Source organism: Gymnodraco acuticeps, unplaced genomic scaffold (genome assembly GCF_902827175.1).
Source record: "Gymnodraco acuticeps unplaced genomic scaffold, fGymAcu1.1, whole genome shotgun sequence".
NCBI lineage: Eukaryota > Metazoa > Chordata > Actinopteri > Perciformes > Bathydraconidae > Gymnodraco > Gymnodraco acuticeps.
The window spans coordinates 9,888,052-10,018,272 of record NW_022990238.1 but is presented as its reverse complement, the minus strand read 5'-3'; the positions used below and the strand labels follow the sequence as shown (position 1 = coordinate 10,018,272).

General features: G+C 42.2%; 3 protein-coding genes across 3 annotated transcripts; all 3 read left to right on the top strand.

The window, feature by feature from the left end:
• Positions 1–11,368: 11,368 nt before the first annotated feature.
• On the top strand, positions 11,369–92,671 carry si:ch211-210g13.5 (inactive phospholipase C-like protein 2). The gene is made up of 6 exons (XM_034220307.1): positions 11,369–12,101; positions 63,452–65,938; positions 70,907–71,110; positions 77,347–77,422; positions 85,717–85,826; positions 89,964–92,671. Exons 1-6 carry the CDS (start codon positions 11,805–11,807, stop codon positions 90,411–90,413), a joined length of 3,624 nt encoding a protein of 1,207 aa, XP_034076198.1. The 5' UTR covers positions 11,369–11,804; the 3' UTR covers positions 90,414–92,671.
• Positions 92,672–93,807: 1,136 nt separating this feature from the next.
• Positions 93,808–95,317, top strand: hcrt (hypocretin (orexin) neuropeptide precursor). The gene is made up of 2 exons (XM_034220320.1): positions 93,808–93,881; positions 94,842–95,317. The coding sequence occupies exons 1-2, from the start codon at positions 93,828–93,830 to the stop codon at positions 95,199–95,201; spliced, it is 414 nt and encodes a 137-aa protein (XP_034076211.1). The 5' UTR covers positions 93,808–93,827; the 3' UTR covers positions 95,202–95,317.
• A 10,710-nt stretch (positions 95,318–106,027) lies between these two features.
• kcnh4a (potassium voltage-gated channel, subfamily H (eag-related), member 4a) lies at positions 106,028–129,719 on the top strand. The gene is given in 16 exon segments (XM_034220308.1): positions 106,028–106,373; positions 114,225–114,458; positions 116,694–116,825; positions 116,934–117,067; positions 117,583–117,835; positions 120,138–120,295; positions 121,320–121,527; positions 121,968–122,162; positions 122,253–122,452; positions 123,479–123,728; positions 124,872–125,086; positions 126,159–126,523; positions 126,614–126,693; positions 126,921–126,997; positions 127,334–127,434; positions 127,436–129,719. Coding segments are annotated over 16 exon segments (3,522 nt in total). The 5' UTR covers positions 106,028–106,297; the 3' UTR covers positions 128,280–129,719.
• The last annotated feature ends 502 nt before the right edge of the window (positions 129,720–130,221 follow it).

The following is a 130,221-nucleotide window of genomic DNA, read 5'->3' as shown; positions in this document are numbered from 1 at the left end:
GCTATGTAAAGATGTATCAATATCTTACAAGCAGTCAGTCACGTTTCCTACAGTTTTTGTACAATAGTAAGTAGTTTCACAATAGATTGGTAGACAAGGTAAACAAACAAAATGGTACAGAGTGTACACTAACGTCCAAGCATCAAAAAAGGATGTTAAATGTACACTGCATAACACTTTAACTCTTCTTCCAAGCCCATATATTTGAAAACCCTTCATTAAAGGATTGCAGTTGTAAACAAGATATATGTGCATATGGAAACCTCTGACATTTAAGACCTCACAATTGTTTCTTGTGTAGGGAGGTTTGTTTTGAACAGTAGCACATGAATGCAACATTCCTGTCTGCAAAGTGTTTGAAAACTAATAATCTTATCTCACCTATAGTAACACTTAAAGGCAGTGTACAATTCTCAAACAGTAGCATTGAGGATACAAGTTGATTTTCTTGCCGCAATGAAACTGTATAATGAAATTGTTGTATCATGATGAGGTGCTAAAATGGTTACCAAATAAGGAATATACTTTGGTACATTTGGTTTAATTTAAAGGAGGCCATTCGAAATGTGATTTGTGGAAGCCTTAACGGTAGCCTACCTGAGCTAAACATTCAAATGTAATGTTGTAAATGTGTAAACTGGACCTGTGAGAAATCCTGACATGAGAGAGGGTAAGTATAGGAAGCCCACTTGCGTCTGATCACTTTATTCAAATGCAGACCAGTAAGCTGCTTGCTGACACATGTTCCGAAGCTCACTTCTGCCACCTGCTGGATATTATGAACATCACATGTTTTGTTTGGATTTTAAATCAAATGTTAACCTGCCCAGTGTCATGGGAAAAGCGATAAGAAAAAGAAAAGTTCATTATGATCATTTTCAATATGATGTGACCACTTATCGCTTCAATTATTTGTATTATTAGGTTATACTTTAGCTTTTTAGAGACAACAACTAATTAGCCTATGGTTGATTACTTACTGCATTCATGCCTTTATTCATACATAATCTGCAGGCTACTATAGCATTAGCTGAACGTGTGCAGGTCAGAGAGTGTACTGAGTGCAGAGGGTTCCTATAGGTCAGTCAGGTGGTTGCCTGGATACAAAACCTGCATCCATTACAAAGGCTGCAAACACATGAGGGAGAGCTGTGGGTAGCACCTGAACTGAGTCTCATAGAAGTACGTCAAATAATATGATATATTATACTATAATAATATACTTTATAGAGTAGATTGTCCAGTATCCCATTTGATCAAAATTACATTATTTCAAACAAAAATGTGCCTAATTTGTTTAATAATATACTGAATAGCCAAAGCAGATTGTAAATGATAACAATGTAAGTATATAATAATTCAGATTTAAGAAATGATGAAAAATAGTTTGTCAAAAAAATTAAATGATACTGTATGACAAGCATAGACATGCTTAGTGTAACACCAAAGTAAACAGAAGTATTTATAGAACTAAATATATTCTAACAATGTTGTGTTACGGTAATTGTGAGAGAAATAAAGTGTGTTGTTCCTCCTGACTGTGAGAAGTTATGTTTTTGTTTTTTTTGGCTGTAATGACAACGTCAGTGCAACTTCAGGTAATTATGCAAAGTTGCTGTTGCTGTTGCTCTTATAACTTTAAATTAAGTGTCATTTTGGTAAACAACTTTTAAAACCTCTTTGATCATGGTAGAACAGTAAAGCTGGTTAGATAATATATAAACTTGGATTTATTACATAACGTATAGTTACGTAATTAAAAAAAAAGTCTAAATATGATATTTGGCCTCAAATCATCTGAGGCCTGGCGCCCCCACTGCGATCTTTGGCGCCCCCCCAAGGGGGGCACGACCCCCAGGTTTGGAACCACTGCTCTACTGGACTCTATGGGTACTCCCCTTGATCATATCATGCAAGCATTCATCCACTGAGACTTCTATAGACGTAGCCGGTCCCGGGGCGGGCCTACCTGAATGCGCGCGCATCTCACCGCATAAAAGGAGGCCTCGCCTCCTGACTGCCATCCTACACTTCTCTTCAGCAAGCAGCATAGGACAGACAGGACCCCTGAGTAGAGGGCTCCGCCTGTGTTTATATAACAAGGGTTACCATACGTAACCCTTCGTTATATCTCTCACAGGCTCGATGTACAGTATACACGCGCTGTCGTCCCACAACAACACTGTTCCATCTCACTGTCTCTGACAGGCTTTCTGGTTAGCAGCTGCTGCGTTTCACTCACCCCTCCTCGGTCGTAACCGTGGAGAAAGTTGGAGCTGCGGCTGACAGAGCACACTCTGACGCGCTTACCCCGCAGAGGTGTGCTCGGAAAACAGCGCTGAGGGCTCTCACCCTCCGCCCATAGACGAACGGAGAGAGCCCTCAGCCCCGTATGGGCTCACTATGCACCACATCTCCCGAGTCCCTAAGGAGCACGGGGAGAGCGCAAGTGCCCCATGTCCCACACTCAGACACGCTCACCTCGTGAAGAGCCCCTCCTGCCCTAAAGCAGGGGGAAAGAGTCCTCCAGACTCTATGGGCCCAGTGCACGCCACGTCCCCCGGGACCGGGGGCCCGGGAAAACGTAAGCGCATTACGCCCGGGACGGGGTCAGATGCCCACTGACCCACAGCCCCACTCCCTCCTCACCAGTCAATCAATCAATCAATCAATGTTTATTTATATAGCCCAATATCACAAATGTTACATTTGTCTCAGTGGACTTCACAGTTTGTACAGAATATCAGTATGACAATACGACACCTTCTGTCCTTAGACCCTCACATCGTACAAGGAAAAACTTCCGAAGAAAACCCACAGTTTTAAAGGGAAAAATGGGAGAAACCTCAGGGAGAGCAACAGAGGAGGGATCACTCTCCCAGGACAGACAGACAGATGTGCAATAGATGCCGTGTGTAAATTGAAAAGATAATACATTTGCAACATAGGTAGTCCAAATGTTTGGAAATGCATGTGTGTATAATAGGAAGATGAATCCACGAGGATATCCATCCAGGACCTATGATCCAGGACCACAGCCACGATTCAAGATCCAGGGCTCGCGATGCAGGACACAGGACCGCAGGATCATCCATGACTCCGGATCCCAGCGTATATAGACACCAAAAAGAAAGACATTTGGGGAAGCTGGGTTAATCGGAACATGAGAGTACACAGGTATAGACAGAGAGAAGGAAGAAGTAAGATGTCCCCCGACAAACTAAGCCTATATCAGCAAAACTAGGGACTGAATCTAATCAGCCCTAACTATAAGCTTTATCAAAAAGGAAGGTCTTAAGCGCACTCTTAAAAAACGGATAGGGTGTTTGCCGCCCGAACACAAACTGGAAGCTGATTCCACAAATGTGGAGCTTGATAAGAAAAGGCTCTGGCTCCCATTGTACTTTTAGAGACTCTAGGAACAACCAACAACCCTGCATTCTTGGAACGCAATGCCCTAGTAGGACAGTAGGGTATAATGAGTTCTTTGAGGTAAGATGGCGCCTGCCCATTAAGGGCTTTGTAGGCGAGAAGAATAATTTTAAATTCTATCCTGTGTTCTATAGGGAGCCAGTGTAAGGCAGCCAGAACAGGAGTAATGTGGTCCCTTTTCCTAACTCTGGTTAGTACACGAGCTGCAGCATTTTAAATCAGCTGAAGCGACTTGACTGACTTCTTGGTACACCCTGATAATAAAGAGTTACAATAATCCAGCCTTGAAGTAACACATGCATGGACTAGTTTCTCTGCATCGTTTTGAGGCAAGATATGCCTGATTTTTGCAATGTTACGTAGATGGAAGTAGGCTGTCCTTGAAATTGATTTTATGTGGGCGTTAAAGGATAAATCCTGATCAAATATAACACCAAGATTCCTTACAGTCTCACTGGAGGCCAAATTAATGCCATCCATAGTTAGTATATCCTTAGATAATTTGTTTCGTAGATTCTTCGGGCCAAGTACAATAACTTCAGTTTTGGTCGTGTTTAACATCAAAAAGTTTAAGGTCATCCACGTTTTTAAGTCCTTGAGGCAGTCTTGAATTGTATTTAGATGATTAATTTCATCAGGCCTGATTGATAAATACAGTCCTGCGTTGCCCCAGCCTGCCAGGCGTTTCTTGGACAGGGCTTTCCCGGTCACCCCGCCCCCGAAGCAAACAAACTGTTACGATTATTGTGTTATGTCACGTTTTCTATGTCTTGGTTTGGGTGTTTTGCTGTTCTCCCTGTCATGTTTTCCTCTGGGTATATTGTCTGGTCCTTTTCCCTGCGTTTTTTCTCCCGTCGTTAGTTTCCCTGGTGTGTCTAGTTGTCTGATTGTTTTCACCTGTGGCCCTTGTGTTTCTCCTCCCCTGCCCGGGTGTGTCTCGTCTTGTGATTACCCCTCCCTGTATTTAGTCTTGTCTCTTCCTGTGTTCAGTGTCGGTTTGTCGTGTGTCATGACTAGTTCGTCGGTGAGTGTTCTGTTTTGTCTTTGTTTATCACCTAGCCTTGAAATAAAGGAATTTTCACTTTAATCTGCATTTGGGTCCTGCCTGCTTCACACACCGTAACATTACGAACCGACCTAACAAATGGACCCAGCAGATGATCCATGGGAGGTAGAATTACAGCCTTTTACCTTCTATCTGGCTTGCTGCTTCGATTGGTGGAAGGGAGCGTCTAGTGTTCGGCAGAAGAGGGCACCGGTTGGCAGCAGAGAAACTATGTTTTGTGGAGTTCTTACCTGACTGGATTTTGGACTTCCTTGAAACATGTGATTCCCGGCCTGCTAGCCCCAGGCATGCTAACTCCATGTCTCCCAATTCCCAACCTGGCACCATACGCCTTGGTGGGTTCGAACCGGACCTTACAGCCATGATTCTGGCTTCAATTCCGGCTCCAGAGCCGGCCCACACAGCCATGGTTCCAGACCCAGTTCTGGCCCCAGCAGCCATGGATTCGGCTCCAGAACCGGACCTTACAGCCATGTTTCCGGCTCCAGAACCGGACCTTACAGCCATGTTTCCGGCTCCAGAACCGGACCTTACAGCCATGATTCTGGCTTCAATTCCGGCCCCCGCAGCCATGGTTCCAGACCCAGCTCTTGCCCCAGCTGCCATCGTCCCATCTCTGGTCCCCTCTCTAGTCTCTTCTCGAGTTCCCCCTATAGTCCCTTCCCAAGTCCCTTCTCTAGTCCCTTCCCTAGTCCCTCCTCAGTTCCCTCTCCAGTCTCCTCTCCAGTTCCCTCTCCAGTCCCATCTCAAGTTTCCTCTCGAGTCCCCTCTCCAGTCCCCTCTCGAGTCCCCTCTCGAGTCCCCTCTCCAGTTCCCTCTCGAGTTCCCTCTCCAGTTCCCTCTCGAGTCCCCTCTCTAGTTCCCCTCTCGAGTCCCCTCTCTAGTTCCCCTCTCGAGTCCCCTCTCGAGTTCCCTCCTCTAGTCCCTCCTTTCTCCTCGAGTCCCCTCTCTAGTTCCCCTCTCGAGTCTCCTCTCGAGTCTCCTCTCGAGTCACGTCTCAAGTCCCTACCCAATGTCCTGGTCCGTTGGAGGTTCCGCTGGGGGTCCTGCCAACTCCATGTCCTGTCCCGTTGGAGGCCCCGTCGACTACTCCTCTGCCGCGGGTCCTACCAATCGTATGTCTGTCCCGTTGGAGGTCCCGCCGTCTACTCTCCTGCCGGGGGTCCTGCCAGCTCCTTGTCCTGTCTCGTTGGAGGTCCCGCCGACTACTCTCCTGCCGGGGGTCCTGCCAACCCTTTGTCCTGTCCCCTTGGAGGTCCCGCCGTCTACTCTCCTGCCGGGGGTCCTGCCAACCCTTTGTCCTGTCTCGTTGGAGGTCCCGCCGTCTACTCTCCTGCCGGGGGTCCTGCCAATCCTATGTCCTGTGCCGTTGGAGGCCCCGCCGACTACTCTCCTGCCGGGAGTCCTGCCAACCCTATGTCCTGTCCCGTTGGAGGTCCCGCCGACTGCTCTCCTGCCGGGGGTCCTTCCAATCCCGTGTCCTGGTCCTCTTCCGTGGGGGATCCTGCCGAGGCCTGTCCCACCAGCTCCGACACCGGGTCCTGCCCGGCCTCCGGCGCTGTCCCGTCAGCGCCTTCCTGCCCGGCCTCCTCAGCTGTCTGGTCTTCGCCCTCGAGCCCGGCCCTCTGAGAGCCGCAGTCTTCACCCTCGATCCCGGCCCCCTGAGAGCCACGGCCTTCGCCCTCGAGCCCGGCCCCCTGACTTTCCCGGCCGCGGCCCTCGCCCTCATGCTCGGCCCCCTGAGTTCGCCCGCGGTGGCCTTCGCCCCTCCATAACCCCCACCTTGGACTCTGTCTTGCCCCCGGGCCGTCCGCCCGAGTCCCCCTTCTCGGCTTCTGCCTTGCCCCCGGGCCGTCCGCCCGAGATCCCTTCCGGGTCCTCCGCGGTGCTCCTGGGTTGTCAGCCCAAACCCGTCCTCCTGACCCCCTCCACCCACCCTGGTGGCCCTAGTTTTATGCATTCAGGTAGGCCCGCCCCGGTGCCGGCTACGTCTATAGAAGTCTCAGTGGATGAATTATTGCATGATATGATCAAGGGGAGTACCCATACTGTAGAGTCCAGTAGAGAGCGGAGCCTGTGAGAGATATAACCAGCTGGGTGGAAGGAGAACTCTGAATGTGTATCTCTTCACTATTTAAAAGTAGAAATTGTTGTATGACTTCTGCTGACTCAAGGATGTTCTTATCAGTATTCAAAGTTTCAGTTGGTTGTTTATCCTATTGTTCATAGCCTTGGTTTTTCAGGGACAGGTTGAACGTTTCTCACACATTGGTAGCTGTTTGGGGATTTGTACAATTTCACAATCTCTTTACTCCAGAAATCAGAGGAATATCCTGCCAGGCTCATTGGCTCTCCTTGTTATAGGGCCTGAATTGTATCTAACTGTATCTAATATAAGTCTTAGTGCCAGCCTTACTTATATCATCAACATAATGGTAGTCATTATTTCACAAACAATAATGTTTGTTTCTTCAAAGTGTCTTTAAAAACGATTTTCTAGTCAGATGTAGCTTTTGGCATTTTGTATTGGTCACATGGACAGTTTACACTGAGAAGTCAAATATATATAACACCGATATTGATATTCCAAACCCAGTAGGATAAAGTCTCATTTACAGTCTTACATTTTACATTTTGGTTTGAAAATACAAGAAGATAAAAAAAATCACATACTTGGGTATTTATTTATTTTGTTCTAGCTCATCGATGCCATGTCACCACCAGGTGTCAGGAAAGTCCAGTGGATCAGACACAATAATATGGGGTGACATTTTTGTTTTACACAAAAAACTGTGTCTCTGTATCTGCTGTATATCTGTATACTGCTTCTTAGGGTATCCAGCTGTATGACTTTACTGGTGCTGCCAACACAGACTCAATAATTACATTTATATAAAAAAACATTTATCTGTAAACAACACTTCTGCTTTCTGCTCTAATAATTCACTTAACATTCTAGCCTGATCATGTAACTGATGTAACCGATGGCTTTCTTTGACATTTAGAATAAAAAGACAAAAGGCAGGGGTAACCATTTTTTAGCATCAGTACATATTTAAAGAAAATGGCTCTCCAAATCCTGTCCTACTTGCCTCTTCTCCACCTGAAGTAATGCCCTTGGCTTTGCCCCTGCTATTCAGTCTCTAATTTTGAATGGTTTGTTATTTTTATTAAGTTGTGTCAATTAAGTGAATACACCATTAAATCAACAAGTTATGAAAGAGCATACAGGGAAGCAAGGACAAAATACAGTTCAGTTTGACCACATACTGGCAATTTGGTTCTAGTCAAATATAAATTGATATGTTTCAATGATGTAAATTGTGCCTTTTAAACACACATGATTCAAAATATAGACCTTTTTCCACACAAGTAATGTGAAGAAATCTTGTTTATCATCATGCAAAATGTCCAAGTGTTAGTCCCTGTATTGAATAATGGGCATGTCAGTTAATTTAAATAATAGATTCCTGTCTAATGTTTTCATATTTGGTTGTGGTTCCTGTTTATCTACCAGATTTTATGCAAGGTTCTTGTTGGACTGATGATCACATGGGGAGGAGCAGGAAGTGCGGTGGCAGAGCTCAGGAAGACCCTCCCTCCGCTCCCCGGTTGTGAGCAGCAGGAACTCCCTCTATCAGCATCCAAATGTAGAATTCACACACATATCTGTGAGAAGTAGATTTGTGTGGTTTTATTTTTTCCGTTGCAATACCCTAACAAAAATCCCCACTGTGGGTGAGTGTGGTAGGGGCAAACCCACACTGATCCCATGGGCCCTGGAAGCACCAGGCCCACAAAAGCTCTGGTGTTTGGTTGGTCGAGGATCAACAAGTGTCAGCACAGAGCACCAGGACCACAGAAATATCCCAGAGAAAAAGGCAGAAGTGGTTTGGTATTAAGCTTTTCAACCTTTGTTTTAATCATTTCTTGTAATGTCTTAAAATCATTCAGGATGACTGTTACAAAACCATTCCTGAAAGCCTATTTTTCTCTTTCCTTGGTTTCAAGAGGGTTTTCCTTGCTCTCCGAGAGGCTGTCAGAACCGAGTACCAGCGCCACAAAATCTCTGACTGTTTTTTAACTAGACCGCAGTGAAGTGAAGTCTGTCCATGATTGAATGAGTAAGCATCTGAGTGCTAAAATGACACCTTTGGTCGGTAATGGGTATGAGATTTACCTCTTTCAAAATGATCGGGTCCAACAGTGATTCTGCTGTTAACACTTCGTCATTTATTTACCCAACTTCAGGGAATACCATCTTCCTTTTTGGATGTTCAATAAAAGCCAGTATAGGTAGCTCTTTCTCCAGCTATACTATCGACTATGGGCAAAACAAGCTGAAAAAAGGGTAATTTAAAAACAAGTGAACTATAACTGATGCTGGAGAATAAGGAGAAGTAAAGGTGTGAAGGAACACATTGAAAAACACTTGGCTTTCTACAAAGATCTTGTGAGGTAATAAATCCTGAACGTTTGACTGGGTGACCCTGGCTTCTATTCCCCTGTAGCCAGCCGGGATTAGTAGATTGATCAATAGCCGACTGTCATCAATAAGACAGCCTGGCTCCTGTTGATGGGCCCCGATGAGGCCTGAAGGTATGAGGATGGAGATCCATTGGTCTGATGCTGACAGCTCCTTCAGCCCAGGGAGTCAGGAGGGAGCGGTGCCTACAGCAGACTTCAATGAAAAACAACAAGGGTGTTATTTTAGGGTGACACTACAATTTTAGAGTGCTGATGCAGCCATGTGTTTAGCATTTTCTCTCTGACTTCCTGTCTAATTTGAGCTTTTCTAAGCCTAAGTAATGTAATGCTTTACTGTACACACAGTATTTGTGGGTGGATGGAGAGGCCCACAAGAAGGCTGACTGTGGTCACATTTTGTGGACTCATGTGAACCAACCCAGGGGGGTTTAAATCCACATGGAGCTAATATTTGGAGACTGGCCGTCAGACTTTACATATTTCAATGAGACAGCTGGACCAGGCGGGGAGGCTTTTAATGTAGAACTTTTGCTGAATTATTTCTAAGAATGCATAATACATGATCCTGGAGATCACGAGGGAAGGAGGGGAGGGGGAGGGCATGAGATTCCTACCAATACCAGCAAGCATTACATTCCTTCATCTTCTCCTCTCCTCTCCTCTGTCACGTCATACATTCACAGATTGTATTAACTTCTCCCTCTCACTGTCCTACCCGTCCTTGAGAAGTATCTGGGCTCCAGCGGTACTTCTGTATGTCATTCTCATTCACAGGACTCAATGTGATTAGAGAGGCTGTGTTTTGGCTGCAGATTAAGCCACTTATCACGACCAAGGTCTGTGAATATATCCATGTAGAAACACCCTTGAAAAACCCCTAACTTCTTCAGAAGGTCTCGCCCTCTGACAAAACACATCCGATGATTACATCGTTTACAGTAATCCTCTGTGTCATGTGGGCGTTGCTTTTTACCAGAAATAATGTCCCTATTGTTTGCAGCATTTACATAAATGATAACAAACCTGCAAAAAGGAATCAAGTCTGTCCATGATGTAAAGACATCACTTTGGCTCTCATTAGGCTGGCCATATTTGACAATTATAAACAGACGCTGAACTCACGCTGTCTGCGTCACATGATTCCTTTCATACAAATTGGCTGTGATTTGATTTGCTTCCTCAGTGGGTTATAAATGGGGTTACATTTTTCCATCTTACTGGTCATGTCTTATCTGATGATAGGTTTGCCCTGACATTATTGTTGCACAATTGTAGCTTATTTTGGCCTCAGAGCATGTTCAGTTTTCTGGTATGCGAAACATATGCTAGTTTAATAATTTACTCTGAATGCAACAGTAAATGACTGGGACTAATATCTACTGTTTGCACTGTTGTTTCCTCCTGCTGATTGTCTTCAAATCAATACCTAAGAAGAGGGGAGGTGGGGCGGAGGAAGAGCAGTCTTGCATCTTTGATGAAGAGTGATACTGTGAAATTACAGACGAGCGTGTTACTATTCTCCTTAGCACATTTGACGGGTGAAAACAGTTTGTGGTGTAGCAGGTGTAAGCTGGATCTAAATCATTAAAGTTGTAGCACCTGCAAGATGAAAAATATCTGTCTTTATTCTTTACTAAGGAATTGTACTGCTGTGTTTAAAAACATTACATTGGAAACAAGGGCATACTGTGTCCTCCATGTAACACCAGAAGCCAGGCTAAGAGAAAGTCAAGTTTATTTTATGGTTATTACCAATTTCTTGGCTTTACAATACAACATTTGACAACCTGAGGAGGAGCAGCGGAGGAGGCGTATACTCTTCCAGGACAAACATACATGAATTAGATGTAGTATACAGAATAGTCATGAACACAATATCCAACAATCATGGGTGCTCAGGGTTGTACATTTTACAATCCAAACCTTTAAATCAAACCTTGAATTGAACCGTCCTCCATGTATAACTGTCTCCTGTTGACCATGAGAGGACCAATTATTTCACATCGTTTTTTAAGAGGACGAAGTAACATTCTAGTAAATCAGCCCATTACAAGCTTCCACTAGAATAAAGTGGGACAACAAATGAAAATGTTTTTAAGTAGGCCTAGCTGTGCTTTCTAGCGCCCTCTGATGGAGGGCAGTTAGTTTGTGGGTGAGTTACAAGCTCTTATTACATCTAAGATCGGCTAATATTGATGTTTACGTTTCCTCTGATACAACTATAGAGTTAAGAGTGTAAAATAAATATTATAATGTGTGGCCATGAACCCACACATATTCAATACAGTCTGTTTGCTATACTGGAAGGATGGTGCGCGCGCACGTCAACGGTGTAATTGTACATGCACGCGCTCGTGAGAACATGCGTTTTGGGGCTTATTGCGGTTGCGCTCTCGCTGTCTTGAATTTGTCCCGCGGATGCATGAGAGGGGAAGCAGGCAGAGCAAAGTGAGCAGGACGAGAGTGGCTGCGCACAAAAACGGACGTGGTGAGCAGAACAGATTTTTCAGGACCAGGAGACGAGAGTGCAGGCTGAAAACAAAAACGACAGCAGCAAACCCTCAGCACAACTCTGTTTTCCAGTGTTTTTGAGCACACGCCCCCAGAAATCTAATCGGGGGAGGTCGCGTGCGGGGTCCACCGTCTGCTCATTAGCTGCCCGGCTTCAGACGCTGCTGCGCGCCCCATGATGGACCAGCTCTGGTGATCCGGAGAAGAAGACCAGTCGCCCTGGACGTCAACAAGTCCACAGTGCTTTGAGAAAATGGGCCGTTTTTACATTGAAGAGGGGAGGGCATTGCTGTAACACCGGCGGAACATGGCAGGGGTACACGCTTCAGATGTTGTGTCGGGACATTTTCTGGATCCTACCCTCGGCTCCCCGCAAGCCCAGGGCGCGACCGATACAGCGGGAACCCCCGGAGAAGCGGCCGCGCTGACTCTCACCGGTACCCGGGCGTACTTGGACGTGTCGGCCGCTGCCCACGGGTACGGGGCCGAAGGAGTGTACACCAACGGACGGTACAGGGAGCACAGCAGTCCAAGGAGTGGCAGCCGTGATAATTCCACTGACAGGAGTCAGGGAGCTGGAAACATACCTTGCGGCATCATGAAGGTTGGTTGGTTCAAACACTTAATTCTCCTTGTCAACGATTGTCAAGGTGACACAAGGGGAATTTGCTGAGGGACTGTGCCACACTATAGCGCGTAAGCACAGTTTACTCCAACTCTAGTCCAGACACTTTCAGGGGTACTGCTGGGTCCCAGAAAAGGATTTAGCCCAAAGTTAAGCACAGGGAGATAACGACTGAGGGGATTATCCCCAATGAGTCTTAATGTCCCCACTAATAGCAACAGCAATATATTACACTCATAAGTACTAATGGTAAGATCCTTCCTTTGGCTCTGCTATAGTTTGGGTCCTTCAAACTCACTTAAATTAAGCCGAGCATCTAAGTAATATTTCATCCTGAACTAAAGCAAAAGGAGCCTGATCATTTGATTTCTTAAGATTCAGTTGCTAAAGCTGCAGTTACTGCCAAAACAGTGAATGTGTAATAGTTGTCGCTTAGGTTTAGGTATTACTATAACATTCCTCTACTGTGAAGATGTATTTAAAGAATAATAAAACATTTTGTATAGTTGCAGGTACATGCAGGGTTAATTATTTTAACACCTGCATATTTAGAAGTAATATTAGGTTTGTCTGAAACAGATGGTGCATAGCATTAAGTGTGCTTTAAACTATAGCCTATTATAAATCTGATTTGTGGACCATCTAACTCAATTTATTCTTCGATGATGAATCGTGTGATGTTCATATTTTTAATGGTTGCTCAGCTTTTATTAGTGCTCCCATTACTGTAGGTTAATTAACTGATCTTCATCACACCGACATAGGCAAGTTGGCAAGTTTCCTCATAGTTTTATGTAATGTTACCCCATGATATGCTTTTAAGTGCACACAAATGCATTGTTTTTTACAACTCAGTGTGCACTCGGTCATCATGACAGACTGCATCATGTGGTCCTTGGTGGAGATGCAAGTATTACGTAGGTGGGACACACTGGAGCGTTTCTGTCATATCAGACCTAGTTTGCTTAGCAACTGACACAAAACACCGGCTAATTCTTTATTCTCCCATTATTGTATTCCCTTTGGATCTGGGCAAACAGCGCATCCTCCCACAAATAAAGTGCATGTTTGAATGGACGCAGGCACTGACATTGGTTTAGTGTTGTCAATGCAAAGGTACCATTTGTTCTTCTTAAAGAAAGAGATCTTGAAATATCACATGTCTTGAAAGCAGTATATCCCTCCTCTCCCTCCACAAACATCAGTCCACCTCTGTGAAGCTCATGAGCAAAACATGACAGGAAACACGTGATTGAAACAATGATTCCTGAACGTGATTGATAACAATTCTCCAAAGACTAATTCTGTGAGTATCGTCTTCATATAACGTTGGAAAGTGATCCTGCTGAGCTTTGGCTGGCGCAGTGTGATGAAGCGCAGCAAATTCTCTTGTATTTCCGCCTAGAATAACCAGGGACAGCTCGAAAAATGAGTTCATCTGTGGCGATGCACGAACACATTTACTGTACCTGAGGCTGTGGCGATGTGTAGTTTCCATAACCAAGCAGTGATCTCACCACACTCGAAGGCAACAATCTGGTCGATGTATTTTCAATACAGAAGAATCCACATACTGCAGGCGTTTGAGTGTATTGAATGGCATGAACGGTCTGTAGACTCTTGTCACTCGAGTGTGACCCTCTAGAGTTGTGTTTAATGACCCCAGTAATGATATACTGTCTTAAAAGTGAACCGATATTTCCACATCTCTTTTTCTTATGCGGAAGACCACAATTTTGGCTGATTACTAAACGGATGCAGAGATGCTGCAGGCTGTTTACTAGGTGGAATTCCCTTCTTTTGTGTTTCAGCTGTACTTCAGACAGTTCAAACTCTTTTGCATATATTAAACTCTACTATATTTTTGAAATAATTTGTATTCAGTCTTCCAATCACCGCACCAGCATAACATCTCCTTTTCGGGGCCAGTTTGAAAGGAAAAGTCCATCAGCTATTTCTTGTTAACGTTACTCTGTTTTATGTGGCTTACCTTGTAGAGCAGGTTTGAGCATTTAACAGGTTTCAAGGTGAAACCCAGCCTGAAATGGTATCATTCACTACTGTCTGATGTTCAGCACGTGTCTAAGTAAGGTTCGATTTCCCTGAGCACCTCTACATTGCACGTAAGGGTTACACAATGATACATACTGTTAGAGCAGAGCATGTTGGGAAACTGGGTCGGCCACTCTGTAGAGTTGCTTCATGTATAGATTTGGCACAGCGACCCACACTTGAGCCATGCTTTTCTGTCTGTGTGTGTGTGTGTGTTTTGAGTGAAGGTTTAAAAGGTGAAGGGGCCACAGTTTCATGGGAATAGGGAAGCAAATGAGCAATTACTGCACTGCATTACCTCATTAACTTGGCCCTCAGCAAGCAAATCTTAGAAGAGTGGAGTTTGTGCGTCCGTCCCTTAAGCGGGCGTGCAACTTTGTCCTCTTGCCATTTCCTCAGCGGGTTGACAGTGTCATGGTAGAGAGGCTGCAAAGTGGCTAGAGGGGGGGTGTGATGCAGCCTCGTTATGTAATCTGGACTGTGGACAGCTGCAAGCCCGGCTCCAGCCTGGCTGCTGGGTGGAGGGGACTGGCAGCCAACACAACTAGGGAAGGAGCATGATTTTATCAATTTAAGAATGATGCTATTGTATTGTTGTTGTATTGTTTCTCTCCCAAGCATTTCCATATATATATATTTTTATATATATATTTGTCCTTTCTTCTTTCTTATTCCTCTTTTAAAATCCTTCACCTTAGCAGCATTGAAGGTCAAAACTGTATTTTCAGAGATGACCAAGAAAATGAAAACAGGTCAAGGTTAAGAGTGATCCGAAAAGAAGGAAACAACAATGATGTAACACTTTAAGTTTCCATCAGGAATGGAAATCAATAAGGATCACAACATTATGATACTGTAAGGTCCTCTCTCACACCCACACTCTGCCTCCATGAGTGGCAGGATATCAATCCATCTTCCAATCCTTGACCTCATATAATAGATTGGAGCCAACATGACCCAGTGTGCCCCCTTATCAGTGTACCGGCATGCTCAATAGGAGACATGCATGATTGGCTTATGGAGGGGTCAATCCTGTCGACTGAGAGTGAAGCTGAAAAAGAGAACATCTTAGAGGAGGGGGTGATACTTTGATTTTCAATCAGTTTCAAAAGCGAGAGATTCATCTTATTTGTATTCAGGTCAACTACATTTGTTGGACGGGACATTGAGAAAAACCATGTTCTTGTCTCTTAAAGGACAGAACATTCCAGGGTTGAAAAACAGGAAACACGAGGTTTCATTTCTTGCATCTCCAAAGCTGCCTCCGGTGAAATGATACATGGAAACAGGGAGTGATGTCAAACAAGTGATGTCAAACAAGCACAGGCTGTGATATGCTCTTTCCAATCTCAAACTCATCCACCTCCGTTCACGAACCATATAAATAGAAAAAGCAGTTCAGTACTGTTGACCACCGCTGGCCCTGATAACAGTTGCCACAGATCACGCCAGAGACTCAGCAGAGGAGTGTGTCGCAGTGTCAAAGCTGTCCATGCAGACAGGAGTGCCCAAGCTCGATGGGTGAACGGTCATTTTATCGGAATGTTCCTAGAAACTGGAGGAGTTCTTCGTAATGACCGGAGAACCCATTATAGTATTACAAATATCTGGGGGTGGGTGGAATAGTAATAGAGGAACTTGATATAATGTGAAGGTGTACTCTGGCACCAAAGCATTGATTCTGAAGGAATTAATAGACCCTGTGAAAAGAATAGTTCACTGTGCTCCAAATTTGTAGTGTGACATTAACTGTGACGGAAATTTGTCAAGGAACCACAAATATAGCATTCGCTGTTATTTTAAACCGCTAATAGCCAGTTGCTTCACATCCAAAACAAAAGTGTAAATGGATCTGCAATTGCATACATTTTTTGACTGATTAACATTCAAACCCTTATCCAAATAACTTTGCATGACACGTTGGTTGCATTCCAACTCCCTTTATTATCAATACCACCTTGGGTTTGCCCGGACCTCTCATACTGGCATTTGTACCCAAACGATTATGTTAGCTCCTCAATATCCAAAGTGCTTAAACCCACTTTTGTGTGAAATCATTTTTGCAATGAGGAACATTAGGTTTAATGATGTTGGAGCAGGAAGATTAACTTGATAAATTGTCCTCGATTATTTGTTCTCTGCAGCCTATAAATGCTGGATACTAGATCACATGTTCGAGGCAGGTGTGACTGTATGGCAATTGTTTTATTAATTGGTGGATTCAACAAATATATGTTTAAAGTCACCAGCAACTAGTCGATTGTTAGTGTTTGTGAGTTGTATTAGTGTCAGTAGTGCCAGCCGACTAAGAAAGAAAAATAACAATTACATTTATTTGTTTGCTCCAGTGATGTGTTTCTAAAGGTTTACTGGTGGAAAAAGATCATGTCATTTAGTGTGTTTTTTCCCCCTGACATTCCAGAGTTTATTTCAAACCTGTAGCTGTAGGGGATATGTCAGACGGCTGAGTTACATTGCTCCCGCTGATGGATCCTCCTGCCAGCCTGCTCTGCTTCTGGCTATTGTTTAGCTAATGTGAGATTTGGCTGATCCTCTGGAGGACGTAGCACCGCTCAGTACAAGCCTGAACTTATAACACTGATTACATTTAGTGGGATCATGTGAGATGATGATGATGATGATGATGATTAGAATTGGAATACATGCGTATCTACGCCTCACAGCTCATTTTACAGGTCGATTTAAAGCTCCCTCCAAAAATGTCATTCAATATGGATAGAGATCCAGTAAGTTGGAATATCATGCACATCTCTTCAAGGGATCTTAAAGTCATCCCACGCTTCCTGCAGCAACTCCACAACTAAACGCTTAGATATTTTTGGAAAACAGAGATCTGCAGAGCGTGGAAAAGGAGGAGGCAGAAGATGTGAAGTGGTTATTACAGACGTCTGGGGTGCAGCTGAATCATCGCTTGCTCTCTTGGCTGCTACACACAAAGCGGCAATCTGCAAATGACAAACATCTCAAATAGGCCTTTTTGAATCTGAATCCACAGCTTAGCGTCAAACAGGGAGCAAAATAATCAACAGTTTTATGAAGGTCACTCACCAACAGAGAAACACTAAGCTCAGGAGCCACAAATGCATTCCTAGAACAAGAGTGATTACCATCTCTGCTGAGAGAGTTCAAACAAAGACGAGGTAGATTTATGCACGTTTGACATTTGTATTTGGCTTGTAACTTTAAGGTATTTGATGGACTTAGTAAGTTTCTCTTGTCTCTCCAAAATGGTGTTATCACTAGAAGCTACATCACTGTAATTTGATAACAGATAAGAGTAGAGAAAAGGAGGGAAAAATCTAAACGATCAGTCACAGTCTAAGTTTCAATTTGTGACTGAGGATAGAAGGGTTTTGAAGCTTTTTATTTCTCATTTATGTCAAACTTTTGAAAAGTCACCCTTTATTTACCGGTAGCTACAATTTCAAAGCCCTACTGCTAATTAGCAAACACTAGACTGAACTAGTGCTGCACGATTAATCGAAAAAAGATCGTGATCTCGATTCAGACACCTATGCGATCTCATTTCTAAATTACGGCGATCCTATGACGTCATGCTGATTTTTTTATTTTTTATTATTTTTTATTATTTTGCTTCTGAATAATACCAACTTGCAATGTCAATCATACTTAAACGATGTAAAGCAAATATACTCTATACATTTAACATTAAAGTACCATGATCGCATGCAAATGGTAGTGTCTGTCTCTCCTCCTCTCATGCAGTGTTAACGCTGCAGCCACTAGTGTTGCCAGTTTTTGCGGAAGGAATACAACCAGGTCTATGAAAACAAGCGCAAAAGAACATGAGCACTTTAAACCTATATATGTCGGGTCGGCTATTTGAAAATAACCTATCTACAAGCTCACAACCGCAACAACCATTATTACTTACTACCAAGCAACTTTACAGAAAGATAAGCCCAATTGTGGCTTATAATAAGTATACCTGGCAACACTCACTGACTGCAGCACGTGAGGGCAGGAGCAGGCAGTATGTTTACAGAAGCGTTAGCATTAGCACTGATTAGCAAAGAGTGACGAGAGCGACTAGTAGTACAAGAAAAACAGAAATGAGTGACACAGAAATTAGTGACGAGGAGGTCGAGGACAATGACAACAACACCGATGAAAATCTCGGTGGCGACTCTGGCGAGAGTGAGAGGGAAGTTGTGCTTGTGCTGAAAAAAGTAGATGGACTGTGCTAGTAGCTAGGCAGCTAGGCTTTATTTACATTTATTCTGAAGCTGTAACTTTATGTTCTGTTCCGTTTTTATATTCAGTACTGACTGCAGTATTTAAATTAATCCTTTTGATTCAGTGACATTACTACTCAGTGGAGTCTAGCACTTTGTTTAAGTTTATGTTTTTTTCAGTACAAGAACCTTTAAGTGCAGTAGTTGAACTGGGTGCTAGCCGGTTAGGCTTTTTTTTAATATTATTATTCTAAAGCTGTGAATGTTTTGTTTTTATATTCAGCACTGTGGTGAGGTATTTTGAGTAACTCAAGTGCATTCCTCCCTGTAACAAACAGTTGGGTGTCCTGTCACTGTGGACAGTTTACATGTTGTTATTATAAAGCTGCAAAAATTCAATTTGTTATGTTCAGCACTCAGCAGCAGCAATATCTCTATTTTAGTTACTGTATGTTTTGTTACCAGAAAGACTTGAGTTTAAGTCAAGCACTTTGTTTAAAGCCACAGTAGTTGGCTGTCAAATTCATTTTTAGGGAGGCCTGTGGTGCAGTGGGTTGTGAGTTGGTATTCGGATCAGGAGGTCACAGGTTCAAACCCCACTGCTGTAGTCAGCATGTCGTTGTGTCCCTGGGCAAGACACTTCACCCCAAATTGCTCCTGTGGGGATTGCCCACAGTATTGAGTATGTAAGTCGCTTTGGATAAAAGCGTCTAACAAGTGACATGTAATGTAATGTAATGTAATTTTAGTTACTCTATGTTTTTGCTACAAGAAACTGAGACTTGGATTTAAGTCAAGCACTTTGATGTTGATGGTGTCTGTTTAAAGCCACAATAGTTGGCTCCAGGTGCCACATTTTGAATGTAGTAATGTTTGTTCAGTATTCAGCAACTACAGACTAAAGACAAAGTTATGTTTTTGTTACAAGAGAGACACATGTTGTCTGTTTAAATTCATTGTACTCACGTGACGTCTAAGAGTAAGAGTGCAATAAATATTTTAATTGAAACGATGAGAATCGTGTGAGAATCGTGATCTCAATTCTTATGGAGGAAAATCGTGATTCACATTTGAGCAAGAATCGTGCAGCACTAGACTGAACCAACAGCTCTGACAAGGATTTGGTGTATTTGACTGTCCCTTCCTTTCAAGCTTCCCCTTGTTGAGAGATGACAAGAGTTCCTCTTGTCTTGTGGCCATCAGTTTCTTGTTTCATGGGGGCAGGGTTGTCCTAATGGGCCTTCTAATCCTTCATTAGTACAGTTAAGGATAATGGCTTAAGCTGGAACCTAAAATACCCATGAGTCAAATTGGGACCTAGGACAAAACAGCTATTTCAAACCAGAACAAATGCTTTGATTGGACAACACCTGATCTGGGTTAGGGTTATGCCTTATCTTTATGGGGGAAGGGTGTCGGTATTATACTGTGTGGTCCTCATTACGGAGAAAAACCTGTACAAGACATGGGTTTGAGCAGGAGATGATACCAGAAGGGTCTCCCAAGATAGCTGTTGTCATTTGAAGGACGAGTAACACTCTATCTTTGTCAGGCTAGTAACTGGTGTCTGATGGATGAATAGGACAATATGTCTGTGATAGACCCTGCACCTGGTTCTACTCTGCCATGTTTTTTACTGCCTATAAAACATGCGGCACATCTTCTCAATTACATTTTCTTTCTCTGGTTAATGTGCAATATGACAGGAAGGGAATGTAACGGTCCACTCAGAGGAGGGCTGTGTGACTAAGGATGATGAAACCGCTTGCAATTGTAAAAAAACAGTTTAACAAAATAAAAAATGTATGTGCTCATTTAAAAAAAAAAAAAACGTTACTTTCTGACAGCCATTTTGAAACGTGTAATAGCCCAATTATCTAATATAACATTTAGGAACTATTCCTACATTCAAGGCTTTGAGAGTCAAATGTAATATTTTGCTCAGGATTACACAAAAAAAACAACTGGCCGGATTCTCATTCAACTTGGTGGAAGGGCGGAACATCAGCCAAGGACATATCTATTACATTTAGGAGTATCCTAACAACAGGGTGGACATTTTTCATTATCATTTACAATGCAAGATAGGGCGTTTCTGCTCAAAGCATGTGGTGTCAGAATAAGCCTCAAAATTTGTTCCCAACTGGGAAACATGTATCGGAACAACTATCAACATGGTGTTGTAACGCCCTGAACATTAAAATACAACATGGATATCGAAGTCGGAAGAACAACTTGCCAATTCGGGAAATAGGACTGCCCGGGTAGCCTGTGTGCATGCAGCATTGGCTTTGGCTAAGTTCTGTCATTATAGTGTTCATTTTTTTCTGTCACGACGTGTTGTACTCGGGTCTCAGGTTTCACATTCTGTTATATTACTTACTGTTAGTGTGAATCCTAGGTTTCCCCCAGGTAATCCCACTGACGGGAAGTAAACACAGGAGCTGTGGCAGGCTTAGATTCTTTGGGTTTCTTTCATTACAAAACTTAATTAAAAGGAGCACAAAGGCATGGTGGTTACAGGTAAAACCAGTGGCCATTCTTCACTGGCCTTGCTTTATTTACTCAATCTGTTTGGCCTGCCTGAAGGAACGCACTGTCTTCACGTCCGCACCACTTCATTCTTCTGCTCCTTCTCCTCTTCCTCCTGCTGCTGCTGCTGCCCAGGGTGGTGTGGTGCAGCCATCACTGTGCCTGAGATCATAACAGAGGGAGAACAATTAGTAGAAAAAGGGTGGTGTGATGGATGAGTTAGGACGTGTGTGTGGTGTTTTGTCTTTGTGCGCGTGTGTGGTCACTTTCAGTCGCAGTCACTGATATTGAAAGTGACAGCGGTGAATGTTAATGGTGAACGTTGCAACATTCTTTCAAAGTGCTACAACGGCTTTCCCTAATCATGACAGAAGACTCAGTCCTTCAGACCTGCTCAGTGAGAGTGTACATAATGATGAGGGAAACCTCTAATGGAAGACGAGACCAGAGAACTGCAGGAGGAAGGAAGTGATGCAACTTGACCATATGACCTTGTGGGTGGATATGCACTAAGGAATGTCTAGTCAAGCAATATGTAGACACTTCCATCCTCTGTGCGTTTCACACTTAATCATGGGCAAGAAAAGTTCTACTGCTGGAAAATAAATCACAATCATTGATCACTAGCCTCAGTTATCTCTACTTTAAAGTTGACCTGAAAGCACAGACGACTGCCCATTTTTGGTAGTTTCAACGCAGGTTAAATCGGGGTAAATCGTAAAAAGTGGAAGGTTGTTTATGGAGGTTTGAACTTCCATAGATTTGAGCTGAGTCTTCTCTTGTGGAGTTACTACAAAAAAAACAACCTCCGGCTGTCTTATGCCGTTTGGTTTCTATATGTTTCTCTCTTGTCAGTGCGGATGCCAGTGTTGTTCCTGGGTTCTGTCTGCTCTGCTTTGCTTTTATTGCGTTGTTCCCCTCTTGTGTTCTGTCTAACATCAGAACACCATGTCAAGACCCAGCCAACCATGAACTTCAACTTATTTATAGATTATATCATCGCAAGCTTGATTTTATATTCACCCAATGTGAAAGCCGATGATCACAAAGGCTTTTTCAGGTTTACAAAGCAGGGCGGCCTGCTTTGTTTGCAAGATGTTGCTAATAGTTATCATTATCGAATCATCAGTATGCAGCGTTCAGTCACGTAATAACTGCTGGGTGTTAACCACAATACTCCTACTCTTGTTGTAGCTCTTTTTGTTATTGAAAAACTTTATTCATTCCTTTTTTTTATTTCATTCAATATCTTGACAAAGCTTTTTAGCCCAAGGCCAGGGTGAATGGTGATGTTGTTGAACAATGTGCATCAGTGTGTATGGAGACACCTGTTGTATTCGGATGTCCTTCTACCATTGTGGCTCATGATAGGTAAACAAACCTTGCCAGGGATTCACACATGGGACTTGGGTTTTAGCTTTCTTCTTAGCCCTGGCACTGATTTTCACAATGTTAGTTTTCTTTGGAAAACAACCTCAGCATGTGCAGAATTTGCCTAGAAAATAAAAGTAAAAGAGGAGAATATCATTGAGGTTAAGCTCTTCCATTCAATCAATTTTCTTTTCATGTTGTCGGTGAGTGTAGCATCTGCCCACATGTTAAAATGTTTTAATAAAATCTCATGTGCCTTTATTGTTGAACCACTCTTGAAAGTGCAACACCTACACAAGCTGCTTTACCTCAAATATTTTATAAGTTGCTTTTTCATATCCATCAGTAATTGCTGTTTATCCCAAATGTTGCGCAGGCCAGATGTTAAACTGGATTTTTATTGTGGCTTTCGTGTCGTTATTCTTGCAGCCTGTGACCCAGTGTGTGTCGCCCTGGGGTGTCTTACTGCAGGCTACAGTGCAGGCACAGGCATGTCACTCACACATTCCATTGGTGCTTTACACACACACATACACACACATACACACACACACACACACACACACACACACACACACACACACACACACACACACACACACACACAGCTAGCATTTCATCTGCATCGTCAGCTTGTTTCTCTGTGGCTTAAACAGAATACATTATTTACAGTTTCTTCTTCAGGGCTCCACTAAATCACTCCTTCACATTCTACAAGTGAGTTTTGAGGTCAGCGAGGGAAAGCTCTATGTCTGCTTTGGTGTTTTTCTCTTCTGTACAGTACATGTGTCTAGGTAGTTTATGTATGTTTGAAATAGTGCTATGTGTGTTGTACTGAAAGCCCTGGGTCATCCTTGAGAATAAATAAAATATGGGTTTGGGGATTGAAAGCTTACGGTATGTGCAGGGGTCTTATGCAATCTCAGCTTCTATCTGCTCTGGTCTACGGTACCAATGTCCTGCGCATCCGTTTTTATATTTATGTTTTCTCTGATTCAGTTTGTGTGTGAACGGGAAGCATTGCTGTGACTTTGGAGTGGGATTTTATGTGTGTTGCGGTCTTCAGAGAGATAGTTCCGGACTCTACGGTCTGAAATGTGATACTGTGCAGCGAGCTTTCCCCCGGAGCTGGGAAAATAAGAGAGGGGGGAACATAAAAGACCCTGTTGACAGAGAGGGAATTCATTGATGTTGATTTTCTTAACAAAAGTTTAGAAGCATAGTAAAATAAGTATATAAGTTTTGTAGAATACCACGTTTTTTTTAACTAATCAAGAAGCATATACACATTTAAAAAATGGGAAAACAAAGAGGAATTGGGAGATTTTCAGCTTGTTTTGTGCACCCTATCAAAGAAAAACACAACAACAGCGCTAATGTCGATGCAACCGTTACCTTTGCATAGGTACACCGCAGTGTGACAAATGATGCTGCCTAAACGCTAAACTGGAATGATTATCTCTTCCTTTGTGGTGGCTGGAGCTCCTGCCGAGCCTCTCTGTGAGAAGCAAACTGAGTCAGGAAAGGGTCGATAAAAGTCAAAGAACAATGGCAAAACAAGTGGTGAAAAGCCATCCTGATTTCCTAACTTCCAAATTCTGACCTTTTGACATTCACGGAAAAAAAAAATCATTCATGAGCTTTGTTGTCTGAAGATCATCCTGGGAAGATCAGCAATAAACTAATGCATGTTTTGAAAAGGATGATCGGGGTTTAGTTGCTCCTTAATAAAGATGTTGCTGTTATTGCAGCCAACTTTGAAGTCTTAAAATGTAGGATTCCCCCCCCCCCCCCCCCCCTGAAGTACTTGAATGCATCTGCAAGGAACAGCTTTTTAATGAAATGGAACCACATATTATTGATTTGTAAAGCTTTATATCACAAATTGCGCATTTTTTGTCAGGGGGGTATGAAGACTGTACATCATAAGACTCATAACTGCAGCAAAATACGCTAATAATGTGGCTTCTATGGATAAAAAACACACTAATTCAAACTAGATATTCATCTACCGTGGTTCAATAACAACAAATTGTGGTTTCCTGGAAACAAAGGACTCCAAAAAGAACATGCACTTTGTAGTTAATGGGCCAACACCTGCCAAATAACAAGCATGGCCCTTAAATAAGTTCCTAGTGGCAAGGTGTCCTTTCTGTGGGCACCTTATCAATGCCACTGCGTAATGTCACATTCCAATTAGTCTGAACAGAGCAAGGTTAGTCAGAGTAAGTGGCAACAAATCCTGAGCACAGGGTGACCTATTTGTCTGCAGCCTTGTCAATTTGTGAGATGCACCCATTGTCATGGGCCTTTTTTTAGATAGAAGCAGAGGTATAGACAGGGGTGCACATAACTTTCTCAGTGAGGTACCTGAGTACCTGGAGTCAGTGTTTGGTACTCCAACTTCTGGCTCCACTCAAAGTTATTTGATGAAGCCTTCTGTATCGCGAGGGGGGGGAGGGTGGGGTGCTAGTGGAGTACTTCAGTAAAGTCGACGGGCAGTGGAGTACTTAGGCCCCGGCCACACGAGGACGAAAACGGTCGTTTGCGTTACTGTTTAGTGTCATATAGACCGTTCGGCCACACGAGGACGACCGAATACGGCACTAAACGACTGCGGAAACGATAACGGGTCCCAAGGTGGATAGAACGGCATACGCAACGCTCTGGGGGGTCCAACGGCTCCATGTGTACGCCCTATACGATCATTTTCTGATAATGATGAGGCAATAGCCCCAACTCTCCCCACCTCTGCTGCTCACCCCCACGTCAAAGTAAACTGCACACTGAATTCAGATTATTTATCTTTCTCTCGATATGGACATAAACGCGAGTGAAGTCTAATCTGACAGGACGGAGACACCTCTCAAACTACCTAAACTAGTTATAAATATGTTTATTTTTACTGTCGGCCGGGTCACTCATTACTGGATCAGCTGCTGCATGAAACAGATACTGACGCTGTCCGAAGAGAGGGAGGAAAAAGAGAGGCTCCATGTATTTTATAAGTGTAACTTTGAGTGTATGATTGTGTGAAAAGGTCAGACACTCGTACAACAGGCAAGTCTGTTTGGTAATGGAGAATTAAGGTCACTGTGTATCTCTGATTGTCAGTGGGTGCTGAGACATAAAATAAACATAAGAATCTCAATCTAATTAATTGAGAGCTCAACATTGATCCTTTCCAAGGATACAGCTATTCTTAAAGCATCACATCCAATTCATTTATAGCCGTTATAGTTGGATAGTGTTCAAATAAGTGTTGCATAACAATTACAATAACCTACTTCCTGCATCAAAGATTTAATAGCCAGATATTTGACAAGAAGATTTTTAAGAGTTCAGTATTTAACAGGAGTCCTGCACATAAAAAAATCAGCCCCATGCTGATCAGCAATAAGCGATCAATGCCCAGAATTCTCTGTAGAACGCTGCTTACTAGGGATGTAACGGTACCAAAAACTCACGGTACGATAATATCGCGATTAAAAAGTCCACGGTACGATATGTATCCCGATATTGAAAAATAAAGACAAAAAATGAATTTTTTGTATTTGTTTTTCTTTATTAAATAATAAATCTGATTTGTACATCATTTTAGTAGGATAGTAGTATCAAGGTTATCTTTTAGGAATATGAGCATGTCCATATTTCCAGGTAGAAGCTGGGATGTTTGGGCGTTTACAATATCCCCTGCTATGGAAAAAACTCTCTTGCTTGGTACTGATGTTGCTGGGACAGAGAGATATGCTTTGGCCATGGGTGACAGCAGTGGGTAAAACTGTGCATTGTCTCTCCACCACTTCAAAAACAATACCGTTTTTGCCAAGAAGGTGAGGCTTATTGACAGGGCGAGATATAAATATACTGTTGGTACTTGTCAATGTCTCTAGGTATGTACATGTAGCCCTGTAAATACGATGTCCTTTTGTGTTATCTGTTGTTTTATGTTCATGTTGTAACATACTTGCTGCCATGTTGGACAGGTCTCCCTTGAAAAAGAGATCGATTATCTCAATGGGACCATCTGGTTAAATAAAGGTTTTTAAAAATATATATATTAAAAAAATATATATATTTAAAAAAAAAAATGTAAATCGTGGTACGTTTTGTCAGTCTCACGACGGTATTGAGACATTTATTTACCGCGATATTCGATATATCGTTACATCCCTACTGCTTACCAATGAAAGGAGGAAAGGGAGGCAGTCTGAGATAGTGAAACACATTAAAAAGGCAGAGGGATTGAGATGGGGGAATAGAAGAAGTGAGATGGCACGGTCTGTTCTACAGCTATAGGCCATTAGCACCTTCGGTTGGCTGTAATCATGAACAGCGAGCATTCCTCCCAGCAGCCCAGTCACGAAGCAGGAGGATGCAGAGAGACAGGGAAGGGAAGCTAGGATGAAGGAAGAGAGTGAAGGTGCGATGCCATACATTTAGCATGTTCAGGCTTCAGTGAAGCCACAAGGGTGCTTCTTCCTGTCCTCATTTAACTGAGCTGATAGACGGAAAAGTGGATACTGGTGTAGGCCTTTTCTCTCATCCCACAGTATGTTTGAACAGACAAAGGCAGCATTCTCCAAAGTTGTTTCAAACAGACAAATGCTGCTTGTGTGAGGACTGAGCGTACCCTGAAAGACTTTGTGTCCTGATTGTACAGATAATGAAACTGATTACCGTAGTTGTGCATTTTATCTGTTTGTTTGAGTTACAACCACCACAATATGTTAGTCACACATTGGTTTAGTTGTCATATTACTGTGTTGAGTTTAGGGCTGCAATTCTTATTATTGCAACTCTTATTTTTTTTATTACAAAGTAATCTTATTTCTTTTTTCTCAATTCATTTTTGTCCACACTACTGTTCTATAAGACAAGTTTAGACAAAGCATAATGAAGATAGTGGGTGGCTGTAGACTGTCTGCTTATGCCACAAGGAATATTATTTGTGCCAAATGTATCTTTCTCTGTTTTTCCTCATTTAGTTTTCAGTTTATTCAAGTCACATGGCTCACCCTAATTGTTTACCCAACATGCAGAGTGCATGTCCTCCACATCCAATTAGAATCCAAATCAGCAGAAGCCTTTCTCTCAGCTCACATGGGGTATGAATACACATGCAAACTTATCCACTCCTAGAGTTTATAGGTTACTGTTTTTGTACAGTTTTCCAAGTTGTAACTTTGTTGTAATGTTTTTGCAAGGCAATCAACGAGGAAATCAAAATAAGAATGTAATATTAGCTTTGCACCTTGAGTGACTCATTGGGGTCATTATAGGCAGATAACTGGACAAAGTAACTAGGTCATGTCCATGGAGGGCAAATGCAGCACCTTTTTTCTTCTTCTAAAAATAGCTTTTTGGGAGAACAGATGCTCTACATCATGTTAATTTTATATAATGTATTTAATAACGTTTTAATTTCTTATTTCCCAAGTGTACAGATGAGCTAAGATCACAACTGTTTGTTATATCTCGTAAAATCTGTTAAGTTAATGTTTTAAGTTCAGTCTTGTATCCTGTTTTATTTTGTAGTAACCTTTCCTTCTTGTTGCAGATTACCTCACTTCCTCCCCTTGTGTGTTTTCCCTCCACTGATTGTCGACTCCGCCCTAATTGTCTGCACCTGTTCCCCCTTAGCCTGCCTATATATAGTTTCTGTCTCCCTTGTCTTGTTGCCAGTTCGTTTCGTTCCATGTGCCTGACTGCCAGTGTGAAGTCCATGTTATCTGCTAAGAGCTAAGAACCAAGGTTTTGGAATTTACTTTATCTTTTTGACTTTTGATACTATGTTAACCTTTTCCTCGTAAGAGTGTTTTTTGTTATCGAAACCTGTTACCTCTACGGAGAGCTCACAGTGTCACTATTTTTTCAGTAAAGACTTTTATTTGTACTTTGTTTGTCGAGTCGTGCTTTTGGGTTCATACTGGTTTGCCTAACCGTGACACTGTTGTTACCAACTGAAGATTGACTTCTGAGGAAAGTAGGAAGTATTTCAGGAAACTGTTGAATGTGTAACGGTTCAGTAGCGCACCCTAACCCAGAACCAAGACCAAAGAACCAGACACCAAAAGGGTGATATTCAAAGTTCAGCTTTACGTGTGGTAAAGAGTCAATACAAGACAGACAGGGGAGAAAAGGTACGCAAACTTATCTAGCTAGGAATCAGGCATGGGGCAGGAGTCCAAAAAAGATCAGTCAGGCAGAGAGGATAGAAACAAACACAACAATCTGGCTGAGGATGAATGGGAAAGAGCCGGTTATGTTGTATACTGCCAGCAAAAAGGGGAGACAAGAGTGCAGATGGACAAGGAGGTCAGGTGAAAGGTTGAGAGGGAGGGAGTGACCATAATGAAATGACAGCACTCAGTATAATATGTCAAGTAGGGCTGGCGTTGACCCAAGGTTCACTCTATTTTGTAGCCTAAATTAATTATAAAAAGACATAAAAGCTGTTGAAGCACCTGCCGTTATTGTGATTTCTTGTTATAAAACAAGCTTTAAAGGCAAGGGGATGAACCTGCAGTTATATCATTTAAAAAGAAACAATTACGTTATTTATTAGATTATTGAAAAATGACAATTCAGAATTGTTTTCACTAAAGTGAGATGCATGGCTTTGCTGTTAAGAGACGCCAAACTCAACCAGACCATAATTTGTGTGTGCTCACTGTCCGAGGGAGCTCTGCATGCCCTCTCTCTCTCTCTCTCGACCGACCGACCGACCGACCGACCGCAGAAATAATAATGGATCAAAAAACACTCTTCTCGCTATGAACACGGTCGTCCAACCGGTGACAATTTAGGCGAATAAAAGCATATTGACCAACTGAGCCCTAGTAGTTGTCCGCCCTGAAGGCAAGGGAAGAGAGCACATAGCAAATATGCAACTTGAATCAGGGCAACGCTGTGAACGAATCTAGTGAACAGGAAAAAAAGAGCAGACCCATCTAATTCATGTCAGTCATCTCCATCACCTTTAGGTAATTAGTATTCACAGTGTATTCACAGACGCCTCATGCTGAGATTGATAAAACTCCCTCAGGTCTTGCATATGTGCCCGGGTGTGGGAAACAGGTGTGCATTTCCTCATTTGCTTACATTGCTTGTGGCTGTGAGAATGTGTCTGTGTGTTGTTGTTTATACTGTAGAAGAAGCATCCATAGTGCTCACGACAACGCCGGCCCCTGTGGTGCAGCCACTCTCCTACCTGCCACTTACTGCAGACTCCAGAGACCCAGAGACCCTTATAGTGTGTGTGTGTAGTTTTAGGAGTATTTGTTGGTGTTGCTTAAAAACACCACCCCGGACCCATACATCGGAACTGAAAGGCTGAGAGAGTGTTGGATAAAAGAAGAGATGAAAGGAGGGGAAGCATAAAGAAAGAAACTGCATTTGCAACTGCAAGAGGTGAGGTTTATTTTCATGCTCTAGAAATGAGGTAGTGGAAAACAAACAAATTGAGAGAGAAAAATGCAGATCACGCAGAACGATAGAGAGTGAGTTGGTACAAGTCTGGAGAGGTCAACGTGAACGCTGGAGGGAGTAGGGGTTGTTGACATGACAGAGAGGTAGCTATACAGCTTGATGTAGAAAAATGGGAAAGAGGCGGAGAAGAACTTTTGGGTGGAGTGGGAGCGCTGACTGTCATCTATATCTTGAGGCTGGCCAGGCGCCATTAGATTAGCAGATAACGGTGCTGCAATCCGATTAGAGGCTAGTTTATCAAACAGTGATACAAAGAGCAGTGGAGTGGAACACAGGTGAAGGCCAAACTGCACATCCCAGGGCGCCTCCAGACTACAAGCACAAGTATGCAGCCAACCACATGCACACACACACACACACACACACACACACGGAATTGCACTGTTTGCTAATGTTGTTAAATGCTTTCCTGTAGGAGTTTGTCCTTGTAAGAGGATGTGCCGTCCGTCCCTCCCATGCCCCAACTCACTGCCAGAGAGAGATAGAGGAGAGGAGGATCACATTTCCCGGAGTCAACGCTGCATAGGTGATATCGGAACCTGGCAGTTAGCTATCAGTCATAAGTATCTGCCCAGCCCGGAGCGCACTGAGCACCTTCACCATCCCCTCCCCCACTTCAGGTATTGATTTCAGACTGACGGGAGTTGTGATCACCAGCGTAGATGTGGCAGTGTGTTTGCCAGGCTCTGCCTGTATGTTATGGCTGTCATGTATGTAGGGCCATTACTGTGCTTGTCATATCAGGTCAATTGCTATGTCCCTTATTGAAGGAGCTCTTGACTGGAAATAAATTGAAATAGAGGCCTGCACTGTGGAAATGCGATATTGACGTAGCCCAGGCTGTAAAACGAAAGTGTTTCCCTGCAGCCTCTGAGCGCTGGAGAGGCCTCACCCGCCTACAAGGCCCCGGCATTCAGTCATGAAAAGTAAGAGGGGCCACACATTTATGAATTATATTAAGGTTAAATAGGACACTTTATATTTAATGTATTTAATAGGCACAATTATGGGTTATATAGTTCACATACATCAGTTGCACTCTATATATAATAGTGTGTATTGGCAAAAGATGACAGTATAGAGACAACCAACCTGAAACAGGGTTTCCCACACATAGACTTTACTTGGGCGGGCCGCCCAGGTATATTAAACGGCCGCCCAAGTATATTTCGCGACCCATTTAGGTTTTCCTTTTTTTTGTATCCGTCCGTGACCACGACGCCATCTGCGATCGATGAACTTGTGGACAATGATCCCTCGCTCTACGCCTCCTGTACCAGTCTCGGACTGGCCATCGGGAGGACCAGGGGGTTTCCCGATGGCCTGGCCTGTTACTGTAAGTGGCCTGCTGGCCTGAGGATTTTTTGATTTTTTTGTAAGTATTGTGAACGCAAAGCTGCGCAAATGTGGTTCTGCCTCACACAGGGTGACTGGCTGTTTACATGATGTGGCCTGCCAACATGGCCACTGTCATACAGATCATAAATCAAAGCCCTTGATTGGTAACGAAAACGAACCGAATTCGATATCAAAAAAGTCTTCCGTCCACACGCAATCGGCACTAGAAACGTGTGTGTCCTCACGAGACTGCTCGACCCGCTGGAGACGCTGTAGTACATATACCGGGCCTGTAAGTGGCGCTCTACTTCCGCCACAAAATACACCTAAAGCAGCGAAGAAGACTTCATGAGCATGCATGATTGCCATGGTTGCCCTTCAGTTTATTCTCCGCGGTGGATTTAGCAGCGTGGGGAGAGGCAGGGGCCAGGGCTCTGGCTCTTTTTCTCCCTCCCTAAGGCAAGCGTGTGCTCCTGCTGTAAATCTCCCCGGTAGTCCACCAGCAGATGAAAAACACCCACCTCTCCGCCTCTTCCAAGGGACGAGGGAACCGTGCGGCAGAGTTTCCGTTATAATTTTCTTTCGCCGGTCAACATGTCCGTTAAAGTTTAAATCTTCCGGACAATATTATAAAAGTGCCGGTCAAAGGTGTTCTTTGTTATTTATTGAGCTTTGAAACAAATGAATAACAACTCTATATAATAATATAAGAATAATAAACGGAGTCTCTCTTTTCCTCCCCCTCTCCTGACAGCCCGTCAGTATTTTCGTTATCAGGAAATGATCGTATAGGGCGTAATCACGGAGCCGTTTGGCCCCCCAGAGCGTTGCGTCCGCAGATCTACCCACCTTGGGACCCGTTATCGTTTCTGCGTTTCCCTGATGGCCTCGTGTGGCCGAACCGTCTCTCAGGGGTGCCCACACTTTTTCAGCTTGGGAGCTACTTTTAAAATGACCAAGCCAAAAAGATCGACCTAAAGGGCCGCCCCTTCCCAATCTGTGTCGCGAGCGCGCGGGGGGGTGCTAGTGGACTAAACGGCGGAGAAACTGTGGCGCGCTTACACTAATTGCGCCGCATAAGCACATAAGCTTGCACATCTTCTGGCGCAGACTGAAAACTCATCTCTTTCGACTCCACTTCGAGCGATATAATTACTAACAAATAATTGCATTGGGATATATATTTTTTAAATCTTCCGGAGCAGAGAGAGGAGCTGTGGATTATTGTTATTGATTAATGCATCAGTGTTTCTCAGGGTCAAAAACACTAAACTCACAACTTAAAATGAAAGCGTTTAGTTTATTTAATAAACGAGCACATGTTCAATGTGAAAAGTGACAGAAGATTAGTTGCAATGTGGTGCTATATATAAAAAAATATATATTATTTTTTTTTTTTAAACACCTTCAATTTCAGGGGGGGGCGCGGGGCTCCGTTGGCGGGAAGCAGCGTCCCTCCAAGACAATGGTAGGGGAAACACTGGATTCTGTTTTCTTCAAGTTTGTATCTTGTTGGTCGAATGCACTTATTGTAAGTCGCTTTGGATAAAAGCGTCAGCTAAATGCAATGTAATGTATGTAATAAGCGCATAATAGTGCACTGCATTTGCGCTTCAGATGAGGAGGTGAGGCCCCCTCATAACTGCATGAACCCGTATGGCACAATACAACTCAGACTGGCTTACCTGTACGTCAATCAAATGGCAAATGCCATAGTAAGGAATGGATGGATGATAGGCTAACTTTTTTCAATGCCATGCGATCTACCCACACTACCTTTGCGATCAACCGGTCGATCGCGATCGACGTATTGGGCACCCCTGGTCTATATAATAGAGAACTGTAGCGGATACGACCCGTATCGTCGCCGTGTGGCTGCAGCCTAAGTTCTCATTGGATCTCAAACGGTTTGGTCACCATTTATGTAAACACATATTTCCATTTGAGGGGGTAGTGATTAGTAAAATATGCATGAATATAAAATAAAAAAAGTTAACTAGGTGAAAAAAGGATACATTTTTAAAACTTGTTGGCTGCTGCCTCAAAAAGGAGCAGGGGGGAGAGGAGGGAGACAGGAGAGGCTGATTCAGGAGCACAGACACACTTACAACTATAAATGAACCAAAAATAAATAAATAAACAAGTTTCAGTGTGTTTTCGTGTGTGTTGGATAAGAAAAATACAGTGGTGCACAAAAATGTCACAATAAACGGTAGACATTACTCCCTCAAAAACCATCCGAGTTAGGAACATCTTGCCATGGTAACTGAAAATTGCAGCCCAAAGAAGGTAACGTTTAGCTTAATAGACTGTGGACAAAGGTCATGAGGCGTCTGTGTATTATTATTCCATGATGATTCAGAACCGGGGAAATGGGGCCTTATCTCTTCAGACATAGGAAAGGGATCTGAACCTGAAATTGGATGATGAGGAGTGGAAAAAGATTTGTAAGAACCTAAAAATTGTCGAGGGATGCAAAGGTTGCCTCATTACATTTAAGATTATGCATCGCTCCTCCTGGACTCCCATGAGATAAGTTAGATCTCTTAGGTTAAGAGATTCGCCCAACTGCTGGCGATGCAGGTTTAAGGAAGGTCACCTTATTCATGTTTTATGGTGCTGTGACAAAGCCCGGATATTTGATAATCCATGTGAGATGTCAGACAGCCATATTCAGTTCAGTTCTGGATATTTTTTTCCGGGTGGTGGATCAGTATCAATATGAAGAAACAAACAGGATGGGTCCAATCTAGTGTTATGATTAGCAGACAGATTCTTTTTTGATGGGGTAATTTCAGTTCAAGAATGGCTGCTGAGTAAGCAGCATTTGAAAATATGTCCTTTAAATTGGTATGGCAGATTGGATTGAATTATTATAAAAATAAACCATTAAAAAACAACATTTAAAAAAAGTATATCTCGCACCTCTCTGAGAGCTGAGGCAGACACAAGCTGGGGGTTTATTTCTATATTTATTTTATAACAGTTGATTTTGTTGGGTAAAATGACAACAAGTTTTGCTACATGAGTAAATTAAAATTGCTAACTCTGGCTGGGTTTTTCTATGTGTCCAGGTGACTCGTACTGAAATGAGAATCTTGTAAAAGATTATAGTAGTGGTGTGAAAACATATTGCGTGTGTGCAGGTCTGAATAACAAATACAGGTGAATTTCCCAAACTATTCCAGTCATAGCCTCGTCTGCTATCTGAGCGTGCAAGCTTGCATATCAATGAGACATATCTCTTCTAAATTCCCTCCGGTTTGTGAGATATATGATGGAGAAGAGGCATAATTTCACACCTCCAGTCATTATCCATTGTGGTTCACTGTTCCCCTAAACAATTGATGTATTCCTTGATTGAAGACTGGCTGTGCCATCGAATTGGTTCAACCTGTTATTTTCCACTTTAGTCATCCATCAAACTTCATTCTGCCGTTGATTAAAGCTCATCCGTATCAAGCAGGCTTTGGTGTGGGCTATTCTATCATTAATGATGTGGTGAAAAGCCATCCTGTAATGACACCCTATAGCCTCGTCAAGCCTCAGTCGTATAAACAGAACAACTCCTACATGCCCTTTATGACAGAGACCAGGCCGTTCCATTAGCATTATTGACGCTTGAGCAAACTATAGTTATCATTGTATTACATTTATAATAGAGTGAAATCACTGCAGTTATCCATCACTACGAACATTTTTGGAAAACGTTAAGTTGGTGGTACCAGAAACATACATGAACAACTAAAACACTCATATAACCTTTATAAATAATCATGATTGTTCCCGTATTGTTTTCAATCCAGGCATAGTTTTGGCTGCACATTGTATGTCTAATTGCAGCTTTGTCTGGTTGTAGGAGAATGACAGAAAGTGAAAGAGGATGCTGCTGGAAATGGTTTTCTCTTCAGTTTAGAAAGCAGAAGAAAAAGTGGCTAGTCGGCTGTATTTATGTGCGCGTGTTTGTGTGTGAAAGAGAGCCAGAGAGAGGCACAGTGAGGTAATGCCTCATAAGGTTTTCTCTGCTCGTCTGGCTTTGTTTTGGAGGGACAGGGGTACATTGGGTGGGGATTTGGGGGGAGGGGGGACTGCTGGGAAAGGCCCAAACAAAACAGCAGGAGTTGGGTTGAAAATTACAAACATGCAACCCAAAGGCAGAGAACATGACAAATGTGCACACTCTGTGGTCGATATCCTTTTGACTAACTGATGTGAGACTGTGCAGGCTTGCTTGGGTGAATCTTGCTTCATGGTTTGCATGCTTGCATCCTGCTGACTCTGCACTCAAAGAGAGAGAAACAACAAGAGAGGGAGTCTGTGAGCGCACTAATGTCATGGCTGCTGCTGAACTCTTCTAAAGACAGTTTTCCATCACTGCGTCCCCCCTGCATCCCTGTGATGTAGCACGATGTGATAGAACTGTGTGTTTGTGAAACTGAAATGAATTCTGACAGATTAATGAGAACATCAAGAGAGTTAGGAAATAGGATTTAATTATTTTTTTTATCTGTTCTTCCAAACAGAGATACCTTTTACTTTATCTGTAATCTGCCCTTTGCTGGAAAACGCAGAAGCAAACACCTACAGCTCCTCACCTCCTCTCAAACTTCATCAGTCTGTGTATTGATCCCACTTTTATACACTGTTTGGACAAGGTAAAAACAGGATGACTCATTTTGCCGTGTCCATTGTTTTCCTCATGCACCGGCGCCGCGGTATGCACTGAGATTGGCGTCCTTCAGACCACCTCTGCACTGCTCAGGAACTGCATGTACTCAGAGAGCGGTGCACAGCTGCTTTCAGTTCTCTTCCCCTGAGCGGAGCTTCTGTCTCACCCACATCTTTTTTTCCTGGCTGATACTCATCATTCCAAGCTTTATTTCCCCGTAAAATCAATAACATTTCCCCTTAGAATTAAATGATACATATAACAAAATGCTCATAGAGATTTTGCAGAAAATAGTAAATGCTGAATGTGCCAAACGTAACTTAACTATACAATTTTAAATCCTCATTAAGTTTTACGGTGTAGCATTTCTTCAGATATTCGTCTCAATGACGCTTTAACTTGGTCAAATATATACAAAAGATCATCAAATATATATATATATATATAGCCTATAGGCCTATATATATTAATTTGGTGTTAGAGGCGATAAAAGTGAAGTATAAATAGTTTATACCAGAGGCAGCGAATGCTTGTTGCTAACAGACTTCGTTTCCACGTTTCCGGAGACTTTCCCTGTCCTTTGTGTAGGACCGTGTCGTTCCTTCCTCCGCCGGCCCTTGAGTTGCTGACCTTCTTTGAGTGTAAATTAACACATGAAAACATTGCTTAGTTGCTAGGCAACCAGGCCATTCTATTAACCTCTTTGTACATGTCTGTCTACATTTCAAATTAATGAATCGTAGAAGGAATGCTGGATGAAAACATCTACAGTATATTGGCCTGGTGATGATGAGAGCAAGTATCATACAATAGAATTCAACAGCACCAGAAACTCTAGGCTCCAAAGTGACTAAAGTTGAATCATCACCTCTCTGCTGCACTTGTCTAGTTGCACAGTCATTCAGAGAGCTAAACACCACTTCCATTTAAAGGTTGCAGGCATGGAGTTAGAAGTTTTCACTGCAAGCAACTTTAAAGGGGCCCTATTATGCAAATGTTCAGGTTCATTTTTGTATTTTATGCCTCTTCTGTGACATGTTTACATGCTTTATTTTCCTCATACTGCCTGTGCTGCGCACCTCTTTTCACCCTCTGTCTGAAACCAGAGCCCAGTCTGCTCTGATTGGTTAGCTGGCCAGCTCTGTTGTGATTGGCCGCTAAGAGCTGTCACGTCCCTTCGCCTCATGTAGAGCAGTGACCACCAACTGTTTTTTTTATTTTATTAAATGTTTTGGACCTCAGGCCGGAATCGAACCTGGCTCTTCGCGGGCGGTAGTGGACTGTTAAAGGCGGAGACTCGCAACGGTGGTGGACTTTCATAGCGCCGCTGTGCCGGACCCGCTGGAGCCGGACACGCTGGAGCCGCCGGTGCCTCGCAACGGTGGGTGTTTGCGGCGGCGGATGCGGTACCGGCGCAGCGGTGCTGTGAAAGTCCACCGCCCCCCTATGCCAGAGCCAGCGGCCCACCGAAGGCAGCAGCCCACCGGGAAAAGTCCTGAATCTCCCGATGGCCAATCCGAGCCTGCTCACACACACACACAACTGAAACCAAAATAATTTACAGACATATGTAAACATCTCTCATACACACACAACAGCGTTGCAGTCGGGAAGAAAAGCAATGTGGAGCGGCACCTCACTACTTAATTTAACCGTGACACTTTTCAAAATCCCGTTTGTGTCCCCCCCACTTTACAAATAGGCCTATGTTTATTATTATTTTCTAACGCAAGCCGTCATCGCCACGGAGGAGCACACAGCCTCTGTGAGCGAGCACACCTTTATCTATTTAATATAGCCATAGTTGTAAAAAATAAAGTAAGAAATCATTCCAATGTGTATAGGACAGTAAAAAAAGAAAAAACAGTTTAAAAGGGGAGTGATTAGTCAAATATGCATAAATAAAAAGAAAGAATGCTAACTAGGTAACATAAGATAAGAATAAACAAGTTTAAATGATTTGTTATTGGTTGTGATCATATTCTAAAGATGTTTGGATTATTGAAAAGTATAGGCCCTACAGCTCTCTTTCATATGAGTGTTGAGAGCTGTATCCATAAATTCATTTTGTGCTCAAAGTGCACCAGATGCCCCTGATCAGTAGCGTGGCGTGGGGTAAACATTTTAGGAAGCCTTTTTTTTGGGGGGGGGGGGGGGGGGGTCAGTTAATGTAATAACGTAACCAGATGAGTTATAACAGCGCCCAGTATAATTTTACACAAATTGTTATCATACAGATGCAGAATTTGCACACACCTGTTATCTAACCGACAGGTCCGCACGCACTCTCCGGCCGAAACTCTCGTCTTATTAATTTATGCATTTTATTATTCATTGATGCAGCCAATCCCCCACCATGCATAACCAGCTGCTTAATGCGCAGTGCAGATTCGGTAATGAATAAAAAATAAGCATTCATTCACAAACTAAATCAGGAGACTTTTACGTTCACATCAAAGTATCAGTAGGCTACGTGTATGAAACACATGACTTCAAAAACAGTTAAGTGCAGAAACATTGCATGCGATAGTCCACCTTCTCTTCCCTTCCCTCTCACACACGGCAAGTGCAGCAGCAGTCCTCATCTCTGTTAGCTCAGTCCTTAGTCCAAAAGTTAAAAAAATAGCAAAAGCTTCGTAAAATTATGTTTTACTAAATACTCTAGATCTCCACCCTTCATAACTGCATTTGCTAATGTTGCTAATTGCTAACAGCGGTGATGACAGTACGAAGTTGATGCGATTTGATTGGAGTGATTAGTCAGGGCCAGATCCCTAGAACATTATGCTAATTACAAAAGTAGGCGGAGCTTAACGGTCCAAGAGGATAATTTGTAGAGCAGGTCAAGACGGATAAGTGTGCAAAATTCCAGGTTAATCTGAATTACGGTGCGACTTTGTAAATGTTTCCGAAATTGAATTTTCATAGGTGGCGCTAGCGAGCAGGTTGAATAATTTGAACCCTTTGACTCCAGAATATTGAATTTTTCACCGGTACTGGCGTCCGTGCAAAATTATACAACTTTTGAAGCATCCTAAAGACCTCAAAAAGAGGAAACGCCAGTACTATAATAATAAGAAGAATTCCTCCAATAACAATACGTTTCCTCGCACTTCGTGCTAGGACGCCGTGATCCAGCGACGTATACGGCCCGCGAGACCATTTGGTTTGGCCCTTGAGGTAATTTATAAACACATGCAAAAAAGAAAACAATTAAAGAAATCTAGACCGCAAAATAATTAAACAAGCGAGTGCCTGTTTTTCCTGGCAACGATCATGGTCCTTGAACACAACACGAGCCTAACGTGTCATCACGTGGTATATGTCTCGTCTGACTGGGGTGCAGTGCTGACGGAGAGCACCAGAACGCCACTCCGGGACTTCAAAAAATTGCAGTACCCATAAGTCCGGAGGCTACACATGCTGCAGTTTTTGCGTGGCTGTGTCTTTAGTTGTAAGCCCAGTGTCGATCTGTCATACTGATCATACAGTCAATAACTTTGTTGTTATTAGCATCTGGTTAGCTAGCTATGCTAACGAATATAAGAAGCTTTTTCTCCAACCAGTGAGGTAAAGGCACATCTTTATATGATCATTATAGTTATCAAAAAACAAGAGAATAAAGTAAACAGGTATAAAATACTATATGACAGTAAAAAAAAGTTGTTATTAATAAACAAGAATACAGTTTGAAAGGAGAGTGATTTGTAAAATATCCATAAAGAAAAAGTAAATCTGCTTACAGTTCTGTTTCATATGGATGTTGAGAGATGTATCCATAGATCTCTTAATTTTGCTCTCAAAGTGCACCAGATTGATGCTTTCAACTTCAATATTTTAAAAAAAATCTTCCCGGGGGAGCAAGCCCCCGGACCCCCTAGAGGAGGTTAGATCCCCCCCACTTAAATCATGTCCATGGATAGGAAACTAAATACATTTGCACACATCTTGTGTCCATATCTTTCTGTTTGGGTGGTCACGCCACAACCGTGCACGTGAATGCGTGTGTGAGTCATGGCAAGATATCTGGATTAAGAGGTTGCTTTTTCTTTGCACAGCATGAAAGAAAGGCCAAATGAATGGACTGTGATTTTTAAGCAGAGGTCAATAATTTGTACGGCCCTCTGAGGATGTTGAAAAATTGAAATGGCCCTTGAGAGGAAAAAGGTTCCCCACCCCTGCACTACAGGATATAAAACCTTCCAAGCCATGACCTCTGCCTGAAATCAGGACCACTCAGAGGAGAATGCAGCACATCAAACTGGAGTCAGGAGTGTGAATAATACATTTTGGCCAAAACAAATAGTTGCTTACCAATACAGTGGCTGAACAATGGACACCAAAAAGTGAAAAACAGAAGCATAATTGTGCGAACAACAATTTACAAATATTTACAAACAACTATTTACAAAAAAGCAACTATTTACAAAAAAAGCAATACAGAACTCTAGGGCATCCAGGAGCCTAACCATTTTGAAAAAAACAAAAAGGTTCCTTTGTGAAAGGGACATCCTCTTCATCTGTTTCCTGGGCCCTAAAAATCAGAGCAAGAATAGGAACAGTGGTGAATAAGGGGAGAGAATACAGTTGGGAGCAGACTGAACAGAGGACATAGCAATATTCATGTTAAAATGTTTGCACAACAAATATTATGGCAATTTAGTTTATATTGCATTTTAATAGATCAGTTGTCATACCATGGTTGGATGTGCAGCATTTGGATGCTCTAATCGATCCGAGAAGGGGTTCCGGATGTATGGCTTCCCTAAGGACGTAGAGCGAAGGAAGAGATGGATGGCAATTGTCAACAGACAAAACCTGTGTCTGACAGAGGACAACAACAGCAGAAAACTCTGTCATGTAAGTAATGTTCACAGAGGTGACATGACTTGTTAACATTTTAAAGGGCATCATATTTCCAAGTGTAGAGAATTATGACTCTTCAATGACATTTGAAGTGTGCAGTGGTAACTGATCAAACCTACCTACCTACCTACAGGTACACTTTGAAGACGACCAATATATTGGCAACAAATCAGGAGGAAATTTGAGGTTGAGGCCAGATGCTGTTCCAACAGTATTTATACATCGGCCTAAGCCGAAAAGGAGGAAATCCACGTCAAGGAGTATGCCTCCAGCTGTTAATGTCAGGAATGATGACCACACCTATTATGGCACATCAAACATTGGTATGATATATGAAGCTAACAATGTTTCCCATGTTATATAATTCAAGGATAGACTACACTCCTAATGCAACCTTCAGATTATACAGCTTCAAAACTACCAGGGTTCAGGGATTCTCTGAAGATTAATATACCACATGTAGATAATCATAACAGATTTCTTCATACTTGTTATTGTTACAGAGATTCAGGGAGATATTGAGGTGGAGTTCCAAGGGAATGAAAGGGACATAACAGACAGAGAGAGTGAGACAGATGTCAGCAGACTGCCAGGGGCCAGTATGTCAGGGGCTGACAATCAAGAGGCCACCTTACCAGAGATCAGTGTGCCAGGAGCCAGTCAGTCAGTGGTCAGCTATGAAGAGGCAGTTTGCCAGGGTCAGGTGCTCCAGGGACCAGACTGCCAAGGGCCAGTTGTGACCGGGCTCACGTGGAGGATCTAATGAGGCAACTGAGAAGGGAGAGATTACTAAGAAAGAGAGCAGAGAGGGGTCTGGTAAACCAGAAAAGGATTAATTCGGCATTAAAAAAAACACAATTTGATTAATCTAAAGTTTCAAAAAATCTTCAATACAGACCAAATTAGAGCACTTGGGCAATCAAAAAAAGGTGGGATACGGTGGGGGAAAGAAACCGTGAAAAAAGCAATACAACTAAGGTTCTGTTGTGGCACTACAGGATATAAAACCCTCCAAGCCATGAATATGCCTCTGCCTGACATCAAGACCATTCAGAGGAGGATGCAGCACGTCAAACTGGAGCCAGGAGTGTTGGGGGAGGTGTTTGATATGCTGAGGCTGAATGCAGATGGCATGAGTGAGATGGAGAAGAAATGTGTGCTCACCTTGGATGATATGTCCATCACCCCTAGCGTGGAGCTGCATCTGGGAACAGGGAGGCTGATTCAGCAGATAAAAAAAAACAAAAACATAATCAATCTAAATCCTGCTTGTTAGTTACCCAGCATCATTGATATATAAACTGCTAGCGATTAATTACTGAAATCTTACCTTCAAAGCTGATGATGTCGCGCTAGCTAACTAGCAGGCAATGCTAGCAAAATTGGTTGTAACAACCAAGATAAAATATAGATAATTACGCTGTGCATATACAAATGAAGACCAGTATAAGCATCATAAAGGGCCTCTGATACAATATAGACAGTTGACAATTCAAAAGAGTTCGATATTTCAGCAACTTACCTCTGGAACTAATCGACGCGCCGTAATGTAAGTGAATGAGGTCCAACGCCCAAATGACAATATTTGGAACTATTTCAATGTCCATACCCCGGAAATAGGCGCTGCCATTTTTTACAACGGAGGTCTATGGGAGTGTCGTAACTCTTAGTATCTCTAGGGCTCTGGTCAGGGCCATGCCAAGGGAAGCCACCCGCCCTCTTGCTTCCCTTGGCATGGCCCTGACCAATCACAGGTTGGCAGGGGCATGACGGTAGCCTCATCTGATTGGTCAATCCATCAATTTCTTTTCACCAAGGGATGCCATGACATCTTTTTGTGTTAAAAAATCTTGTGTCTTTTCAGTAAACATCTTTTTGTGTGTTGTAAATTGTGTAGCCCTACTCAATATACAACTTTAATCTACATTCAGGCTTAATTCATTCAACAATATTCTAGAGATGACAATTGGTCTGGTGACGTTCCCATGTATGGCCATTGAGGGTTATTGTAAATGTAAATAAGAAACCATGTATTATTCAGTCTTCTTAGTATCATTTAATCTTTTCAGTAAACATATTTTTTACAATAGCAATATATCACACAGCCCTACTTCCTCTAGTGAGTGTGGTCAGTGAATATGAAGGTGCTGTAATGCAGGTTAAAGAGCTGCCACTGTGCAAATAATAATGCAACAAGGAGAGAACCACAACTTCCGGGACCAGGACAGACCACAGGTGCTGGTAATCACGCCTTCTCTCCCTCCTGATTATCTTGCAACTGAAACTGAAAAATGGAACAGCAGACAGGGAGAGGAGGCTTTTAGTCACCTGATAGTTATGCACTATCATGTTCTTGTGGAAAAAAATTAGCACACCAACTCTTTATTACTTTTACCTTTCCCCTTGTAAGTTGCTGTCCCAACACTTCAGGGAGAACACATAGTCTGAAGAAACTCTCAACTCTGGGAATGATGTTGTCCCACAGGTCCACATCACGCACAATTCTCTCTACAAAGAGGTCATTTTTAGTCCAGACAACAAAGTCGCAGTAGTCAACGTCAACGACGTGGAGCTGAGCCTGTACTTGATGGTAGTAGGCATGTCTCCTGTCCAGCTTCACAGTGCCCCTATCGTTGACGAGACAGAAGCCCTGTTCTCCAGCACACAGGCGAAGATTGGCCTCCTCTTGTTTGCTGTGTGGGCACTAAAAGTTCAATGAAAAGAAAAGCAATATATTGTACTGTAAATAAGTGTCTGCAGCTCAAAATGTATTGGGAGAGGATCCCCAGACTCAGGATCACGTCACAATCCTATACTTACCCACTTTACTGTAGCACAATACTGAACAAATAACTTACCTTTATCTCACAGATACCAGTTCCATGGCAGGTGCACGTGACACCTCCGTCTGGCGACGCTCCCATGTATGGCCATTGAGGGTTCAGCCAAAGCCCGCTGTCTTTACAGCTGAAACCCTGGTGGTGCAGACTTTGTACTCCTTCATACTGATTTTGGGCAGTTGCCTCGTAGCTGTAGCATCTCTGGTGTCCTATACTGAGGTAGTGGTTTAGGTAGCTTGCTCACAGATTTAGGGACAAATTCTCTTTAATATGGTTCCCTGGACATCAGTGCAGCACTTCTTGGGGAATTTCTGCTCAAAGTCTAAACTGCATATACCTCTCTGATCCTCGCTCCAATTTTGAACCCTGGACTGTGGGACGCTGAAATGTGTGCTTCTCACCTGTCCTTCCAGCAATGGCATCATCCAGTTTTTGCTTTTTGGATTTTGCAGATGAAAAGTCTATCATCGCAACTGGAGCAGCAGGAATCTGCACATGTGAGAGACAGACCAACATGTATGTGAACATACATGTAGGTGCAGTGTAACAATGAGACAGGCAAGGACGGCATGAACAGCTGACTGACCACTGGGGTCTGAATACCTTTTTGACATGTGATGGCATTAGCCACTTGCACTTCTCAGTGGTGTAGGATGCAGTCTCTCTCATCTTCACACCTGCTTCGATTGCAAACAGAACTGCTCCAACATGTGAGCAGGATTCTGACAAACTGTATAGACAGAGACATACTAGAATAACTAGATTGATCGTAAAAGCTAGTAATGGTATAACATTAATATTATAGCAGGCATTATTTTGTCTGAGCTTAAGTGTTGTGTCAAATATGCTTTGGGTTGGGATATTTATTTTATGACTTACCCAGCCATACAGTTAGTGTGCTGTAACAACCTCTCCATCTTCTTTAGCTACAATCCACGTTTTTAAATGGTGTTTCTCCAGACCTCTGGGAATGGTTGACCTACAAAATTGAAGCTCCAGTTAACAACATACATTCAACAACATCAAGCCATAGCTAGCTAGTATAGTTATGTTACGTCCCCAGCTCGTTTCGGGGTAAAAGGGAAGCAACACATAACCAGATGGTCTTGGTAAAGAGGTTGTTTTTAATATTAACCTCAACATAGAGTGATATAAACAACGTGCAGGCTGTTCAAAGGCTCTGAGCTGTCTATACACAACAGTACACAAAAACGAAGGCCACAGAATATCACAGTCACGAATCAGGACACTTAAGACAGAACTGGTGAGACGTTTCGCACAAGTACAACGCCGTCACCAAAACACAATATATCCTAAGCTAAACACATACACTCACATCAATATCCTAAGTACACAACCACCATAAGCACCCGAGTTAACCTCTGTTAACAATATCGTAAGGACACACACATAAGCACCAATAACACACAAACATTCTGAGGTATGGTAGCATGGCGTCCTAGCACAGATCCAGCGCCCCGAATGTCAACAACGTCGCAGCTTAAGTAGCGTCATCAAGAGGAACGAAACAACGTCGCCGACGCGGTAACCATAGTACCTACATGTAATCATAACACACACACACACACACACACACACACACAACACTCACAGGCCAGTTAATGCTGAAGGCAAGGCGACAGCCGTAACACTGCCTTACATGAGTCCATGTAGCTAAAGTTAGCTAGCTAGATGTCTCCTAATAATGCTACTTAGAGGTAAGAAGGTATAGCATTTGGACTACCTATGTTGCAAATGTATTATCTTTTCAATTTACACACGGCATCTATTGCACGTCTGTCCGTCCTGGGAGAGGGATCCCTCCTCTGTTGCTCTCCCTGAGGTTTCTCACATTTTTCCCTTTAAACTGTGGGTTTTCTTCGGAAGTTTTTCCTTGTACGATGTGAGGGTCTAAGGACAGAGGCTGTCGTATTGTCATACTGATATTTTGTACAAACTGTAAAGTCCACTGAGACAAATGTAACATTTGTGATATTGGGCTATATAAATAAACATTGATTGATTGATTGATTGATTGATAGGTAGTTAACACTCACCCGGGCAAAAACAAGGCGACATTTGTTTAATGCCTTTTTGGTGCCGAGGTCATTCACCCATCCACACACGAAGTAGTTGAAAGCTTCCAGGCTTTTATACGCTTTCATTTGGCTAGCCGTGTAGTATGAGGTATGAAGGACGAGGTAGCTGGTGCTGGTGATATCCATCGCCTCGACAGCGGGCAAATCTGATAAATCACGAGAAAAGTTGCTCTTTTTCAGCTGATACGGATCGTATCCGATGTGTGCTGTGATTTTTTCACGATATCTGCGGCGTGCAGGTTCATTTAATTGTTTGACATAGTCGGTGTCCTCCATGATTCCTGCGTTGATGAATGATTGCGTTTTCACTTCCTGACCTCCACTTGAATTTCGCGCGTCGTAGAAGTATGGGCATAGATATTATATGTCTCATAATTATTTGTGTGAACATAAAAATAATTTGTGTGTAAATATGTGATTTGTAAATGTAAAACAACATCCACAAATACATTTAAAATATTTGCAAACTCACAAATACATTTGCAAGTGTAAAACGGATCTGCGAATACGCTAAATATGTTCACAAATAAAAAAAAGATCTGTGAATATCTCTTTAACATTTACACCTTTCGATCAGACATTTGTGAATCCATTTTGTATTTGTGGACCAAAAATGCGCTTGCGGATCTCAAATCTCTGTTCACGGATCGTCTTTTTACACACACGGAATTTTGAGACATATTTTCCGCCGGTCTCGGCTAAAATCTACTCGTGTCACTCGGTTATTTTCGGAAACCACGTGATGGCCCGCTGTTGACGACATTTCCGCATGATTTCAAAGTAAGAGCATGATGGTTTGTTTAATGCTCTGTTTTTGTATTATAATGAACAGCGGAACGTTAGATGCATTCTTCATCACCATCACCATCATCATCAGGTTATAGTGATACAGTTAGTTTGTGTTATTGGTTCAATATAGCATATATCGAGCACTTTCGTTGATGTTGAAGTGCAGGCTATACGCCACTTTCGGGTCCCGTGGGGAGCAGCTGGCAGCGAAACAGCCCAGATAAAACTCTTTCTTCATTGTTTGTTGTGTATTCAGTCAAGCGGGTCGAAGTTACAAAGCACTTCACATCTTATTAATCGGCCTAATTGTACCTTACCAGTGCAGTAATAAAGTAATCTGTAGAAAAGCACCGTATTTAGGTCAGGGTTATGGTGATAAAGAATGCATCTAACGTTCCGCTGTTCATTATAATACAAAAACAGAGCATTAAACAAACCATCATGCTCTTACTTTGAAATCATGCAGAAATGTCGTCAACAGCGGGCCATCACGTGGTTTCCGAAAATAACCGAGTGACACGAGTAGATTTTAGCCGAGACCGGCGGAAAATATGTCTCAAAATTCCGTGTGTGTAAAAAGACGATCCGTGAACAGAGATTTGAGATCCGTGAACAGAGATTTGAGATCCGCAAGCGCATTTTTGGTCCACAAATACAAAATGGATTCACAAATGCCTGATCGAAAGGTGTAAATGTTAAAGAGATATTCACAGATCTTTTTTTATTTGTGAACATATTTAGCGTATTTGCAGATCCGTTTTACACTTGCAAATGTATTTGTGAGTTTGCAAATCTTTTAAATGCATTTGTGGATGTTGTTTTACATTTACAAATCACATATTTACACACAAATTATTTGTATGTTCATACAAATAATTATGAGACATATCTATGCCCATATAGAAGTCACGTGACTGAAACCAAGCTATTTCGGCTGGCCTCCTCTCTCAAAAGTGAGTGCACTATACTGTTTCACCATAACATCTAGAGGGGCGCTGTTTCCCTCTTTGTAAAATACTCAATGAGAATGGGGGAGAGATGGCAGCAACACACAGCACAGAATAATTACCGAAACAAAACAAAGTGTTTTTTTAATTTATTAAAATGATAACTACAGTCCGAAAAAACAGGGGAAGCCTGGCTTGCCCTTGGCCTCCAGGAGAAAACGCCACTGTCTATTATGCTTTTTTGGGCTTTCCCTTTCATTTATTGTGTTATATCGTTTATTGACATCACTATGTAACATTCACGCTAATATTGGCTATCTATTGGGGCGGGAAATCTCTAAGAGGTGGACCAACCACAACAGAGCTGTCCAGCTGACCAATCAGAGTGGGCTGTGTATTCAGACAGTGGGTGAAAAGAGGTGCTGCAGTATTAGAGCTTTTTGAACATTAAAGCATGTAAACATGTCTCAGTAGAGGCACAAAATACAAATATGAACCTGAAAATGAGCATAATTGGGCCCCTTTAATGTCTGTAGTTACCTGTAGTTACCAACACATCTGCTGTGAGAAAGGGGTGTTGTGACCTTGTGAAGTTTTTATAATTTTTGAGAAAACTTTTTTTTTTTTTGTCTAACAATCCATTGTTGTTTTATTTTGTGCATGATGCTAAGCCTCTATGACAAAATAATGCTCCTTCTGTGAGAATTTAGGGTATTGAGACCAGTTTCACAGTATTTGGGAAATATGTGGGTGGGAATGCATGCTTCTTAGTCGGCACACAATATGTAAGCCATTAAGCTGTTACATTGCATAGTTGTATGAATGCCAATAGGCTATGCTTCTCCTAGAGAGAAACAACGAAACAGTTTAAAGGCTTCTCATGACAAAGGAAATCAGATCTGGTCACTTAAGTGCTTGATTCATAACTTTTTATAAAATCTTGAGAATATACTTGTCTCCAATTTAATGAAGGTAATGGTCTGTAAACATCTAGTTTGTATTGGACCTTTTTATGTGTGGAGGGCAGGAAGTTTTGCTTTTGTGCAAATTGTGGTTAAAAATGCCTTTTTGAAATGAACAATTATATGTAAATGAAAGCTCATCATTCAAAACCACTGCCTGCCAACCATGCGTTATCATGTGTAACAGAGCTTTTTATTCATCTGCTGTAGTCCCTGAACTCCATAACCCAGGCATATCATTTCAGAATCCATGAATTACCATTTCATTATTGTGTTGACAATTTCCAGACAAAGAAAGGACTTTCGGTGAATCTTGTTTCCTGCTCATAATTTCACTGTTATCTGTCACAGACGTGTTTGTGAATAAAATAAAAATGCTATGCCGAGCTTTCCTGAAGAAAGGTCAGCGCTGATGAATTTCAGTTACTCGCACACCAGAAATTGGCAGTCGATCGTAATCTCAAACACAGTCAACTGCATTTTGATTGACAACACAGCGCACTTGTAGCTCATGAGAAGAAATGTTTGTGTGAACACCGCGATGCAGATGGAGCTGTTAGGGTGTGGGTACTGCTCAGGAGGCATTTGTGAAATCAATACAATGCAGAGCTATGATTAAGTGTTTTGCAAGTACATACCCTGCTACTCTAGTGGAAAAACTATATGAAATGTATGTACACATGACTTTATGTTTGTGTTGTTTTGCTTCCTGTTTATTACAGCAGTGAGCAAAACTTCATACCAGGAAAAACACAATGTAATGTTTGCTCACTGATGACATCTCATAGGATTATCCAGTTGTTTTTCTTCTACCATCTTCATGTTTGATCAGATTAGCTGCAGAGCATTTGCATTATGGTATGTGTATATATGTGTAAAGTGTGTGTTTGCTTGACACCTCTTGTCCTTCAGGTTCCCTCCCAATGCAAACAGAGATCTAAAGGGACAAGATTCACATATACATGGGACATACAGTAAAATGGAGATAAAAGCAACGGAAGAAGGCCTTACGTACTTCGTCTTACATCCATGTAGGGAAACTTCCAGTGCTTTTATTATTATCTTGCTGCAGAGTCACAATACTTTAAATCCCCCCTGCACAGTAAGCCTGTGGAGCAGTGCAGAGCTAGCGATGGTCCTTAATGAGTCTAGTAAATCAGCCAGGTTCCTTGCAGATGCAGCATGTTAAATCACAATAAGCGCTTTGTACAGGAAGTGACAAAGGAACTTCCACTTGCACGGCCCAGTGATTCAACAACTTCTGGTAAACAGCACAGGCGGAGGGAAATAACAAAGATGCCACACGACTGATGGCCTTTTAAGCTCTGGTGAGGATGGAGCATCCCACAGATGGGTCGGTTAAGATCTGGACAAGACAAGGAAGGGAGTGGTCGGGGGGGGGAGATCACCGTAGGATGTGACCGTCCACTGGACCGGCCTCAAATGCCGCTGAATTCACTAAGCTGGAGAAGACCTATTGTTTCACAGAGAGACTGTCAACCCCAAAACCATCTGTACTGTAACAGTGTTGATTTTTCAAGCTCATTTGCTACGTGTGTTAGCATACTAGCAAGATATGTGTTTTTGTTATCAGGGTAGAAAAACGACTAGGTCTTCCATTGTTAAATGCGGAGTGTTTATTCTAAGCCACGGCTGAGCTTGATCTGTCACTGCAGGGGAAACTGTTTATTTGTATAAATGGAGCTTTGTGTTGTGTTTTTCTCTCCCATCCACTCCCCGCCCTACGAAGCTCTCAACCGCTGTTCTGACCCTGGTTCCCCCCTCCAAGCCCTTGTAACAACCACACACCCCCGCCTGGTATGTCAAAGCAGCTACCCCACAGTTAGATTTTCTCTTTCTCTTTTTGAAGGACATCAAGTACCACACTCAGCACTTGCATTTCCTCTCCATAATGAAGCAAAAACTCAACAAAAGCCTTTGTTGTCCTTGGAGAGATGTGACTAATGCTTTGCCTTCGGACACAGCTTTTACCATTTGAAATAAGGCCCACATCAGTGATTATAATCTGTTGTTTTGGATGTTCTATTCCATCTCTAAATATTGTTAACACAAATGTTGCTGAGAGAATGCGAGATGGGTGTAGGCAAGCTGGAAAATCTTCCCCAAAGAGATGCTTGTTTGGGCAAAAGGCAGGAATCGGGCCTTTATAGCTCCCCGCAGAGAGTGGTAATGACAGAAGCTGGGGGCCCGGCCGTTCAGGTCCTCTCTGAGACTCTGATGTGGTTATGCTGCACGAAGTACGGTTTCTGTAGCTGCTCGTTGAAGCCTACAAGGTTTTTCTTGCTCCACAGGGAGCTGTAAAGTTAACCACATGAAGAGATAACACAACAGAGGACCAAAATAGCCTAACAGAGCTTCACTCATGTAAACGACTCATTTTGGTGCTTCCTCTATTTGATACGGATTTGAGTTTCTCCCTGAAGCTTTGAGTTAGTGTGTTTATGTGCAGTGGAATCTAAGTAGATCTACATTGGCTTGTGTGGTTGTGCTAAGATGATATTTTGAAGGCTGCATTGCAAATCACAATTCATACAAACACAAAGGGTTTAGAATAATCTCAAAACGAATTTGACTTTATTTGAGCCATGCCGTAGGAGAGGCTGAGAGTCGATGCTTGTTTTCCTAAAGAGACTTTGTGATTAAGGAAAGTAAACTTTTTCTGAGAAGCGTTTGAAATGGTAGTCTTGAGGAATCCCTGGATTGTGGCTGAGGCACTCATCTTTCCACAAGTTTTTCCTTTTTACAATAATGCAGCGGATTGAGTTCCACATCCCGTCAACTGGCAGTTTTGATATCAAACCACTCATGGGGATCAAGTCGCTGAAGCTTACATACATTATGTTGTGTGATTTGGGCCCACTGCATCTGTTCTGTGAGGGTAACAATCTTGCCTAAGAAAAAGGGACAGCATGAGAAATGATGCTGCTTTAAAAAGCTTGCTAAAGATCACGGTATCATAAAATAAAAACACCATAAGAGATTTAGGATTTTGAACTTTCGTTTTCTATTCCCTCCTTCAACTTCAAGTGACCTTGGAGCAACAAGAGCGCATCGACTCCAGGATAGATATGTTAAAGGTCACCTATTATGCAAAATCCACTTTTTCATGTATTTTATACATAAACATGAAAAAAGATTCGCTCACTTTTTGTCCATTTACTGTATAAAAAATGAGTCTGAAAATGAGCTGATCATATTTTGGCAGCTTTATGATGTCATAACGATTTTTTGGCTTGTTTAACCATTAGCCAATCACCAACCAAGGTAAACCCCCCCCCCCCCCCCCCCCCCACACACACACACACACACCTTATCACCTGAATCTCCTCCTCGAGCACCACTGTGTTCTTTTTAACCAAATATCTCAGAGGGGCGTGGGGAGTGGCTCCTTATTTTCATCTAAAGTAACAGACAGAGAATCAGCACTTTTGAAACAGGGCTGAAACAGAGGGGATTATGGGATGCTACAATAATCTGTTTGGTATTTTGAGCCAAACACTTCAGAGACATGTTTTGTATATATCTGAGACCTATAATATATTGAGGAAAAACAGTATAATAGGGGACCTTTAAGTTTAATTTGAAGGCCAGGACTTTTTTTTACAAAACTGGGTCAGCTTGTATCAAAGAATATCAGCAGGACTTTCTGACATATCCTCTTTTTTCTCCTGCTGTTCACTTCCCTCCCAGGGAATCCTCACCCCCCCCCTACTTCGTGAAGCTAGCCCTAAAAATAGGAAAGGTGGTTCTCCCTGTTGTTCCCTCGCATGTCAACCTCCGTCATTCTTCCTGAAGAGACACCCATGTCTTTCCTCTGCCAATCCAACACTAGTTTCAATCCACCAGGCTTATCAGTGCAGGATGGTCCTGATGCTCCTCACTGCAGTCCTGTCAGTCTGGCTCCAGGCAAACACAAAGGTCACCTTCACCCAGAGCTCTTCTGCAAAGTGGGCACATTGTACCACTCTGTCCTCCACCCTCCCTTCACTGTGCATTCACAGCACCCACTTCCTCCCATGTCCTACATTTGTCTCAGTACTATGAGTAAAAGCTAATGAACTGTTAGTCAGCTCAGAGGCTATTAAGCCGAGATCCTCTCCCAGTTTTGACCAGTTATCGCTGGTCCGTCTTTCAACCTGTGGGGAAACAACTATTCCTTACTCAAGCAACTGTAGCAATTATACTTCATACAAATACATTATTAAAATCCTGCATTCAAATGACGCTAGGGGTGTAACGGTTCACAGAAGTCACGGTTCGGTTCGTACCTCGGTTTGGAGGTCACGGTTCGGTACGGTTCGGTACAACAAGAAAAAGCAAAAAAAAGTCCCAAATGCATAATTCCAGGTTTGTTGTTATTTATGATTGAACAGTAATGCAAGTTTCAGTTTAAAAATAAATAACTCTTTTTTTAATAATGAACTGTATTAAACAGTTAAAAACAAACCATACACAGTACACTCAGATGGCCATATTATCTATAATAGCTGATGTCAAACAAAAAGGTTCAATAAGCTGTAAAGCTAAAAAGAATGTCTTGAAAATATGACATCATAAATAATAAGAAAGTGTTTTAAGAGTCGTTGAAAAACATATGCCAAAAGCTTCCGTTATTTATTTTGGTCTCACGGCTTTCATTTCTATTGGTTTATAAAAACAGCGGGGATAAGCTGTTGAACTGCTGTTGTCTTTTGCCGGGCTCCGGTGATTGGCAAATCTGGGTGATGCCTTCTGATATGATTTAGCATGTTTGGCGTGTGTTACCATTAGCATACCGCACCGCTGTAGAACAACGGCGACACACCGTCCTCGTCCGATCCACCACTCGTACACTCCATCGTTATTGTAGTCCACAGGGAACCCGAAATGTTCCCACACAGCTGATTTAAAAGAAGCAGGTGGGTTCTAGCTCCTGTGTGTTATCTGAAATCGCCATACTAACTTTTCTTCTTCTTGTATTTTGTTCGTTTTGTTGTTGTTTCTTCTTGTTCTTCATTTGTTGTTTAAGGGCGGCTGGCAAACAGCTTTTAGGCGCAATACCGCCCCCTGGATTATATATAGTGTAGTGGATACTGCCCTGAATGACACTTTTTTCCCACTCATAAAAAAAAGGCGTATTCGTCGTGTGACTGCGTGTGCCGAACCGTGACGTCCGAACCGTGACGGTACGGGACGAATACGGATACCGTTACACCCCTAAATGACGCAGAATGGCCCTTGGCAATGTCAACTGTGTTATTGCATAATTGGATTATTATAACTCATCTGTTAATGTGTAAGCAGTGTTTCGGGGTAGTGGGTTGATATGGAGCTACTTTTGGTTACATATTTTATTCACTCATGTTGTAAATATTGCTATATAAATAAATGCAATATAGTAAAACGTACATTTTCTGTGAAAGGTAGTTAGAAAGAATTTTGAAGTAATTGACATTGAAAATACTCGATAATAGATATGTACTTGCATCTCAAATGTGTACTCACCTGCAGAACTGGAGTAAATATACTCAGTTGCAATACATCAACTGGTATGATATTATTATAGATGTAATGCAAAATGTTCAAGGCCACAACATTCATGGTCTAAGTATTTTCAACCAATGAAGTGGTTTCTAATGGAAAGAGAAGGAGTTGCGTAAGAAAGCTCATGGTCCTGCTGACCAAAGAGAAGCAGGGTTCTTTTTTCTATTGGAACAGTCCATGGTTTGCCAGCCTCCTGACGAGACAGAAGGAGCCCAGCCAAGGATCAGGCTCACAGGGATTATTTATAGAGTTGAGTGGGCTTCACGGACGCAGGCGTGAAATGTGTCAAAGAGAAAATGCATCATTGATCAAAGCCTGCTCTGAGATCTAGTTTTATTTTTGCCAAACGCTGAATAGAGACGGGGGTTTGGAAGAAAACAATGGCTTTTACTAAAGGCTCCATGTGTGCCGAGCTGTAGTGCAGGCTCTCCTGCCCACACACACTCCTCTGCTCCTACACAGGTGACTGGACTGCACTGAACACCTGCCAATATTAGCCTCCTCTTTCTCTACTCCAGCATCCAAATAGTTTCTGAGCTGTGGATGTTAAAATACATACATGGGGGGCGTTTGGAGAGTGAGTGTGCTGCACCTGGAAGCAGGTGTGTGTACCTCCAATGAATCAATGTCCGTGTGAGTGTGTCGGTGTGTGTAGGTGTACATAAGAGGATTGTCAAACGAATTGGCATCAATTTACAGATCGTGTGGTTTGTCCTTTTGTGAGTTTCTCTTCAATGTACCTTCAAAAGAGATGGAGAAAAATACAGAATTGCTTTCAAGGACAGAATGTGGTTGTTGTGGTGTGTATATGTTTGTGTGTTGACCACAAGGCACATCTGTCGGAGGACAGAGCAGGATGCTTCTCCTCCTTTAACTCCACCACTCATTGGCCCCGACCAGGGAGTAGAAGAGAGAGGGAAAAAAGTGAGGTGAGGAGGGGAGTGTAGCAGAGGTGTCCTATACTGCAGCAGCAAAGCTCTCTGGTGGCAGGCGGGGGGGCACTTCTCTCTCCTCGCCAATCGCTGCATTGCAGGCGGCATTCAAGGTTATGCCTGCGCGGCCGCATTGACAGGCTGAGGTATTGAGGATGCCGGGGCATGCAGTCCCAGAGACAACGATTGAGCTGGGCCTTAAAATACTGCATTTTTCTTCTTTTACACTGCACAGATAGTATGTCTCCTATTTCCCTCTTTCTTTCACAGTTGCCTGTAATCTTTTGTCAGACGAGCATTGTGTCTGAGGTGGAGGGTAAATGCCGCGGAGATGTGTGGCACATGGACTGGCAGGGTGACATTTGTTATTAATCAGCTTCCCGCTCATCCTCAGCTTCTCGTTGTCTGACTGTGATAAACATGTCGGTGTCAGCCACGATGCAGCACTGAGGACTGTTTATGGTCAGAGAGGTCCCGTGCAAAGTTTCATTGGAAGTGGATCAGAGGAAGGCTATATCTGGTCGCGTTGCACATTAAACCCACTGCAAAATTCTCACTTCCTGTTCAAAGTGAGTTGTAGTCTAACATAGACATGTAGAAAAATGTTCACATCCTCTGTGTGTGCGTGCTAGTACCCATATGAATTCCTCTGGCTTCCTCTTTTGTTGCACCCGGAGCTCAGGCAGACGATTCATTGTGAGAGGGTTTAAAACAGCCTGCTGCTGTCAGATGTTATTGAGGAAGAGATAGATCATTTTCAACAGGATGGAATCATCAGCACACCACCAGTCTGACCTTAATTGTTTCCCAGTATAAATCTGATCTCTTTATTGGTGCTATATGAAAGGATATAAAGAGACCTGGCATTAACATCCATTTTTGATATTCTGATAATAATGGATATCTCTAAGTGCGTCAGTACATACCTGGTGTTACGATGTGGGCAGTGTCGGCAGAGCTCATATATATTTTATCTTGAGCACAGAGCTCATACGAGCAGGTTGGCACGTGTAATATCTGCGCAGAGCAACGAAACAAAAACCCGGACACATAATCGACAGTATGATAAAAAAACATCCAAAACACAACATTCACTCTTTCTGTAACAATTTATAATATTAATGTTAAGAAAATATTTGATCTCAATACCTCCTTTTTGCATCTCGAGTGCATACACCTATACTTACAGAAGCAAAATAATAAGAAGAGTACCCTTTATTAATTCAGTTTTACAGTTGTCCATTTGTGATTGGGCCTCCAATGTTTCATGTTGATATCAGTTCTGGACAGGGCCAGACAGAGTGAGAAAATAAATAAATTCAGGAACTAATAGATGCATGATTGAGTGATGGGGAGAACGACAAAATAGGAAAGCAAACAATAGAAAGTAAAAGGAGATGACTGATGAAAAGACCCAGGTGTTAAAGCACCATAATCAACCAATATCCTTTCATTGCTCATCATAGAGTGATGGGCAAACACACTTTGATGTCACACTCCACAAACCCTGCCAGTTTTTGGCAAACACAGCCACAGATCCGGTGCCTGTGGAGGAAAACCATTTTGGGAAATGAGAAAACACAGTGGTAATGAATGTAATGAGAGGAATGCTTTGAGATCAAACAACACTGTTTAATTAAAGCAATGCAGACCACGAGGGAGTACTGAACATAGTTATAGGAGTCGATGAGTGTCGCCGGTTGCGATAACTGTCAGGGACTTGGCACACAGCTATCAGAAAGTAAGCATAAGGCTGTTGTCGGAAGAAAACCCTGCACAAAGAATAAACTCCAATTCTATTGACTCTCTTTACTTTATTGGCAGGGAAGTGAAAACTGTTGTGCTCCATGTGCTGTGAAATGTGTCTTTGGCTCATGGAAAATGTATCAACATGTGATCAAGAGATACAAACATCGTAGTGTTTTCTATTACACAGGAAGTAAATAACCTACTCATAAAGACAAAATAATTAACTTGTTCCTACGCAGAAGCCAAACAAATACTCACAGTATAATTTCAAGTATTTCAAAGTTATTCAAAAATGTGCAATGTGCAACACCAATGTGTAAAGGTCCAGACTGCAGCTTTAAGCAATGGAAACCTTTGGATGCTTGAGAAGATTAAGATTTCCATCTGACAGCAACAGTGTGCCATGTGATGAATAGATTTATCCAAAGTTCCTGACAGCGCATGACAGAATCAAAGGAGGACGTGTGAGATAAAAATTCTGAATATTAATTGATTAAACAACCTTCAAACATCCTCTGCTAAACCAGTCATAACAGATGAGAGAACATTTGGAAGGGAATCCAGGGACAAACAAACCCTTCCTGGGTTCCCCCCCCCTCTCTTCTATTTACAAAGATTACTCTGTTATTAGTTAACAATGCTTCTACAGAATTACCAACATGACCTGACAGACACACAATCACTTAGAGTGAGTGGGAGCCGACAGCAGACACGATGCCAACGGACGAGGACCAACACACACCGATAAGGCCGAAAGCTGACTGTGAGGAAATCTCCTCAGTCAACTGGATGTGACTTGACCCTGCAAAAGACTAATTATCCCTTTGTCTCACTCCATCATGCTTAGCAACACGCAAGCACACATGCAGTCCAATCTGAGCTTATGAAATGGGTTCTGCAGGAAATAATTGGCCCCATCGGTGACGAGAGGCGATGGGAAGCAGCTGGGGAGAGCGAGGGCGTTGCGATGGAGAATCCACCAGAGAGCCTGACATTGTGTGCATTTGAATGTGCATCGAACACGGAAAGGTGCCATATGATTTATGACCAAACCTGAAGATATAGCATACTGAATGTATTGAGTGGTCCCATGACGGATAGTGGAAATAAATGGACTCTTAAACACGAATGTTTTGTGGCTGAATTATCTAAGCGGAACGGCAGCACTCGTTGCTTTTTACTGTGGTTCCACGGCTTGATAGCATTGACCTACAATCTCAGTGGGCCAGTAATTCGTGCTCTTCAGATGTTCAGAGTTCTCTGGAGAATTTCACCTTAAAAAAGGAGCATGGAAAGAGTGTTGACATCAGAACTGGGGCTTTATCTTCAAGGTAGCAGAAAGCACAATGGACCACCCTGATGAGAATAGGGGTGTTTCTCAATGTCGAGGACGCTTGCTTGGTAGCACATGTCTTCCGAGTCACTTGCTTCAGAAGCGAGGCAAGAATCCATCCTAGCCTCGGAAAATGAAGAATTGTGGAACAGGCTAACAGGTGTGCGTCATATGCGAGGCCCCGTCTTAAATAGAGCGCGATTTCCGCCAAAGATTTGGAAATTGGTCCGTGCGCAAAGCATTGTGGGGATTTTAAGACCGCGGATTCTACACATGTGCAGCCTCTAAATTTCTCGCTACAAAGTACGCCGGCCTCGGTAGAATTCCAAGTATGCTGGACATTGGAACAGTCCTTCGGCGGCACTCGATGGCGTAGTATGCTTGAAATAGCGGCTCTGGAGCAGCCTTCCTCGACATTGAGAAACACCCTAGGTTGATCCATTCATGCTCACCCTTCCATCTTGTATCCCCTCTCAGACCTTCAATTTTCTTGCCTATCAAATATTACGCTTTGCGAAATATGATGGTGAAGATGGTGAGATGAGTTGCACGATTTGCGGCTAAGTAAGATTTAAAGCAGTCGCCCACATGTGACAAACAGTGACAGCCAGACTTCTCTCTCCCCCTGACTCTCTTTTCCCCTCGTTTTTTTTCTCTCCATCCCTCCCTCGCATCTCTTATTCCGGAAAAATCTGTTTTGAATTTGGAGACGCTTATATAACAATGCCATCCTGCCTGGCAAAAATGTTACCGACATTGTATTTCAATCAAAATCAAATCAAATCAAGTTGTATTTATATAGCACATTTATAAACAATTTTTGGTCGAGCCAAAGTGCTGTACATATAATAAAAATAGCCTACAGTAGAGACACTTTACAGCAAATACAACAGCACAGCATGTTCAGAATATCAGTATGAGAAAAACGTATTTGTCTCTCCATCACTCTCCTCCTTTTCCCCCTATGACAATTCAGCTTTTCAATTTAATTTAATTTGCTTTATTGCCATTGAGGTTTAACAGCATCGCCAAAACAACTAAACAAATTAAGTCAGCTCATTAAACTTCTCTCTTTCTCAATTACCGTCAATCACTCATTCTTGCACATACACAATCTCAGCATACATCCACTTTACTCTCCGATTCTTTCCCAGATTTCTGGAGTAGAGTCTGTTAGAGGCTGAATAATGTCTTCCTTAACTCTGCGCGGCATGATTCAGATGTCAGTTTGAGTAACCATCTTGGATGTTGGATGGGTGGGGCCCGGGGGTAGACATGGGGAGGGGAAGGGATGTTCTCAAGATGACCTCCCACCTACCTCATGCAAGCACGCTGGGGCTTACTGAGCTGTGAAATCCTTCAAGGCTCTTTGGCTCTTCTCGTTAAGTGCTTCTGAAGTGAAGGATCCCAAAAAAAGACAACACTCATGACTATCATATGAACTTCACATGTCGATTTAGATTGTGCTGTAATTCATAATGTATTTGAGAATTCATATGAAAAAGTACAGATACTTTTTCATTCATATAAAGATTTAAATAAAAAGTTGATTGAAATAGTTGAAATGATTCAACCTGGAGACGGTGAAGTATTGCTTAATCTTTCATCCAGAAAGCACTTGCATGAACGACAGCTACTTTTATGAAAATCATTAATCAAAAAATAAAGGGGAAGATATGTTTAACTGTAGGTAATGTCAGAGATTGAAAAAGTGTTAGCTACTCAGAATAACACAGGGCATTTTGACATATCGCTTTAGCATCACATTTCTGTAAGCATGTCTTTGTGGTGTCTGTGAGTGTTTGATTTCTCAGTGTTTGACATGTCAATATGGGCATTTGTTGTGTAATGTGGCGTAGCTGTGACAAGTCGTCTGTCAGCATGTCCTATATGTGTGTAGCCACTTATCCTATGATCCCTCAGCACACATGCAGGCAAAGACAACACAATATACTGTGACTCACATCTTGGAGAGTACGTCATCAAGAGGGCTCTGCTCTGTTCTGACTGCAATACCCACGCTCCCCTGTTGCCTTATTCTCACTGCATACACACAAATGACACAGTAACTCTGTGGGCGAGAGGAACTTAGCTGTGCCTGACTACTTTCTGCCGACCCCTTTTTTGGAGTGGAGATATGATAGGGGATTGTTTGAGGTTTGGTGGGATGGGGAGGAAGTGGGCCAGTGGGTAGTGAAAGAGGCAGTGTGTCCAGCGTCGCACAGGAAGACCCGATTCATACTCCATGTGTTTAAAAGCAGGTTGAAAAGCTCAGCACACTGCTCAAACCAACAGTTTATAGTCCAATGGCTGACCAATATGCTCTTTTGAACTTTCAAATGTTGAGCAAAAGCAAAAGGAGTTTTTAGTTTTTAGTTGGTGCTTTCTGACATTAAAAATCATCAGGGAGCCGAGGAAGCCATTTCAGTTTTTTATTGAGGTGCTTGTGTTGCAGCTTCATTGGGCAGGCATTCCTTTTTTTATATAGTGCTGCACTCCAGGATCCAGGACAGTGCAGAACAGAAAAGCTAAAACAAGATCAACATTATATTGGTTTAGAGAGGAAATAACCATAACATCGGAATTATGATTATTATAGTTAAGAAGTCTCTGAAAATAGCTTGTCTATTGTGCCCTGCAGTACCATTCTATAGAGTTATTGTTTTTGGCATACTCCACTCAGCGGGGCTCTGCAGTGTAACAGGCAACCTGAGAGCTCATGTAGCATTAATTGCCTCCCTGGAGTTAAGTTCCCCATGTGGTACTGCTCATGGTGCCCAGCGTCAGGGTGTGACAACAGTGACGGGAGGTATAGCGAGTGTGACATATACCACCGCCCTTCAGAGGAAGTCAGTGGACCCACTCTCTGCCCCATCCACAGCAGCTTCACCCTTACATCAGGGAGTGTTTGACCCAGCCCCGGGCGGCCACAGCACAGGAAAGGGGATGGGGGAGGTGTGGAAGATTACCGAAATACCCCCACTTCACAGCTGCAACAGGCAGCCTAGCCAGAAGCACTGACACACACACACACACACACACACACACACACACACACACACACACACACACACACACACACACACACACACACACACACACACACACACACACACACACACACACACACACACACACACACACACACTCCCACACCCACACCCACACCCACACACACACACACAAATACTGACATCTCTACCATGAAAGTCCTCAGGGGCTGTGAACAAATGGAGAGTGCAATGTGGTTGATCAATGGAAAAAAGACAGATGCGTGTAGGGGAATACAGGGGATTTTAAAAATAAAATGACCCTAACTCTAAAATGAAAAAGTTTTTAAAAAAAAGGTTGGTCCTTATCTTTTGATATATGTGAATACACAGTTCACCCACATATTTCTGGCAAGCCAAGAGATAATTTTCTTTACCTCTAGATCCCTAGCCTTATGATTTTGAATTTAGATTCAATAAGAATAATTTAGTAGTGTGTGAAGCAACCCCTAAAGATACGTTCTGCCTTCTTGTTTTGATTGAGAGGCTGGAGCTGAGCAGCATGTCATCCTACCTGGCTTTCTAGTTAATTGTAACAGCATGTTAATGAGACACAAGATTACCCTTGCACTCCTTGACCCCGTGTGGCTCCAGCACTTCCGTAAAGAATGCCTGGAATCAATCAGACCTGAACAAATCTCCGTCTCTTGCCACTTGCTCAGTCTGCGTTCTATCTCACAGCACTTTCTTCAAATATCCCTAATACCACATTGATTTTTGCATACTGCAAAATAACAAAGCAGATGAGTGACCAACTGTGTTTTGGGACTTTTTTCTCAAATAGGCAAGAAACGTTTTTCCTCATACAAGGCTAAAAGAGCTGGATAGTGAAACAAAAGAACATGACATTTATGTTGTTCTGTGATCTCTTGACAGCATCCTCCAGATTTATCTTCAACTACAAGCACCATGGTTGTGGGCGGAGGAATCAATGGCATAAAAAAAGAGACAAAGATGGAGTTATTTTAAGCCCATATGTTACCTCTGTGAAAGTGTAGGAATTGTATTGTCCCCCAGCTGAACCAATAGCAACCCCCTTTACCCTCACAGTCTTGGCAAGGGTACATGCAATACCATGTGCCTGTAGGTCTTGGCACTAACGATTGCATGCAAGTACATCTCTGGGGGGAGGACATAAATGGTTGAATAACTATTCTAACACATAGTGAGCAATGGTTTTGACCTGGGTGGTCTTAGCATCATCAGGCCACAGCACACCATCTGGTGTAAAACAATGAAGCTACTGACTAGATTTTCCAAAAGCTATTTCCATCACATTGTATAATGATATGTATCTTTACTACATATTTGTAAATTATGATTTTGAGTTGGGGGAAGAGATGAGGTCGTAAAACAAGGGCAAAAGCAGAGAGCGATCATGTCATATCTTCAACTTTGCATCAAGTGGTGCTCATTAACCGCTGTAAGGTGTCGCATGTCATCTGCCTCTGATCGTCAGGGGGAAGATGGATGTTCCAGATGGATTTCACTGTGATTACAGTTGAACCACGCTCAGGACAGATCCATCAGACCTAGGGGGAAGACATGCTCACTGCCCTGTGGTTCCATGCTATTTCAAGCTTTCTTTCTTTGAACTAAAGATGCTAAACAGACATGAAACAAGGAATATTGGAGGTTTTGCAAGAAATCAAATGACACCACTGAAAAAATTGTATTTAAAATAATTTGTCATCTGAATTCAAACAATGACTTGAAGACTGGAATATTTAATATGCAACAGTAAGTTGGGGTTGGGTTGAGTTTAGATTTTTATGTTCTCTTCTATGTGGTTTGCATTATTCAACAAGTCTTTTTTCCAAGCCCCAACCAGGCCATTTGCATTCAGGCTATCTAGCTAACCACGACTTTGTGTGGAAATAGGGCAGTGTTGTCTGTCTGCTTTCTGCCAGCCAGGCTCATGACCTAAAAGCTGAAAAAGTGCAGCATTGTCAGGTGGTGTGTGACAGGTGATGTTTGGCACATCTGTTTTACTTATTTTTATTTTACTTTGACTTTTGCCTTGGATATAAAGAGAAACATGTCATTGGAATGGGCATGTATTTGCGCGCACATGATGAGTATTTAACCACATATCATTTGCAGTTATAAGGTAACTTGAAGCCAATTTTAAGCCTTAACTTTGTCCGAGAGATAAACCCTTGTGACTTGAGCCAAAGCAAAATGGTATCTCCAGTTGTGTAACCCATCATTAGAGCAAGAAGTCCTGTTTCAAACAGAAACAGACCTCATGAATAACAGCATAATCCAATTTGTGCAGAGGAAAGCCCCAGAAGTGAATCTACCCTTACATAAAGTTGTGCAATTTAAAAGATGAGGAGAACAATAAGACAAGGAGATATGCATTTTAGCAAGCAAATAAGTATCTATGATGCTTTTAGCCTTGTATTATAATAAATCATGGTTGTTTTTTGCCATGTGCACAGTAAACCTGTACTGTTCAGTACACTGCTGTTTCGTGCATTCAGTTACAAAGTTTAACCATGAAATCCTTGTCTTCCCTACCACCCCATCCCTATTCTTTTTCCAGGATGGTTCCAAACAGAGGCAGGTGAGGAAGAAAACAGTGTCCTTCAGCTCAATGCCAAGTGACCGCAAGATCAACAGCACAGCTGCTTGCATGGCCTTCATGATGGAGGGTTGTGAGATGAAGAAGGTGCGCTCCAACTCACGCATGTACAACCGATATTTCCTGCTGGATCCAGACATGCACTGGCTCCGTTGGGAACCATCCAAGAAAGATTCAGAGAAAGCAAAACTGGAGATAAAGGGCATTAAGGAGGTGCGTTTGGGAAAGAAAACTCCAGTTCTCCGCAGTAATGGTCTCTCAGACCAGTTCCCTGATGAATGCGCCTTCTCAATCATCTATGGGGATAACTATGAGTCCTTAGATTTGGTAGCCAGTACAGCCGATGTTGTCAGCACCTGGGTGATGGGCCTGAGATATCTGGTGTCTTATGGCCGGCACACAGTGAATATGGTGGAACCAAGCCAACCGAGTCTTCGAACATCTTGGATTGGCTCAGTGTTTGAGCTGGCAGATATGGAAAAGGAAGGACACATAGATCTGTTCAGGGCCACCCAGATAATCAAGGGGCTCAACCCTGGTATGAAAGAGTCTAGGATAGAGCTGAAGTTCAAGGAACTCCAGAAAGCTAAAGACCAATATGGAGAGGCAATTAACATGGACACCTTTGTAGAGGCCTACTGTGAGCTCTGCACACGACCAGAGATCTTCTTCCTAATGGTACAGTTCTCCAGTAACAAGGAATATCTGGACAGTAAAGATCTGATGCTATTTGTGGAGGTGGAGCAGGGTGTGGAAGCAGTAACAGACGACATGTGCCGGGAAATTGTTCAAAAGTTTGAGCCATCCGCCGAAGGTAGGGAGAGGGCCTACCTCTCCATTGACGGCTTTACACACTACCTCCTCTCCTCTGAATGCCACATTTTTGACCCTCAACACAAACGTGTGTGCCAGGATATGAGCCAGCCTCTTTCCCACTACTACATCAACTCGTCACATAATGCCTCACTTCTGGAAGACCATTTCTGGGGATCTGCAGATATCAGCAGCTACATCCGAGCTCTAAGAATGGGCTGTCGCAGCATTGAGGTCATTGTATGGGATGGCCCTGATAATGAACCAGTTGTGTATGTGGGTAGTTCTGTAGCCTCACATCTAGCTTTCTCTAAAGTCCTGGACATCATAAACCAATATGCTTTTGAGAGCTCTGAGTATCCCCTGATTCTCTGCCTGGTGACCCATTGCTGCATCCCTCAACAGAGAGTCATGGCACAGCATATGAAGAAGATTCTTGGGGACAAGCTGTGTGTTGAGCCCCCAAACAAGGAGGACATATACCTCCCCTCCCCTGAGAAACTCAAATGTAAAATCCTCATCAAGGGTAAGAAGTTACCGCCCAACTGCACTGATGTTGAGGGTGATGTGACGGATGAGGAGGAGGGTCTGGAAATGTCTCGAAGAGTGGGAGGAAATGAGAAGGACCAGCTCAATGGATTAAGCTACAAGAGACTGAGGCTGTGCAGGGAGCTCTCTGACCTCGTAACTCTCTGCAAGTCAGTCCAGTTTAGGGACTTTGAGATCTCTAAGAGAGACCAAAAACATTGGGACATCTGCTCCTTCAATGAGGTAGATGCAAACAGATATGCCAATGAGTTCCCAGAGGAATTTGTCTGTTATAACAAGCGCTATCTCTCCAGGGTATATCCCACACCAATGAGAATTGATGCCAGCAACATGAACCCCCAAGACTTCTGGAAGTGTGGCTGCCAGATAGTAGCCATGAACTACCAAACCCCAGGCCTCATGATGGACCTCAACCTTGGCTGGTTCAGGCAGAATGGTAACTGTGGGTATGTTTTGCGGCCAGCCATCATGAGGGAGGAGGTGTCCTACTTCAGTGCCAATGCTCGTGACTCGCTGCCAGGCGTGTCTGCTCAGCTTCTTCACATTAAGGTCATCAGTGGGCAGAATCTGCCCAAGCCTCGTGGCTCTGCAGCCAAGGGTGATGTTGTGGAGCCCTACATATATGTGGAGATTCACGGCATCCCAGCTGACTGTGCTGAACAGAGAACCAAGACTGTGTCTCAGAATGGTGACAACCCTATTTTTGATGAGAGTTTTGAATTCCAGATCAATTTGCCAGAACTTGCAGTACTGCGCTTTGTCGTGCTGGATGACGACTACATTGGCGATGAGTTCATTGGCCAGTACACCATCCCATTTGAGTGCCTACAGCCAGGCTACAGACATGTCCCTCTACAATCTCTGACAGGAGAGTTCCTACCAAACACAACTCTTTTTGTCCATGTAGCCATCACCAACAGGCGGGGTGGAGGAAAGGCTCATAAGAGGGGTCTGTCAGTCAGGAAGGGTAGGAAGGCCCGGGAGTACACCACCACCAAGACCACAGGGATCAAAGTGGTGGACGAACTCTTCAGAGCTTCCACCCAGCCCCTCAGGGAGGCCACAGACCTCAGAGAAAATGTGCAGGTAAGTGACTACACACTTAAAGTACTAAACATTTATCATAAAACCATTACAAATGACACATTGGGTTGTGTAGAGCAGGAGATTTACATTTTGCAAAAGGTTATCAATGTTGATAATGCTGTACAGGTAAAATAGAGTAATAGATCACTCTTTGTTACTATTGATGGGTCCAAAAGTTTAATTAAATAATTTAACATTTTACTGGGTAAAGACAGCAAAACTTCAGATCCCAGTGCCGTAAAAAAAGATTGGTTGCACTTGCCTTCTGCTAACTAAATTGGATGTTCAGTGGGTAAATGGTTTACCATTGGCAATATTGCAGAGCTGTTCCTTTTCTTCAAACTGCATAACATCTTATACTGCTGAGGCTTTGCTGGAGACAATGACAGCTCAAATCTACTGTATGCACTTACAGGTTTTGCCCGCAGGCACATCATTTCCTTAACAATCTCCATAGAAATATTGTGAACAAAATATGTCATGTTACAGTAGATTCTTCATGTTTATTTTTCTATTGGGTTTAAAGTTAAGATGTGAAAAGACAGAAAAGCCATTTTCACCAAGTATAACCACATAACCTTTAATTGCTTCAGTAGGTCAAAACTGATGTAAGTGTTTCTGGTTGGGATCATTTTAATTGTTGTGGATATAGTCTTGTGACTAATTGTTCTGTATTAATGTAGTACAAGAGATCGGTAATAAAGTAACATTGCTCTACAATTAGGAGGTTTATGAATAGTGCAATCATTAATGAGGGACAATTACTGCCAAAGGGAGAAGACTATGTTGCTAGGCACTTAGTGAACCAATTTTTAAAAAAAAAGAAAATGAGAAACCGCAGCATTGAATTGTCAGATGCCCTGTAGCAGAAGCCTTTTAGTGCATGTTTCTTTTGGTTTGTGATGACTGAAGGGTGTGGTACGATGATAGTTTCATTTGTTCAGTACACAATTATGCTTTGGTGATATTCTCAATGTAAATGGTAAATGGACTGTACTTATATAGCGCTTTATCCAGTCTTTAAGACCCCTCAAAGCGCTTTACATACTACATGTCGTTCACCCATTCACACCCATTCATACAGAGCAGTGTACCTTACTCTAGGACCTAACATGCATACACATTCACACACCGTTGGCCATGCCATCGGGAGCAACTCAGGGTTAAGTATCTTGCCCAAGGATACATCGACATGCTGACTGCATGGACTGGGATCGAACCCACAACCTTCTGGTTGAAAGACGACCGCACTCCCTCGCAGCCACAGTCGCCACTATGTTTGTTAATGTATAACAAAGTACTTTGGCAATAGTTACCAAACAAGACAACTTACATTATGACGTTTTCCCATAAATAATGGGCAAAAATAAGACAAATAACTCCTCTGGCTTCTTAATGGCTCACTAAACACAAGACACAACAACACTAAAATCAGACAAGCAAATAGTAGCACATTAAAGGTCACTTAAATGTATGTAGCTTGAATTTTGTAAGAATATTGATGTTGCCTGAGTTACTTTAAAGTGCATCCCTTAGCTCAGAAGCTCAATATGGCTGAAGAGAGGATGGGATTTATCTGCCAGGTTTTTGACCTGCATTCCTCTTGATTATGTACGTCTCACTTTCAAAACATGGTAGCAGGTAGTAGATTCTGATTACTGATTGTCTTCTGTAATTTCCTGCCTTAACCTGTCTCTTGTGCATATGTGACCATTGCAAGCTTAACAAAATAAAACATATAATGTTGTCAAACTCATCATGTTTATCTGAAGCTAATGTAGCACAATCATTTGTTGTGTATCCAGGTCATAAATACCAAGATCTGTCCATCTGTCTTCAGTAAGCCGAACCTCCGTCTAATGGCACAGCAAACAAAAAACCAGAACAAACTAAATAAGCAGAGATGCAATCAGAGAGACTCTGGTATGCTGTCAGGCATTTTTGGGTTGTGGAAATAGTCAATGTTCAACAATCCAAGAAGGAGAGAAATAGGATCGTGTCCGGGAAGTGAAATTGGGAGGTGAAATATTACAATATTTGGCCAAATTGCTTGTTTGAATAATCTAAATTATTGACAAATTGTTACCTCAATTGTTTTTCATGAATAGGGCCATATCTATGTTTGGGTGTGAGTCCCCATGGGACCATTTCATAAATAAACATGAAATACGGCTCTCTGTAAAGTCAGCCCTGTAAATCTGACTCAAACTTATCAAGCACATCCTTACTTTTGTAAAACCCACCTTATCAAATATGTATGCAACTTGAGAAATAACTACAGGTATCACCTGTCACCGCTGACTCTTAAAGCTGCTCTGTTCCTTTGAAGCAGCTCTACTTATTAATGGCCTTGGAAACTAATCTAATTTATAATACAGAAAATGTCACTATACAATTTAGATGTGAGTCGGCATCTTTTAACCTGATCAAACAACACTGGCACCGCAACCGCTCCACAAACCACAATTTCCTCAGGTTTGAAATGTAAATTTTTCTTTTTGAAATGAAGAGATAAAAGTTACGGAAAAGCAATAAGGAACAAGGTCTTTGCCTTTCAAATGTAAAAAATGGATGGTTGTGAGAGCTTTGTAGAGACCAGCTGTGTGGAGCCTTTAATCTGAAAGGAGCTGGAGGGAAGAGGAAGGGTCGCTGGCCAAAAAGCCACAAGGCAACCACAAAGCCAAGTCTGGAGGCTTTGCCAACCCTACTTGATTAGACGTTAAAGTGAGAAAGAATGACCTTGTGTACTCAGACTCACACAAATCCCAAATATCACATCATACAACCTTAGCCATGAAAGCAATGCACACAGAAACATATTTAGATGTCACCGCTTAAAGCATTATTTCACCTCACTAAGCTCTTTAAGACTCCTCTATCCTTCAACAGCAAAGCTTACAGGGGTTCTGCTATTATTAATAACATAAATACTAGTGTCTAGGACTATTTAAAATAGCAAGGAGATCTATGAACATTGACCAGTGGGCAGATATGATAGGTTGCCATGTTTTATATGTGGATCTGGGCAGCAAATCAATTATTTCCGTGGGAACCTTGAATAAAGTCCAGAGTGCAGCAGCCCATGAACTGTAAGTGTTGATGGAGGTGTAGCAGAGCTGCCAGCCTGTGGTTTATTTGATTTGCTACACACAGCATGTGTATGTCTGTGTCTGTGTGTGAGTTTGTGTGTGTGTTCGTGCCATCATGGTCACATTCACCACCACTCAATACTGTGGGCCAGAGAGAAGAGGAGACAGATTGAAGCAAAAAGAGAGAGCGAGAGGAGCAAACAGAAACAAAAGCTGTGTTGTAACAAGACACAGAGCTCTCATTTAGGGAATGTTAGAATGGGAGTAAAGTGAGGGAGGGAGTAATTAAAAACACAAGCCTCTCATTGGTGAATTTCAACACCATAGCTTGGTAACAGTATGGCTTTTATCGCACAACAGTTAGCGAAAAACATTCAGGCATGCAGTTTCATACATACGTGCTGGGAATCATATAAAGCTAAATTAATGCTAATAACATGCAGTCATAGAGGCTCGTGGTTCAACTTCTCACACACGCATACATAATCACACACAGGGTTTCAGAGCTGTCCCGCTTCTACCGTGTTTCCTCTCATGGCTCTGCTCTAAGTGGTGTTAACTGTAGCAGAGGCTAAGCATACAGATGCCGAAAGCGCCCCTTGGCCACCCTCTTCGTCTACAGGAAGGTTGGGCGCCGCACTGACAGCACATCCTCTGGGGAATGGTGGGGGCAATGGGGGGGATTTTTCTGCAGGCCTGGAGGTCTATCCCAGGGAGACGGCTGGTTCCCACACTGCAGACTGTAGAGTGTGTGGAAGGATTCCCAAGTACCAATTCTAGTACCTGCTTTGTATTTCCGAAACTCTGGCAGTGGAGGGCTTGCTGCTCACAAACATTGCATCTGCTCTGTTGTGAGAGTTGTAGAGAAAACATAGCAATATTAGCCATTATCAGGGCTAAAACTATAAAAGCACTGAAATGCAGTTGAAGAATCGCCTTATTGTAATTTTGATTAGGATGCGATGATTTGACAATATGATAGAATGTAGAACAACCATTGAAAGCAGTAGTCTGTTGATTTTAAATGTGAAAGGGCAATACAAATATTTTATCAATTAAATCCATAATTTAGTGAAATAATAGTGACCTCAATGTTGACATAATTAATCGTGACTATCAGTTTGGCCATTATCGTGCAGCCCTAGATTGATGGCAGTTCAGCTCTACTAACTGACCTACAGCTGCCCCTGATGAAAAAATAAGATTTGTTATCAGTGATACATTCAACAACAAGACAAGTTGATATATTTCTTTATTTGTCTAGCAGCAGAGAGCTTGAATGGCCTGCGGTTCATGTAGAAACGGAACGTAGGGAAAATAATGCTTCTGTAATTACTTAACTTTTGTACTAAAGACCTTCAGGCTGTGGTCAGAGGCTTGGCTCCGGAGCCAGGGGGCTGTTGAATGAGCAGACTGATGTTATAGGAGACAGATAGTTTTACTGTCACCAAGACAAACACTCGCTGCTGTCTTATCTCGTTTCAGCTCTGAGGGAAGTATCAAGTTGCCTCTAATTAAATCGACTCACTCAAGGTTATATGCAAAAAGTGTTAGCATTATTTGCCATTCTATCGGGCCACATCACCTCATTTTTCAAGCAAAATAACCCTACACAAATTAGTTTATTTGATTACAGCAAATAGGTTCAGAGCACAAGGATACTCAGGATGTTAATGTGTAATTATTTATTTGAACTGGTCTATTTAACACTTACTTTTAATTAATACTGCTCCTCAAAGCAACTTAATTTAGGAAACATGTAATAAATTAAACCAAGATGACTCAAATGCAGCATACAAAGTTAAATCGTTTTATTTAGGCCTTTTTTAAGTGCTTTTACCCTATCTCTTTCCTTCATTGTGGATGTTTTCTTTCCCAGAATGCCATGGTGTCCTTCAAGGAGCTCTGCGGCCTGACCCCGGCCGCTAACATGAAGCAATGTATCCTGACCGTGTCTACCTGGCTGACGAACAGCGAGCGGTCACTGAGGGTAACGCTGGACCTGAGCGAGACCTACCCCACCATGGAGGCTCAGGGTCCGGTTCCTGAGCTGCTGCGCAAAGTGTTCAATGCCTATGACATGGTAAATACAACGCACAAACACAAAAGAGTGAATATGATGCTGTCAGGCAAATAGTAATGCTCACACTGTTGGGAAAGAATGACAATGGAATTACACACATAAGCATTACTCTAAACAAGTATTTTCTTTAAAAATTAAACCGGTTAAAGCATTTATTCCTCTATGTTTTCCAAGGCTGGACATTGTTGGTTTCTTTCTGTTTTCCCAAATCAAAGGACTCCATTGTTTCGACCGATCTACTTGTTCATAGTTAGCACCATAGCTACCGCTAGCAACCAGGCTAACGTAACTATCAAAGCAAGGAAGAACTGTACAAATCCTATAGAAATTAGAAAGTCAGATTTTAGCAACATGAGGTAAGCACAGTAAAACAGCCGGTGGTTTTAGTAAAGCAGTTTTCGCTGCTTACTGATCCAGCTTAGTGAAATCTGTCTTTGTCCCTCTTTAACTTTTTTCAACCTCATTCAACAAGGTTCTTTTTCGAGTAGAACTTCCAGAGCTAACATTTCTCAGGCTGTTTCACTACCTAAGAAAAGCTACTTAAAGGTAGGGTAGGTACGTTTGAGAAACCGGCTCGAGATACACTTTTTGTTATATTCCATGGAATGCTCTTAACATCCCGATAGCAATGAATATCTTAAGTGCTTTGACAAAAAATCCATAAAAAATGTCATCTGTGGAAGCCGTAGTACTGTAAAAAGCACGACCAATCATTTTAGCCGGCTCGGCTAAAGTAACTGGATAGCCTACCTGCCTGTCAGCCTTCCATCTGTGCACAAATTTATCTCGTGCCCTCATTGGTCATGTGCGCGTTCGTGTGTGTTGGAGGAGGGGCTCTGTAAGGAAGTGGCAGATTTGTTCCGGCTGTGTATTTTCAAATTCTAGCGCACTCGATCTGGTTTCTCCAAAATGACCTACCCCAAGGATTCACAAACCTGGATATGTTTAACATTCTTAATTTAGCTAAAGCCATCACTTAAACCAGACAGATTGTCATGATGCAGCTTCTCATTTTATAATCTCACATGTCTTTCTCCATCCTGTCACCTCTATTACAAGAACATTGCTTTTGTTCACCACTTGACATTGACATTCGCCCAAGAGTGGGATGGAGGACTGTAATTAGTTATCACCTGCTGCTTCCTCTTCCATCCTGTGAGGCTTGGTGGGAGCTGGTGAAATGGGTCAGATAGAAACAAGGTTGTTGCGTCCGCTCTGCTCAAGTTGTGGGCACTCTCGTTGCTGATGCCTTCGCAGGGTTGCCAACTCTCACGCATCTGGCGTGTGACACACGCTTTCACTCTCAATCTCACGCTCTCACGCTGCCCAAACTATTCTCATTCTGATAATGTCTTCTGGCCAATCAGAATCAAGATAACTGCGTGGTGTTGTTGCAGGAAGTCCCGACGGAGAATACTTTTGCTGTAGTACATCTCTATACGTCGATACAACATTACCTGTTGATAGAAATCAACACGTAATGAAATAAGACCCCACGGTTTGATGATTGATAGGTGTGTGGGCTGTCTTTCATTTTGACACACAACAATGGGGGCTATCCACCCTTATCCACAATGTAAAGTAATTCACACAGCCTCTTCCCTCTTCTCAGTGCCCCTTTCACACCAGCGCTTTTTCAGCTCCGGCTCGGAGCTGGAGCCTGAAAAGCGCCGGTTTTTCCTGTTCACACCGCAGCGGCGCCGGCTCTTAGCTCCAGAATCCGGTTCACTTCCAGCTCCAAAAAATTGTCGGTCTAGAGGCAAGAGCTTCGGAGCTAAGAGGTGGCGTCGCTTACGTCTCTCTTACGTCGAGGCGTGCAGGAAACTAAACCCACCTCCCCTGAACATGGGTCAACTGTCATGCCTGCCTACAAGCAGTAGTGCTTATAAACACACTTTATAAAGTCAGGCAACACTAACCAGGCTTCGTGTGATTCTGTTTATTTGTACCTTACTTTGACCATCCGTTCACTGTTATTGATCATTGTGGAGAGAGGCAGACGTGTTGTTTTGTATTATAGCAGCTATCGGATGGAATCAATACATGGGCTGCACAGGTTGTCGTGTCCGACTATCACAAGTAGAATCATAATAAAAATACGCCGGTAAAATGTGCCTGTAGAAAACGGTTTATGCCACAATAGGATAGCAATAGCAATAGTCAGTTTAGCTTCGGTTGCTATGCTAACATCCCCCATTTTATACCAGAGAAACTTTCATAACAGCGTTGTGATGCCAAACAGCATCAATTCAGACTGACACACATTCACTTAGGCTAAGGGGAACTGGGGATATGTATCAGCTGCTTGTGTGAGTCGGACAGTGAATACTTTAGAGCGGCCGCTGCAGTGTGAGCTAACCGGGAGGTAACGGAGGAGAATAAACTCCCGTGGAAGAGCAGCCAACACTGCTGCGGTCGGTAAATGCTGCAGAAACACATTAATAAACAATGAACCACGGCACTCTGGAGCAAAGTATAAGGTTGGATAAGTCGTTATTCAATTTATTCTGGCTTCGTGTGATTAAAAGCAACACGATCATTGACCCGACGCAGTTCCCCCGTTGTTGTTGTTGTTGTTGTGAGCGCCGTAATGCCGTTGGGGAGCAAATCAGCGATGTAAACGATGACGCAGCAGCGGCAGCACCAGTCGGGCTCTGGGCGGTGTGAACAGAGCGGGAGCAGAAAAGGGAAACCGGAGCTGAACCAGAAAAGCTCTAGCTCGGAGCTAGAAAGGGAAAAGCGCTGGTGTGAAAGCCGCATCTGTGAGGAGCAGCAGGTTCAGCTTTCAGAACAAAGTAACAAAAAACTAAAATGGCATTCATTTTTTAAATATGTCGTGTAGTAATAGATTTATTTATTGTTCTTCTCAAGAGAGTACCAGAATGTGTATTTTATGTTAGTATTTCAAAAAATCTCCTGGGGGAAAATCCCCCCAGACCCCCCTGCAGGGGTTGGGCTTTCAGCATCTCAACTCTTTCACCTGTGGAGAAATTGCAGAATTGGCTCCAGGTCGCCCTTTTTATTTACTACAAGGCAAGGCAAGGCAAGGCAAGGCAAGTTTATTTATATAGCATTTTCCAACACAAGGCAATTCAAAGTGTACAAGACAAATGTGCCTTTTTATTTCATACAGCTCAATTTGGATTGAGACAGGGAAATAATCGAAACCTCACGCGTGGCGTTTCACTGTCAAGGGGAGCGTGTATGTAATTACATTGCAAATACTGACTTGAGCCCCACCACTGTATGGGTTAGCCCTACCATAGATCACCCAACAAAAATACTCTCTCGCAACTGCCGACCCATATTGCGCAAGCGCAGATCTAAGATCCAGTAGAAATGATAATGTATAGGCCTCTCACGATAATTAATTTTGTTGGATACATTTTCCCGGAAATTATTGCGATAAACGATAATATTGTCGGCACCGTTGTATGACCATTTTAGACCACTGACATAATGATAATATATAATAATAATTCAAGTACATCCTTTCCAACTGCTAGTCACATCCTCATGTAAATGGCAATTTATCGAGTTCATTTTTATTTATCGTACGATAAGTCAATTAATTGCTTATCAGGCACACAATAAAACAGTGGAAACAAACATGTGTTTGACTTTCATTAGTGAATGAAACTTTGTGCCCTTTATCTGTGTCCGATATTGTGTATTTGTATATATTGTATATATATCCTATATATATGCTGAGGTCCCGCTGCTGACACGATAGCAGTCATTTCGTGCGCATATGTGTAATTAAACCCATGATATCAAAATCTCACTCCAGCCAGGTACCCAAAGTTGGCAACCCTGCCTTCAGTTGTGACGTAGCGAGTGACATCAGGAGAGCAGAAAGTGCGTCTCCAAATAGAACCTGCTTGGGCTTTTATGAGGCCTCACGCTTGGCAGGAGGTTTGGTACTGTCTGAGCAACTCACACGCTCCAGTCCACAAAAGAAAACGTGAAAGAAGAGCAGAAAAGTAGAACCGTAATCTCTATTTTATCATTTTAGACGCTAGAACATGTATTCTCAGGTTTCACCAAAAAATGTTGTCTCTTTTATCAACCTACAATAACAGGTTGTATCATTGTTACTGACCTGGTAATTGCCTAGAACTTACACAAACGAAGTACTACAACTTTTTCTCTATATTGAACTACTTCAGTGGTTGAATAATAACCTATGGACTTGTCTTGAGGCTTGGGCCTGGTCAGCTGAGTCTTTGTGTTTGCTCCCCAGAGATTGGCCTGTTGGCAGGCTCCCCGCACAATAACAGAGGGCCCAGTGTGTGGAGTGTGTGTGAATGCATGTGAGCTCATGGCTGCCAACACTCGGCCATTTACTGTACCACATCAGTGAGCTGTGCGTGTCCTCATTCACCCCCGTGTGGGCTGCAGCCAGCAAACGATGTAACCCTGAACTTAATAAAAGGGTCAGCGCACACACACACCCACACACACACACACACACACACACACACACACAGCTTTAACACATGTACAGTTATGTAAATGCACACAGTTACGTTTCTTCCATTGATAACATTCCTTTCGTAACCATTAAGAAAATGTTGGACCCAGATGCTTAAACACAAAACCACCATTGTGTACAGACCTTAATTGTGTTCATACTGGTATGTTTTAATTATTTTCTTTGGGTTGATATATTTAAAGTGTAGCTAAAAGTCTCTCAATACATAAAATATATTGCTGAATTTAAGTGAGATTCTGAGCTTTTTCTTTGACTCGTCATTTTGCAGTGCAGCTTTAAGACATAAAGCATTTAGCATTCAAGACTTTTCCTTGCTGCTGTTGGAAAAATAATTGCGTTCACTCTTACAGTACTCAGGGTTTGCTTCGGTAAGAAATAAATGATTGGAAATATAGGTTTATTAAGTACTTAATAAATAAGGCATCAACAATTCTACGTATGATTTTCCTTTAGATTCCTATCTTAAAACAATCACGCTTTTGATGGGACTGTCCAAAATGAGTTCACCTGACAAAACCTTTTCACACTTTCACAAACCAGTTCCCATGAGGATATCAAAACATGAAAAGGCAGGCATGTACACACACACAACACGAGAGTCCACTTCCTGTCTCCCCGCTAACAAGGAGTGTGAAACTTCATTATGTTCCTCCTCGATGCTGCGGGGCTGCTGCAGCTGCTCCTCCTCAGCCTGGGATGCTCAGGGGCTCAAACTACACAACAATATAGAAAGAGTAGAGGGGAAAATACAAAGTTACATCTCTTTCATGTGTAACCAATAAATATGTGATTTCAACGCAGATATCCAGTTTGAATCAACTTTTCATATATGCAAAGGAATGTGATCCTGGTCACTCATTAAACATTAAACCGTTCATAACCTAAAAGCACATAATTTTAGTTCTTACATGAAAACCTGGAACCATTTTTGGTAACATTTAATTAAATATTGAAATAGTTGCAGAGGATTTTTCTATCAATCAACATTCAATTAATTATTTCAGCTTTTATGAATAATAATTTACTCTACACACAGAGGTAGATTTATAATAATAATAAATTGTATTTATAGGGCATTTTTTTGATAGATATTTAAATGCATTTATAAATTACAAAAACAACATACCTACATTTTAAAATACAAAAAAATGAATGACACATTAAAAGCAGTTCTGTATGGATGAGTTTTTATTAGTGATTTAAATAAGGACATATTGGTGAATAGTTCTGGATGTACTGGAGTTTATTGAGTAATTTAGATGGAATTCATGTTCATATACTGAGAGCACAGTTTATATAGCTTACTAGACAGTCTTGCATTAGAACGTTTAGAAAGCAAACCTGCTTAACTTAGTTTATTGCAAGGCACTTTAGTTATTATGCAATAATACTGAACACCCTTCCTTTAATTTTCACATTTTATCAAGCTTTATCATGATCTGGCTTACAAGGTGAAACAGTCCTGTACTGTGTCTAAATGACAGATTCATTTGAAAGAATGCTCTTCGTCTGATTATGATCTTGCACCAATTAAAGTGATCAAATAAAGACATTTATATGACAGCTACACCCGATAAATTGAGTTAAGGCTGAATTGTAATGCAGCGAACAGCTCAGCCCAAATAATTGCTGTTGAGAGGATCAAATGTGGCAACACCTCTCAGCACAGTGCTGTGTTCAGACCCCAGTATGATTCAGAGATGTAATGCAAACTAACATGACGTCTTGTTTTTTCTTCTAGATGATCCAAACCAGCAGAACACTGATCGAGTCAGCTGACGTCGTCTACTCCAAGCTCACACAAGCACAACGGGCAGGTACGTTTCATTATGGGATGAGTCCTCAGACTGCAGCATCCCCATCCATCCTCTACATCTTCTGCACTGCATCACAACTGGATGCCTAATCCAAGCATAGGAAACACTTTTGATGATTTCATTCTGTTGTGAGGATTCTTCTAATTTATGACATTTCACAAAATAAGCAGTTTTGCCTTGAAACACTAGGAGATCTCTCTGCTGTGAGGAAAATGACTGTATCAGACACAAATTAAATTACCTTACTGGCTTGTTTATTTAATATCATGAAGAAAAATGTAATCACAAGACACAAAGCAACATGATTTTGCTCTGATTTTTGGTCCACATGAATATGCAGTTTTCAAACGTACTCTGTGTCGTGTCGTCCTGCCTGATAGAATGTGCGTGTGAGTGTGTCAGCATCAGCATCAACAGCAGTGGCTGCTGTCGATAGACCAGGCCATCTTCAGTGAGTCAGCGTTGGGTAGTATGTCAGTGGGCAAGTGAAAACAATCAACCAGCCACACAGACAAAGGGCTGCAGGAAAAGAGGACAGAGAGCATATACATAGGAGGACAGTGTGGGATGAAAGGGGAGGAATGGCCAAACAGAGAGAAAATAATGGAATTAAGGTTTTATCAGTTTTTAAAAAAGGGTTTCTCAATGTAACAGGTCCAGCTTTTTAAGTGGTAAGGATACAATTCACCATAATAACACCATTTGGAGAGATATTGCTTCAATTCAAGAAATCCCGTGGCTTATCTTCTCCAGCCTCTTTTACATACAGCAATCATTTGTTCTCATTTGCTTTGTGACCCTACTGTGCAGCAAGGCCTCTGCTGTAAACAGGAGCATAGTTTGAATACTGACATCCTAATTCTGCATGTCTATACCTCACATTCGCCCTGTAGGCTTGTCACCACACATACCACTGAGACAAATGTGAAACCTACAGAGATTCAGGCCCAATGGACAGAGTGTAATAGCTGGTTAAAACACGGCAGCCATATGTAGTTTGTGTGTTGTGTATGATAAACCCAAGCAGACATGGAAGGTTCACTCACTGACACATGCCAACCCAATATCCTGAGGCCGATAAGCCAATTTAAGCCCGCTATGCCCAGCATTACTCCCTGGTGTCACACAGAGGCAGGCATATGTTCCCTCACCCCCACCACAACCAGCCAAGCTGATATTCGTGCTGTTTAATTACCAAGGGATGCAGGTTGAACGCTGGGGCTTCAATCAGAGAGCTGTCCCCTGGTTTTGAGGTTCCCCAGACCGGAGCTGGAAGCATCTTCAAAGGCGATGACTGCAGAGTTAAGCAGATCTCAAACCGCACACAGCCACAGCTACCCTCACATCCGCGTCAGTAGTTCCACACCGGAGGCTGATACTCGGTTTACTGCTGCTGTCTGGTGAAAACCTACAGAAATGTGAGAATTTCAGGAACTACATTAAGAAAATCACCCTTGTTGTGTGCCTCGAAAGTATGCATGTTGAAAGTAATTTAGTTTTAAAGGGCCTCAAAAGCCCAGGGGTTGAAGTGTTTTCCTTGAGAAGCTTGTAATCCTTGCAATCCAATTGAAGTGAAAACATGGATATTCCTAAATTTGGAGTTACAAGGTTTTCACAGCATTATGTAAGAGTGATACAATGAGGCAGAGGGTTGGAGCGATAGCCCTGAGGGGCCTCAGCTGCATGCCAAACATAGCACTTTCCCCCCTGCCCACTCCCACTCTCCTGCCCCCAGCACTCACACACAAGCCTCAATCCAAACCCCTGCCATTCGCAAATGTACAAAGCCTGTTCATTCATGCTTCCAGACATTCTTTGTTGTTGTGGTTTGGATTACGATACTTGACACTGGGAAAAAAGAGGGGAAACTGCAGTGTACAGGGTGCCAGGAAAACAGATGTCCAAGCACTGTTTACCAAAATCCAATTACTTATGTGTAAAAAAGCAACATAACGTAACAAACTGTCTCAATTCAAAAACTGGGAAATGACAGTTCTAAACTTTTAATGAAAAGTAAACCTGTTGGCCTTAGTGAATATACATTAAGATTAGCTAAGAATAAAGAGCAAAGTGAGTCTTCAATTATTGTCCGTTCATAATCACAGAAACAAATAAATGAATGTGTCGTTGCATGCGATGCTTGAATATCAATTAAGAGGATTTCAAGATAGGAAAAATGCTTCGATGGGTAAACTATGATGCTTCATAATGCCTCGGTAAATCAACATTTTTTGATCTGTTATATTAATCTCCACCCTGCATTAATAAAGTAATAACCTTCCAATATTAGCTCTTCTGTCCTGCTTCTCCACTCAGCGTGCCCTTTTCCCCCTCCATCTGCTTACTGTACTGTCTCATCAGATCCCTGCTGTCTGTGTATCTGCTGCTGCTTTAGCTTGCAAATAAACAGAAACGTTTCAGAAATACTGGAGAATTATTTTCAGTGTGAAACACAACCCATTCTACCCCTTTCCGTTGTCTTTGTCTTGTTAGGCCTCTGTCTTTCCGTTCATAATAGGCATCTTTTATCCTCTAGAGAGCAGAAAAAGCATCGAGGACATTGGAGTGAACTCATGACTCCCCGACAAAATTCGACATCTCTGTGATGGCTGCCAAAGCATGAATTTACCTCTTTTGAAAGACTGACAAGCACTGAATGCACCCTTCGTAATAAAATATGTAGAGACTGAGGATGACAATAGCAACAGCCTGAGAACAGACATGGAACGGAGAGTGGAATCGAGAGAAGACGGGAGAAATGTTGAATTTGCATGGAATTGTAGGGTTTGTCCCAATAATCAATGCGGAAGCTAAAGGTATAATTTTGGTGTAATGGCTGCATGTGAAGTTGAAAAAGGTGCTATCAGGGAACAGGCTGCTATCATCGGAGACAGAATATGGGATGGGGTAGGATCATAGACTGTATATATATGATGTGTATGTGTGTATGCTGTGCAGCTAAGCTTAAGGTTTTTGATTGGACCTGACATGTTTGCCCGAGCCATTAAAAGTGCGTCCCACTCGTCAGCAAGACGTTGTCGTGACAAAGCCATAATCGCAATGACACACTGGTCTGAACTACCCTCTATCCTCCTAATTTTCCTTTTAAAATGTAAGTAACGTGAAATGAGTGGCAAGTTCTCCACTCATACAGGAGGGGAAGAGTAACTGTGGTTTTGGGTTGCTATGGCTCTTAATTCCCTCCTCCCTCTCCTCTATCCTTCCTGTATTCAGTTTCTGCCCAGTCATTATTGCAGCTAATCAGTTTAATTTGGGCAGTGAAGCTGACGTGTTGATGAGGATGGAGAGGTGCAGCATGATCCCCCCCCTGGGCACTATTGATGGCTCGCCATCAGACACACTGCTAATAGGAACCAGATAGACAGCTGGGATGCAAACTCTGGCACCTCCAGATGCTACCACGGTGTGTTGTGTGTGTTTGTGTGTAATCACACTGGCTGATGTGTCTGAACGCATATCCAACCTGTCCGTGCATGAAGTCCACGACTTTCACTCCTTATGCTAACTAGCCTGTGGCTACCAAGGATTTTCTCAATTTTAAAATTGTAACTTTGATTTGAATATTTTCAACATAATTTTCTCTAACAATGAGAAGATCCGGAGTAATAGATGCTAGTAGAGCTTCAACAATTAGTTGAAATAGTTGATCAACAGAAAAGTAATCACCAACAATTGTAATAATCAATTAATCATTTAAGTACTTTTCGTGCAAAAATGGCAGAAAAAGCTTTTTTCATACTCAAATATTAAGATGTCCTGCTCTTCTCTCTTTCATATCATTTTGAACTGAATACTGTATGTGGGTGTAAGACTGACAGAACAAAACAATAAGAAACATCAACTTCGACCTTGACAAAGTGGGATGGGCATTTTTCAGGCGCGTTCACACCGGAGTACTTTTCCCCGTACTTTTCCTATTTAGTTCCGTTAGTACCCCTTATGTCGCGTTCACACCAAAAAGAGTACTTAGTGCCGGGAACTTTTACCCCCATTGTTAGTGCCTGCTAGAGAGGTGGTACCAAAAAAGTGCCAATTTCTATTGGCTGGGCGAATTGCAAACCACGCCCCGTAAAACTCTGACATTGTTTTTGAAGCCGCCATTGTATTCGCTGGCATTAGCATTATTAGTATTAGCATTAGCCCCGTGCAGAAACGCAGGGAGACTAACTTATGGCAACACAAAAAAAAACATGGGAGCGGTGGAGACGAGGAGGTGTCGGCGTTATGGCAATTTACTCGGAAGGCTTCAGTAGAAGCTGCTGGGACTCCCAGCAGCTTCTACTGAAGCCAGTCCCCAACTCCGGGGACTTCCGGCCGGGGACTTCGGGTGGCAGTATACGCCGTGAAGTGGTTTGCGGCCTGCCAGTAAACACAAAGCAGAAGAAGACGAAGTGACGTCAGCGGCTTCATTTGCCTAATCCTCCCTCAGGGAAAACTACTCCGGTGTGAACGTGATCGGTACTTAGTGCCCTGGGGTACTAAGTGCCGGCACTAAGTACGGCAAAGTACTTGGTGTGAAAGAGGCTAATAATTAAGAAAAATAGGCATATTGATCGATAATAGAAATATGAGTTAGTTGCAGCCCTAGATACGAGTAAAAGAGTAGTTACCTTAAACAGGACGCAGGATTTAAATGGGCCATATTGTGCTCATTTTCAGGTTCATATTTGTATGTTGTGCCTCGACTGTGACATGTTTACATGCTTAGAGATGTCCCACCCCTTAGCCTATCACTTACAACGTGTTGGAGCGCTATAGCCAATAGAAGCAATAGAGTGTTACATAGTGATGTCACTATGTTACAGAAGTAAACACAGGACACCCATTGAGGTGTTTCAGGCAGTGGGGGGGGTTTGTGGGAGAGAAACTCCAGCTGGAGGAAACTTTGGGATTTTAGCCTTTGCAGACCATTTTCATGCATCAACACACTACAGGAAATAGAAAACACCCAACAAATAATAATAGGGCCCCTTTAGATTTCTTAAAGAACGTGCATCAATGTGTATTTTACACTTAGGTTGTTCATGCTGCCTTGAACAGGTGCAACTCACTGTATACATTTGTGAGCTGCTGCCTTCCTGCAGGCCTGACTGTGTTGATTTATTCATGACTCTCTCTAGCTGACCACTCCGACTGTTGGTATGGTTTGACTCCATGTGGACTCCATTACCATACAATCCAAGGGATAAAGACATCTCCCTCCCTTTATCTGCCTTGGCTTTGTACTGCCATTGTTTCCCCGGCTCATCAGCAGCTACAAATCCCATTCTCCATTTGCAATGATGATATTCTGTCTGGGCCTCTGCAGTGTGAAACTTGATAAATTAATGAAATCCTGATCCGACTGTATCTCTTCCTCACCCCCTTTCCTATTTTTGTTTTTTATCATTTCTTTCCATCAGATCCTGTTTGGATATTCTGTTTGATTTTTTTGTTATTTACTTTTACTTTCGTCTCTCTCTGCCTGTAGCTGTCCATTTTCCTTTGCTTGTGTGTTTGGATGATAATAGGAGCTGCTGCAGGATTCATTACAAAGAAAAAAAAGCTCTATGCAGGCACTGTAAATCTTACGGTGGTGTGTGTGTGAGCTTTTGTGTTTGCATGAGTGTGTCTTGTGTTGTCCCCTCAGTCCTCCTGTCTTTCTCTTTCCAGTAGAGAAGCAAAGCGTAAGATCCTGTCTCATCGGAGTGTGCCATGGGGGCCACATTGTGTTTATTATTATTATGTTTTAAGTGACAGTAAGGAATGGCAACTGTGGGACTGTTGGGGAAATGAAATGCTTAATAATTGGGAAATGAAATGCTTGAAGAGGCTGTTGTGAGATGTTTCGCCTCCAGCTAATTTCATCTCTCATTCAGCTCTCTGTCTGCCTTTCTCCCCAACTCCTGTGATCGCTGGGCTCTGCTCTGCACCAGCAGCGGCCCATTAACTGCTCCAGATTACAAGATCAAATCAGCCCTAAACCCTGTTAACACAACTTTCAGGCTCTGAAAGAGATATTCTGAAAAGGCCTCACATCACCTATTATATGGAAATTAAAGAATTACAGAGGTCCTGGGCTTTTTTGCAAAGTTGAGTTTCATGTGCACTGAAGGCCAGAGATCATATTTCCTGTATGAATTTCTTGATCTCTTGATCCGTTTAAAGTCGGCTGCAGATTATTTACAATAACAATTTATAATACAAACATTAACCATTATGTCCTGGTGCTGGAATTACAATTTGCATATGTTTGGTTTGGTTTAAAAGGAAACTGTGTTATTAACGCATACAGTATAGGTAGTCTAGATCTGTAGCCTTAACAACAGGAGTTTGGTAATACAGGGATTTGTGGTGAAATGTAGGACTACCCTGAATACGACTTGTTTGGGCTTTGAAGCTATAGTGAGAAATATCTTGAAACTTCAATAACCTTTACACGCACACACCTCTACACACACATCAAACAACACTGTCTCTAAAAATAACTAATAATAGAGTCTTGATGATTTGTAATGAATAATGTGGGATTACTATTCCATAGTGTATCATGGACTATTTACAATGTTTTAGTATTACACTACCTATTTTTATAATTTATACATACAAAAATACATGGCAACATTCAAAGCATTCAGGTAGGACCTAATTTAAAAGTTAGAATTTGATTGTCTACACTGATCTTGCCTTTTAACATTAAATTAGATGAGGATGCGTTTGTATATCTATGTACAGTACATTAACTACCTTTTTAAAAGTCATATGTTGTTGTAGTGGGAGACAAAGCTACAGCACAACTAGTGTATTTTGTAAACAAAGCATTAACTATTAAGTCAAATATTGATTTTTTTGTAAACTTTTGCGCAATATGTGTCTTCATAGGAGTAAATCACAGCTGGAGTAGGACACGGTCAGTTGTTAGGGACAGACTGGCAAGTCCGAGTCATATGGCTTTAGCCCAGAGGATTAGTTATGGCCTGCGTGGAGCTGGACTCCCTGATAGATTAATTAAAGGTTAGCCTGCCTCAATTGTACCCCATTAGCAATGCAGCACATTGTATGGTAAACTGTACTTGAAGCCATTAAAGGGGCCCATGAGGAGCTGGCTAGCAGTCTTTTATTCTGCATACTTTGCACACTGCAATATTAAAAGGTGACTTAAAGAGCATAAACATTTCCTATTAGTACCTTCATTAAGGATTTCATGTTTTCACTTCTGTTTTTTGTATTATTGGTTAGTGGGATAAGTTGGATATGTGTGAACAGATTTCAATTAAACTTGGAGGAAAGTTAAGTTAAACAGGTATTTTGATCACATCTCATAAAAGAACAAATCTAGAAGCATAGGCGCGTTCACATAGCAGTACTTTTCTCACTTTAGTTCCGATATAGTTCCGAAATGTTGCGTTCACACCAAACAAATCCGGAACTAAAATTAGTTCATGAGAACCTTTTTACCCCCTTTTACCCCCTGCTAGAGAGCAAGAACTTTCGTGGGAGAAAAAGGTTTCTATTTCTGATTGGCTGGGAGGAAATCAAACCACGCCCCGTAAAATTCCCAAAAAGTGTTGTGAAGCCGCCATTTTATTATCCTCGCATTAGCATTATTAGCATTAGCCCAGCGCACAAATGCAGAGAGACTAACTTATGGCAACACAAACAAAAGGAGAAGCTGCTGGGAGTACCAGCCAGTCCCCAACTCCGGGGACTTCCGGCTGGGGACTTCGGGTGGCAGTATACGCCGTGAAGTGGTTTGCGGCCTGCCAGTAAACTCAAAGCAGAAGAAGAAGAAGTGACGTCAGCGGCTTCATTTGCCTAATCCTCCCCCAGGGACTTATTCTGGTGTGAACGCGATCTGTACTTAGTTCATGAGAACTAAGTTCTGATGAACCTTTGTGGGAAAAGTACTGCGGTGTGAAAGCGCCTATTATGGTATCCAAATCGTTACAGCACATGCCATAGAATCACAACTTCCAGTCCAAATCCCACCTTGAAGGCATGGAAACCCCCCCAAACACACACACACACACACACACACACACACACACACACACACACACACACACACACACACACACACACACACACACACACACACACACACACACACACATTTCTGCACTGCATGTTTTCTATCAAATAAAGGCGCCCTGTGAGACTTTCTTCCAATTTTACACATAAATCACAAAAAATGAACTGATTAGATTTGTCAGTCGGCTAATGTCGCTGTGTCGATGTGTTTTGACAATTTCACACAAATGTCTAATAGGATGATATGGTGTGTCTGTACCCAGGTCTGGACTTCCATGAGGATCTGCATCACATCGGAGCGAAGGAAGGTCTGAAGGGCCGCAAACTGCAGAAGGCGATGGAGAGCTACGCCTGGAACATCACCGTGCTCAAGGTGAGAAACACTGAGAAACACTGAGAAAACCACAGCAACAAAGGCCCTTTACTGTACTATACACACCTCTAGTGCTGGCTCATACCTTTGATTGATGTCAACATGTGAGATTATTTTCCAGACTATAATCAGAGGGATAAGAAATGCCAGATCCTGTCGCTGAGATTAAACGACATGGTGTTTTAAGAACGCTCTCTGGGCTAGTTGTATATGCCTCTACTCTAATCCCTTTATCTCTTAATTAAATGATGTTGATTTCTGACAGTGGTTTATTTATTTGCTCATCTCACCATCTTGACAACACACGATAGGATTGTTCACACTTGTTTGTAGACATACACTTACTCCTCATGAGGGTACATTGCACATGCCCTGAAGATGTTGCTCAGCACTGACCCGGTGAGATAAAGTTGCCCATGCCTTAATTTCACCGCCCCGATGAACACTAGTGGTGATTGCAGCACTGATAAAAACAGCACATGCTGCTCAGACTGCCCCCTGCACAGTACGCCTGTTTTTCTGAGTAAGGAAAAAGCAGCCAGGATATTTGTATCTCATCTCATCACCATGAAATCATTTAGTATTGAGTGAAGAAGCTCCCTTGGCTGAGCTTTCTGCTTCGGTGTCAAGTTAGGTAGATGTTTGATTGCTTGATTCTTCTTTGCCTTTTCATGCCTGCTTTTTCAGACAGTGAAAAGACATTAGGGCTGAAAGTAACAATACGTTTAAGTGAGAATTAATCCATCAGCAATTGATCGATGACCTGATTAATAGGGCTCCATTTAATGATTGATTCCATTATGTAATACTCTGCAGATTCATTGTTTTGTCTTAAAAATATAAAAAGATATAAAAAATGTCCATCCTAATATATAAAATACAAGGTGATTGTCTTTGAATGTCTTGTTTTTGTTAGCTGGAAACAGGGTTTTATGGCGTTTTGCATGGAAAAATACGCTGTTGCTTATCGAAATAGTTATTTAATGATTATTTTTCTTTCAATTAACGAATGGATTAGTCAACCAATTGTTGCTGCTCTACTGATTTATATACAATTTAACACATTTGTTTTAAAAATTCCCAGAAATCAGTGCAACATTTTTTGTTTTATTCCAACAGTCTCCATATCTGAATACATTTAATTAAAATGATATAAAACAGTGAATTATTAAAAGCTGCAAATGCTGATTTTAGGGCGCAGGAAGCAGAAGGTTGATAAATGAATAATTGTTGTATTATTAAAACCTTAAAAGTATTTCAAAGTAGTCAAGGTAATGGATATAGCTCTAATAAATCAGTGCTAACTTTTGTAGCTCTTCACACATACAGCAAATAACATTGTGCTGCACCACGGTTTATCTTAATTAAGCTTCATTGCACCCTCTAGAATTGGGAAACCATGTGCTTAAGTAGAGCAACAGGTGGACCCGTGAACATAATCCCCTTTGCTACCCCCACCCCCAGTTATACCCATCACCCCTAAGCTCAGATCTCCTCTCATCCCTGCACTGTCACTCCAAACACACACTACCCTCATTCGTCCATCTTTTTTAATATCCACATTCTCAACATGAATGCATCTTGGCGAGCACATTACCCCTCCTCCTCCTCTTCCTCCTCCTCCCATTCTTCAGTTGTAAGCCGTGTCTCATACTAAACATTTGGTGAGAGCCTGGTGCGTGTTATGCCAAGGCTGGCAGCCATGCAGAATTATTTCACTTGTCATCCTCTCCAGATCCTGGAAACACTCGCTGGTAGATGGCGGGGAAGCTGTGAGGAAGATAGAGCGAGAGAATGTGTATTATCCCTGTTTCCAAAACCACCTTAACAACATTAATTTGACCGTTACAGTCAGATCAAAGCTGTCATGGTGAATAAGGGTATTTGCCCATTTCTACTAGTCATACCTGTCACTCATCGTACCTGCTGTCAAGAGAAAAGCAACAACAGAGCGACAGAAAGAGAGGCTGTGAAGCATACTGAGTTACATTTTGAGAAGAAAAACAGGCTCCGAAAACATGGACTCTAGCTGTCTCCCTATTGTCAGTTTTTACTGTAATTAACTATTGTTTGAGGCAGTTTGTTATATAACTAATCTGCTAAAGTAGCTGCGATTTTTCACCATGACTAAGGCCCCTTTTATTCTGACAAGAAATGATTTATTCTGTTTCACTCTTGAGTTTAGTTATATGTTCAAGAAGGGAATTTATAGAGGCCATCAATTGTGAACCATAGCTGTCACTCTCGCTGATGTTCGCTTCCGTACCACTTTATCTAGATAGAAAACCTTAAAATAGTCCACAATAAAGGCTTCTTTCAAGGGGATGGACTGATTTTGATAAATAAGTAGGCGATAAGGAGAGATTTTAATGAGGATATAGCAAGGGGATTTGCTCTTGCTCATGCTTAGCCCCCTGTGGTGAGCTTGAGGCCAGCTGTAAGGGTGAATGTACTCAAATACGAGTGCCATCGTGATTTGGCTCTGGCAGCACAGAACCAGCTTTTCGCTGTCTTATTTTATGCCTGGTGAGTCATGACTTACATAATTCAAGTTTTTTTTTTTTTTTTCAAGCATTTGACTTATTCTTGCTCGTATGTTGCGTGCCGGAGTGGCTCAGGTAAAAGGCCACTTGCAGCGTATTAACATCACCTGGGAATAAAGCGCTGAGTGCAGGGCAGCACCTTTACTCTTTCTACAGTATGTCAGACTGTTGTGCCTGGATGTTACCATTTTCAGTAAAGTCTGGTGCAGAGCGGTCAACTTCTGCCTCTTCAGGTGGATGTCACAGCGGGTCAAACCAGTCCAGAGAGTCCAGAGTAAAGTTCAGTGGGAGGGAGGGAAAGTATTCAGGTTCACAGATCAAAACGTGCCTGTGAACAGATATTAAAGGGATGTCGGAGTAAAGACAGGCGGAAAGAGAGGGGGGGTGTGGCAGGCATGTGGTCAGATTCCTTTTTTTGTTTTGGCCAGTTCTAATAATATAAGCACCTCTCACACATATAAATGTCCTGCCTGTGGAGAAGTCGACCACATTTCCACATGGCAGAGACGGCTAGCTTAAGGTGGCAGGCAGCCATGGCAGCAGCCCACATTGACTTGACAGTGCTGTAAAGCAGGATGCCTGCCCTGACCACTTCCTCCACATATGGCAGGAATTCGTCTCTAGGGTGCTCCCAAATAAAGACTAGAACTGTAGTATAACATTATCACCATATGACAGCACTATCCACCAGCTGAGAAGAAGTATGAAGGGCTGGCAGACAACCAAAGGCCTTCCTTCTGTGGCTTGATACTGCCCCCTACTGCATCTTATGAGTTAATGCACCATGGAATAAATGTTTCCCTTTACATCAGCAGTACAATACATATACAAACATTAAAGAATAATATATCTTTTTTTAGATTTTAACAATGACATTATAGAATATCAAGTGTTTTTCATTTGAGATACAAATAAATAAATAAAAATAAAATCAATGAAAAATAACAAAAGGAGGTTGATTTGGGCAAAATATGAATGTTCTGCCAAATTCGCTGCAATGTTCATGTAAATGTTTTACAAAGATTTCATAAATTATATCATACCAGTGCCAGTCCACACACCGTATTTTTGTATCTTATCGGGACTTGAACCGGCGAAACTCCGGTTCCCAAGCCATGTCCCTACAGACTGAGCTACTACCGACACATGAAAGGCCTTCCTTCGTCTTCTTTTTTATCCAGCAGCTACAGACAATATTAGAAACAAGTGTTTTCTGTTTTAATATTTGTGGATATTGAATGTTGAAACACAAAAATGTGTTTGTCCCAATAAAGAAATGGTGTTACTTATTCTGTATATATCTTGTAGATACTGTACGACCTATAACACTTTTAACTGATATTTGCCTTTATTTTCATTTTAATCAACAGGGTAAAAGTCCTTTAGGGATTCAATTATATATTTTTTAAACAGACCAGGCCAATATGGTAACACAGAACTCGCTCTAGCTATCTAACTCGCACACTAAGCTATCATGAGGTAATGTATATCAAAGGTGTTTCCTGCTTTTTTTGTCACCCTATAACCTGATATGTGTTGATAACCAAGCAGTGTCTCTCTGTGTCTCCCCTCTCTCTCTCTCTCTCAATCTCAGGGCCAGGCAGACCTGCTGAAGCACGCTAAGAGCGAGGCGCTGGACAACCTGCGTCAGATCCACTGTGCCGCCCAGTCCTGTGGCCTCAGTAAGAACGGAGCAGCTTCCCCACAGCTCCAGCACCATCCTCTCCGCCCGCCGCAGCAGCAGACACAGCCACAGGCCAAGACCCAGCCTCCTCCACCTCACCCGCCCCAAACCCAGCCCCCAGCCCCAACAGCACCTCAGGCTTATCACCATCCCCTTCCCCAGGAACATCCCCAGCAACACCCCCAGCTGCCAGCTCTCCCTTTGGTTCAAACTCTTTCAAAACCACCGGCCTACACCCAACCTCCGCCCCTAACCCAGCTCCAGTTTCAGTTTCAGAGCCAGCAGCAGAGGGCAGCAGGAACTCCGGAGGGCGTCTCTGACAAAGAGCTGGTCAGAGACGACCCTGTGGGATCCTGCTGACCCGCAGCCTGTGCCAGCAGAGAATCCTACCCAAAGAGAGACAGGGAGGGCAAGACAGAGATGGGGAAGCAGAAGGATGTAGTGGAAAAGAAGGGGGGCATTAATGAAAAGGACATGGAGGAATTGGCTGAGAGAAATAAAGAGATGATGCTGGGGAGGAAGACTCGCCGTGTTAGAAGCGAGACGCAGGTCTGAACGGGTTTCAGTTAGGGCTGAAAGAGAGAAGAAAGAGAGACCTCACACTGCAATCACACATCTCTAAACTGGAAAGACATTTTTACTTCTCTCTGTCATGGATGTGGAAAATATATTTTATCTGAGCCAGGAAGTTGAGGTCTCTTCTGTTTTCTCTCTTGTGAAAAGCCAAATGTACGGAAGCCTGGAAAGGCCGAAAACAGTTCTAGTGATCTGGTGACATTTTGTCAGCATAATCTACATAGGTTCTGAAAGTTCCTTTGTTGCCAGGTTTTAGTAGTAAATATAGGTTACACTAAATGTTTCGCTAGGCAACATTTTTTTACATTTCATTTAGCTGACGCTTTTATCAAAAGCGACTTAAAATAAGTGTATTCAACTTTTTATTTTGATCAGGATAATTTCTTATGTCTTTGCTCTTGTAATACTCGTTTAACCCACACGAGGCTGAACTGCTCTATTATATGTTTTAAATAGCACTCAAAGCATTCATGTTTTCTACCAGGTATGTTTTCTCTATGCAATTTTAACACAAAATGTAACAAGTTGTGTAACGTTACTCTCATTTCTTTCTTCCGGCTGAAAATGTAATTTAATCTTATTGACACATTGTTTTGATTAGACAGACAAAACCTTACCTGGGAGAAGACATGAATGCTTTAAGTATTATGTATAACATGTGGTAGTGGTACACTGTTGTAGTCAAAGGAATATGACAACAAAAAACACAGCAGAATTTATCCTTAACAAAAACAGTTTGACATGCCAAAAAAAAAATTCTCACCTCACCTGTTTCACAAATATAAAGGAAATGTAATTTTTTTAAGTAAATAGTGTTAAAGGAACTTACAAATAAATAATCCTTGATAACCTGTTCTTAACTCATAAACAAAGTAGAATAAATTGTCAGATCATAATTAGAAAATGCACTAACAGATTTGTTCCTATCCTCTCAGGGCTTCCATACAAAAGGGTAACAGCTGGTGACAAACCTGTCGTGTGTTTCTGCAAAGGAATGTTTTGAAGTTGGATCAGTTAGATATCCCTGTCTCTCTCTGGGCACTGCTAGTTACATGCCCCTTCATGATGTACTCTAGCTCTGTTGGTACAGGCTTTACCTCACATTGGCACTTTCTGCCACAAATTTGCCTTTTCATTTCCAGAGACTCCTCGGCATGTCTTTGAGCTTTTATTTTTTTAATGCTCACACTCCTTCTCTTCGATCGTAGACGTCATGCTAAGTGCAAACCCTCCTTTTGACGACGAGGAAACCATGTTAATTTTAAGTGCACAACATAGAGCAGCTTGAGTAGGCTAAGCTCTGTAGGCGTCACAGATGTCCTTTTTAGCACAAACCAGGAAGCTGTAGAGCCAACATAGAAACCATCTGCAGCTGCTGATGTGTTCAGTCACATCGATGCTCTTCTCGCATCCAATGCTGTTGTCCATCGAGTCCCACACATCTCCGGTGTCATTCCATGGGATTTCAGTTCTTCAGCATTCCTGGACTCTCCCCACAGGGTCTCCTTGTCTCCTCCCCAGGGGCTGTGTGTGTGACGTTACGTGAGTCAGTGTTTTGGTCCCCAGGGTGGAGCTAGCCCACCTCCGTAAGTGGCACAGCTCACCAGCCAATCGCAACTGGAATACCTGACCCCTGCCTGTTAGAGGTCGGAGGTCAACCAGAATATGGTACTGCTGTCAATAAAAACACAAAATAAAGTGAATCTAGATGTAAAATGTATGTAAAATGTGCGAAGGGAACATATATTGCTATATTAATTATTGCAGACACAGACATTAATGATTGATATTATAATAATTGTTGTTAGTTCTATTGATATTCTTTTTTTTAACATTACTTCCACATATACAGTGATTTGATTCCTGTTGTTCTGTGGTGCGGATAAGGACAACCAGTGCATGTAGGAGCAGAGCGAGGGATAACTGGTCAGCGCCACAGCTCCAGGGTCAGACAATAACCTGATGTGTGTTTCACTGCGAAGTGAGTGTGGATTCTGTGAGAGCTCCTGAAAGTGGCCCATTAAAACTGGCTTCATTGTTTATCCTGTCTCCTGTTGTTCATTTGTCTTTGATGACTTTTAAATGAGCATACTGCCAATTCTAATGTATTCCCCTTCATGCTAATGCCCATTATCTGTATTATCTGCCCATTATACTTGAATTTCAGCAATATTTGAATCAGTACCTGGAATTATATTTGCCTGAAAATAATCTCAGACAGTGACTGGGAGGTAAGTCACTTTTTAATTGCGTTCAAACAAATGTCAGCAGCGCTTGAAAACATTTTAAAAGCAGCTTTCACAGCGGATCTAAAGCAATCAACGAAGCTTTCCAAAAGCTAGTATTGATTGCTTCTTATGCACTATGATACACTGTTCATTCTCTTTATCTAAAATGATTTTCCTATCAATAAATCAGAAGGATGCCACTCTTTTAGAATGAATGAGTGTGTTTATGTCGAGCAATGCTTCCCGTTGTCCATAAGATGGCAACATATAATAAGTGAATGAGGATCTGTAGATGAAAAGATGAAAAACAACAAGTCAATCATTTCTTTCTTTTAGTTATCCGGTTGTGTTAACTTATTAAAGTGCTGGTAGTCGGTAAGAGTTACAAGCTATTTTAAAAACAAATAATTCTTAAGGTTTTAGGGTCTTTTTATTTGTTGGTTGGATGTATCAAGTGTTCGTTCAGCCCACTGGTGAAATCTCTGAAGGAACAACACAAAAACAGGTCCTGATGCGTCAGTATAGACCTTTTGTATGTGAGAATAAAGCCAATGGAACCTCATTAGCATGACTTCCGAATGAGCTTGTCATTAGCATTTTGAAAAGGGCATCTGGGCTGTTTATATATTTATATTTTTAGAACTTGTAGTACACATTAGCTAATTGACTTCCATCTCTCACCAGTCATCACAAAGATATGTCGTCGTAAAACGTTGGCATGCGGCCACAAAGACATACCTGTAGCTCATTAAAGGTCCAGAGAAGTGCCTTGGAGACGGTCGGCTGCAGAAGACTAATTATGGCGTCAAACGTGACATCCATCCTTCAAATGAGCAAAGCACACAATTGGTGATAAGATGTCATGGTTTTTGTTGGCTTGGATGACGTCTTTTGGCTCGGACACCGCTGAACCATAAAAAGGCCTTGGACATGAGAAGAGTAGAAGACTACCCTCCACACAAGCCACGAGATGCCTTGGTTCCCCTCCAACTTGCAGAAAGCTGGGATGCAGACGTCTAACAGGGTAAGAGCTAGATTTTTTATTTAAAACTCAGTGGTTGATTTGTTTGATATCACAAATGTGTGTGTTCTTTAAACTAGCCTAAGGTTGCTTACATTTCTGAGTTTGTTTGGGGTCTTTACTGTTCATTTTCTTATGCATCCCTTTTATATCCTCATCAAATCTGTTGTGTGTCCTTAAGTTTGATGCATTATACAACATTTACATTTTATTTTATTACAATCGAGCATTTTATGATTGAAACCACAGGGCTTGGGTTGCATTGGCAGGTTTTTGCAGGGCGAGTATCATAACAAAATATATTTTTCTATATTCAATCAATGGATCATAACTGAGTAATTTTAAAACCCACAAAGCTGATCAGGCATGTAGTCAAAGGGAAGCAATGTTTTTATTATAATTTCCCTAATAATATAATTGTAATTACTTTATTTATAGCGTCCTTTATGTCTAATGATAAGGGTTACAAATGAGTATAGGCTATAGGCTCTGTGATCTTATGTCTCTATTTGTATAAAACAAACGTTTGGGATTTAGGCAAAGGCATGACTATGCCCACATGTGAATGCTGTTAACATCATTTCAGCTTGATATGATTTTGTTTATGTTGTATGAGAGATTAAGGTTAAAGCATGCGTATAAAGTTCAGTGAGTCATATCCTTTAAGAAGGGATTAAAAAAGTGTTTGGTACGATACCACTTCATCATAGTTGCTCATGGTGATACTCAGTATATCTTTGAATTTAGACCAATTTAGTATTTTAAGAATACATTTTCATTTGAAATTCTGTGATTCATCGCTTAAGATTTAACCAGCAACATTTTTAACATGATGTAAGCCATAACAATACTTAACATTTGAAAGACATGCAGATAAATAAATCATTTTATAGCTTTCCCTGCCAACATACTATATTCTTGTATTGGTGTATTGGGTGTTAACTGATCTGGTTTTCCCTGCAGAAGGTCCTGGTGCTGGTGGTGATGCTGCTGCTGTCTCAGCTGGCCTGTGAGGCTCACAGCATGTCTGAGTGCTGCAGACAGCCGGCCCACTCCTGTCGCCTCTACATGTTTCTGTGTAGCCCCAGCACCAATAACCTTGGGAGACCCCTCACAGGGGACACTTCTGCTGGTATCCTCACTCTGGGCAAACGGAGGGAGGACGAGCATCGCCTCCAGAGCCGCCTCCACCAGCTCCTCCAGGACTCCAGAAACCAGGCCGCAGGGATCCTGACGATGGGCAAGAGGACGGAGGAGAGGCAGTTCATGGACTGGATGGCTCAGTCAGGAACTATCACAACGCCCCTGCCTGTCCTAAGCTAAATACTCACATAAATACTTATAATGGAATCTATAAAAGACTGGTAAAAATCAGAACACACCTATATGGTGAGTGACATTACACAGGATGTGTATTTTTCTGCTCATATTAAAACTATTAGGGGGTTGTGTAATATTGTACATAATATGGACTTGTGATGGGTGCAATTAAAAACAAATACATAAAGGTGGCAACACGTCTTTAATTATTCTTGGGTGGGTTTTCTGGGCTAATAATTAAATATTTCGTACATTTTCATTAAGAAAGTGCTCAAAATCATGCCGATTACCTATTATTATTAAAAGATATAAATATATTAAATTATAATGCAGAAACATGCATTATATACTAATTATTTCCTATACAGTATGCAATCTTTTGGTCATACAAAACTTCATGCAAAATTGAATCAAAACTACACAAATCTTGTAGAACAACAAACACAGTTTGTATTATCTACATGTTATCTTCCTTATTCGTAACAACATTAGGGAGTGTATGAAAAATGTCTTGGAAAGAAAAGGATATATTTTGTAGATCAAGGGAGAGTCTTTAAATTGCAAAATGCAAAACGTACTGAAAAGAAGATGTCCAAAAAGTGATATTGTTTATGTCCATCATAGACCATAATGGTTCTTTTTAACACATGCAGACGATAACTCTCTTGTTTCTTATTGGGGAGGGTGTGGCACTTTCTTTCTCTGTTTGCATGTTTACTGAGAGTCAAAGTCCCGCCCCTCACACTCCTTCTGACTGCCCATGCTTCAGTGTGTTTTTGCTCAAAAATAATTACGATGCAGAATGTTACATGGGTTTTATATTCACAGTATACTGCAAGGTCAATTATTTTCTGATCATTTTACTCAACAAGGCATATACATTGATGTATAGGAGCATCATAGAAGAATAATGAGAAATGTAGGATAAGAAGGAAGAAGGATTCTTGAACTGAGCTCAATGTGCAGACAGAGATGATGTCATAGCTTGCACTCTATAGTTACTCTTTGGCTAATAATAACCCATGCTAACTTTTAGACGGACCTATTTAAGAAGGCCTCCTGCTTAGCAACGTGTTACACCTCATCTAAAGCTGGTTCATCGTACCAAAGCCATTACTGCTGGATCAAAAATTCCCACAAAAAACGATCAAATAGTTCGATTGTTCAGCAGCTTAATACGACCCAGAGTCACGTTTTAAAGTGTAGCACCTCTAGTGGTCGTGTAAGAAACAACATGCTCCCGTTGATTGCAAACGCTCCGGAGGGTCGTTTATTCACAAATAACCCTCTCTGGAAAATCCTAAATTGTGGAATAGTTTGGCCATTAAAATGCTTTTTGATTAGATTCCTAGCGAGAAGTGTATATTGTACTTTTGTAATCTACGTCCAGTGGATGTGTAGGATCTATAGTTATGATAGATATTACGAAGGTGATTTGAGGTCTTGCCAGGAGAACGTGTAGGCCTATATGCGGCAGCTTCCATGTCGAGCCATTCAAATAAAACATTACACTAGTCACTCTTTTTCAGCAACTAGTGGCACTTTTGTCCGACTAGTTAGCACATAAGCCTTACTAGTGACGCTAGGAGCAGCACTATGACAAGGTTACGCCGAGTGTCAAACAGCTCTTTGAAATGGAATGGAACCACGGCAGACTATCCAAAACTGGACTTGGACGGTCCATCCCAGCCCTCCCCCCCAGAACTACACATGCTGGCTATTGTGTGTTTCGCAACATGTTCTATCTATCTACTGGGAATTGTAGTTTTAAAAGACGTTTTCGTATTTCCCACAATTAGAAGTTGCCAGTATTAAACTGTATACATCCCTGGAGGTTTAGGGGATACGAAACACATTGGTGTTATCAAATTTAAAACATACAATACATGGGTGAAAGTAGCTTGTGTCCATAATGGGCAGCATTAATATACCCACATGATAGCTAAGGTCAGAATAGCTTTATTGAACAGCTGGTCTTATGTCTGTGACCCCTCCTGTTGTTAATTGATAAGCCTGAAACATGCACTTGTCAAGGTTCAGAGGCACATTTTGCAAATATGGCAGTAGCCATCGATCATCATAAGATAAGATAATTTAAGATATGCTTTATTGATCCCAAGTTGGGAAATGTTTTTGTTACATCAGCATGTGTACTACTTTGTTCTACTCCACTACAATTCAGAGGTTAACCTGGTATTTTTACTACACTACATTTATTGTAGTTACTTTGCAGATTCTGATTAATGATGTGAAATATAAACAACCCTTTAATCAGACTTTAGTTACACCTGAGTCAAATTCAGGGAAGGTGATTGTCAAGTGCCAAAATAAACTATTGTGGTGCCACGTGATGGGACATAATTCACCTCTGGTTATTGTGTTGCAACACGGACCCGTTAGAGAGGGCACCGGAAGCAAGGTTCATTCATGCTAGCTTCACAACAAGATATAAGCTAATGTCTTAACCTGTCTGAATGTTCTTTGATAATAAAGTGTGGAGTTCCATACTGAACACGCCGCCTCTGACTCCCATTCATCGGCTCTACACTGGTGACCCCGACTTTTCCGAGAAGGTTTCCGGAAAATTAACGAACATGGCTGAGTGCGATGTTTTCGTAAAGCTGCCGGAGTTTTGGGAGAATGCCACGGCGGCGTGGTTTGCACACGTGGAGGCGCACTTCGCCTGCCGGCAGGTCCGTGACGGGGACCTGAAGTACTACCACGTTGTAGCAGCGCTAGGAGGCTCCACGTCGTCCAGGTTGGTTGGTTTTATCACAGACCCCCCACACCATGGCAAATATGAGGCGATTAAGGCCCTCCTCCTTAAGACATTTAGCTTATCTGCTAAGGAGAGGGCCCGCCAGTTACTTGACATTCAAGGCCTAGGAGATAGCAAGCCATCTCAGCTAATGGAGAAAATGCTAAATCTGCTAGGGGGGGAAGATCCCCGGATTTTATTCACGGAGATTTTCCTGCGTCACTTGCCTCCCCGGGTCCAGACGGCGCTAGCCAACACGCCTGTCACGGAGCCCCGTGCCTGGGCTGAGGAAGCGGATCGTTTTTTCCTGGCTACACAACAGCCCGGTGCAGAGACGTTAGCCGCGACGCTCAGTGGCCCATCTGCAGTCAAGACAGCATGGCGGAGGCCGGACACGGCAGTTTCGAGCTGGCGTGGAGACACCGGAGAGTGCTTTTACCACGCACGTTTCGGGACAATGGCGAAGAAATGCATCGCTCCGTGCAGCTACAAACCCCCGGGAAACGGAGGGGCCGGCACTCAGTAGTGGCCCTGAGCGTCAGCGGCACGTGCAGGCTCCTCTTCGTCAGTGACAGCGTTTCGGGGAGCCTGTTTCTGTGTGACACGGGCGCTCAACGGAGCGTAGTTCCCGCATCGAGTGAAGACGTCACCCGGGGTGGGCACGGACCGCGATTGACGACGGCTAACGGCGGTCCCATTCGCACGTACGGCGTGAGGCCTATGTGTTTGTGCATCGGAGGACAGCGTTTCAGCTGGGATTTTGTAACAGCGGACATTTCTTTTCCCCTCCTCGGAGCGGATTTTTTGTGCGCTCATGGACTCTTAGTGGACGTTAAGAATAGGCGTTTGGTTGATGCCTTGACGTTTTCTTCCCTCGTGTGCACACTTGGCAGCGCAGCTGTCGGGGGCAGACACGTTTCTCAGACTGTTGGCCGAGTTTCCAGACCTGTCGCTACCCACCTTCTCTGCGCTTACCACTAAGCATGGCGTGGAGCACCACGTCACTACCGAGGGGCCTCCTGTCTACGCCAGGGCCAGGCGGTTGAACCCTTCTAAGCTGGCTGTGGCGAGGGCGGAGTTCGCAACCATGGAGCGCCTGGGCATTGTCCGCCGCTCCGACAGTCCTTGGGCTTCCCCCCTGTACGTCGTCCCCAAACCGAACGGCGGGTTCCGCCCGTGCAGGGATTACCGCCGACTCAACGACGCCACTACGCCTGACTGCTATCCAGTGCCGCACATTCAGGACTTTTCGGCGCATCTGGCCGGTACAGGGGTGTTTTCCAAGGTGGATACTACCAGGTGCCCATGCACCCCCTGGACATTCCCAAGACGGCAGTGATAACACCTTTTGGACTTTTTGAGTTCCTGCGGATGCCTTTTGGACTCAAGAATGCCGCTCAGACGTTCCAGCGCCTGATGGATTCGGTGCTGCGGGACCTGCCGTTTGTGTTTGTCTACCTCGACGACATACTCGTCGCCAGCGCTTCAGTGCAGGAGCACCTGTTCCACCTCCGAGCCCTTTTCACACGACTCAACGAACACGGATTAATCATCAATCCTGCAAAGTGCCAGTTCGGTGTGTCTGACATTGATTTCCTGGGGCACCGCGTCACCAAGGGCGGTGCGACACCTCTGCCAGCGAAGGTGGAGGCTGTTGCGGCTTTTTCTCGCCCGCTCACAGCCCTGTCGCTCCGTGAGTTTCTGGGGATGGTGACCTTCTACCACCGTTTCATCGCCCGGGCTGCACACATCATGCGGCCGCTGTATGAAGCGTTGAAAGGCAAGACCCCCGTCCAGGCGATCAACTGGACAGCAGAGGCGGACGTCACTTTTGCTGAGGTCAAGACCGCGTTGGCTCAGGCGGCTTTGCTGGCACACCCATCATCTACGGCTCCCATTTCCATCACCACGGACGCGTCGGATTACGCGGTCGGCGCAGTGCACGAGCAGTGGGTGGGCAGCTGCTCGCCTTTTTCAGCCGCCAGCTGACGCCCAGAGAACGCAGGTACAGCGCCTTTGACCGAGAGCTCCTTGGACTTTATTTGGCCGTGTGGCACTTCCGTTTCATGCTGGAAGGCCGTGAATTTACGGCGTTTGTCGACCACAAGCCGCTCACCTTCGCCATGTCAAAAGTGGCGGAGCCTTGGTCGGCACGTCAGCAGCGGCAGCTGTCCTACATATCAGAGTTCACTACGGACATTAAGCACGTGGCTGGCAAGTCGAACCTGGTTGTTGATTGCCTCTTCAGAGTCGTCATCGGTGCTGTCCAGTTGGGCCTGGACTATACTCGCATGGCGGCGGACTAGGTCACAGATCCCGGCGTCCAGGCTCTGAAGGTGGAGGGCGCGGGGCTGCGCTTGGAGGACGTGGTGTTCGGCGACGCGGGCATTACCCTCCTGTGTGACGTTTCTACGGGCCTGTCGTTCCCGCCAGCTGGAGGCGCTCTGTGTTCGAGGCGGTGCACGGCCTGTCACACCCCGGCGTTAAGCCTTCGGTGCGCTTGGTGGCCGCGAAGTTTATCTGGCATGGGCTGAAAAAGGACGTGAAGACTTGGGCTGGTGAGTGCGTGGCTTGTCAGCGCGCTAAGGTGCACCGCCACACGAAGGCCCCTTTGGAGCGTTTCCTGGTGCCTGAGAGGAGGTTTGACCACGTCAACATCGACCTGGTTGGTCCATTGCCCTCCTCTCAAGGTTTTTCCTACCTCCTCACTAGGGGCCGATATTCCGCATTTGACCGATTATCGGTATCGGCTTTTTTTTAATCAAATTGCCGATAAAACTTTGGCTCTGATGCGGCCGTTTCTCTGGCTGCAGTCACCACTCTGTGTACACGATCAATGTCCCGCTCACAGCGCTATCTGATAGGCTATTACTGAAAATGTTCCGGGCGGGAGCCAGCCAGAGAGGCGGGACCTTCTCAGATTACAGGCAGGTGCGAAAGAACGCAGACACAGACTGAAGCAAGCAGCAGCGCTGAGCGGCAGAGCCATACATGTGTTAAACCGAAGTTCAATAAACATCCCTATCCCCTATGCTGAAGTTGCAAAAACACCACGATCTTATGATCCAAATCTATCAGTTTCCCAGTTACACAGGGACGCGGGAAGTCAGTCAGAGTTGGGGGTGCGTGCAGCGTCTCGCAGCGGAGTAACGGAGCCTACACACGGCGGCGTGCGTTGCCGCTTCAACGCTTCTGCCCATTCACTTTGAATGGGGTGACGTCACGATTCGCCGAACTGCATTGTGGGAGCAAAGCGTAGCTTCTCTCGCGGTGCTCGCTGCAAAAGTAGAGCAATGTTCTACTTTTGCCGCCTCGACGGAGGCGTCAGCCAATCAAATCCTGCGTATGCAAATCTGACATTACAAGCGCTAGCCAATCAAACCGCGTGTATGTTGGGAGAGCCAGACCGCAGTTATTTCCCATGTCAAAAAATGGAGGAGAAAATGATCGTGGCGGTACTATATGACCAGTCCCTCTTTACATACAGGGATAAAAACCGGAGGAGCCAGGCATGGGGGGAGGTGGCAGAGACAGTGGGTGAAACTGGTAGGTTTTCGCCTGTTTGGGGAGTTTATATCCAGTGTACTTCGTTTGAATGGACAGCTAGCAAGCATAGACAGTATATTTAGCCAGCATGGATGTAGCATGAATGCTTTGCTTTGTATGTCCGGGGCGGGATTGGTTGTTGGTCGCGTTGTTCGTAAAAAATCCCCAAGCTTCAGACACGCCCACCGCCAAGCGGTAACGCACGCCGCCGTGTGTAGGGGCCGTAACTGTGGTGCGGAGGGGAGGGGCTGCGACTGGAGCCTCGCAGTTTTTCAGGTTGATATGTGAAGCTCATTAGCTAGCCAACATGTATTTAGCAAATGTTTAGCAAAATATTAGAAGTGAGGCTACTAGACTAACGTTAGGTCTACTGTAATAGCCTCACTTTTAATAGTTTGCAAAACATTAGCTAGCACTAGTGTTTTGCAGTTGCTAGCAGCTTATTGGGATTTTATGCTAGATAGACAGATATAATAAATTAAGCATTATTGTTAGTTAAGCATGTCAGCCTGCAGCCCCACTTCTTGTCTCTCTCTAACTCATTGCAGATGGCTGCACTAAAGAAAAGGGCACAGAGAGGAAACCAGTTGTAAGATGTTTAAAAGTTAATTAAACACAATATATGCTTAAATGAATTTCAAAGAAGTTGTGTTGAGTTGTGTTGGAGTATGTGTTATTCTACATTTTGACACCAAGATTTTCTGATTTTACTGCAAATGTATATCGGTTCCAAATATCGGTTATCGGTCTCCTTGATTACTAATAATCGGTATCGGTATCGGCCTCGAAAAAGCCATATCGGTCGATCCCTACTCCTCACCATGGTGGACAGGACAACCCGTTGGCCGAAGGCGGTTCCTCTCGTGTCAACGTCAGCCGCAGACATTGCCCGAGCTTTCATTGCGACGTGGGTGTGTCGTTTTGGCACCCCATCAGACATTTCCTCGGACAGAGGCTCACAGTTCACGTCCGAGCTCTGGAACGCCGTGGCGAGTGGTCTGGGGGTTAAGCTGCACAGGACTACCGCTTATCACCCTCAGGCTAACGGCCTCTGTGAGCGGTTCCATCGCTCCATGAAGGCGGCCCTCAAGGCCGGCCTTACGGACGGGAATTGGGTCGACAAGCTGCCCTGGGTGATGCTGGGCCTGAGGACTGCGCCTAAAGAAGACCTGCAGTGCTCTACGGCTGAGATGGTATACGGTCAGCCGCTGAGGGTTCCTGGGGATTTCCTCCCTAACGCATCGGCTCCCTGGTCGGCGTCGGCCCAGCGGGCTTTCCTGCAGGACGCCGCTGAGGCCTTTGCTCCGATCCCTACTACCCAGCACGGTACTCAGGTGTCCCGGGTTCCCGCAGAGCTCCGCTCGGCGGGGCACGTGTTCATCCGGCACGATGCGCACAGAGGCCCCCTGCAGCCCCCTTACGATGGGCCTTTCCGGGCCTTGGAGCACGGGGATAAGCACCTGGTGGTCGACCTGGGTGGCAAGGCCGAGCACGTCTCGGTGGACCGGGTGAAGGCTGCTCACCTGGACTTAGACCAGCCGGTGGTGCTGGCTCGACCTCCGCGACGGGGACGCCCCCCGGCTGTGACCCCTGTCACGGATTTAGGACCTGTTGTTCTGGTCCCTCCTCTTCCGGGGGCCGTGCAGGCGGATGACGCTTCTCCGGCTCCCGTGCTCAGGAGTCGTGGGGGTCGGCGCGTCGTTCCTCCCCGCCGCACAGACTTTCTTTACATGTGAATTCTGGGGGGGCTTGTGTGGTGCCACGTGATGGGACATAATTCACCTCTGGTTATTGTGTTGCAACACGGACCCGTTAGAGAGGGCACCGGAAGCTAGGTTCATTCATGCTAGCTTCACAACAAGATATAAGCTAATGTCTTAACCTGTCTGAATGTTCTTTGATAATAAAGTGTGGAGTTCCATACTGAACACGCCGCCTCCGACTCCCATTCATCGGCTCTACACTATGCAATATATTAGACGTTAAGTACTTTGTCAGACTTCATATTTATCTGTTGATACCCCCAACGTTTTTTTCTTATTCAAAAGAAGCTTAACTTAACTTAACTTAACTTACCTTAACTTAAAGTATTATTTAATGTTTAAATAAAGCCTTATTAGTTTGTTTGTTTTGCACATCCTCCTATTAATATCTTTGGACGTCCTGCACTAAACTGTTTTATTGTAGAGATCACTACAGTACAGTATCTTCTTGATATTTTCTATTCTATATTTCTATCATGCCTTCTACGTTCCCCCTAGTTTGTGTGTAGGCTACTTTAAATGTTTTCATCAAATAAAACGTATTCAACAACAAAATTCAATAACGTGCTTTAACCACTAGGCGGTGCGGGTTAAAAAAACAGTGGTCTAGTTAATAAAACATCATAATATGACTATTAACTTTGTTGTGAAATTAAAACAGAACGGTAAAGGAAAATACAGTTTCAGTCTCTCGATTTGAAGCTTATGCATTGTACCATGAACCTGCGTAGACCTGTAACAGTTAACAGCATGAGGAGTTGGAAAGGTAGTTCAGTAAATCAGTAATATCTTAAAAAAACTACAATTCCCTTTCTATCAGCTGTGCACCGTTAGGGTGTAAATACAGACTATCTACTAATTGGATCAAATATAAAAGTCAGCCGAATTAGTGTTGATACTGCAAGGAGACGTATTGTGTGAAAAGAAATGGAAGATGTTGTTTAATTGCTGATATATTTATGATTCACGTCACGTATTCAGTTTTGGCGGCATTTCTTCCAGTTTGTCAAAAGGTCTTCTAATCAGGGCTCTATAAATACATATCTACGGCAGATATGTAATATGTAATGCAGCCGAACCGTGTATTACAATGCCGTTATGTGATGACTTCCAAAGAGAAAAGCAAGAACACTCGGAATAAAGTATTATTTTATTTTTTTTAAATGTTTTCCGATTTCATATCGCATAAACTCCCAACATGCATTGAGGCTAAAACAATCGATGTTTTAGCAAACCTCTGAAAAAAGAAATGTGTCTCTCAGAATCAAAAGAGAAAAACCTATGGGAAAAACACAAAAGCATTGCACACAATTTAAACCAATAAATGTCATATAATTAACAAGGGTAAACTGATGTTTTTTAGTTGATGAGTACTGCAGATATCACTGTTAAATCATTTGATCATTGGTTTTATTATGAAAACGTCGAGACCGGAAATACTGTTTTCACCCCGTAACTTTACATGGAGGCTGCCGCTACCTCAAATCATCTTCATAATATCTATCAAACTATAGATCCTACATATCGACTGGACGTGGATTCTAAAAGTACAATATACACATCTCGCTAGAAATCTAATCAAAAAGCATTTTAATGGCCAAACTATCCTACAATTTAGGATTTTACAGAGAGGGTTATGTGTGAATAAACGACCCTCTGTAACGTTTGAAATCAACGGGAGCACTAGAGGTCGAAAACTTTAAAACGTAATTATAGGTCGTACTAAGTGCTTGAACAAACAACCTATTTTGTCGTAATAAGGGCTTGAACAATCGACCTATTTGGTCGTATAAGTTGGAGGACTTGTTGCTTCTGTATGAGAAGATATTAAAAAAAAAAGCTATTTGCAAACTCATATACCTTTGATTAGAAAACTTGATGGCTGTGGTTTTGACCTTTTCATGCATAAGTGTTGATTTTAATAACCCATGCTTTAATGATGTCTCAGTGTGGTGTGTGCAGAGTGTGTGTTCACAGCAGCCTCACACTCTGCATGAGACCTAGAAGAAAGGGACAATTGGTAGGGATGCTGTACAAAGAACCAGTGTGTGCAGTAGTTTAGAAATGCCACCTGTGTGTGCGTGCGTGTGTGTGTGTGTGTGCGTGCGTGCGTGCGTGCGTGCGTGCGTGCGTGCGTGCGTGCGTACATGAAGGCTTATACAGCAATTATGTGTGTGGGTGTTTGTTGATGTACAGTATGGGTAGCAAAATAAATGTGATATAGTGAAACAGACAGTGGGCTGATTGATCCTTCAAGCTGCTCACCGGCATCACGCTTGGCAGCAGATTTAACGTGGTGTCATTGAGCCAGACAGCCCTTTATTTAATCTGAATCCTGGCCATCATGTGTCCATAGAAAAGCAGAAGAAAGGTCCGACCCAACAAACACAAAAGAAGTCAAACCTTTGTCTTTTTCTCTGAGTTAGGAATATCCATAGCAACCAACACTTGCCGAGGCTCTCTTATATATCCCGATGATCATGGATTCAAAATATGAGCTGCCTGAGCAACAGTCTTTTAGTTTCAGAAAAAAACACAAAAATGGAAACAGATTAAGTGATTACAAATAACTTATTTGGGGATTGCATGTAGTATAGTGTGAGAAAGGAAGAGAGAAGATGAGAGACATAACTGGTACATTCTCTGTGTGTTGGAAAGAGGGATGGTTCAGGATTTTGTGTGAGAGACAGAGGGAGGGAGGGAGGGAGGGGACTCTGAGATGGCAGGAACCATGGTTAGTGGAGCCAGACTGAAGAGGAGAAGCTGAGGAGAAGCTGTGATACTGTGAAACAGCGCTGAGAGCAGGGGGATGCGCATCTGAAAGCCTTGAAGAAGAAAAAGAAGAAGAAATTATGCAAGTCAGTGCTTTCCTCGCAACAACATAGAACAAAACGAACCTTCACTCCATCAGAACATTTTTTAAGAGTTTGAAGCAAGCCCTGCTATTCTTTCAGGTTGTCTTTGGGGAATGCTGAAAAACTGCTGGAAACTTCTATCTGAGAGTCTGCCGCCGTCCCCTCCTCTAGTACAAGATGCCTGTGATGAAGGGCCTCCTTGCTCCACAAAACACCTTCTTGGAAACCATCGCAAACCACTTTGATGGCACTCGTAAGTATAATCTATAATTCTCTGCAATTGTCTTTAATTTAAAATATTCAAAGCTTGAAGTTAAAATGTCATTTGTGGGACAAACAAGACATTCCGTACATATGTTATTGTGTACATCTTAAGGCTAGTTGTGCTCGTTCTTTGTTTCAATTTATTTGTTACAATACTGCAGTCAATGTGTTTCAAACGTTTTGCCCCACACATCATTAAATCTGAATTATGACGTCTGAATATAGATCCCTCTCAGTTTTGAAGCTTCAACTGTACCAGTTGAGCTTTTAGGAGATGTGCCTTTGGCATTTCTGTAACCTACTTTAGGATTGTGACGGGCACCGAAAAACACTGCTGATGACAAATGTGTCCAACGGAAGTGAAGTCCAATGATTACACTGCGAGTTGTGACAGTAAACCATAAATACAAATTGAAACGAGCGGTGCCCGGCTATGATGATATATATCTGAACTGATGAGCCACTTGTTGAGCCACAGAGCTGCTCCTAAGAATGGCTCACTGTTGAGATTTGTGCTTTTCTCAGTCAAGGTCTTCCTTTAAACCAAAAAATATTACGGCTGTACACCTTATGTTTGCCATCTTTCCCACAAATAACCCACACACTTTCCTACACATTTCAGCTGATGTTCTTCTTCAACCCTTATTTTAAAAATATTTAAGACTCTTTTTAGGGGCATTTCCTTGATCTTTATATTTGCTTTGCACTCCCTCTTGGTGTTTTTGTACCCTGCGTAGTGGTGTGAGGTTAGCAGGAGAGGCTGTGTAAATGAAGCAACACTGAGGTTGATATTTGGTGAACATTTTATTTTTTTATTTGCTGAAAATATATTTCTCAAACAGTGCATTAATTATGTGATTGTGACAGCAAGCACATACCAAAATGGAAATGTGAAGCAAATATTAACTGAAGTAAATATTCTGCAACTACAAGAAATGGTAGACCTTCATAAGAAAAGCTTTACTTTCAAAATATTTCACATTTTTTCTGCTTTTCTCATTTTAATTCCTCCATTATTGCAAGGTTGAGCTTAAAAAATTGGACATGACGGGACTTTGAATATTTAATCAAATGTAAATTAAGCTTTTATCAAAACATATCTTTCTGTTCTGTTCTTGTCTTGCCACTCTGAACCCAGGCAGTAATATTGCTTATATTAAAGATTGGCTATTTGTTTTAAACAGTGTTTTACTCAACAAAGCCTTGTTGCTCATCAATATATATAAAATAGCAGATGCACGTCAATACAACCTTACAGACTTTATCAACTATACCGGACTGTGCTTTTGCATTATTAAAAAAGAAACTAACGATCAGACAGAGGGTGGTTATTTCCACACTTGGACAGTATTGATGTTCACCCATTGTTCATTATTTCTGACCCTGGTTATTTTATCTTTGTGAGTGTAAACCATGCCTCAGTTGAGTAGAAAGTCATAAGGAGGCACTCGTCAGCTCTTATAGAACACGATGAAAGGTGTGAGTGTGTAGGGGTCAGACAGTCTGTGTCCTTTACATATTCACAATTTCAGAAATTCAGTGCTAGGACACGATCTCTGTCAGTGTCACCCTATCACTCACTCACACACACACACACACACACACACACACACACACACACACACACACACACACACACACATACACACACACACACACACACACACACACACACACACACACACACACACACACACACACACACACTAATCCTCCATGCCTTCTTCATGTTGTCTCGCCCTTGCTTTCTGTATGACACATAAACATACACTTACACACACATACAGTATCAACACCGCAGACATTTTCTCAGTCTTTGCTGCCATAATACCTCTGTATCAGATGTGCATGTGGGGGCGGATTGACCAAGTATCTGAGTGGGAGGTGAAGGGGCCAACTGACAAGAGATTTCTTAAGAGCCGAGCACTTTTCAATCTGAAGACACGCATTGAACGTGTCTCGGTTTCAATTGAAAGCCTTTCTGCCTGAGGACGTATCCTTGAATACAAGGTGGAAACTTCAAATGATATCTCGATGAAGGAGAAGCACATTTCCACAGAGTGTGAATTGATGTTGGGCTCAGGGGAATGAAGGTGGTGATCACATGGCACGGGCACTACCAGGACATTAATTGAAATCAATTATGCAGAGGCAATTCAAATATCATGAAAGGTCTTGCTTGGTCATTCTCTTTGAGAGCAGAACAAAATACTTATATTATTCATTCCCTCTTCTGCTAATTGCCAGGTTAGGTATGAACATTTATTTCCTCCTCATAATTGCTGAAATGGATAATGAGCGATGGAAATGATTGGGTTTGAGTACCTGCAGTGGCGGTTCTAGAACATTTTACATGGGGTGGCAAAGGGGGGGCAAGAGGTCATGCCAAGGTGGCATGGGAGGGCGGACAGTACGTGGTATTTTATACTGTATATAACCTATTTATTGTTAATTCATGCCCTAACACAAGTGTTCTTAATGCACAAGAGAAACAAGGTGTTCAGACAAACAATCAGGTGCCCTTTGAGTCCCCCAACCTTACTTCAACAATTTTAAATGAAAGGAAACTACAAAATGTATTTTAAAGCAATGAATTAATGAAACAGGTTGTTTTGCATTACAATGTAAAACTAAATGTATATATATATTTTGTTTTTAAAAGATTGGTTGTCTTAGTAGTAGACAGACATATTTGCATGTCCTCACTAAGCATTATTACATATTAATTTAATATTAAACAAATCAAAATGGCCAATTATCCCAAAATGTTGCTGCTAATATAATCATATGATTGTCAACTTTAACTGATCAAAAAGAAATTCTGAAAAAATATTTGAATTATCTATGAAATTGCAATATTGACACACGTCCCTCAGTTTGTTTCAACCCCGTCAAGCCATACCATTTACCCTCCTATTAAGTTAAAATAATGGATCAGTCCATGTGTGATCTGCATTGAGGGAATTACATCACAAAAGTCTTCTGAAGAAAAGATGGCAAAGAATAATAATAGTAAATAATTGTTTATTACAAAATAAACAATAGTTTTGCAAAATATTACAATTTTGTAATGTCCTTGACTTCCATGTGGTGCCATATCTTAGCTAAACGAGGTCTCATGCCTACTTTTTGTCAAAAACTTCAACCCTGTTACATTTTTTCAAGGAAATTCCTAGTAATTATTTATATGTTGTGCCTGAGGTGGGAACATGTAAGTAGTCCACTACCAGATGTTATGACCAAACATTTTGGTTTCATTTTTCAAAGATATAAAGACCCAAAAGGCACCCGATTCAGAGAATACTCAGAATTCTGCATACTGTAAGTACTTAATTATAATTAAGTACACAAATGACATCACCCATCTCTCCAGAGAGCTACAGGTGACCTGTGCAGCAACACATTTCAATCAATATTTGTCAATACTAAGAGCTGCTAGATTGTGCTGCTGTAATGGAACATGTGAGGAGAATAAGAACATACCATGTGGTCCAGCTGGAGTTTCATCTGCCTCCTGATCCCTGCCTCTGGCCCTCTCTCTGACATTTCATCTTTATTCCTCACATATATTTCTTCTTCTTCATTAATGTCTTCATCTCTTCCTCTTCCTCCTGCTCTGACCCTCCTGGTCTCTTCATCTCCTCCTCTTCCTCCTGCTCTGACCCTCCTGGTCTCTTCATCTCTCTTTTCCTTTTCCTCTTTCTGTTCGTCCTGATCTCTTCTCAGATATGTATTTTTGTTGTTGTTGTTGTTGAATCACTCCTATACTCTGGCCTGCAAGAGTCTACTTGTGAAAAGCACTGGTACAAATGCTTGTATAACTGTACGCGTTAAGCGGGCCATGTAGCCTAGCTAATATGTAGCATATCATATAACATCAGAAAGTATTGATCAAGCGCATGTATCCTGGTTTCATTGATCTGGCCTCATGGCTGTGATGTGTAGTTTTCGTGGATTTAATAGTAGGCTACCGCGTAGTTTAGCAAAGTAATCGATCTCCCAGCTAACGCTGTCTGCGTAGTATTTTGTAACGTAACGCCCCAAACAGCGCCCGTCTGTTAAACGCTATCGATTCAAACTAAAGCGTTTTATTAATATTTAGTTTCAAGCTCTCGTCCTTAGTAAAAACTAAACTAGTGGAAAGGGAAATGCTCCAAGGGGAAGCTGATCCATAGGTGCTGGGACAGCTCGCTCCCTCTCTGCAGCGGTGTGAGCCGCGGGCTGTGTGAACGCCGCTCCGCAGTTTAATGCAGGGCCGGAGCTGCGTTTTTAACGGGCCTAAAATGATATTTTAAATGATTCACTTTTAACTAATGTAATGCTTGTTTTGTTGCTTGAGAAGCTTGTGGAAATAGTGTAGGTTTGTTTTAGTACAGTTTTAGGGAAACAAAAGTTAGGGGGGCAGCTGGGGGGGAAAGGCTCTACAGTGGGGGGGCAGCTGCCCCCCCTTGCCCCCCGTAGATCCGCCCCTGAGTACCTGCAATTAAAAAGAAAATAAGCAAAGGAATGATGTGAGTGCCAACTAGAACTGGATACGTAACAATGAATAAGAAATCCCAAAAATGTTTTGTTATATAATGATTTATAACATGCAACGATTCTCTATCAAAGCCATGAGTAGTTATTGACTAGAGATTACTGTGAGTAAGAATCACAGATCAACAATGGTTTGGCCAGTCAGTGTGAGCGATACTGTTGTAAGCTTGAAAAACGTGAAACCATAGAAACAGGCTGAAGGAAGACAGACAGAGGAAAGTGAAAGAGTTTGAGTTTAGTCATCTGGCGGTATAGGATCCAGCCAATATTTACCTTTGCTTTGGTTAAAATAACAGTAGATCCTTACTAATGTATGCTGCACACACCTTAGCAATTTGAGTTATGCAATTGTTAATTGTGATGCATGACAAACAGAACAACGCAGATATTGAATATCTTATATTGGCACAGTGTCCTAAAAACCCTAATACAAATTGCATCATTGGCATATGTTTTATTTTTTTCTCGTTACAAATCACTATGGCAACAGCATGGAAAAATCTTGGGAGTTTCACTGTATACTTATCAGGTAGAGAATATCCATCACTAATTACATGTCTCTCTCTCTGGAACAAACACTTGTTAACACCCCCCTGTTGCCAGCTCTGTTTGGAAAATTTGGAATAGTATGAAATGGATCAGGTGTTATCTACAGCTGCATGTGGTGTTACCAGCCTGTGTTTATTTAGCTTGCTTTAAGGGGGAAAAAAGCATCACTCTCATTAAAACAGGATGAAGTACAGTGTGGTCTTTGCAGCTGTATCGACATTATAGAGTTTTGCAGCAGTTGAACAAAGACGCCTTTTTTAAATGGAATCATCTTGTACTCAGAGTGGGAATGAACAAATGAATAATCAATCAATCAATCAATGTTTATTTATATAGCCCAATATCACAAATGTTACATTTGTCTCAGTGGTCTTCACAGTGTGTACAGAATATCAGTATGACAATACGACACCCTCTGTCGTTAGACCCTCACATCGTACAAGGAAAAACTTCCGGAGAAAACCCACAGTTTAAAGAGAAAAATGGGAGAAACCTCAGGGAGAGCAACAGAGGAGGGATCCCTCTCCCAGGACGGACAGACGTGCAATAGATGCCGTGTGTAAATTGAAAAGATAATACATTTGCAACATAGGTAATCCAAATATTTGGAAATGCATGTGTGTATAATAGGAAGATGAATCCACGAGGATATCCATCCAGGACCTATGATCCAGGACCACAGCCACGACTCAAGATCCAGGGCTCGCGATCCAGGACAAAGGACCGCAGGATCATCCATGTCTCCAGATCCCGGCGTATATAGACACCAAAAAGAAATACATTTGGGGAAGCTGGGTTAATCGGAACATGAGAGGACACAGGTATAGACAGAGAGAAGGAAGAAGTAAGATATCCCCCGACAAACTAAGCCTATATCAGCAAAACTAGGGGCTGAATCTAATCAGCCCTAACTATAAGCTTTATCAAAAAGGAAGGTCTTAAGCGCACTCTTAAAAACGGATAGGCTGTCTGCCGCCCGAACACAAACTGGAAGCTGATTCCACAAATGTGGAGCTTGATAAGAAAAGGCTCTGGCTCCCATTGTACTTTTAGAGACTCTAGGAACAACCAACAACCCTGCATTCTTGGAACGCAATGCCCTAATAGGACAGTAGGGTATAATGAGTTCTTTAAGGTAAGATGGCGCCTGCCCATTAAGGGCTTTGTAGGCGAGAAGAAGAATTTTAAATTCTATCCTGTGTTCTATAGGGAGCCAGTGTAAGGCAGCCAGAACAGGAGTAATGTGGTCCCTTTTCCTAACTCTGGTTAGTACACGAGCTGCAGCATTTTGAATCAGCTGAAGCGACTTGACTGACTTCTTGGTACACCCTGATAATAAGGAATTACAATAATCCAGCCTTGAAGTAACAAATGCATGGACTAGTTTCTCTGCATCGTTTTGAGGCAAGATATGCCTGATTTTTGCAATGTTACGTAGATGGAAGTAGGCGGTCCTTGAAATTGATTTTATGTGGGCGTTAAAGGATAAATCCTGATCAAATATAACACCAAGATTCCTTACAGTCTCACTGGAGGCCAAATTAATGCCATCCATAGTTAGTATACTATATCTTTAGATAATTTGTTTCGTAGATTCTTCGGGCCAAGTACAATAAATGTAAGGTCATCCTTACATTTGTTTTATTTTTATAAGATTTTTTCGCCAAAGCATCCAATCTACCTATATACTGTAAGCAAATATATACTTATTTACTTATATATTATTTGCTTCATCTGTATAAAATATGGCATTTAAAAACAAACAGACTGGTGTTTTAAAGAGACTGATGTGCCACACAGGACCAGTAACTTCCTGGAGTCTCTGCTGGTTGCCTGGCAACTGCAAGTTTAAAACGACTGCAGGCTGATACAACAAGGCTGCTTCAACATTACAGCCATTCTTGAGGATGTGCGGTTCGACTATTGCATTATGCAGAGGGTTATATCAGGGCCTAAATGGACTACAGTTTTGAAACGCCTTAGCATACCACAATAACTTGCACTAAAATGTGCAAACCCTCCAAAGTAATCATGAACTCTAAAACAATTTGGGAGTTAAATGCTTTATTTAATCTGGCTGGGAGGGTATCAGGATCTCCAAGGAAGAGATGGAAAAGGTTTAAGTCGTTTACAGTGTTTATCCTAATGCAATCACCACAGAGATATTTTTAAAGATACTGGGTTCTTGCGTGGGTGTATGTATATGTTTGTATAGGTAGTTGTTAAATACAAAAATGCATTGCATTGTAACATTTGTGATATTGGGCTATATAAATAAACATTGATTGATTGATTGATTGATTGCGCACCCGGTGGCCGGATGAAAACTCACCAGCCATGCTAATTAAGGGCAAGAAGCCCCACTAAGGCCCCTGTCCCCCATGGAGCCAGCTGGAGCCCTGCATATCCTCAGACTTCATGCACATCGCCGGCTTACTACAAAGCTCTCTCTGATGTACACTCGACTATTTTAGGGCTCAGAGCTGAAAGCAGACAGAATGACTCAGAGAAAAAGTATTTTTCTGTTGGTGCATCAACAAACTAATATAATCTGAATCAATGTCACAAGAGAGAGTGGAGAACAAAAAGAGAACCTTGTTGCTATGCTTCAATGTTACTGAAAAATATTATTCTTTCAGTGATGCAGCTATCTGACGTATTAAAAAAAAAATCATAAAATGTCACCTATTTTTCAATCAGTGTTTTCTCAGGGTCACTCAGTAGATTCACCTCTAACCTTTTGTTTCCATTGCAGACAGTAACTTTCTACTGGGGAATGCTCAGGGTCGCCATGGTCACCCCATCGTGTACTGCTCTGACGGGTTTTGTGAGCTGACCGGATTTGTTCGGACCGAGGTGATGCAGAAAACTTGCACCTGCCGCTTCCTCCATGGAGCAGAGACCAATGAGAGCGTGATCCAGCAGTTAGACAAAGCTCTGGAGGGCCAGCAGGAGTACCAGGGAGAGGTCTGCTTCTATAGGAAAAACGGTATGGATCACATTATCACCCAGGTGTTGAGTCGATCATGCACCCTGTAACACACATGTTTTAATATTGTATTTAAAACTCACCTCAAATGTTTGAAAATGTCAGAATAGGTACCAATGTCTTGAATTTTAACAATCTTCCCAACTACAGTTCTTCCTTTTAAAGAAAACACATAGAAGGGAGGGAGATGAGGCTAACAGTTGAGTAATATCTTGCATTTAAATAACTGTTTCGATGTGTTCCAGTCAGGATTTCGTCCAAAACACAGCACTGAGACTGCTCTTGTAAAGGTCTTCAATGACATCCACTTAAACACAGACAGTGGCAGAACTTCAGTGTTAGTATTATTAGATCTCAGTGCTGCGTTTGACACTGTTGACCACAACATATTAATAGACCGACTGGAAAACTGGGTGGGACTTTCGGCAACAGTTCTAAACTGGTTTGAATCCTAATTAAAATACAGAAAAAACATTGTTTCTATAGGTAAATACAAATCTGAGTTGACAAATATGACAGGGGTACCACAAAGCTCCATCTTGGGGCCCCTTCTCTTTAACATCTACATGCCACTGGCTCAGATAATGAAAAACTACAAAATAAGTTACCACAGCTATGCTGATGACACACATTTACATATCCATTTCACCAGGAGACTATGCTCCAATTCAAACACTGAGTAAGTGCATTGAACAAATCAATGACTGGATGTGTCAGAACTTTCTCCAATTAAACAAAGATAAAACTGAGGTAATGGTTTTTGGAGCCAAGGCAGAACGTATAAGTTAGCGCTGAGCTTCAGTCTGCAATGTTCAAAATAACAGATAAAGCCAGAAATCTAGGTGTAGTCATGGACTCTGACCTGAGTTTCAACAGTCACATTAAAACAGTTACTAAATCAGCCTACTATCACCTTAAGAATATATCGAGGATTAAAAGACTAATGTCACAGCAGGATTTGAAAAACTTGTCCCTGCTTTTATCTTCAGTAGACTCGACTACTGCAATGGTGTCTTTGCAGGTCTCACTAAAAAATCTATTAGAAAGCTGCAGCTGATTCAGAACGCCGCTGCTCGTGTCCTCACTGACACTAAGAAAGTGGATCACATCACTCCTGTTCTGAAGTCTTTACACTGGCTTCATGTGTGTCAAAGAATAGATTTCAAAATACTGCTGCTGGTTTATAAAGCACTGAATGGTTTAGGCCCAAAATACATTTATGACCTACTGCTAAATTATGAACCATCCAGATCTCTCAGGTCTTCAGGGACTGGTCAGCTTTCTGTCCCCAGAGTCAGAACTAAACATGGTAAAGCAGCATTCAGTTATTATGCTCCAAATATCTGGAACAAACTACCAGAAATCTGCAGGTCCGCTGCAACTCTTATTACTTTTAAATCCAAGCTGAAGACTTTTATTTTTGCCGCTGCTTTTAATTGAACTATTCATTTTCTTAATGTCTTTCATTATTGTGAAGCACTTTGAATTGCCTTGTGTTGAAAGGTGCTAAATAAACTTGCCTTGCCTTGCCTTGCCTAACTAGAGTTATTACAAGGCCTAGTTGAATACTAGATTCTGATTGGTCAATTTGGAAATTTCAGAGATTGTTAATTCTTGCTACTAGACCGTTGCTAAGGTGAACAGACCGTTGCTCAGGAGGATCAAGGGATCTGCAGTCATATCAATCCGCTGAAATAGTACGTTAAATGTAACATTGGCTGGACAACAAATATTAGTTTTTTCCATAAAAAAAACAAACATGGAATACTTTGTGAATGTTCCTTTTTATATTTGTGGAGAGAATAACACTTGATCGCTAAACTGTCCCCAGTAAAGAAAAGCAACAGAGGTTAAAAAAACCGAGCATTGGATGTGAGAAATCAACAGAAGACAGGAAGTGCTAACGTGCACACCATATGGGCTCTGGCATTGTTTAAAGACGGGTAAAAAAGAAGATGTGAACAGACTTTACAGTTACAGAAAAAACCTTGATCAGTGCTGCCGTCATTTTAAGTTAAATCGCTGTCGTCATGAATACAATTATTTTAAATCAATATTGTAAATCAAGTCTTTGGTTTATTCAGTAGGTGTGTGTTAACATAATCATTATCATTATGTTGGTGTTATATATTGTTATTCCAGCATTAATAGAAATCCATTTATCATTTTAGGGGGAAGAACTGTCAGGCAACACTGCTGGGTACCTCAGTTTAATACTCTGTTTGATATCCTCAGGAATTCCATTTTGGTGCCTCCTGGATATTGTGCCAATTAAAAATGAGAAAGGTGAGATGGTGCTGTTCCTCTTGTCCTTCAAAGATGTCAGTGAATCATACGGGAAGAGACATCACTACAACCAAGGAGATGGTGAGGCCTTGCTACAAGACATTTTAATTATATTTTCAAAATGTCCTTCTGTCACATATTGAATTTATGGGAGGCAGCACTTACAATAATCCACTGGTTTCTCCACAGGTATGTCAGAGGACGCTCAGCAGAGCAGGAAAAGCAATCGATCGCACTTTTCTCAAGCTCACGAGAGGGGGAGGAATATTCTGCAGCACCTTAGCAACCTGTTCTCTAAGAGGGGCCAGAGGAAGCTGACCAATGTGAGAAAAACACATTTATGATAAAATGGGATTAATGCATTACTTATAATGCATGAAATTAATAATTGTCATTTTCTTGTTTGTTAAATGTACTATTAGCTAAATGTTAATTACATTTGAATGTAATATTTATCAATGAAAGTTATTGTATCATATGAAAAATGTATGACATTAATAATTGTCATTTCATTGTTTGTTAAATGTACTAATAACTCAATGTTAATTGCATTTGAATGTAGGCCTACTATTTATCAATGAAAGTTATTGTAAAGTATAAAAACTTTACATTATTTGTCCTTTTTCATCTCTAAATCTGGTTGCATTTGTCCAAATAACTCACCATACATCTGGGTTTAAGGTGACCGTAAATATAATTCAAGCCCTTCAGATTTGTATTTTAAATAGGTTTCTGTCCAACTGTGTTGACTCAGCACCACAGCACCGGGTTGGAGTTCAATTTCTTTAAAAAGCTCCCAGGATTTTGTTTTTCGATGTATCTGTGTCCTCTTTTTCAGAGTGTATTTCAGAAACCGTCCCTGCCCGAGTACAAGGTGGCGGCTGTGAAAAAGTCCCGTTTGATCCTGCTGCACTACAGCGTGTCCAAGGCCTTGTGGGACTGGCTCATCCTGCTGGCCACCTTCTACGTGGCCGTGGCCGTGCCGTATGACATCTGCTTTGTTAGCCACGATGAGGGCAGCAGCTACCATTCCCTGGTCAGCCGTAGCACTATGGGCAGTGACATCGCAGTGGAGTTGCTCTTCATCCTTGGTATGTTCATTTTTCATTAAACAATTTCTGTTTGCTAGGCTTGCAGTCAACCGAGTCTTCCTCCACATAGTAGCCTTTTGTATTCTAACTTCTTTCTGTCACATTACATTGCATTTAGCTGACGCTTTTATCCAAAGCGACTTACAATAAGTACATTCGACCAGGAAGACACAACCTTGAAGAAAACAGAATCATATAAGTACATCAGGTTTCATAGAGCCAAACATTTCAAGTGCTACTCAACTGGCTTTAGATAAGCCAGTCCTTTATTAGTATAAAAGTGCTTCGTTAATAGTTCTATCGCTCGAAGTGGAGTCGAAAGAGATGAGTTTTCAGTTTGCGCCGGAAGATGTGCAAGCTATCTGCCGTCCTGATGTCAATGGGGAGCTCATTCCACCATCTTGGAGCCAGGACAGCAAACCCACGTGTTTTCGCCGATGGGAACTTGGGTCCCCCTCGCAGCGAGGGTGCAGCGAGTCGTTTGGCTGATGCAGAGCGTAGTGCACGCGCTGGGGTGTACGGTTTAACCATGTCCTGGATGTACGAAGGGCCAGATCCATTCGCAGCATGGTAAGCAAGTACCAGTGTCTTGAAGTGGATTCTAGCAGTTACCGGAAGCCAGTGAAGGGAGCGGAGGAGCGGAGTGGTGTGGGAAAATTTAGGAAGGTTGAAGACCAGACGAGCCGCTGCATTCTGGATGAGCTGCAGAGGTCGGATGGCACATGCAGGCAGACCAGCCAGGAGGGAGTTGCAGTAGTCTAGGCGTGAGATGACGAGAGCCTGGACCAGAACCTGAGTCGCTTTCTGTGTCAGCTGGGGACGTATCTTCCTGATGTTGTAAAGCGTGTATCTGCAGCAACGGGTTGTCACATACTTGGTAGTTTGATAAACTTAAAGTAACATCTTGGACACCGATTTCATGCTGCACACCAGCTGACCTAGTGTCGAAGCGTCTTGTGCAGAGTTATAAAGAGATGTGATATAACTATGTAACTATGTTCAGTATGAAGAACAGCTGTATTTCCCAGTCACACTGGTTTCCCTGGCGATAGTTGACACGGCTACACCTCCTACCTTTTCTCGCCCACTCAGGGTGTCTCTGTTGCCCCAGGTTATGAAATCATAATTAGATTTATCTCACTTCGTCCCACTTTTCCTCAAAACAAAGTGTTATAGCACATCTCTCTGAACAGGTGTTTCTGGGGACAAAATTAGCTTTCCTTTTTTGTGAAAGTAAATCTTTCTCACTTTAAGTTTCAGTATTAGGAGTGGAGTATAACTACAAAATCTTGTCCCTGAAAGAACTTAATTTAAACTCACATGCACTCTGTGTTCAGTCTAACTGCAATAAATAAAAGAAAAGCTGAAAAGTGAAATATAGTGCCAGGGATTTATAACAATAATAACAAGGTCATTAGTTTGCTAAAATTACCGGTTATTTCATGGGTTTTCTAATCATCAACATGGAGCTGAATCTTTTTAAATGAATAATTCCTTTTTTATCATTTCAATCGGCATAACTTTAAAATACTGAGAATATAACATAATAATAATAATAACATAATAATAATAATAATAATAATAATAATTCCTTACATTTATTATAGCGCTATAATAAATAACATGATCTTTCAGCTACTCTATTTTGGCCTCTAATGTCATATATTTCTGGCTACCTCCATAACATTACTGTAGCTATTATTTGATACTCACCTTACTTATCTTAGATGTATAAAAAGTTAAACACATATTTTACTTTTTCATCTTGCAAGCTTCAAAGGAATAACCAATTGTATAATTCGGAAGTATTATTATTGACCAATTGACTTACTAATTATTGTATGTACCTGAGATAAAGGCTAGTTTATTTATATAGCACATTTCAACACAAGACAATTAAAAGTGCTTTACAGAAAATATAAAATAAACGTTAAAAAAACTTAAATTAAATTGTAATATTTTTTATTACAAATGTGTACTTTATAAATTGTAATAACCTTTCATTTTAAATATTCTGTGCATGCCCTTTATCTAATAGTGCTTTATTTGTTGTCTCTATCTTTACTTTTGCTGTAACAATGTAATTTCCCCCCCTGTAGGACAAACAAAGGAATTCAGATTCTGATCAAATTACATTTAAATATGATTAGAGACACTCAAGACAAGACAAGTCTAAATAAAATAGCTTAAACAGCCAAGTAAACTCCCAAACTCTTAGACCTAAATGTATCGTCTGATCATGAAATACTTTTCTTTAAATGTGTGTTTTTTTATAGATTTCCTTTACTTCTCTTCTTTTCAGACATAATCCTAAATTTTCGGACGACCTATGTGAGTCAGTCCGGTCAGGTAGTGTACGACGCCCGCTCCATCTTCCTCCATTACTGCACCACTTGGTTCTTTGTGGATCTGATCGCGGCATTACCCTTCGACCTTCTCTATGCTTTCAACATCACAGTGGTAAGATTGTTACATATCTCTGAGTACACTGTGCCCCCAGGTTTTAGACTTTTCTGTCTCTTTAAGTGCACCAACTTTGAGACAGCCACTAATGTTTTAGTTGTGTTGTTCCCCCAGAGCACTAGACTGGACATGATTATCCTCTTCATTCAAACACTTCACTGAGCATCGTCGTTTGTTCGCTCGCTTCAGTTTTATCCTCCAGTTAAACACTAGTACTTCTCATGGATTAGTTTTACTTTGCCTCAGGCCTCAGATGACTTAAAAAAAACATCTCTCTATCAGGGTTTAAAACTTTATTTTGTTTGCCACTGCATTTCAACTTTTATTTGCTTTGTCTTTATCCGATTGTATTTATTCGTAAGTGACACTGCATTGTTGCTGCACTGTAATTGTATTCTACTATTTGATTGGCCTTGATTGTACATTAGCACATTTTGATGTTTTATTTATTCTTGTTAGAATCTTTTTTTAAATACTCTTTATATATTTACTATGCATTTGTGTTACTTTTCAAAACAACCTACTTAGCCTTCAACCACATCCTAGGTTGTGTTGTTGTGTTGTGTAGTTAAAAACATTTATGCTAATAGTCACATTCAATTCAGAGCAAATGCTTTAGAAAAAAAAGACATTAACTCAAGATTAGAAGAGAAAAGATAATGGCTTACTAGCAGAGCTGCAACTAACGACTAGTAAATAGTGAAGAGTTTCTAAAAGTCTCAGGCAATGTCTAAAAATGTCTTGTTTTGTCCATTCAGAACCCAAAAAATATAATTTAAATACATAAATGTAATATGTAACACAGAGGATGGTGGGAAATCCTCGCATTTGAAAGCTGAAAACAGCCTTTTCTGCCATTTTTGCTCGAAAGAAAAAAAATCAATCATTAACAGTTTACCAAAAAAGTTCCCAATAAATGACTAAATTGACTAGGCCAAATTATTGCAGCTCTAAAATAGGTTTTTAAATTGCTACAATTGGTTCAAGTTTGTATGTTCTTCCTTCCCATCTGTTCTCCCAGACCTCGCTGGTGCACTTGTTGAAGACAGTTCGTCTTCTGCGCCTGCTGCGCCTTCTTCAGAAGCTGGACCGATACTCCCAGTACAGCGCGGTGGTCCTGACCCTGCTCATGTCTGTGTTTGCTCTGCTGGCTCACTGGATGGCTTGTGTCTGGTACATCATCGGACGAAAAGAGATAGAAAGCAGTAACCCCGTAACCTGGGAAATAGGTGAGCACATTGCGTGTGTGTGGTCATGTGTTTGAACACTTCGACACCCCTGACAAAGAAATGTCTCTGTTAAGCTTAATGAGCAAGGGAGACATTGTACTTTTAGTACAATGTCTCCCTTGCTCATTAAGCTATACAATGTCTCCCTTGCTCATTAAGCTTAACAGAGACATTTCTTTGTCTCTCGTGGCAACCCTAAAGGGCCGGAACTGCACGTCATCCTTGTCATGCTTGAATGCCTGAATGCCTCAGCATCATTTCCTCTAGGCACGGAGGAAGTTTAGGTCACAGGATAATGCCATTATATCACCAGTGATGTATTTTATCATTCTACATTATATCACCCATCAAAGAAGAAAGGGTCATCCATTGAAGAAGACTCGTTTGATTAGTCATCTAAAATGAATCTTATACAACCATCTTCTGGCCATATTTTCAAGGCTGGCTTCAGGAGTTGGGAAAGCGTTTGGAGACACCATACTTCAACCGCACCTTGGGGGGTCCCTCCATTCCTAGCGCCTACATCGCCTCTCTCTACTTCACCCTCAGTAGCCTCACCAGTGTCGGATTTGGCAACGTGTGTGCCAATACGGACGCTGAGAAGATCTTCTCCATCTGCATAATGCTCATGGGTGGTGAGTTTAACTAGTGATCACTACGAAATTCCAAGAGTTATTACACATATGTGAGACTATCTTAATGTTACTCCCCTCTCCCACCCCCAGCCTTGATGCATGCAGTGGTCTTCGGCAATGTGACAGCCATCATCCAGCGCATGTACTCACGGCGCTCTCTCTACCACACCCGGATGAAAGATCTGAAGGACTTCAACCGTGTGCATCGGCTGCCTCAGCTGCTGAAGCAGAGGATGCTGGAGTACTTTCAGGCAACCTGGTCCGTCAACAATGGCATCAACGCCAATGAGGTGGGTGTAGAATCTGAAATGTGCCAATTTAATATTAATTGAATTATTAAGTGAGAAGTTTTCCTATCAAAGTGAGTTTCTTTCAGTGTTTAATATGTAAATTGTGGACTGTGTGGGCTGTAAAAATGTCGTCTTCATGCAGAAAAATACATTTTGTGGTTGCGCTAGATTTGAGATTCAGAATTTTAAAATGGGTCCCTAAGTAGATGGCACACATTTAGAACTGCAGTACCAATAACAGAACTGATCAAGAGCAACATTCCTTTAATGATAGGAGTTGGAGTTGAAATATAGTGAGTATACTCATTAACACCCTCGCCGCCACCATCTGTAGTTGATGTATTCACTGTCGAAGGTAACAGACACAGCCACCGATTTCTGAGAACTTGTTGGCGTTAACACCTCATGTCTGTTTTTACTGAGCAGCTTGGCACATCATGTGAGTGCATCAACCTTCAATACCACAATCTGTGCCCCTTTGAAAGGAGTATTTAAATCCTTGCTTAAAGTAGCAGCAGATGAAAATCTCCAATTCCAATAGAAATCTTATCTCTGGGTATTTCAAAGTTTCAGCTTCCCTACCCAGCTGCTGCTGCAGTCGTGCTGCTTTCGCTATGCGGCCACTGTAGACAAGAAGTTAGTGTTTGAATCAACTAGTGACACTTTCTCATTTCATGGAAGCATTTGATTCAGTGTTAAAATTAAGCTTCTTCCCAATAGAGCTTAGAAACGGATACAGAGCCTAACAGTGTACAAAACATGACCAAATCAAATTTCTTAAAATAGACGGCATGCATTCTGTTGCCCTTTAATGTTTTGTAATGCTGCATTTTGTCTTTTTCATGGACATTTGTGTGCAATAGCTACATAAAGGCATTCCGTCAGTGGGACAGTGTAAGGAAGCACACCATTGAAAATAGATAGTGAGGTGGCGGTATGTCCTGAAGCACTGTAGTACTGTAGCTTCAAAAGCATTATTTTGCAGTGGTTATTGAAGACTATTTTTTTTACTGACCTTTTTCTTAGCTGCTGCATGACTTCCCAGATGAACTGCGAGCTGACATCGCCATGCATCTGAACAAGGACATCCTGCAGCTGCCTGTGTTTGAGCGCGCCAGCAGAGGGTGCCTGCGCTCCCTGTCCCTGCATGTCAAGACTTCTTTCTGTGCACCTGGGGAATACCTCATACGCCACGGAGATGCCCTGCAGGCCAATTATTTTGTCTGCTCTGGCTCCCTGGAGGTTCTAAAAGATGGCATGGTTCTGGCCATCCTGGGTTAGTGTGCAACAAGTATAAAACATTTCCAGAGGTGGGAAGTAGTGGAGTACAAATACTTCCTTACTGTACTTAAAGGTCACCTATTGTGCAATATCCACTTTTTTTACGTCTTTTATACATCAACATGTGTCCCCTCTGTGTAAAGAGATTCGGAAAATTTCAGGAAAAAATATTTGCTCACTTTTTGTCCTGATCCATTTATATAAAAACCTGTCTGGAAATGAGCTGATCAGATTTTGGCCACTTGTTATGTTATAACGGCTTGTATAAACATTAGCCAATCACCAACCGAGGTAACCCCCCCCCCCCCCACCTTATCACCTGAATCTCCTCCTAGAGCACCATTGTGGTTCTTTTTTATCTGAAGTAACAGACAGAGAATCAGCACTTTGAAACAGGGCTGAAACAGAGGGGATTATGGGATGCTAAAATGCGTGATCTTTTTGGTGTTTCGAACCAAACACTTCAGAGACATGTTTTGTATATATCTGAGACCTATTAAATATTGATGAAAAGCAGTATAATAGGGGACCTTTAAGTACATCTTTCTGGTATCAGTACTTTAATCCACTACTTATTTTTCTGATGACTTTTTACTTTTACTTCTTACATTTTTAGCACAAATACCTGTACTTTCTACTTCTTACATTTTCAAAACAGGTTTATTACTTTAGTTTTAATCTACGTTTGGTGGCGTGATCATTATTATTTAGAGTCATTGCATCCCAAATGATTTTTAACACGATCTGTGTATCCATCATTTCCTGGTCTTCTCTAAAGAAGAGGGACCAATGCAAACTTTGTAATTAGCCGTTGTTCAGCATCATAAACATTCATTAGCTAACAATGACATTATGGTTCTATTAATCTAAAGAGAGGTCAGTTACTCTATAAAACAGTTGGTAGTTATGGGTACTTTTTACTTTTTACTCATAGCCCATACTTCTTTACTTTTATTTGAGTAAAGAAGTTTAGTCAGTACTTTTACCAGAGTATTTTTTAACACGAGTATCTGTACTTCTACTTGAGTAAAGGATGTGTGTACTTTTGCCATCTCTGAACATTTCCTCTTTTACTCATTTTGTAACTTTCAGATGTGTTGCACCACAAGTAGTTACATCTCTGTTTTAATCCCTACAGGAAAAGGTGATCTCATTGGCTCTGACCTCCCAGATCGTGACCAGGTGATCAAGACCAATGCAGACGTGAAGGCGCTGACCTACTGTGACCTGCAGTACATCAGTGTTAAGGCTCTAAGGGAGGTCCTCTTGCTCTATCCAGAGTACGGCAGCCGGTTCAGCTCTGACATCAACAACAACCTCACCTACAACCTGAGAGAGGGCAGTGAAGCTGACGTAAGAAGACATTTGCTAACACAACACTGCAGAGACAGATATTTCATTGTACCAGTGTTTCATTTCTTTGCTACTGCTCATTAACAACAAGATACCTAGGCTACCACCAAATAAAGAATGTGAGTGTAATACCTTGCTAATTGTGGCTTTCAAATCTCTAGGGAGTAACAAAGCTTAGGTCTTCAAGGCTTTCTCTGGTATGTGTGCATCACTAAAGTAATGAAATCAGCCTTCATCTGCCAGATACATCTGACAGTCAGTTACAGCACAATTATAAGTCCATAGTGTGCTATCCTGAAAACTTGTAATGGTTAAAGTTGAGGATTGAACATTAACAGCCTGAACTCAAACACAAAGCTGAGATAAAGATGGATATTATGCTGCTAAAAACAGTGATGAAAACCACTTCCTAATGATCGAAACCGATTAGATCATTTACATGTTGAAGAGATTCATCTTAAGATAAATTAAGTGTTAAGTTAACTCAAGGATTCTGAAAGAAGAGGAGCCAAAAATAAGCCCATAAAGCAATATAGAAATCAATCAGAGACATAGAAGGCTTTGCTACATTTGTTCATTCATGTTTGTGTGCAGATAATGTGTCTTTTCCCCTAGAGACAGTTTTCCTAGACCTGCTCTCCAGCTTGCATGCTGACACACCGTATACATTAAAATGATATCTTAATTCCATTTACAAATGTAACAAGACTGTACCTGTTTCTATTTTAGTTTTCTGGTCTGTTACAGAGGAGAAAGCGTTGCTTTGAATGTAGATTTACCATTTTCTATACATGCAAATATGTGTTTCTATATTTTTCACAATTTTTATTTTTTATTTATTTGTTTATACTAATTTTCAGGAGACAGGAACAATATAATTTAGTATTAGCAAGCAGGGAAAACGAATTCCCACAATCTCATGATCAACCCTTTTCTTTTACAGTATGTTTAAGGTTTTAGTGTTCATTTGAAATGATGGGTCTAGAAAAGTGAAGTGTTAAGAGTCACTCAGCCTTAAATTGTTTTCCACAAATCAAAGACACATCGAATTTTCAATCTATTGTCTCCTCAGGGTCATGCTATGGACCATAAACTGCCCTATATTGTTGAGGCAGATGATGGTGACCGTGGAGAAGACGTGAGGCACTATCAGCAGAGGAAAGTGCCCTTGTTATATGGAGCAGGCAGCCCTGTGCGTCAGCCCTGCCTCAGCACCATGTTAGGGGATGAGCTCCGCCACATCAGTGCACTCCGCAACTGTGGCTCCCCTCTTCAGGGCGGTAGAAGCCACAGCCCCTTTCATCAGTCATTCACCAATCAGGAGCTCTCTCCTTCTCCTGTGCCCAGTATTGGCAGCGACCAGTCTTTGAACCAGCGGCCTGCCAATCTACTAATGCCATCCTTGAGCTGTGTTAGCCCACCTAGCCTTAGCCCCAGGTAACCTGTTAATAACCCAAATATAAATCAGCAATCACTCTTGCACCTTTTTCATGATTATGTAGTAACACTGATTTGTGTCTCTGCCAGGGTCGTGGATGGAATTGAGGACAATGGTCACACATTTCAATTTAATGTAGAACAGAGGGAGACAAAGACTAATATAACAGGTAAGGTGAAACGAATTGGAAAAAATGAAATAGCAGACAATTTGATAAAAATAACTTTCCAGGAACCTACATGTATGATTAACTAATCATCATCAGATATCTATACTGTACATAATTGCTCTACATTTAAGCAGTACTTATAACCGTACTCATTTGAGGCTAGATGTCATGATATATTATGGGTTATTTCAGTTCAGCTGTACTGCTTTGTTTTCATTCTTTTGTAGACCAGTTCCAAGTGAGTGCTCACCTGCTTCTGGAGACAGAGGAAGTGAGACAGAACATCAGCAAACTGAACAAAGAGGTACAGTTTTCAAATAAATGTGGGGTAAAAAGTACACTATTTGCCTCATAGATGTAGTGAAGTGTATAAGTATAAAGTATCAAAATACTCAAGGAAAAAACAAGTACCTTAACATTGCTCTTGAAAAAGTCAAAATATATAAATGATCTGGCTATACAGAATTATCAGTACATTCTTTTGCCAAATGTGTTACAGTGTTATGGGGTAGTAAACATACTGCAATTTTTACTGCAATTCTCCAGGTGTATCACATATGTTTGTCATTTATTAGTTATTTCAAATAATTTAAAAAAATAGATATGCCCCACAGCAAACTCTTTTTTCTTTTCTTCTCAGGTGAGCAACCTGAACCATGAAGTGTCCAACCTGGCCAAGGAGCTCCATGACATAATGCATTTCCTACAGTCTCATATGTCCATGCACCATGCACCTCATGCCGTCTTATGGCATACAAATGGTTCCCAGTCCTAGTGTGAGTGCTTCCAGCAACTGGCAGCCCCACGTCCCTTTAAATATTGCCACCAGTCTGCATCTCCATCATGAAGCAATTAGTCACCCTGCCAGAAATGTGTTGGGCTGCAGTGGTATCCCCTCTCTGGATAGAAGTCCAACTTTGCAGTCTTCCAACCCTGTGTCCTCCTGTGTACACCTGTGCTGCTCTGACAGGGAAGGGGCCACAGCCCATATGTTACAGAGCCAGTGTGGCCCCTTTCAAACTTCAAGAATAACTCCAAACTCTCCCTACACGACCCACCCACATCCATCCCTCCTAGGCCACAGCCCTTCCTTCAGTAGCTTCCCCGTGGTTTGTCAGGCTCCACAGGTCCAATACAATGCCTCTATTACAACAATGAGCAACACACACCCTCTGTGTTCCTCTGTGAATTCTGGCTTCTCCCATCCATCTCTGGATGTTCAAACCAACTCTGGTCCCACACAAAATCAGACACCCATCCATTCCTCCATGTATAACACTGGCCGGCTGCAGTATCACCCTACCTTCAGCACTCTCACTCCGTCAGTCCACACTTCAACATGCACAGGGCACAGCCAGTGCCACCAGAGCTCTGTCAATGGCCCAAGGCAAAATGACCTAGTTGGATCCAGCCCTACCCACCTCCCACAGGACCCTCCTTGTTCTCTGACGGGGCCGGAAACAGACAGAGACTGCAGAGCTTCACTGTACCAAGAGAGGACGAACAGTATTGAATCTCAGGATATGAGTTGCAGTTCTCCAACTGTAGAAGTTCAATCACCTCTCTTGGATGTAGAGGACATATAAAGCCCATACTGGTGACCTCACCTCTTCTGTTAATCTGTTATAATGATGACTTAATTTTTCCTTCAGATACCATCAAATAAAATGTTCCCTGCTGCTCCCTCCACCAAGACATGCACCGCACACTTTCTCTTTAGGGTTCAATGGTATTTGGATATATGTTAGCAGGTTCACTAGTAAAGCATTAGCAAGAGATACAATTATTGTACATATTTCATAAAATAATTCAAGGTTACTCAGGCTCAAGTTATGATATACAGGTATGAGGCGCCACACAGTGGAGACAGTGTGTTACAAAAGGCTGATCTCTTATCACACAGCACAGAGGAAAAAACAAACTCGTTCTGAAACGGATAAATGGAAGAAAGGAGCACAACTGTACATTTAATGAGGATTATCACAATATTTTGCTCTGTACACTTTCAGAAGTGTGTTATTTTGATAATATTTTTTTGTACAGGTTTCTTTGCCTTTATAGGAACACATGTACTTATCAGACCAGAGCTCGACTATGCTGTATGGGCTTTAAAATAATTTCAATGTTAAAGGGATATTTATTTATCTTATTTTAATTCATTTTTGGAAAAACTATAATGTAGTAATGTATTGTTTTAAACAATACCAGTGTTTTTTCACAGCACTCCTTCAAAAATTAAAACATACTCCAGCAAGACTTTATAGTAGCCTATATCGAGGAGGGGGCTATGTATACAAATGTATACAGTATTTGATTTAGGTGCTCCAGTATTCAAGCAAGATAAGGTTATCAGGTCAAGAGAGTTGCAACTTTTTATTGCCAATTTATGTCTAAAGCCTTGACGTCATCATTCCTGGGGGTGTGACATTTTTTATCCTGATCAACAATTTAGGCAACTGCAACTTTTGGTAATAATAAGACAATTAAACACACTGTAATCCCTCCCTAAGTGTCCTTTGTTAACCTCACTAGAAGTCCTAAACAACAAGAGCATGTGTTCTTAATAGGGTAAAGCACTGCATCCAAGCCCTTATGTAACCCTGTAGCATTTTTACATGAAATCCTGACCTCATTAGTGTATAACGGGAATGTTAGCTGTAGTTCTAATGAGCATTAGTGTTAGGTAAAAAAACAAAAAGGCCAATGTTGAAGAAAGCATCCTTTTGTACAAAAGACAAATTACAGCTCATAAGATCCAACCTTCGACAACATCTGACTAGCTCATCAGACGAGATCATCCCTGGATCATAATGTTCAACAAAAAAATACGGATAAACACAGTGTCTGATTATTTACATTATCACTCTAATAATCTACATAATTTAAGGCTGCATGCATCATTGTGTCAACTTGCCATTGTAAATGTTTATCAGATTACATGATTGGAGTTGACACTCTTTTGAAATGTTTGTTTTTTTCTGAAATAGATTCATTAAAGGGAGTCCTAGATTCCACCTTCAGACTCATCTTTTTTCTTTGTTTGTGCATGTTCATCAGGTCTGTAATTCATCCACAGAACAATAAAGGAAAATTAACACAAGGTGAGTACATTCACCCACAAGTGACGAATAGTAGGCTACTTAACTAATGAAAATGATAGATGAATGAAAAAGTAATAGTAAAGACTTTTGAAAGAGAAAAAAGGGCCAACCCCTTTAGTGTATGGATGAAGTACGCAGATATTTTATCTAAATACTATTAGATAATACTCTGCTACAACTTGTAAATGTATGCCCCCGAACCCCCCTAGCATGTTTGGACCTCAATATTTAGGAAATCCTGGGTACGGGCCTTGTTACAAGTAAGGCCCTTTACTAAAAATGTATCATCTATTAATATCCCCTATCAGTATATGTTTTGTTCATTTTGTAAATATGTATTTAAATGTGATGTTTATATATCTATATAGCTATCAATTATCACATTCATTCATTCCTTTTACCTGAGTGGAGTTCCCTGTTTAATGGG

Excerpts from the sequence above, each read along its gene's own strand:
- si:ch211-210g13.5 (XM_034220307.1), top strand. The coding sequence starts at position 11,805 with ATGGCAGGGGTACACGCTTCAGATGTTGTGTCGGGACATTTTCTGGAT. Across the intron at positions 65,939-70,906 it reads ACCTCAGAGAAAATGTGCAG|AATGCCATGGTGTCCTTCAA; the intron begins GTAAGTGACTAC and ends TTTCTTTCCCAG. Across the intron at positions 85,827-89,963 it reads GGAACATCACCGTGCTCAAG|GGCCAGGCAGACCTGCTGAA; the intron begins GTGAGAAACACT and ends TCTCAATCTCAG.
- hcrt (XM_034220320.1), top strand. The coding sequence starts at position 93,828 with ATGCCTTGGTTCCCCTCCAACTTGCAGAAAGCTGGGATGCAGACGTCT. Across the intron at positions 93,882-94,841 it reads GGATGCAGACGTCTAACAGG|AAGGTCCTGGTGCTGGTGGT; the intron begins GTAAGAGCTAGA and ends TTTTCCCTGCAG.